The sequence below is a fragment of the Panthera leo genome, chromosome D3 (assembly GCF_018350215.1).
Source record: "Panthera leo isolate Ple1 chromosome D3, P.leo_Ple1_pat1.1, whole genome shotgun sequence".
NCBI classification, from domain to species: domain Eukaryota; kingdom Metazoa; phylum Chordata; class Mammalia; order Carnivora; family Felidae; genus Panthera; species Panthera leo.
Window position 1 is genome coordinate 23919405 of NC_056690.1, and position 142977 is coordinate 24062381.

At 41.8% G+C, this 142977-nt stretch overlaps 5 protein-coding genes, 1 non-coding gene and 1 pseudogene across 16 annotated transcripts in view; 4 read left to right on the forward strand and 3 right to left on the reverse strand.

Annotated features, from left to right (window-relative positions):
- Positions 1-2250: 2250 nt before the first annotated feature.
- Positions 2251-7132, forward strand: XBP1 (X-box binding protein 1). The gene is given in 6 exon segments (XM_042910942.1): positions 2251-2545; positions 3511-3607; positions 4390-4524; positions 5531-5566; positions 5569-5676; positions 5991-7132. Coding segments are annotated over 6 exon segments (1176 nt in total). The 5' UTR covers positions 2251-2303; the 3' UTR covers positions 6549-7132.
- Positions 7133-10041: 2909 nt separating this feature from the next.
- Positions 10042-22555, reverse strand: CCDC117 (coiled-coil domain containing 117). 2 transcript variants are annotated; one of them, XM_042910606.1, is made up of 5 exons: positions 22266-22555; positions 21522-21572; positions 16588-16812; positions 16008-16145; positions 10042-12730 (listed from the first exon to the last, which is right to left on the reverse strand). In XM_042910606.1, exons 1-5 carry the CDS (start codon positions 22445-22447, stop codon positions 12493-12495), a joined length of 834 nt encoding a protein of 277 aa, XP_042766540.1. In that variant the 5' UTR covers positions 22448-22555; the 3' UTR covers positions 10042-12492. The 2 variants fall into 2 exon arrangements, with proteins under 2 accessions (XP_042766540.1, XP_042766542.1); XM_042910608.1 differs by lacking the exons at positions 21522-21572; positions 22266-22555 and adding an exon at positions 21102-21505.
- Positions 17997-18100, reverse strand: LOC122204288. The gene has a single exon (XR_006195589.1). It is a non-coding gene; the product is annotated as a U6 spliceosomal RNA (small nuclear RNA).
- A 14743-nt stretch (positions 22556-37298) lies between the features above and the next one.
- On the reverse strand, positions 37299-53465 carry HSCB (HscB mitochondrial iron-sulfur cluster cochaperone). Of its 4 annotated transcripts, none has more exons than XM_042910664.1 (6): positions 53156-53465; positions 51346-51442; positions 50906-50995; positions 50138-50282; positions 46196-46243; positions 37299-37409 (listed from the first exon to the last, which is right to left on the reverse strand). In XM_042910664.1, the coding sequence occupies exons 1-6, from the start codon at positions 53389-53391 to the stop codon at positions 37318-37320; spliced, it is 708 nt and encodes a 235-aa protein (XP_042766598.1). In that variant the 5' UTR covers positions 53392-53465; the 3' UTR covers positions 37299-37317. The 4 variants fall into 4 exon arrangements, with proteins under 4 accessions (XP_042766598.1, XP_042766600.1, XP_042766599.1 ...); XM_042910666.1 differs by lacking the exon at positions 53156-53465 and adding an exon at positions 53047-53146; XM_042910665.1 differs by lacking the exon at positions 50906-50995.
- Positions 53466-53547: 82 nt separating this feature from the next.
- Positions 53548-100127, forward strand: CHEK2 (checkpoint kinase 2). Of its 6 annotated transcripts, XM_042910657.1 has the most exons (16): positions 53548-53723; positions 53882-53947; positions 55865-56174; positions 72725-72849; positions 72969-73116; positions 75994-76084; positions 80625-80733; positions 83646-83699; positions 88516-88577; positions 90820-90919; positions 92232-92318; positions 92808-92971; positions 93172-93287; positions 94299-94384; positions 98862-98942; positions 99768-100127. In XM_042910657.1, exons 2-16 carry the CDS (start codon positions 53882-53884, stop codon positions 99855-99857), a joined length of 1689 nt encoding a protein of 562 aa, XP_042766591.1. In that variant the 5' UTR covers positions 53548-53723; the 3' UTR covers positions 99858-100127. The 6 variants fall into 6 exon arrangements, with proteins under 6 accessions (XP_042766591.1, XP_042766592.1, XP_042766594.1 ...); XM_042910658.1 differs by lacking the exon at positions 53882-53947; XM_042910660.1 differs by lacking the exons at positions 53548-53723; positions 53882-53947 and adding an exon at positions 54129-54147.
- A 5614-nt stretch (positions 100128-105741) lies between these two features.
- The window catches only part of TTC28 (tetratricopeptide repeat domain 28), a 628165-nt gene continuing 590929 nt past the window's right edge, over positions 105742-142977 (forward strand). For both annotated transcript variants that reach the window (XM_042910405.1, XM_042910407.1), the window contains exon 1: positions 105742-105858. In XM_042910405.1, the coding sequence (XP_042766339.1) occupies positions 105757-105858 (102 nt within the window). In that variant the 5' untranslated portion in view covers positions 105742-105756. The remainder of the gene's footprint in view (positions 105859-142977) is intronic.
- LOC122203504 lies at positions 116666-117294 on the forward strand (annotated as a pseudogene).

A 142977-nucleotide genomic window follows, 5' to 3' on the forward strand; every position in this document is an offset into this window, starting at 1 on the left:
TTGATGTTCCAGTAGCCAATTTAAAAAAAGAAACAGGTGAAACCAATTTCTAAAAAGCAGTTTAACTCAAAATATCAAACATACTATCACTTCAACATATAATCAACATAAAAATTGATCAACCAGATATTTTACATTCTTTTTTTTTCATACTAAGTTTTCAAACTGAGGATGTATTTCACATTTGCAGCAAATTTTAATTCAGAGTAGCAACATTTCAAGTGCTTAATAGCCACATGTGGTTAGTGGCTACCACATTAGAGCAGTTTTTGAATTTTAGTTTCAAATTGCAACTGGGTTTTGTTTTGTTTTGTTTTGTTTTACACTGACATCTATTTAGACTTAATGACCTATGGCTTCTCATTACTATTTCCTGCATTTCACAAAGACTAAGAACTTTGTGTTTTATATATCTCTTATCACAAGTGCCTAGTAAATGTTTTAAAATATTAATGGCACCTGATGCAAGAAACATCAGATTACTCTTACAAAGAGGATATGAAACTGTTCAAAGGTTTGGACTTCAGTGTTTGAGACTTCATGGATAGTAACCTGCATTGGGTCAAATTACTGTTTTTGAGCATGATTTTAAATGTTTATCAAAAAGATAAAAGCCTTTGGGGCGCCTGGGTGGCTCAGTCAGTTAAGCGTCCGACTTCAGCTCAGGTCACGATCTCGCGGTCAGTGAGTTCGAACCCCCTTCGGGCTCTGGGCTGATGGCTCAGAGCCTGGAGCCTGCTTCCGATTCTGTGTCTCCCTCTCTCTCTGCCCCTCCCCCATTCATGCTCTGTCTCTCTCTGTCTCAAAAATAAATAAACGTTAAAAAAAATTTTTTTTAAAAGATAAAAGCCTTGAAAAAGCCTTGAAAACAAAACTGGAGGAGTCAATTTCAACATTCCATTTCTACCCCATTAACCAAGACCAAAACGCACTCCATCCACCTCTTCTTCTCTGCCCTTCTCCACATGGTTACTCAAGTACACCCTGCTGGACTAACAGGGGCTTCTCTGATCACCTCCCAACCCTCTTTTCCAGTTCTCTGAAGCAGTGTATGTTCAGGTCGCCCTGAGGTGCACAAGCTCAGGGTACTGTGGGAGACTCATGGCCCAGTTCTGGGAATAACAGAAATTGTGCCTCTTGAGAACGGATCTGTATATCAAAAAACTGATTTGATTTAGTTCCCTCTTCCTATCCTGTTTCCTCCCCACCAAAATATAATTGAAGAGCTGATCCGACTTAATGACACTGAAAAATCACCTAGACCCATTCTATCTTTTCACTTTTTGAGTAGTGCCAGCCACCAGCTAGTTTCACTAATGTTTGCATCCCTGGAACCCATTACGGTGCTAAGCACAGGGGAAGCGGTAAGTACTTGCTAAAGTTAAGTATCACTTTGTAATTCCAGGGAACTTAACATTTTGTAATTTGCTTCAAAAGAAGTGAACATGCCTGTGGGGAGTGATTCCACGGATTTCTCGAGTCTAATAAATTTATGTGCCTAAATTGCTCCTGAGCTGTCAGGGCAGGAGCCTCGATCCTCTCCGCGTGCCAGGGGGGATGAAGGTAGACCCCGGGACCCTCGTTTTAACACCTGAAATGAAAAAAGTATGCTCATAATAGAAAATTTAGAAATGCAAATTAAAATTGCATGTATTCCTTCCACTCGGAGATCACAAGCCTCAGTTTATGAAACCTCACCTAAGAGCCAAGCCTAGTTATAAAACGCGCTATCTCATTCCCTAAACACTCTTTATTTCGCGGAATTCCTTGCAGGCTTTTCTCTAACCCAAGGCCCCGCTGGCGCGCTCTCCCGACTTTCCGCTCCACTTGGAGCCCGACGTGGCGCACGACATAAAATATGTTCGGGCAGAGGTGACAGCCTGCTGGTGACAAGCGGTCTTGGTATAAAATCATCAGTCTGGAAATCTCTTCGTTTGGAATTAAACACAGTTGTTCTAGGTGGAATTGCGTCAGCCTAGGGGGTAAAAACCCGTCCGACGAAGAAATTCCGCGGGGCTCCGGGCCCTTGCAGAAGAGACCTGGAATCTCCAGGCCCTCCAGGCCGCATCCCGGGGTCCTCCCGGTCCGCCCCCGCCCCCTCCTGCTTGGGCCTCGCAGCCGCCACGCTGGACGCTCAGGCCCCGCCTCCTAGGGGCCGGCCGGACCAATGGGTGCCGAGAGCGGCCACGCGTCATGCGGCGCTGACCAATCGCGGAGGGCCACGACCGTAGAAAGTCTGGGTGCGGCGGGGCCGCCCCGAGGACGGCGGCGGCGGCGCGCACTGGCGTACACACTCTCGGGCCATGGTGGTGGTGGCATCCGCGCAGAGCCCGGCCGCCGGGGTCCCCAAAGTGCTGCTTCTGTCCGGCAAGCCCGCCGCCGCCGCTGCCGCCGCCGCCGCCGGAGCCCCGGCCGGCCGGGCTCTGCCACTTATGGTGCCGGACCAACGAGGGGCCAGCCCGGAGGCGGCGAGCGGAGGGCCACCCCAGGCGCGCAAGCGACAGCGCCTCACGCACCTGAGCCCCGAGGAGAAGGCGCTGCGGAGGTGGGCGAGGGTCGGAACGCGGACGCTGAGGGCTAGGGGCCGGGGACTGGCCGCCTGCCGCGCTTGGGCGCCCTTGGCCTGACCGGTGCAGTGCCAGCGTGGCGTGGGGCGGGGCAGGAAGTCGGGAGTGAGGGGCCGCCTAGGCCTTTTTTTTTTTTTTTTTTTTTTTTTTTTTTTTTTTAAATCCCCCACTAGCCCAATTTTGTCTCTAATGTCAGAGATACATAGAGCTGGGTGTTCGGGCACATGGGTTCCGAGTCCTCATGCTCTGTGACCGCAGACCTGTCATTCAGTGTTTCTGAATTTGGGCAGTAGCAGGGAGTCGAGGAACCTTTTCCTGGTTTACCTACTATTTTGGGAAGGCGCGGAGCCGAAATGACAATTGTTGGAAGGTCTGTGAGGCTCACTAGTCAAACTTAGTCTCCGCGTTCTTAAGATGGTATCTATTTCATGAGGTCTTTGGAAAGATCGGCCGAGAAATGCCACGTATTCACCTCTCCTCAAATGTTAGTTCTTCTGTGATCAGTGTGCCTTTTGTGACCTAAGTGCCTCCTTGAGCAGACACGGGCCCAGGCGTCCCGGGACTGCCCAGAATATCGGCAAGGGCGAGAGGCATCCGCCTCTCCCTTATTTGAGTTCTACGAGGGAGTGAAAAAAGGGGAGGAGGAAATCTCTTATGATGCAAGATGAGTAGTATTTGTGTCCAGCGTCCTTGCTGTGGCCGGGATGCGACGGGGGTGTGGATGACGCAATATGGGGGAGAATGAAGCAGTTTTTCAAGCTAGATCCATGAAAAATGCTGTATTTTTTGTTTCGTTTCATTGAGGGGAGGAGCCTGGAGTGTATTTTACCTTAGTCTACCGTATACTGTAAGCGAAAATGAAAGCAGCAGCTGGCCAAGTTTTCAAATAAAGATATAAATAAGGTTTGGGAATGACTCTGTGGTATGTCTCTTCTGTTCTCAGGAAACTGAAAAACAGAGTGGCAGCTCAGACTGCCAGAGACCGAAAGAAAGCTCGAATGAGTGAGCTGGAGCAGCAAGTGGTAGATTTGGAGGAAGAGGTAAAAATACTTAAGGTCGAACTCTTACCTTTTATTGCTCGTACATCCTTCCTTGGTGAATATTCTGATGTTTGCTGCCTATCCCAAGTTGTTTCCGTCTCTTTAGAATACAATTGGACAGTTAATTGGAAGTTAAACTAGTCTAAATTAGGGGAGCTAGGTAATTAAGTGGTTAAGTGGTGAAGCTTGAGGAGAGCAGACGTGATCACCCGCTTCGACCTGCTGGCATCCATCCATGTGAGATCTGTCTCAAAGTTGACCAGTTACAACATTACAACAACATTACGTTTATCAAGTTAGTACTAAGAAATTCCTAAAAGCAGATAGGAAATTGTCGCTTAAACCTGAGACCCTTCCTGGCTTGGCCAAAAGTCTGCTAACGTTTCCCTTCCCCTTCCATGGTCCACTGATTACCTAATCTTAAATTGTTGCCGGCAAACATATTTTGATTTTATGGTTCGCTGTTGTCACTTCTATTACTTGCTAGTTCAAGATAGGGGGTTTTTTTGCCATTATATTTAAAGTCACAAGTCACCCTTTACTGGGTCTATATTAGTAGTTAGAGGCATTGTGGTATTTGTGACCCCACAAAATGGCACTTCTTAGATTATTTTTCATAACTATGACCTTTCCTTAGAGTACCTACTGTGAACAACTATCTGTTTTCCAAAAGGTGAAGGAGAAGGAAAGGAAAGGAAACGAGCTGTAGTGAAACTTCACCAGGTGGACCCTTAAGTGAAAGAACTGGATGTTTTAAAAGCTTCTTACAAACTTTTTCACAGAACCAGAAACTCTTGCTAGAAAATCAGCTTTTACGAGAGAAGACGCATGGCCTTGTAGTGGAGAACCAAGAGTTAAGACAGCGGTTGGGGATGGATGCCCTGGTTACTGAAGAGGAGGCAGAGACCCAGACCAAGGTGAGTTGTCTCCTATATCTGATGTCCTGTGTGAGAACTGGTTCTAAGTGACATGACCCCTTAATGACACTTAAACTCATTTTTCAACTGGGTAGTGAATAGTACTAGAGCCTAATAATTAAAATAAGTTACACAGCTCTCTAAAAGCAAGTACTAACAAATACTGATAGCCAACAGAATGTACCATGTCAGCATTAAGGAGAACTAGAGAAACAGAGCCAGTCAAATCTGACTGAACGCTACTAAAACTAGAGTGGTTTTTTGATGAATATGAATAAGTAGGGAAAGGATTCATTTTGATGGTGACACCCCTCTGATAGAAGGTGATGCATGGGTTTTAATGTATGGACCTGGCCCATTTATTGAGATCACTTAAGTGGTCTAAGATTGACAGTAGGGCCGTTCTAGTCTGTGAGAAATTGCTGTCCAGAAAGATTTGGGGCCTAAATGCACTGCAGTACTTTATTAAGGACATTATTATGGATGGGGGCCCTGGGTGGCTCAGTCGGTCAGAGTGAGTCAGAATCTTCAGCTCAGGTCAGAATCTCACAGTCTGTGGGTTCAAGCCCTGTGTGAGGCTCTGTGCTGACAGCTCAGAGCCTGGAGCCTGCTTGGGATTCTGTATCTCCCTCTGTCTGCCCCTCCCCCTGCTTGTGCTCTGTCTCGCTCTCAAAATAAAGACATAAAAAAAATAAAAAAAAAACATTATTATGGAGAACATCTCTGAAGATATTATTTAAGAATTTCAGTCCTTTGTGAATCTTTTCTTGGGGAGTGAAAATGTTTCATTGCATAGAAAATGACAATGAAGTTAGTCTTAACCTTTCCTCCTCTTCTTGTGGAGGACTCCATAAAATGGAAAGGTAACAAAGGTAAGGGAAAGGTTTCAGCTCTAAAGAATAGTTTTCTAGCTTTCTTGAAAGTAGAGAACCACAGTTGCCTGGTGAGTGTTTCCTTGAGGACTCAGCAGTTTGAGCTGTTCATCCACGGTGGTCTTTCCTTCTAGGGGAATGGAGCGAGGCCGGTGGCCGGGTCTGCTGAGTCCGCAGCACTCAGACTACGTGCACCTCTGCAGCAGGTGCAGGCCCAGTTGTCACCCCTCCAGAACATCTCCCCATGGATTCTGACGGTGTTGACTCTTCAGACTCTGAGGTAGGGGTTATTGGGATTTAGTGAAGAGGTCTATAACTTGTTAATTCCATCTGTTTGATGGCTGATATCCCTAACCAGGCAGAGGAGGGCAGGAGAAGTTGGTTTTGGTTGGGTTAGAAGTGAATATTGACGGTCTTCCCTATCTGCGGATGGTTTAGAGCACAGAGTGAAGCGTAGGTAAATGGGTCTGTGGGTCTCGGAGGTCGTCCTATTGCATGATAATTAACTTACATTGTGGGACCTAGTAGTGTTCTAAGGTAGATTCTTGGGTGCATTCTAATGATTGGATTCCATTGAATTTTTGCCTCTTGCAGTCTGATATCCTGTTGGGCATTCTGTTCAACTTGGATCCAGTCATGTTCTTCAGATGTCCTTCCCCAGAGTCTACCAGCCTGGAGGAACAACCAGAGGTCTACCCAGAAGGACCCAGTTCCTTACCGGCCTCCTCTTCTCCGTCACTGGGGACGTCATCAGCCAAGCTGGAAGCCATTAATGAACTGATTCGTTTTGACCACGTGTATACCAAGCCCCTCGTCTTAGAGATACCCTCTGAGACAGAGAGCCAAGCAAATGTGGTAGTGAAAATTGAGGAAGCACCTTTCAGCCCCTCAGAGAAAGATCACCCTGAATTCACTGTCTCAGTGAAGGAAGAACTTGTAGAAGATGACTTCATTCCAGAACTGGGCACCTCAGATCTACTTTCACCCAGCCACTGCCCGAAGCCATCTTCCTGTCTACTGGATGCTTATAGTGACTGTGGATATGAGGGCTCCCCTTCCCCCTTCAGCGACATGTCCTCTCTGCTTGGTGTAGACCATTCTTGGGAGGACACTTTTGCCAATGAACTCTTTCCCCAGCTGATTAGTGTCTAAGGAATGATCCAATGCTGTTGTCCTTTTCCTTGACTATTACACTGCCTGGAAGATAGCAGAGAAGCCTATGCTTCATTCAAAAAGCCAAAGTAGAGGGTGTACAGTCCTAGGGAATTCCTCTAAAGTATTTGTTCAAACTTTATAGGTCACCCCAAGTATTGTCTTTTGTCATCCAGCAGTCCAAGGTACTCAGATTTATTACTATAATCTAGAATCACAGCTTTTGAGGTTGTACCTTTATCTTAAGGGCAGAAGTTTGCCCTAAAATTCTCCTGTAAGGGTCACTGGACAAGTGTCTTAGACATGGAATTTATGAATGGCCCTTTATAATTTTTCTCCCTTCTTGGCATCCCAGGCTTGTCTCCGATTTTAGGTCCTTTAGTTTGCTTCTGCAAGCAGAACACCTACCTGAGGGGACTCCTTTCCCTCATGTACAGTTCAAGTAAAGATCAAGAATCTTTTGTAAAACTATGGAAATTTACTATGTAAATGCTTGATGAAATCTTTCCCTGCTAGTGTAACTTTTGGAAGGTGCTTTCTCCATTTATTTAAAACTACCTGTGCAATTAAAAAGTGCAATGCAATGTCTTTGTTCTTTGATTTCTTCTTGGGCTTTTTAAGTCTTACTGTTGTGTTTCACTGATTGCCACGATAGTAATTTATCCAACTTCAGGGAGCATAGCATGCCACTTTTTAAAGCGATGGAAAGTTTTACCCCCTTAATTACTGCCTGCTTTGATTCTTGGCTGCCATAAGTGATAGGAACCTATTCTTTGAGTAGTTACTGTATTTCTGAGCTTCTTTAGCTTTACTGGCCAATATTACAGACGTTAAGTGACCAAGCTAGAACACTTAACCATTATTTTGCTATATACCATCTTAAGAGAAAAACATGCCATTACATATCAAGATTCTCTTGGCATTTTTACAGGGATAAACATTTTCTAGACTCAAGTTTAAGTCTGCCACTGGTTTGCCAGGTAATCCTGGACATGTAATATCACTTTCTCACCTGTAAAGGGGCATAATAGTCACTATCTAAAGGTTGCTAGAGGTGATACATTATAAGCTCTTGGTATATGTACACTTAGGCACCATCCCAAGCGCTCAAAAGTTAGCTATTTTCCCCTAATCCACTTAGGGATTTTAATCTTACAGTATTTTATATACCCTGGAATTTGTTTCACAGAATGAACCTGTTCAAGGAAAAATCCGACACATCAACATTACCCCAAAGCTATAGAGATGATAACCTCATCCTTCATGTGCGTTTTTCCTTGGGAATCCTCTTAAAAGGTACTGAAGGGCTTCCCTCAGAAATCATTTCACCTATGCCAGCATCCTGTGCCAATATTAAGCCTACCACTGGAGAGGTCAAAGTAAAGGAGTGTAGACAAAAGGATTCAAAGAATCCCAAGCAGCAAGACAAAGCAGGCTATACTTTCAGCCAAGTATAAGGGAATATGTTTGGTGTGATTGGAGGCAAGTCCACACGACAGCCTAAAATCCCTGGTCACTAAGGCCAGAGCTCAATCCTATTATTAGCAATGCAAGCTTGCTTAGGCTCAGTTTCTGTATTATAAATGTACAACAGCCTCCAGCTGTCCCCATGATTAAAAATCTGATCACCTGATTTTCTATAACTGAAAACCTAAGTGCTGGGTGTCTATTTAGGGATTGTCTAGGCAAATGCAATTACAGATGCATTTTAGCCACTCTCCATCATAATTGCAGAAGCATCTGGAGATTGAGGCTCAAATAATTTACATTGAATGACATCACATGAAAGAGTCAGCTGTACGAACAGGGATAACACAGGACATACATAACCTGCGTTGATCTTCAGGGTTTTCATTTCCTGCACAGATGGGTGAAAATGACCCAACACTGCTCAGCCTTGACAAAACACCTGTTATTTAAGGATATCTTACTGAAACAAATTGGTCAGAAATAAAAATCAAGATCTCCTTCTGCAAAACCAAAGCAAGATTTCTATTAGATGCAGAGGGCTGTCCATAACTGAAAGTGAATCAGGCGACAAATGTCTGCACACCATTTTCCTGGGTCTTGTAACACCAATGTATATGTGCCCCCTTGCTTTTCTACTAGGTATGCTACTGGAGCAGACATAAGGTAGGAACAGAACTGTAGGCAAAAGGTAACCCTGCCTACTCCAGAAAGATTTTATCAGTTAAGTTCTAATATGCTAAGAATGAAATCTTTACCTGGGGACTTCTCAAGTTCATTAAAGGACAGGAAGACGGGCCTGTTTACCCACTAATCAGTTGTTGAAAGACAACATCCTTGTCTTGCTGGAGCTGTATGCATGCAACTGAGCTCTAAAATGCCACTGGCAGAGTATTTGGACCAGATATACACAAAACTGTATTTTCTCAAGGAGTTTAGTATCACACTGACTGAACCACACTCTATCGTAGATTATTTCAATGAAATTTAAATGACATTTTAAGGTATTCTATGAGAAGACTGTAAAACCAATGGTCAAGTAGGAAGAACACTGAACCTGCTGAGTTTGATTCTAATACTAAAAGGTCATTCACTAATTAAGCTTTAGTTTCCAAATCTGTAAAATAACGAGGGTAGGTAACTTTTAGCTGTGATTTCCAAATTTTAGTGAAAAACAATATCCTGAATTTTCCACAATTGCACCCCAAACTTAACTCCGCCTGCCCACGATTCAGGGATTCAAGGTTATCAAGATTGTAAATATGCAGGCAACACTGCCACCCAGTGACCTGTCAACTCATAGGGAATGACCACTAACCAAATACCATGCAATTTTCTTATTCCCTATTTTTAAAGGTCCCCAACTTGTAAAAACAAAAATGCTGTGAAGTCCATATACTGTTTCCAACTCTATATTTAAACAGTTTTGAAGACTGTCACTACTGCCATCTGAATACTGGCAATCAGTCACGACTGCCAATCAATGCTAGTGACTGACAGCAGCAAATTGCTAAGTAGAGTGGAAAGCATTCTGTGGGTTTTAGAACGGCAAAACCTAGTTTATTTTGGAAATAGCTAATTCATTTATGAAGCTTACTTATAACCCAACACAGTCATCTCTTCAAAATAAACTTAAGCCCCTCACTAATATGAATGCTGCTTTAAATACAATTTAAAAGAAAGAGGTCGCTAATTTTGTTTACTTATGTGCAGGAATACAAATACCTCAAAATCAAAACACTTAAGAAGTTTTATTGAAAACAATAAAATACAGAAACACCAGATTCTCATTTTAAAGTTGACAGCATCTTCCAGAACCTTCCTAGTACTACACCATTCTTGTCACTATTAAATAATGAAACCAAATTTCAAATCCAAAATAATTAACGAACCTGCTTATAAATAAGCATTTCTTCTCATGGTTCTAGCCCCACACCCTAGTTTGTTTTTTTCTAAATTTTACATTTGCACCTTTTTTGAAAATGAGTTTGGTTTTTTTTTTTAACGACTGATTAATATTTTTGAGAACTGGACTTAACTTTATATTAAAAAAAAAAAAACCCACACACACCTACTCAAACTCAGAGAAAATATACATTTGTTCATTAAAGCTCACCTGCTTTAGATAGTTTTTCTCTTCACACATTAGCATAATAAGCCAATGTTTGATCCATGCTTCAAAGCTGTACGAAATGAAAAGACCTGTTGATTCCCTAGGGAAACCTTAAGGCAAAAGCAAAAGCCTTACACTATAAAAGAAAAACAAAGAAAAACAAAGCAGAGGCATGGAGACTGTGGAAACGGCTCAGATGAATAAGCACCACAAGGATGAAGAAAATTTCTGTACAAACATATGCAAAAGGATAAAGTTTAAAAAGGAGCATTAAACATCCATTTTCCTGCAGAAATAATTAATCACGTCAGATAATCTGACTCCTGAAACAAGTTGTTTGGATTTTAATGAACAGATTCTTAATTCTCTCCTATAGTTACCAGTGGTATCAGAGCCCTGTTTTGGAGCTGTTCCTCCTTTTCCTCATACAGACCTTCGAGCAGAGGCTTGCCCCACAATTCCTATCGAAGACACTCTTAGTGTGTTTTGGGTCCTTCTCTGGAAAGTCGTCACCCCTTCCACCCTAACACTGGGACGAACTCCAAATTCTGGATGGTCACTTCACGTTTTTAAGTTACACCAGAACAAAATTTTTTAGCACGGCGATTTCTTTAAGGCTACAAACTTTGTAAGTTGGTCCCATTAAACAGTGACCTAAAGGCAGGAGTTTTTCAAACAGCATGAATCAAACACTTGCACATTTCAACAGAATACAGTTTACATTCATCTCTAAATCTGAGATTAAGAAACTATTAGCTGGTTTCCAACTGGTTTTAATACTGGTTTGAAGTTCGAATAATTTTACTGTGTAGACATTAAATATTGTTTAAATATTAAACATTAAATCTTTTCCTGACTGTCCAGACAGAAATAGAGAAAGCAGGAACAACAGGCAAAGGAAGAAACAGTCCAATGAACAGACTTGTTACTTCTACGCCATCTGTTACAAGGGGAGGGATTTCAGCATGGGTTTCAAAAATGCCTGGGAGCTGGTTTCTCAAAAGTCACCTCTACTTGGCATAAACCATTTTTTTTTTTCTACATAAGATATCTGATTCCTACAAAGGAGGAAGAAACCCGGAAAACAAAACAGAACAAAAAGAACTGGGGTGGTCTCCCATTGTGTTTTAAGGGCCAGTATTACACTATTACACTCATTTAATAAGTTATAGTGGAGATTCTGTAGCACTAAAGGAAGTGTTGTTTTAATCGGCACTACTGAGTCCTTGCCACACAGAAGAGCCCTTCCTGAGAAATAAAAAAACTTCAATCCTGGTTATCCCCAAAGGACACCTTGAGCCTGGTTTAGTTCCTCAAGATGAAGATGTCCTATTAGCAGGAAGCTGTTCTCTATTAACTCTGAGGTTTACTGCACCAACAGCTGAAGCACCGGGCAAAATGGCTAGTTCAGTACATCTCAATGTCACTCACCCATATGTTCTCAGTTCATTATTCTGTCACTGTTTTCTACGTTAACACTAAAATACTCGACTTGCTAACATAGGCATAACCTTTTAAAAATATCTATCAATGCTGAGCTTAGCTGACACGGCAGTTCCTTGGGATTACTTAAGGGAACTTTCTTCCGTAGCCAATTTACACATGGGTTACCTCACAATCACTTTTTAACTATCGTTCAAAGTTAATTACGTTGTAAACACTCCTGAAGTGTTGTGCAAGGGAAACCAAGGAGCAACAGTAGCACAAGGCAAAAAAGCCTTGAAGGAAAAACCTTTTCTATTTTCACTGCATTTGCAGAGGCTAAGAGGTGAGCCACAGTGCTACCAGCTATTAAATCAATATAGATACACAGAACGGACAACATCCAAGTTTCAGAGCCTCTGTTAAATCTCTTAGCAATAGGCTTAAGCTACTGCTTTTCTCCCTCCTCTTCCCAATCATACACAGTCACCATTGTAAACAGAGCTCCTATATCCATAGATGGAAGTTGTGACTCAACTGTCAGGGCACAGTCATAGTAGGAGCATCCTTCTTTCTTAATGCATCTTTTTCAGATTCAAGCATCTGCATTTTCTCTGATTATCTGAATGGTTTAGATAATGTAACAGATGACTGAAGTCACCCTTGGATACACAGCTTTTATACTTGCCTCTGCAGGCCGCAATTTCACATTCCCTTAATAAGCCCCCTGGAAAACTGCTTTTCCCTTGAGACAAGCTTCCTTGGCAAAAAGTTGGATTCAAGAAATGGCTACCCAAAATGAGAGTCCCACCCCAAATCACAGGTGGAGATATTATTACACCCGTTTTATAAAACTTTCAAGTCCCTATACTATACAAGTAGGCTCACGACTAAATACATGAGCCTTCTAAAATTTGACAACTTTAGCATAGAAACTGGTTTCTAGAGTTCCATCTCTTCTTCTGTGCAAGCGGCTGTCTCCAAACCACTGTAAACAGGCATCCCTGTTTGCCGAGGTTCCAAGAACAGTTCAGTTCTCCCAGGGAAGGCAGTGCCGGCAGCTGCATGCTTGGTTTGGCTCTCTCCTGTGTAGTTCTTAGCATTAGATGACGGCTTTGGCTTATCAGAAAGGAGTTCAGGGAGAGGTTTCCAGAGCACAAGCTCCATGGAAGGACGGCTCCTAAGACATAAAACACAGACTTTATCAAAACTTTTAGGATACGGAAATAAAGGATACATGTTGAAAAGCTAACGTTTGCTACCAAATATCTAGAGTTAAGAACTGATGGCATCAAACTAGGAGACTTATGGGGTAGGGTACCTGGATGGCTCAGTCAGTTGAGCATCCAACTTCAGCTCAGGTCATGATCTCATGGTTCTTGAGTTCGAGCCCTGCATCCGGCTCTCTGCTATCAGCACAAAGCCCACTTCAGATCCTCTCTCCCTCTCTTTGTCCCTCCCCTGCTCGTTCTCTCTTTCCCTCTCAAAAATAAGTAAGCAAACTTTATTTTTTTTCTTTTAAAATCTTATTTATTTTGAGAGAGAGTGTGAGTGAGAGGGGAAAGGGTGGGGGTGGCAGAGAGAGAGAGAGAATCCCAAGCAGGCTCTGCACTGTCAGCGCTAAGACCCATGCAGGGCTCAAACTCACAAATCGTGAGATCATGATCTGAACAGAAGTCAAGAGTCAGAGGCTTATCTGACTGAGCCACCCACGTGCCCCAAGTACATAAACTAAAAACAGAAAGAAAAAAAAAAAAAATAGACTTGTGATGATCCAAACAGATCTTTAGAAAGACACTCAAATACATATAATTTTACAGTTCTGCATGCATTTTTAACCAAACCAACCAGCTGTACTGATGCTGTGATTAAAACTAACACAGGGGTAACTGACTGGCTCAGTCAGGAGAGCATGTGACTCTTGATCTCAGGGTTAAGTTCAAGCCCCACACTGGGCATAGAGATTACTTAAAAAAAATTTTTTTTTTAATGTTTGTTTATATTTGAGAGACAGAAAGAGACAGAGGGCAAGTGGGGGAAGGACAGAAAGAGAGGGAGACAATCTGAGGCAGGCTCCAGGCTCTGAGCCGTCAGCACAGAGCCCCACGTGGGGATCGAACTCACAAACCATGAGATCATGACCTGAGCCGAAGTCGGGCACTTAACCGACTGAGCCACCCAGGTGCCCCGAGATTACTTAAAATATTTAAAAATAAAAGCAATATAAACATGCAATGTGAAAAAGAGGCCCCTTATTATGCTAAGTGAAATTAGAGAAAGACAAATATATGACTTCACTCATGTGAGGAATTTAAGATACGAAACAGATGAACATAAGGGAAGGGAAGCAAAAGCAATATAAAAACAGGGAGGGAGACAAAACATAAGAGACTCTTAAATATAGAGAATAAACAGAGGGTTGCTGGAGGGGTTGTGGGGGATGGGCTAAATGGGTAAGGGGCTTAAGGATTCTATTCCTGAAATGATTGTTGCACCATATGCTAACTTGGATGTAAACTATAAAAAATAAATTAGATTAAAAAAAGAAAAACAGAGGCCCTTGATTCAATGCCGTTATAAGTTTCTCAAATTGTGGTTAATATTAGTAGATATGAGCTACCATCTTCTACTAAACTATTATAAATTTGTTTATGTTTATTTATTTTTGAGAGAGAGAGAGAGAGAGCGAGCACAAGAGGGGGAGGGGCAGGAGAGAGGGAGACACAGAATCCGAAGCAGGCTCCAGGTTCTGAGCAGTCAGCACAGAGCCCGATGTGGGGCTCGAATCCACGATCCATGAGATCATAACCGGAGCCGAAGTCAGATAGATGCTCAACCGACTGAGCCACCCAGGTGCCCCTAAACTATAAATGAAACACTGACCAAACACATTAAAAGCATCTCTGTATACCTTTTGCTTAGTATAACTATGAAGTATAATGCTTTTTGCAATAAGTCTAAACGATTATGTTGCCAGGGCCTGCCTGCCCCTCAGTCCTCCTCCATCCAGTGATGGTTTGATGGTTTCTGGAACCTAAAGGCAAATAAAACTAAATAAACCACAATGAAGAATACTCCCAAAGGTTAGCTTCTGGAAAACTACTGAGAGCAGAAAGTGCTATTTTTTTTAGGTTGTAGGGCAAAATGACCTGTTTACTCTTGGCTATTTACCCACTCTCAGGGCTGGTTAGTTAATTATAAGCTCAAGCTAGGGGGCTAATGCAAAACCTCTGTGATCTAACATCAAGCAGCAGCTGAACCCACTGTGGCCAAAGGCAATAATGCCTCATCTGCTTGGCATCACTGGGGCTGGTGTCCTAAGAGGTTTTTTCAGATATCTGACACTTACCCTCACAAAGTATCAAATCTGTCTACGGTATTTTCCAGGCAACACCTAAATGGCACTTTGTGACTTGACTATTACTTTACACGTGGATAATGATGGCTTCAGATCTTGTAAGCTCAAGGACTATAGGAATTACAGACTAGCATTAGTTTTTACGTTAATGGCCCCAGGCTGCTTTGCTATTTAGGTTATGTGTGCTTTCTAGTTTCCGCTCTAGTCCTCACACTGTATTGTCACTACTCACTACTATGAGTTTGTACTGCTCTCACTTGCTGTTTCTTCGTTTCTACTCTGATGCTCTAAGAATCCAGGTACCTGAGGTCAGTAAACTGGGTCTAACTTAAGAGCAAACTGGCTTAGAGCTAAAGCCCTGAGAGACTATCCACTGTGAGACAAGAACACGAGCTTTGGATTGTGGCCTTTGTGGTAACTGTTTTGGCTGATGGCAGATTTCTTCTGGTTTATTTTTAAGGTCTTTTTATTTTTATTAAAAAAATTTTTTCTTTAATGCTATTTATTTTTGAGAGAGAGAGAGAGACAGAGTGGGAAAGGGGCAGAGAGAGAGGGAGACACAGAATCCAAAACAGACTCCAGGCTCTGAGCTGTCAGCACAGAGCCTGATGCAGGGCTCATGAGTGGTGAAATCATGACCTAAGCCGAAGTCGGACACTTAACTGAGCCACCCAGGCACCTGTTTTCTAGGTCTTAATGGTGTTCCTGAACAACTGAGAGAGGCTGGTAAACAAGAGCTTTTGAAATGTGGTTCCATATCCTACGACAATACTTTAAGAGAATAGGCTATTGTCAATCCTCCCATCCCGAAGTATTAGATGGTCACCCACTTCAGAACTTCAAAAGAATCTGAGGTTAAGAAGGTATGTATACTTCAAACTTGTCCATGCACAGTATCTTGTTCACCCACAGTTAACTAAGAAAAAAGTCTGTATCCAGACTAAGCTAAATAGAAAACCTATTGTACTTTCATTGGGCTGGTGAGCAGGAGACATGGCGAGCAGGAGACAAGACTAGGATAGCACGGGCCTTGTCAGGAGACACCACCAGGTCTCCCTTCAAGATCACAATTAAAAGGAAACCAGGAACCAACACTTACATGGACTCAATCATTTTCTTTGTAAAGACTTCATCAAATTCCCTCTTCAAACCTGTTTTCATGGTGTCAGAAAGAACAAGACTGGGGAGATGGTTAATATTTCTGTCAGCTTCAACTTCTTCATCTTCATCAATTATCCTAAATAAAGGCAGCAGAAGCAGAGAAAGAAAAATTAGTCAAGCTGTTATGTACTGTAACAATTGAACAAAATTTTAAAAATAATAATAAAAGCAACAGATGCTATAGGAAAAGATCAAGTAAAACATGAGGCTGAGTGAAGAAAGTACAGGCAGAAGAGTTACTCAGTATTTAACACAAGTTTTACATCAGATGCAATCAAATTTGAAGAACATGTCCCTGAAAACGCCCATAAACCAAAAATTAATATTCAGAAACACTAACATCCAGCAAAGTTCTATGAGAAGAACTTACTTTAACATTGAATGTGTAAACTTTGAGTTCATAGTCTGAGAGATTGAGAATCACCATTATGACCAAACTGACTAATTAGACTAGCTTAAGAGAGCAGAGATGGCACATGAGACCAACAAGAAGCCAGCAACATACACTACCCATTTACCTGTCCTCAATTTCCTGAAGCCTCCTTCGGGCGACTTCACACTGTGGTTCTCCCGTTGTCTGATCCATTTCTTCACAAATTACATCTAACATGCCAGGTGCAGAGAGGCCACTAGTACACGGATTTACTCCATGACTCTCTATATCCTGATGTGCACAAAGAATCCAGTCATTAGGACCAGCACACAGCCCTGCTTCAGTTAGCCTTTTCTTTCTTACTGGACAACTGAAAAAAAAAAAAAAAAATCAATGAAAATTCAGAATCATATAAATAAAACATTTATCATCCCTATGTCTAATCCCTATGCCTAAACTCTTATACAAAAAACTCTAATTTTTGATAGTGTGTGATTGCAAGATGGAGAATTTTGCATTTTGCCATTTTGACAGCCTCCTTGAGATGTTTTCTTCTACTGCTCTCTACTGTATCAGACTGTACCTGCAAGATTTTGCTTTCTCAGATTAGAAGTAGTCAATGTGGGAACTTAAAATCATTCCTATTTGGCTCTGGGTAGGTCACGTGGAAAGTACAGAAACCAAAACCACAAGGCAGCAATTCAGCACCAGCCATATTTTGTCACAATTCTGCTTGCTCCACATGGGGAGATAGTCTACAGGTGTTCTATACTCCTGCAGGACGAAAATACATGCTTGATCAGGTATGTTCCAATAGGCTGTAGATGATTCTCTTGATCCTCTCCAGAATGTCAGAGACTATGATTTGGCTCTGAGTCTCTTTGTCATATAAGGTAGAGTTACACGTTGGGCACCAGACACCAAAGCTCCCAAGTCCTAGCTCTTATGCCATTCTCACTGGAACTTGCGGCCTCCTTACAGGAAGTTCAACAGTTCAAGCTTATGCCATGAACTAGTATTTGCATGTACTACAACATGCCCAATTTAGTTGAAAACACTCTGAAGCAGATAAAATAGACAACTGGTCCTATTCTATTTAAGTATTTAGACCAGAAGTACTTTATTGCTTGGGCATCAGCAAGTGCAGTGTCAGAAACAGAACACAGCTCTGCAACTAAAAAAAAAAAAAAAAAAAAAAAAATTTGTTAATGGTTACCACAGCTTCTGACTCTCTAAACTGAAGGTCAAAGGAAGTGGTATGTATTTTACAAGAAATTTCTGTTCACGGTACAACTACAAAAATCAACTTTAAAAAAAAGGATACAAAAAACAACATTAAAGTCTCTGGCAATATAAAATCTGACAATGCTCTCTTGAACCTAGACTTTTATTGGAATCAACTATTAAATGTTTTTAAAAAATGGTTTAGTTTTTTGAGGTCTTTTTTTCTTTTTAGCATAGTTGACATACAGTGTTACATTAGTTTACGGTGTACAACATAGTGATTCAACAACTCTAAATCTTATGCTATGCTCACAACTGTAGCTATAATCTGAATATATGTAACTCCACGAATCTGTGTATCATCCTTGCACAGGAGCCACGCTAATCTCTGTTATCATTCCAATTTTTAGTACACATGCTGCTGAAGTGAGCACAATAATATGTTTAGTTTATAGTTGGTTTTAACTGATAAGAAAGTATTAAAAATGTCTAGCTATACATCAAATATTTCTGTAATAGTGGATAGTTTTATGGTGTGGTGTTTTGGAAAGCAGGAGAAACTATACACACAAGACCAGCTAAGAAAAAGAATACATCTATCTGGAGAGAACAGATAATTTCCTAGCACATCCAATAATTCAACTACGAAATGCAACTGAGTGTAAGAGTTGCGTTCTGATCTCTAACCTCCAACACGATTTGGACTAAATTATCTCATGCCTTGTAGGTCCATTTGCAAGTAATTAGAGATCAATGATAATTAAGCTCCAAAAAAAATGTGATATAAAAGACTTCAAAGTACAGATAAGAGCTATGGAAGTGGCAGGTGGGCAGTATGCATTAGATATCCAAATGTCAAGTTCCTCATTCTCAGGGCCTCAATCTCTTCATCTGTAAATTAAAGATGGTTTTGTTTATTTTTTAAAGTAAGCTTTACACCCAATGTGGAGCTTGGACTGTCAACCCCATTGCATGCTCTACCAACTGAGCCAGACAGGCACCCCAAAGGTGGTTAACTTTTTAAGCCAACAGATTTTACGCTTCAAACTTTTAACACTGGGACTCTTTATTCAAGTATGTCTTATAGAGTACTCCAAAAGACAAGGGCAAAGAGGTCCCTATGTATGCGCAGCAATCCCAAGGCAATTAAGAACCTAAATCCTGTCTGGCCTGATGGTTTTTAAACTGACACAACTTTCAAATCTATTTAGCCTGTGCTTCAAAAAGTTAGAAAATCCAAAGTTTCTGCTGGCCAAAAAACAAACAAAACCTACACAAAGTTAAAAGGCAAATGACAAATTTTGGGGAAGCATAACACACATAAACAAACTACTGATTTCTTTCGTAAAGATTTCTTATGGATGAACAAGAAAAAGATCAATACGGCAATAGGAAATCTGCACAAACATGAACTGACACAATGAAACACGAATGCATTAAATGAAAAGATGTTCGACGTAACTTTAATTTACAAGATATAAGTTAAAACAGTGATCATATTTTAACTATGAAATCCTACACTTACACAATTCAATGAATAATTAGAAAATATGCATCCATAAAGATAACATTTGTAGGAGCGCCTGGGTGGTTCAGTCGGTTAAGCATCTGACTCTTGGTTTTGGCGCAGGTCATGATCTCAGTTTGTGAATTTGAGCCCCACATCAGGCTCTGTGCTGACAGTGCAGAGCCTGCTTGGGATTCTCCCTCCTCACTCTCTGCCCCTCCTCTGCTCTCTCTCAAAATAATAAGCATTAAAAAAATAATAACATTCAAGATACAGACCTCTGCCAACATCCCAAAATGGTACTCTATATTCTCCATCCTACAGGTAAACACTGTATTACAGTATTTACTTCTTTTAAAAAATACATTATCAAGCACGTAAATATGCATCCCTAAACAATGTTTAGGGCAAAACTATGCCTGGCTTTCAACCTTATACTTAGGAAATTGTACTGTATACATTCTTGGGATTTTTTTTTTTTTTTGCTCATATTATGCTTATAAGACATATCCATGTTGATAAATGCAATACATTCTCTTTTGCCCCTTTGTACTGAATAGAATTCCTTTGTATGAATTTAATTTACCCATTTTACTGTTGAGGGACCTATGGGTCTTTTCCAGTTTAGAGCTATTATGAACAAGGATGCTATGAACCTTCTTGTACGTGCCTCCTGCTGCGAGTGTGTACCTACTCAAGAGTGGAACGTTTGGGTAACAGAGTAGGTATGCCTTCAACTTACTAGATAATGCCAAACTATTTCCCAAAGTGCTTGTACCAATTTACATTCTCATCTATAGTATTGCAGAGTTACCGGGTGCTCCAATATCTGGTGGTAAAGTAGATCACACTGCGGCTTTTACTAGGCATTTTCCTAAAGACTGATAAAGTTAAATGAACACCTTTCTTTTGGTTGGTCATTTCGATATCTTCTTTGAGAGATTCTTTCACTCATTTTTCTATTATACTGCCTGTCTAGGAGATGTAATTATTTACCCGGAAGTGAGGGTAAAAAAAAAAAAAAAGTTTGAAAACAAACAAACAAACAAACAGTTTGAAAATACAGTTCTGGTGACAAGATGGAGAAGCAACCATTTCCACTGTTAAAAGGAATATAAGTTGGCAACAACTCTTGTTCAAATTTAAAATGCATGCCATACCCCATCTAGAAATCCATTAACCTACTTGTACATATATACGAGGAACTTTTTTTTTTAATGTTTATTTTTTTTTTTAAATCTTGTTTTTATTTCTTTTTTTTTAATTTTTTTTTAACGTTTATTTATTTTTGAGACAGGGAGAGACAGAGCATGAAAGGGGGAGGGGCAGAGAGAGAGGGAGACACAGAATCTGAAACAGGCTCCAGGCTCTGAGCTGTCAGCACAGAGGCCGACGTGGGGCTCGAACTCACGGACCGCGAGATCATGACCTGAGCTGAAGTCGGCCGCTTAACCGACTGAGCCACCTGGGTGCCCCTTTAATGTTTATTTTTGAGACAGAGAGAGAGAGAGACAGACAGACAGAGCGAGCGCAAGCAGGGGAGGAGCAGAGAGAGAGGGAGACACAGAATCCGGCAGGCTCCAGGCTCTGAGCTGTCAGCACAGAGCCCGACGTGGGGCTTGAACTCAGCAACCGAGAGATCATGACCTGAGCCGAAGTCGGACGTTCAACCGACTGAGGCACCCAGGCGCCCCTACAAGGAACTTTAAAAAAGAAGGGCATCGTAGATTTAACCTACAGTAAAAGCAAAAGACTAGAAAGAATTTAGAAAGCCATGGACAGGAGACTGGTTAATGATCTATACCTACTTACAACAGAATTCTATTCAATGTTGCAGAAGAAATTAGGTAGAAGTCTACCTGCCCATATGCAACAAGCCACAGGATAGCAAAATGGAAAGATCCAAGTGTTACACAATGTGAAGTTACCTTCTTAGAAATGTAGAAAACCTGAGGTATATACAGTTATAAACTCGTTAAGTTTTTAGATTATCTTCCAAAGGAGAAATTGGAAACAGGTAACAGGGGTCCGCATCTGTGGAGAAAAGGGGAGCATGCACTCTAACACTTCACAATTTTTACCCTTTTGCACACTTGAAATTCTTTTACTTTCTGCACGTAATAATATTTACATGGATGAAAACTCAAACATTGCTAAGGATTACGGAGAGAAGTCTCCCTCCGGCAGGCCAGCTACCCAGTTACTTTCCCTAAAAGGCGACCGACGTTAGCAGTTCCCTGTGCCTCCTTGCACAGCTACCTAATGTTTCACCTTTTCACTTTTAGGTAACTGGGAATATAAAATAGATGAAATGACCATAAAGTGAATAAACGGCACCTGAAACTTACTCATCATCCTCCTCCTCTCGCTTGTGTTTCTTTTTACAGCGAACTGAAACACTGTTGAAACAAACAAAATCAGTCAATTGAGAAATTTACTGAGCCCGGGCTTTCGGCATCCACTCTTCCTGGCATCCACTCTTCCTTTCCCCAGTAACCTTGCCGATGCCACAAGTACTGGCTTGTCCCCTTCCTTCCCGACTGGGATTGGATATCCAGATCACAAGGTCGGTCTGGTTGGGTGGTCCCGACCGAGTCAGAAGTTGAAATCTCAACTTCCCACTTTGTCGAGAGAGTGGGAAATGAATCCGGAGGGACCGACGTGGGGAAAACGTTTCTAGGGGCAGGCACTGTGCTAAGCACTTTGCTTCCACGGTCTCACTAGCAGGACCCATTTCTGTCCCTCTTTGCAGATGAGAGACCGAGTGTGTGTCTGAGAAGCCCTGAAAGTTAGCACCGGCGGCCGCGCCGAGGGGACGGCCGGGCTCCGGGCGGCCCGGGTTCCACCCCCGGCCCGAAGTGGACAAGCTCGGCAAAGTCGGCTCACTTTTCGGAAGCGCAGGCCTGCCGCGGTCCTCCCCGGACTCCCGGGCTGTGTGGCCCCAAGCGACTTACAGTTAACGTCCCTGAGGATCAGTTTCTCATCTGCTATGTGGGGGCTCAGGAGCCCCCCCCCCCCCCCCCCGCCCCGCGGAGGGTCGTGAGGATTAATGAGCCGGAGCTCCGCGCCCGCCCGCCCCGCCGGCTCCTCACCGTCCGCGCGCCGCGCTCCCGCCGGGGCTGCTCGGGGAGGCGCGGGGTCCCGGCCGCGGGGCCAGCTCGGCGCCGTCCACTCCCGGCGTGAAGGCCCGGCCGGGGAAGGCCGGCGGCGGCTGCAGGAAGTCCGGGCCGCCGCTCAGAGGGAGGCCGCTGAAGGGCCGGCCGAGCGCGGCCATGGCCGGGGAGACGAGGAGGCTGCGTCCGCGGCCCCGGCCGCCCGCGTCCCCAGGCCCGGCAGCTGCGGCCACAGCGACTGCCGAGAGGCGCCCGCCTCTGAGCCCGCTCTCGACCCCACGTCACGCCTTCTAGAACCCTCCACCCCGGGCCGCCGAGGGGCACGCCGGGATTTGTTGTGTGTGGAGAGCTGCCGTCGCGAAGGGTGCTGGGAGTTGCAGTCGAAGAGGACTACAAACAAGATGGCTGCCTCGGCTTAGCTGGCAGGGCCTGGAGGGTGGCTCTGAAGGGCCTTGAGTGGGAAACGGGTTCCAATTCTCACACCTTTGTACCTCAGTTTTCTCAATAGTAAAACCTGGTAATAATAGTACCTATCTTCTTAGGGTTGATGAGAGAATTAAATGAATAAAAACATGTAGCCCTTGGGGTGGCTGACTGGCTCAGCGAGCTTGCGACGCTTGATCTCCAGGTCATGAGTTCGAGCCACACACTAGGCGTAAATCCTACTTTAAAAAACAAGCAAAGAATAGATCCCTTAGAACAATGCTTGGCACCAGAACAATTCTTGGCACATAGCACGTATTCGTTAAACATCAGCTATTATTTCTTTCCACGTTTTAATGTAAATGAAGTTAGTGTTTCCTTAGTGAGACCTGCTTGGCGGATCAGGAAAAACCTCAGGAGGCTTGTGAGAGGTACTGGCAAGTCCTCCAGCCTGTGACTGGATCCACAGACACTCTGGCCAGAGGGCCCAGCAGAGTTAGTCCACCGCAACCACTGATCATACCATTTTTCCCATCTCAGAATGACAGTATCATCCAGTCTAGTTGCTTAAATGCCCTTTAGCCAAAGACCACCAAGAACATACCTGTAATTGAACAAAGATAGATTTACTGATTGCTTACAGTGAGGGAGTGTCTCGGTAAGGTGTTAGAAAAAGCTTCTTCTGGGGCCCTTGGGTGGCTCAGTGGGTTAAGCGGCCGACTTCGGCTCAGGTCATGATCTCACGGTCTGTGGGTTCGAGCCCCGCGTCGGGCTCTGTGCTGACAGCTCAGAGCCTGGAGCCCATTTCAGATTCTGTGTCTCCCTCTCTCTCTGCCCCTCCCCTGTTCATGCTCTGTCTCTCTCTGTCTCAAAAATAAATAAACGTTAAAAAAAAATTAAAGAAAAGAAAAAGCTTCTTCTAGGGCCACCTGGGTGGCTTGGTTGGTTTAGCGTCGACTTCCGCTCAGGTCAAAGTCTCACGGTCTGCGGATTCCAGCCCTGCACTGGGCGCTTTGCTGACAGCGCAGAGCCCACATCGGAGTCTCTGTCCTCCCCTCTCTCTGTACTTCCCCTGCTTACTCTCTCTCTTTCTCTTTCTCTGAAAAAATAAACATAAAAAAAAAAAAAAGGAGAAGAAAAAGGAAAAGCTTCTTTTAGGATTTGGGACTGTCTTAGGTGATTTGGGGGGAAGGATCAAGGAAGCAGGGCTTTGTTCTAGAAATTATATTGTCAGAAAACAAGGATAATTCTATGATTGGGTAACTTAGTCTTTTCAAGAAGGTGGGAAGAATGAAGGCAAGCTAAACCTGGTGAGGAAGCAACAGTCCTTCATATTAGCTAGGGGGATGTTTGGCCAATTTTGTGGTTTGCATGATGTTCACATTTTTGTCTGTGTTCAGACACGATTACGAAGTGGTCTTGTTTCTATCTTGATCCGTCAAAGTCACGTCTCAGTCCTTGTTTGATGGTGATGTCCTGTGAAGTTGTTTAAAAGGAAGATACTGGGGCCCCTGGGTGGCTCAGTCAGTTGAGCGTCGGACTTTGGCTCAGATCATGATCTCGGGGTTCGTGAGTTCTAACCCGGCATTGGGCTCTGTGCTGACAGCTCAGAGCCTGGAGGCTGCTTCAGATTCTGTGTCTCCCCCTCTCTGCTCCTCCCCCATTCATGCTCTGTCTCTCTCTCTCAAAAATAAACACTAAAAAAAAATTTTAAAGGAAGACACCAAAGCCTATGTGATAGATAGTACCAAGCCAGTTACAGCTGTCAGAAGATGCTTTTCTGTTTCTAACCCAAAACCTAAGCGTCATCATTGATGCCTCCTTCTTGTTCACCCCCATACTTAATCACTTAGAAATTCCTATGGGCTTTATTTGTGAAATGCTTCCAAATTCTCTTCATCTTTCTCCATTTCCCTTGCCCTCATTATAGTCTAAGGAAAAAAAAAAAGAAAAGAATGAACCTCTTTTGCCTAATGTAATATCCTAGATTAGGTTTAAGTTTTCTTAGTGGCATTTAGAATCCAGTTTTGCCTCCATAAGGTAACACCCTACTTACCTCAATTGGATATAAAAGATAGTCTCCTGGGTCATTTCTGCAAATGGCCACCTCATTCTTCCCCTGAAAAAATACCCTTTCAGATGATATTATATACACATGTAAATATAAATATATATTTATGAAAAGGGAGTGTTGGGGAGGAAGAATTTTCTCCTGCCCTTCAAGTCCCTCTAGCTGGACTGAATCAAATTGACATGGGACAGATTAACAAGAGAATATCAAACTTAATTTTGTGCATAGGGGGAATCTGCATAGATAAGAAATTCCAAACATAGGCAACAAAAGGGGCTTATATGAGGTAAAGAGAGGGGTGGGGGTCAAGGACACAAAGGGGGGGTCTCCTCAGTGGATCAGACAGTTAAGTGGCTGACTTCAGCTCATGTCATAAGCTTCCGGTGCCTGAGTTCGAGCCCCACATCAGGCTCTCTGCTGTCAGCACACAGCCTGCTTCAGATCGTCTAGCCGCCCCCCCTCTGCCCCTCCAACACTCCCCCCCCTCAAAAATAAAAAAATAGGGGCACCTGGGTGGCTCAGTCAGTTAAGCATCTGACTTTGTCTCAGGTCATGAATTTGTGATTCCTAGGTTTGAGCCTGAGTGTCTGAGCTGACAGCTCAGAGCCTGGAGTCTGCTTCAGATTCTGTGTGCGTCTCTCTCTCTCTGTACCTCCCCCACTCATGCGCAATCTGTCTCTCTCAAAAATAAATAAACATTTTTAAAAATTTAATAAAATAAAATAAAAATAAACAAACAAAACGAAACAAAAAGGATACAAAGTGAGAGGGAGACCATTAGCAAAAAGGTGTAGGGAGATGTTTCTGGAAAACAAAGGTTCCCTTATTATGTATGTAAGTTTCTTGGTAAAGAAGAATCTCTGTTAATGGCTCTCTTCCTGGTAAAGCAAGCAGTTTAGGGGGTGGTAAAGAGCTTTTCTTAAATCTGTTGGGTTTCACTCTCTTTTTTTAATTTTTTTTATTTTTTTTAATGTTTATTTTTCACAGAGAGAGACAGAGCATGAGCGGGGAGGGCCAGAGAGAGAGGGAGACACAGAATCAGAAGTGGGCTCCAGGCTCTGAGCTCTGAGCTGTCAGCACAGAGCCCGACGTGGGGCTGGAACTCACAGACCGGGAGATCATGACCCGAGCCCATGTCGGACACTTAACCGACTGAGCCACCCAGACACTCTATTTTAACTTAAAATAACATTCACGCAAAAGTGGCTTGTTTTGTGGCATTGACCTCTACAATTGTCATACTCTAAATATCATTGTAAAACCACTGTCCACCTAATTGTATTTTTTTTTTTTAACGTTTTATTTATTTTTGAGACAGAGACAGAGCATGAACGGGGGAGGGGCAGAGAGAGAGAGGGAGACACAGAATCGGAAGCAGGCTCCAGGCTCTGAGCCATCAGCCCAGAGCCCGACGCGGGGCTCGAATTCACGGACCGCGAGATCGTGACCTGAGCTGAAGTCGGCCGCTTAAGCGACTGAGCCACCCAGGCGCCCCCACCTAATTGTATTTATTGAAAGCCCATCCAAATTCATTCTTTAGTTCACACTTCTATACTAAGTTGTATATCCCTTATCAAGCAATGTACTAGAATTAATAATTTATTAGGTTCTTCCAATTTGCAGGTCGAATATTAGGTCAAGTATTCTTCACAATAACGCCATGAGTTAGATGCTTTTATTACTCCCCATTTTACAGATAAGAACGTTGAGGCAAGTTATGGTTCCCAGTTTCCTTATGTATAAGTGAAGGAGTTCAACCCCACGTCAACCTTAGACACTGACGTAACATGCTAGGCTTTGCTCCATCTGTTTGAATTCCCTGGCAGAAAGCCCTGTGTCTCTGTGAGACACAGACTCCTTGGGACTTCAGACCCTAGAAGCAAAAGACTGAGGATTATTGTGCATCGTCTCCTACAGTAGACTGGGAAGAGCGGGTACAGAATTTGATGGTGGCTGCTGAGAGCATCTCTTCTTTTCAGTGACAATCCAGGCCTGCCTCTTTGAAGTGACTTCCAGTCAATCTCTCATGCAGTTGCTGGGTCAGACATACAGACATTTAGACAATACCCTCCTGACTCTTCTCCTGGTGACTCATCTTATCTGTCGTCTTTAAGAACAAAACCAGTATTTTCTGGTTATAAAACTAACACAGACTCTAGTAGAAAATGAGTGGAGGTGGTGATAAAAATATAGAGAGCCAAAAAATAAAAATAAAAAGCCTTAGTACCATCCCACAGGGAGCTCCATTATATGAATATCCTCCGAGTCTTTTTTCTTTTTTAATTTTGTTGTTTTTAAATTTTATTTTAGAGAGAGAGAGATCGTGCAAGTAGGGAGAGGGGCAGAGGGAGAGAGAGAAAGAGAGAGAGAGAGAGAGAGGAGAGAGAATCCCAAGCAGACTTCACACTCAGTGCAGAGCCCAGCGTGGGGCTTGATCCCAAGACTCTGGGATCATGACCTGAGCCAAAATCAAGAGTCTGACTCTCGACTGATTCACCCAGGCCCACCTCTAGTCTTTTTTCTTATTTGCGTGCATGTGTACACAGAAGCTGTCTTGCTCATTTATAGACTCCAAACAGTTATTTCTTATTGCCCTTTCTTGAGGCATTCACAATTACCAGAACATTCCATTTACGAGACCAGTAAAACCCTGATAGCAGTGGAATGCCTAGAAGACCTCCACACCCCACACATCCCTTTCCCTGCCCTTGGTAGGCTGAACACTCCAAATCCCACCCACGATCACGTGCTCTCTGCTTGTTTTCTTACAGGTACCCCCTGAACCTCTTTCTATAAAATTCTAGGTATCCATCTTGCAATTGGAAAGGTCAGGTGTTAAGGCTTGAGTCTTCTACCTCTGCCAAAATGAATTTCTCTCTCTTTTCCAGATTCTTGACTTTTGAGTGATCAGCTTTCCTTGCAATGAGTTTATCAGAGTTTGTTTAGCAACAGTGTTGGCAAACCCAAGCAGCAGCTATGCTTTTGATTTGTCCAGCCCCCTTGGGATTTCCCGGGACAGAGCAGTTGTCTGAGCAGCTCGCCAGAGCTCACCTGTTCATTTCCTGAGTCAGTGGCTATGACAGATCATTCAGTAACATGTGCACACACATATCTGTGTGCTAGTGAATAACACACACACAAAAACTCCACATTTTCTCATTTTACTCTCATAACAGGGCCACAGGTACACGTATGATTCTATATAAAGGTGATAAAACTAAAGCTTAGAGAGGATAAGTAATTTGTCTACATAATTAATCACAGTAGTTAATAGAACTTAGCAAGAAACAACCTTCACAGGATATTAATACAAAAGTATTAAGCTTCATCCCTTCTGGAAGAAAAGATACCAAACCAAACTTGATGGCAATGACCCATGAGGGGTGGGGTTATCAGAACTTGCACTTTGTGGGTGTAAATTTTAAGCTTTTATTTTTTCCAAGGAATATGTGTTACTTTGTAGTCAGACAAAGGATACATGGTTTTGGTTTTTACTTAAGATTTTTTAAATGTTATTTAATTTTAAAAATTTTTTAATGTTTATTTATTTTTGAGACAGAGACAGAACAGGAGCAGGGGAGGGGCAGAGAGAGAGGGAGGCACAGAATCCAAAGCAGGCTCCAGGCTCTGAGCTGTCCACACAGAGCCTGATGTAGGGCTCAAACTCATGAACTGTGAGATCATGGCTTGAGCCAAAGCCAGACACTTAACCAACTAGCCACCAAGTTGCCCCAAGGTTTTTTTTTCATTTTTTAGTCTCTACCCAGTGTGGGGCTCAGACTCACAACCTTGAGATTAAGAGTTGCATGATTCACCCACCAAGCCAGCCAGGTACCCCAGATAAATGTTTTCGAAATAAATATGTTCAATATGACAAGTGCAATGGACTGAATGTTTGTGTTATTCCCTCCACCCCTACCCCCCCACCACCAAATTCATATGTTGAAATATGAACCCCTAATGTAGTGGCATTAGAAGTTGGGGCTTCTGGGAGGTGATTAGGTCATAAGGGTGGAGACTTCATGAATGGGATTAATACTCTTATGAAAAAAACTCCCTTGCCCCTCACATTAGGTGAGGACACAGCAAAAAGATGGCCATCTATGAACTAGGAAATGGGTCGTGTGAAAAATCAGTAATGGGAAACCACACCAAAAAATGAAGTCGGGGGGGTTTTGGCAGGGGAGCTCTCATGCCCTACTACTTGTAGTCAATTGCAAACCCAACAGGAAAAGCCAGACTTGATCTTGCAGGTGGATACTACTCTACTATTCCAGCCCAGGAAGAGATGCTTTCCTCATCAGGCAACAGCTCAGCCAATGAAAAGCCACCATACTTCGAACTCCCAGTTTACTCCAATGGACTTCTAGTTTGTAACAGCCTCCACGACATATCCCTTTTCTCCTTAAAAAGGGACTTTTTGTTCCCTGGACTTGCCTATGGTTTTGCTGCAGCTTTTTTCACCCAAATTGCAATTTTCTTTTATTCCTGAATAAATGCATCTTTTGGAGGTAAAATAACTGGAACTTTTTACTTTATCTTATTTTTAAAGTTTATTTATTTATTTTGAGAGAGAGAGTGTGTGTGTGAGCAGGGGAGGGGCAGAGAGAGAAGAAGAGAGACAATCCTAAGCAGGCTCTGTGCTGTCAGCATAGAGCCTGACGTGGGGCTTGAACTCACAAACCATAAGATCATGACCTGAGCTGAAACAAAGAGACACTTAACCAACTGAGCCACCCAGCCACCAAAGGGCGCCTTCTCAAAAGCAGCATTTGTTCATAAATGTTCAGATCATAAAAGTATTGATATATTTTGACTACAGGTATGAAAAAAATGTGTACAGGAGTGCTTGGGTGGCTCAGTCAGTTAAGCGTCTGACTCTTGATTTCAGCTTGGGTCATGGTCCCAGGGTCAGGGATTGAGCCCTGTGTCAGGCTCTCCTGCTTGGGATTGTCTCTCTCCCCCTCTGCCACTCTTCCCGACTTGTGTACGCTCTCTCTCTAAAGTTAAAAAATAAAAAAGTTCATATGAGGATAATAAGGGGGTATGATATGTAAATAGGAAATACTGTATTAGGTCATGGGAGTTTTTCATGATTATTTTAAATCAAATCCCAGAGTCATATTTTATCTGTGAATGTTTTAGTGTTTGTCTCTAACAAATGCTTAAAAAAGAAAGAAAAGTAACCAAATGCTATTATCACACGTAACAAAAGTAATAATTCTTTAAAAACACCCATGGCACATGGGTGGCTCAGTTGGTTAAGTGTCCAACTCTTGATTTTGGTTCAGGTCATGATCTTGGAGTTGGTGAGTTCAAGCCCCACATTGGACTCTGTGATGACAGTGTGGAGCCTGCTTGAGATTCTCTCTTTCTCCCTCTCTCTCTGCCCCTCCCCTGCTCTCACTCTTTCTTTCAAAATAAATACATGAATTTTTAAAATATATATAAAAAATAAAATCACCTAATCTGTAATCACATTTTCCCAAGTGTCTCTAAATGTCTTTTTATAGATGGCATCATGATTCAACACTGCATTAGGTTTCCTTGTCTCTCGAGTCTCCTTTAGTCTAGGTCTCCTGTCCACTTTTTTCCTTGTTTATTATTAGTTGACTAACTGGGTCATCTTGACATTGGCATGGTCATGGTGAGCACTGATCGTGGTGATGAGGCATCTACACGTGGCTTCTCAGGTCAACATCAACAAGAGAGCCTGGGGCAGAAGAGAAGGGGCAAGACAGATAATATCACTTGCTTGGTAAGCACAGTCCCAGTGGGTGGCAGCTTCCTCCCATAAGCAAGTAGGACTTTGCAGAAAGCGGGATATTGGTACCACTATGACCCTGCAGGCTCCATGAACCTTGCTGGAACCGCCTAGCCAGTCTTCCTGCTCTACTCTAGCTCCTCCAGCCTGTTAGCCATAGCACAGACAGAGATATTTGTCCACTATGCAATCCTGATGTGTTCCTCCCCTGCCTTAAACCCTTCCATGACTCCCTATTACTCTCGGGTGAAGGTCTAGCTTCCTTACCAGACTCCTATTCCTTCAGGATCCCTCCCCTGCCTACCTCCCAGCTTCATCTCTTCCCACTCCTTACCTGATGTCTGCAGCCAGCAGTTTGGATTTTCCTCTGTTTTCCATTGAATTTCTCTGTTCCTCCCTCTCACCTCCAAATTTTTGCATACATTTGTCCTTTTCTCGAATAACAACTGCCATCTTTTGCATGCAAACAGACCTTTCCAGTATAGGAAGTGTTTGTGGTGTTTTTGGAGCCAGAAGGGGAGTTACTGTAGATTGCAGGCAATGACAAGCGCTCCCACTCTAAACTCTTGGAGCACCTCGTAGAATGGATTCTGGCAAGAGTAGGCTTGAAATTAGGGATTCTCACACGGCTCTTTGGAGTTAATGTCAATGAGAATACCCACGAAACTCCTTGGTTTCTTCGGTGTCCATTACCGGGGCAGAATAAATGGGCAATTAGTCTGAGAAATGAAATACCTTCCTTGTTTCCACATTGTTCCAAGAACAATGGAAGGGCTACTGTACAAATTCTTAGCTACTCATTAAACTTGGTTTTCACAGTCCTCGCGTGTGTTTTAAAAAACCCAAAACTTTATTAATGAAGTTTTACCCAGAGATGTTTCACCTGCATAATACGGTGATGTGGTCTATAATTTGTTTTTTTTTAGTTTATTTATTTTGAGAGAGAGACAGAGACAGCATGAGTGGGGAAGGGTCAGAGAAAGAGAGAGGGAGAGAGAAGAGAGAGAATCCCAAGCAGGCTCCATGCTGCCAGCGCAGAGCCCGATGCCGGGCTCCAACCCACGAAGCCGTGAGATCACGACCTGAGCCGAAACTAAGAGTTGGATGCTTAACCAACTGAGCCATCTTGGTGCCCCTACAATTTTTTTTAATGTTTATTTTATTTTTGAGACAGAGACAGAGTATGAGCGGGGGAGGGGCAGAGAGAGAGACACAGAATCTGAAGCAGGCTCCATGCTCCGAGCTGTTAGCACAGAGCCTGACGCGGGGCTTGAACTCATGAACTGTGAGATCATGATCTGAGCCGAAGTTGGACATTAACCAATTGAGCCACCCAGGAGCCCCTGATGATTCATTTCTGATGATTCTTCTGCCTCCTGACTGTGACCCCGAGAAAGGACAAGATGGTGTGTTGTATTTTTTTTTGTTGTTGTTGTTGTATTTTTTTTTATCTGGCCACCTCTGATACATTCTACATGTGACATAACAAGTGACAGAACCAGAAGAATTCTTTGTCAAAGTAAAGCTTTACCTGCAAGTCAGGCACAGGCTCTGTCACCTGCTATTGAACACCCTAGGAGGCCTGACTGCTATCTTGACTCAGAGAAGCATCCTTCTCTTTGCTTGGTGGCAGCCACAGAGATGGGAAAAAGCCCTTCAGCAATGGAGGCGCCTTCCTCTCTGCTTTTGGATTATTTGTTATAGAATTCCCTCTGCTCTGATGCGAATGCCCTTGGCTTTTGCGCAGAAAAAAAGTTAACATAGCAGTCCTGAGATTGTGTATCCTTAGAAAGGCCTGCTGACAAGGTTGGCCCTTGGCTGGGAATTTGGATTTGGGGAGAGTGTAGTTATTCCCAGGATTGATAAGACTGGCCCACTGTACCTAAATTGTAGAAACAATGTAGTTTATGCTGACTACCTGTTTTTCCTTCTGGGAGTCTAGAATTCTGGCACATGCTAGGCAATCAGTGCTCATATGACCAGTGCTCAAGAAACAGTCCGGGTCCTGAGTTTCTAATGAGCTTCCCTTGCAGATAACATTTTCACAGAGGTTGTCATAGCTTGTTGCTGGCGGAATGAGCGTGCCCTGTGGGACTTCCTGGGAGAGGACCCCTAAAAGCCTGTGCCTGGTTGCCATTGGACTTCATCCCATGTGCCTTTTCCCTTTGTTGAGTTGGCTTTTGATCCTTTCATTGTAATACATCGTAGCCATGAGTAAGGACGATATACCAAGTCCTGTGAGATTTCCTAGAGAGTCATTCAACCAGGGGATGGGGCTTGGGGACACATGATACAGCTTCTCTCTGCCTGTCTGGACTCCACTCCCCCTTGTCCCTGAAACCTTCTTACCTGAGAGCGATCCCTCCCTATGCCCAGTGAAGCTGTATATGCAGGCCTTGGAAATAGGGACTTGGGTCAAGTCCTGCTTCTGTTTGGCATGATGTGGGCCCTGGTAAATGGCCCCTGGTGTACAAATTGTTTTATCTTCTTGGCTGGTACTTAATCTGGTGGGTTCAGCCTCCCTAAGAGCACAGGCTGAGGTAGACTTGGGTTTGAATCATGGCTCTTGACTCTTATATTCTGGGAGCTTGTTTCTTCATCTGTGAAATGAGCTGAATTGGGTGTAATTTGATGGATTCATGCAAAATATTACACATAGTAACTATGGAGCAAATAGGAACTTTTTTTTTTTTTTTTTACTGATTTTTTAAAACTAATCTCTGAACCTAATATGGGGCTCAAACTCATGACCCCAAGATCAAGAGTCACATGCTCTACTGACTGAGCCAACCAGTCTCCCCAGCAAATGGGAACTTTTATTATTGTTTTGATTATTGGTATAATCCCCAAATAGACAAGAAGCATCTGTTTATGTATTTCTTCCAGGGCTGAACATTCTCTTGCACAAAATAGGTGCTTGAAACTCTGCTGAAGGGGTATTGTTTACTCTGATGCGAAAAGATATGACTTTGTTGCCAAATAATAAAAGTAGTCATTATAATTTTATTTTAATTAATTAATTAATTAATTGGGCGCCTGGGTGGCTCAGTCAGTTAAGCGGCCGACTTCAGCTCAGGTCACGATCTCGCGGTCCATGAGTTGGAGCCCCCGCGTCGGGCTCTGGGCTGATGGCTCAGAGCCTGGAGCCTGCTTCCGATTCTGTGTCTCCCTCTCTCTCTGCCCCTCCCCCGTTCATGCTCTGTTTCTCTCTGTCTCAAAAATAAATAAAATGTTAAAGAACTTTTTTTTTAAATTAATTAATTAATTAATTTTTGTTTAATTTTGAGAGAAAGAGAGACAGAGTGAAAGCTGGGGAGGGCCAGAGAGAGAGGGAGACACAGAATCTGAAGCAAGCTCCAGGCTCTGAGCTGTTAGCACAGAGCCCAACATGGGGCTTGAACTCATGGACTGTGAGATCATGACCCTGAGCCAAAGTCAGTCACCTAACTGAGCCACTTAGGTGCCCCAGTAGTTATTATAATTTTAAAAGTCACATTTCAGTGCTTCCCATATGCGATGCACTGGGCTAAACAATTTGTTTAGATAATTTATTTCATTTGATCCTTACAACAATCCTGTGAAATAGGTATTATTATCACCATTTTAAAGATAGGAAATGAAGCTTAGCGTAATTGTGGACTCAAGCAAATGGGTGGCAGAGTTAGGATTCAAATCCAGGTGTATCAGACAGGTCAGATCCCATAACAAAATACCTCAGACTGGGTGACTTAAACAATAGAAGTTAATTTTCTCACGGTCTGGAGGCTGGAAATCCAAGATCAAGGTGCCAGCATGGTTAGTTTCTATTTCCGGTGAGGAGTCTGTTCCTGGCTGCCTTCTCTCTGGCTTTCTCCCAAGATTTTTCCCTAGTGCATGAGTGCAGGGAGAAAGTATCTTTTCTCATAAGGACATGAATCCTGTCTGATGAGAGCCTTACCCTTATGACCTCATTTAACCTTAATGCCTTGGAGGTACCATCTCTGAGTATAGCCACACTGGGGGTTAGGGCTTCACCATGTAAATTTTTGGGGGGACCCATCCAATCCACAAGACTGGGCCTGTCTGAACAGCAGAGTTGGAGAAGAAATAATCACAAATTAATCAAAACCTCTTATTGTTCTGATAATTTTTTTCTGTATTGGGAATAATGTGGGGAGGGAGGTGAGTGCTTAATTTGTTTCACTTGGTACCTGGCTGGCTCAGTCTGAAGAGTATGTGACTCCTGATCTTGGGGTTGTGAGTTCCAGCTCCACATTGGGTGTAGAGATTACTTAACTTAAAAAAAAAAAGAGGGGTGCCTGGGTGGCTCAGTCAGTTAAGCGTCTGACTTTGGCTCAGGTCATTATCTCGTGGTCCGTGAGTTGGAGCCCCACTTCAGGCTCTGTGCTGACAGCTCAGAGCCTGGATGGAGCCTGCTTCAGGTTCTGTCTCCTTCTCTCAGCCCCTCCCCTGCTTGCACTCTGTCTCTCTCTTTCTCAAATATAAATAAACATTAAAAAAATAAAAAAATAAAAAAAACCTTTAATCCAAATAGGGCTACTAACCTTGCAGATGCCAGGAAGTATACTTCCCCATAAGGGCTTTGTCAGGGAATACGTGCAAAGGTTCCTGGATTTAGAAGTCCCACTAAACTTAGACTTTACACTAACAGGGAAAGAATTTGAAAGAGTGAAGGAAAAACAAAAAAAAGTAATCCCAGACTCAGAAATAATTTTTTTTTTTTTTTTTTTTTATCCCTTAAATCAGAAGTAGTTTGCCGGGAGGCATAGTGAGCTTCCTAGCTCATGGCAACAGGTAGGGGAAAAGTTTCTTTGAAATTCCTCCAAAGATGTTTATCTGATCTCCTTTTGTGGTCAGATTGTGCTGGTTCTGGTCATTGTTCTGAAGGAGGAATGAAGATTGTCTGCAGAAGTACTTAAAGCACTGCTGTCATCTCCTATTCCTTTGCAGAAGCACCCAATTTAATCAGGACATTTGCTTGCATTGTAATTGTTTACTTAAAGACTCCCTGTGTGTTTTTAGACAAATCACTCATTCTCCTCCTAAAATGTGAGAGAGTTGGTGATCGTGCTGATATTCCTAAATACCATTAAGCCAGACAGCTGCTGTGGTTAATTTGCCTTCAGAAGATCCATAAATCCTAAAATGTTAACAAACTCAGTATAACAGGATTAGGATTCATGAGATGTAAATTTCTTAGACAAGGATGAGGGAGGATGCAAAGGAGTCACAGTTTTTAAAAAAATTTTTAAAATTCTTTTAACGTTTATTTATCTTTGAGAGACAGAGCATGAGTGGGGGAGGAGCAGAGAGAGAGGGGGACACAGAATCGGAAGCAGGCTCCAGGCTCTGAGCTGTCGGCACAGAGCCTGATGCAGGGCTCGAACTCATGAATCCAAAGATCATGACCTGAGCTGAAGTCAGACATTCAACTGACTGAGCCACCCAGGTGCCCCGAAGAGCTGCAGCTTTAAGCTCTAGGAGTTAAACCTTGGTTCTCACTTTTCAATTATAAACAAGTAATTCTCTCCAAGAGTTGTCATTTCTTCAGATTCCTTCCTTCCTTCCTTCCTCCCCTCCCTTCCCCTCCTCTCCTTTCCTTTCTTTCAAGTTTATTGATTTTTTAGTAATCTCTACACCCAATGTGGGCCTCAAACTCACAACTCTTGAGATTGAGTCACATGTCCCTCCGACTGAGCCAGCCAGGCACCCATCTTGGAATTTGTTTCTATTTATTATTATTTTTATTTGAGAGAGAGAGAGAGAGAGCGCGCGAGCACACCAGTGGGGGACAAGGGCAGAGGGAAAGAGAGAAAATCTTAAGCAGGCTCCAGACTCAGAGCAGAGCCCGATGTGGGGCTTGATCCCATGACCCTGGGATCATGACCTGAGCCAAAATCAAAGTTGGATGCTTAAATGACTGACCCACCCATTCAGTTCTTGGAATTTTTTAAGCAGAATTTTCTATTTTAATCTTCCTTAATCCAGAGATTTAAAAAAAGGGGGGACATTTTTTTCCTTCTAGAAATGAATCAAGAACTTAATCTGAATTTCCAAGGATCCAAAAGAGTAAGCAGGAGTTGTTCTTTGGGTGGATTAGAGGAGTGGGGGAATAGAGAAGAGAGTGTCAACTGTCCAGAAAGAAATTAAAACTGCTCCAACCCCACCAAGGTGGAGCTGGAAATGGGGTTGGTGTTAAATACCAGACTAACTGGTAATAAATATTGTCTACATTCTGAAATGTAGGCCTGAGAGATTCTTAGGCAGCTCTGCATGGTTACCAAACTGAATGCAGTTTGTGGTAACAAGGGCACTACTAATTAGAAAGAAGATGTGGTTCTAGGGTGGACGTTGGGAAAGCCTGGACCAAATCTAGTCCCCTGCCTGTTTTGTAGGCCAAAAGCTGCAATGACAGAGTTGAGTAGTTACAACAGAGGCAGTATGGGCCACAGGGCCTGAAGTATTTGCTATCTGGCCCTTTGTAGTAAAAACTTGCCAACCCCTTCTCCAGGGCCTCGAGCTGGCCACATCCCCACTTCCTCACTTACTGGCCTAGAGGGGGAGCATGCTGTATTAAATAGCACACAAAGAATGGACCACCCAAGCTCTCGCCACAGTTTCCTCTCATGACAAACTTTGACATCCCGTGATGTTTGAGCCACGGGTTTAACTAAGATGCTATAAGCGGTCAAAGCATCTCTAGTCTCAATTAGCAGAAGCCAGAGAAGAAATATATAAGAACTTTATTTTTAAAACTTTTAAACTAGTAATCATTAGAGAGGTATCTTCTTTAACTTGATCTTTTCTTCTACATTTGAAAAGTATCTCATCTTTGTTAAAATTTCCTTGGCTTTTTCAAAATCATCTGAAATAAACAGAGACATTAATGTGAGGCTTCATTTCAAACAAGAATAAACCAACTCTGTTGACCAAGGTAGCCAGTCTGACTTACAGATAAAATTTAAAAATGAAAACTGAACTATCTGTATTTGTGTCTATGTATGTGTATATATATACATATATATATATATACGCATATACATATGCGTATATATATATATATATACACGTATACATATATGCGTATATATATATACACGTATATATATATGCGTATATATATATATATACGTGTATATATATATATATATATATATATATATATATATGAATGATATTTCTCTATCTCCAGATGGGATTACCAAATTAATTTATAAAATCCCTTAAAGGAGTTGTATCTTAATTGGCTTAGAAAGAAGTTCTTATGTAAACGAAGTCTTCTAAAACTTCCAGAATTATAGGAGCCAACTCAAATATTTTTCATTGCCACGTAATTTGTATAAATCTTTGGTAAATAAGACTAACTTGATATTGTTGGGTTTAATAAAATAGGCATGTTTATAGAGTTGCTAACATTAAATATAATGCAAACATACATTTTCATTCTATTTGGACTTACTGGTCAAATAACCTAATATTATACTTAACTAGATGTTTAAGATTCTAGAGATGGTAAATCTGATATTACTCAAATTAAAATCATTCTGACAAACTTTATTTATCCCAACAAAAAATATGTTTTATAATATGCTGCCTAAAAATCATGTCCAAAATCTTCCTGGCAACTTGAAATCTTAGTCTTGCTAAGTAAACTAAGTTAAATAATGGATATTCATGAAATATCTAAATAATTTCTAAATAAGATAAAGTGCTAAAACATTTACTATTTTTTAAACGTTTATTTATTGTTTAGAGAGAGAGAGAGAGAGCGGAGGAAGGGCAGAGAGAGGGGGACAGAAGATCCCAAGTGGACTCTGCGCTGACAGCAGAGAGCCTGATGTGTGGGGCTTGAACTCACCCTGCCTGATGGCATGGGGCTGAGATCGTGACCTGAGCTGAAGAATGATGCTTAACTGTATGAGCCACACAGGCACTACTAAAACATTTACTATTAAGCAAAAGTTTAAGTTTATATACTTTTTTTTTTTAAGTTAATTTATTTTAGAGAGAAAGAGGGGAGGGGCAGAATCTAAAGCAGGCTCCCTGCTGTCAGCACAGAGCCCATGCCAGGCTCGAACTCATGAAACCGAAACCGTGAGATCATGACCTGAGCTGAAATCAAGAGTTGGATGCTTTTTTTTTTTTTTATTTTTTTTTAAATTTTTTTTTTTTTCAACGTTTTTTATTTTATTTTTGGGACAGAGAGAGACAGAGCATGAACGGGGGAGGGGCAGAGAGAGCGAGGGAGACACAGAATCGGAAACAGGCTCCAGGCTCCGAGCCATCAGCCCAGAGCCCGACGCGGGGCTCGAACTCACGGACCGCGAGATCGTGACCTGGCTGAAGTCGGACGCTTAACTGACTGCGCCACCCAGGCGCCCCAAGAGTTGGATGCTTAACTGACTGAGCCACCCAGATACCCCGAAATTTATATATTTTTGTCTATTTATTTATTTACATATATATTTAAATGTTTATTTACTTTGAGAGAGAGTGAGAGAGAGAGAGAGAGAGAGAGAGAGTGTGTGTGAGCTGGGGTGGGGCAGAAAGAGAGAGCGGGAGAGAGAGAATTCCACGCAGGCTCCATGCTGCCAGTGCAGGGCCCAACTTGGGGCTCAATCCCACGACCTGAGTGGAAATCAAGAGTCGGATGCTTAACTGACTGAGCCACCTAGGTGTCCATTGGCTATTTATTTTTATATGGTCCAGAGAGGCCAAGGATTTTGAGTCTCTTAATAAACATGTTCTTGCCATATTAAAAAAAAAAATGTATTACAGGAAGCATATACACCTCTACAGTTTATGAGATGGTATAGTCATAAATTTGCTTACTACTACAGAATACTGGCATATTATAGTTCTCAATTGTCTACTTCCTAGTAAAATAAAGCTTACTACTGGTTAAAACTTATAATCAATATATAAAAAAATATGACTACAACTTCAGGGTACAAAGATTGGAAGATACGTAGGATGTGTTTTTATATGAAAAGTACACGAAGAATGAAGAATATGTTTCTGCTAAGATAAAGGAGTAATTGTGTCCTAAAGTAGAATGTGAAGGAAGGAAGGAATACAACAAAATATGAATGGATATTGAAAGTTGTAGAGCATTTGTGGAAAAGGAATTTTATGTTGTGAGGTCAAAGCTGGTTAAGATTAAGTGGATTTATACATATTTTTGAAATGAATTTCAGTTTTTTAGTTTTATTTTTTTTTAAGATTTTATTTTTCTCAAGTAATCTCTACACCCAATGTGGGCTCAAACTCATACCCCTAAGATCAAGAGTCGCACACTCCACTGACTGAGCCAGCCAGGTGCCCCTTGAAATGAACTTCAATGTCAATAGTGCACTGATAGAAAACCAGAGTTTGGTTTTCGTTCTGTTAAAATGACAAATTTCCTTGGGTCATTGGTCTGCTCTTAATAAAAGACTGCAAAATATTTTTCTTAACCTTTTGAGTAATCTGCCTAGGAAACAAACATTGTGTGTCTTATCAAAGTAACTTCCTGTGCTTCATGTTGTCTTTATCATGTCCTTCATTGCTTCGGAGAAGAGTCTTCTCTCTATTTGGAGCTAAGGATCTTTATTTTTCATGTTACCGCTTGTATTTGCCTTTGAAATATTTTATCATCACATTGTTAAGTGGATAACTAAGTATTGTTTCACGATGACCTATGATCCTAAAATATTTAAAGCATTCGACACTTCAGACAACTTCCCAAAATCAAATTCTAAATAAAGTCTTCCTGACCTAAAACTAAGTTTGAATTTTCTGAGGGTCCCTGGAGAACCTCAAAGGATTTGTTCTCTCACCTTCTAAAAGGAGAGATGTTAAACTAATTAGGTTTATTCGATGAAATTATATTACATGGGAAGCATTGTCAAAGAAGAGATACTTAACTTTCTGGAGGTTATATTTGTATGGGTAGAATGCTATTATTTCAGAAATCTTATAAAGTTCCCAGAAATTTGTCAATGCTCTATCTATAATAGGTTCTTGCATATTGTGATCAGCCTAGTTATTATTTCACAATGTGCTGACTTACAGAAACAACCACATTTCCCTGTCAACCGTAGTATTTTTACAATGATCTTTCATCAGGTCTTTAACTGTGGTCACTTTAAGTCTTCTGCTATCCACAGAGAGTTGTTGCTTTACGCTGATGCTTTCCTACAAGCTCTTGCAACCAGCTACATGGCATGGCAGACTACTGTAGTTAACAAAAAGGGCCTGTCTCAGAGACCCTCGAAAAAAGATTGTACCAGGTACTCCTGAGGTATAGCCTTCTGATGGCATTGCTTAAATAACCCTGAGACTAAAATGATAAACGAAGTTAGGATTTTCAAAACTCTAAAGAAAAAGCCATTGGGGTGGGGGTGGGGGCATTCCCGGGTGGCTCAGTTGGTTGAGTGTCTGACTCTTGATTTTGGCTCAGGTCGTGATCCCAGAGTCACGGGATCGAGCTCTGTGTTGGGCTCCATACTGATGGTGCAGCCTGCTTAAGATTCTCTCTCTCTGTCTCTCTCCCCACTTGTGCTCTCTCTCTTTAAAATAAAAATACATACATACATACATACATACATACATACATACATACTAAAAAAAAAACACCAAAAAAAGCCTATGGGTTTATGACTTAATGATCCAGGAAGTTTTAGTCTTGTTTTTAAAAAAATATTTAGGGGCTCAGTTGATTGAGCACAGATTCTTGATATTGGCTCAGGTCATGATCTCATGGTTCATGGGTTAGAACCCTGCAGTGAGCTCTGTGCTGGCAGCAAGCCTGCTTGGGATTCTCTGTGTCCCTTTCTGTCTGCTCCTTCCCTGCTTGTGTGTGTGCTCTCTCTCAAAAATAAATAAATAAATAAATAAACAAACATTTAAAAAATATTTATGTATTTATTTAAGTTTTTACTTAAATTCCAGTTAGCTAACATAACGTGTCATATTAGTCTCAGGTATACAATTTAGTGATTCAGCACTTAAATACAACACCCAATGCTCATCTCCTTAATCCTCGTCACCTACTTAACCCATCCCCTCACCCACCTTCCCTCTGGTAACCATCAGTTTGTTCTCTATAGTTAGAAGTGTGTTTCTTGGTTTGTCTTCCTCTTTTTTTCCCATATAATCATTTGTTTCATTTATTAAAAAAAAATCTTAACGTTTATTTATTTCTAAGAGAGTGCACATAACTGCCCCCTCTCCCACCACACACACACATGTGGGAGCAGTGGAGGGGCAGAGGAAGATTGGGACAGAGGATCCCAAGTGGGCTCTGCTCTTACAGCAGAGGGTCCAATGCAGGGTTCAGACTCATGAACCATGAGATCATGACCTGAGCTGAAGTCAGATGCTTAACTGACTGAGCCACCCAGGCACTTCTCATTTGTTTTGTTTCTTAAATGCAAACTGGTACAGCCACTCTGGAAAACAGGATGGAGATTCCTCAAAAAGTTAAAAATAGAACCACCTTATGACCCAGCAATTGCACACTACAAGGTATTAACCCAAAGAATACAAAAATACTAATTCGAAGGGAGACATGCGCCCTGATGTTTATAGCAGCATTGTCTACAATAGCCAAATTATGGAAACAGCCCGAGTGTCCACGACTGATGAATGGGTAAATAAGTGGTATATACATATACACAATGGGATATTTCTCAGCCATAAAAAAAGAATGAAATCTTCCCATATGCAACAACATGGATGGAACTAGAGAATATAATGCATAGCAAAATAAGTCCATCAGAGAAAGACACTATTATTTTCATGGCACTATATCTATTTGCTAGGCTCAGGAAAATAGTCAATAGAATAGAACATAATTTAAAACATTGGTTTTATGACCAAAGCTTTGATAGGAATGTCACATTTGAAAATGATGCATAAAATCAGACAGAATGGACAATTTTAAGGAGGTAAGGTTGACTTTATGGAGCCAAGCTTACAAAGCCCTCTAGGAAAAAACTGGGCTGGCACCTGGCTTATAGGGTTCCCAGCCTTACAGGTGAGTAAAGTAGGTCATTTCCCAATAGGCCCAGGAAATTTAGGATGTTTTGGGAAACCTCGAGAAAAGAGGAATTCACCCAAGTCCATAGGTAGTGCAGGTGATGTCTGACAGTGAATTCTTCACTTGAATTCCTAGCATTAAGAGGCTTTTTAAAGTCCAATCTGAGATTCCTTATAAAAGGTTCCATAAAGGAAACTTAATCTGTATGGGTGATTACCATTCTCATTTCACTCATGTTAATAATTAGGCCAACTTTAATGAAACTAAAATTATTTTGCAAACAAAACTATTCTTACTCTGATAACCTTTTTTTTTAAGTTTTTAAATTTATTTGGGGGGAGGGAGGGGCAGAGAAAGAGGGAGAGAGAGAATCCCAAGCAGTCTCCGAGCTGCCAGCACAGAGCCCAATGCGGGGGTTGAACTCACAAACCATGAGATCATGACCTGAGCTGAAATCAAGAGTCGGAGCCTTAACTGACTGAGCCACCCAGGCACCCCACTGATAACATTTGATTAAAAAGGGGGGTGACTGTAGAGAGAAATTTCATGACAGTGGAAAAGTATGTCACACCCGGAATCTATTTCTGCTCATTGTCTCTGAGGTTATTATCTTCCTGAAAACCGAACTGGATCCTTCCTGCCATCTTACACATTTTGTCAGCCCTTAGCAAATTCTTTTTTTTTTTTTTTTTTTTTTAGCCCTTAGCAAATTCTTAATCCTCCTAGTTTCCTTCAATATTTGCCTACAACTCTCCAAATTTCTGTTTCCCATTTTTCTCCTTCTCTCCTGACTTGGCATCACTGAGAACTAAAACCTGACTGCCCAGGTCCTTATTGGGACTCAGCTTGTCTTGTGGTTGCCCTTTCCTCCAGGATCTGAAAAAGCCCTGTAAGCTGATGCCAGACAACTTGATATAAACATCAAAGAACCTGTCACTACAAATCACGTGTGGGCAACCATTGCTGCCACTTGGGCTACCCAGAAAATCCACCAGAACTCCTGTGTCTTCCATGCTCTGCTCTGGGAAGTAGCCATGACTGTGACATTGATGTCTAGGCCATCACTACTGGCATTCAAACTATAAACTAAGATATCTATCAGATTGTCATTGCCATCCTCATACCACCATGTAAAGATGCTTAAGAATTCAGAGTCTTAAGTGACTGCCCACCCTCTGGACTCAGAAACTGGCTTTATAGTCTGCTCCCACCATTAATCTTTGTTTTTCTTTTTGTTTCCATAGAGATGCTCCTCATTAAATGCCTGACTGCTCATGTCATCCAGTAAATATCTTCTCCTACCAAGTAGCAACAGATGGTTCAGCTAGACCTTAATAAACAAAGGGAGATCGAATGAGAAATGGACTTCCATTGTTCCGAGAAAGAAGAATGTCTCTTGCTGTCTCTTTCATACTGTTTGTTGCAGCCAACACTAGAAAATAGGGCCTGTCTCTTAGTGTCTGAGCCCCACTCTAATTAAGCCCCAGTTAGCAACCCAGGTCGGTTTCACATGGACCAACCCCCACTACCTTCCCATTTTTGTAATTTTCATTTCCCAGACTCTACTGAGACAACACTCACCCCCCTCCCTACTCCCTCCTTCTCCCTTTAATTTAAAATGCTCAGTCATCTCTGTACAAATTGGAGTTCGGTTCACACCGCACTCTTTTCCCTATGGCGATAGTTATTACTGATTAAAACCTATCCTTACAACTTTAACTAGTATATGGCTTTATCTTTGACAGTATGCAAGTATCTCTTTGAGTCAATTCTTCAGGGGTAAACTCAGAAGTTGGAATTGCTGGGGGTGCCTGGGTGGCTCAGTCAGTTAAGCCTCTGACTCTTGATTTCGGCTCAGGTCGTGATCTCACAGTTGGTGAGTCTGACCCCCACATCGGGCTCTGCGCAGAGCCTTCTTTGGATTTCTCTCTCTCCCTCTCTCTCCTCCCACTCCAACAAATAAATAAACTTAAAAAAAGAAAAAAAAAGAAGTGGAATTACTGGATTGTATGGTAATTCTATTTTTAACTTTTTGAGGAAATACCGTACTGTTTTCCACGGTGGCTGCACTGTATTACATCCCCTTCACTAGTGCACAAGGGTTTCAATGTCTCTAGACCCTCACCAATACTTGTCATTTTCTGGGTTTTCTAATAGCCATCCTAATGAGTATGAGGTAGTATCTCACTGTGGTTTTGATTTCCATTTGCCTAATCATTAGTGATGCTGCACATCTTCCCATGTGCTTATTGGCCATTTGTATATCTTCTGTGCATGTTCTATTTCTTAAGCTGAGCGGTAGGGACATGGGTGTTTTTGTTTTTATTCCTTAAATTGTACTTATGTATTGTGTAGTCTTCTTAAAAATTATATTTCATAATCAAAAACATAAAAATCTGCCAACATGTGCTAGGAGATGGTGGAATACGTGAACATCTTAGCCAGTGGGCTGGGTTCATGGATTTCAGGCAGATGTATCAGGCTAGGTTCCAGACTCTTCTGCTGTTAATCTAGCTTTCTCTCACATCTTTTTAGAGACCTTCCCTCTGCCTATGGCTCAGAATGGGCTCCTACAGTCCCTGCAAACTGGGCGGCACACTGTATAAGCCTATGCCCTCAGCACTAGCTGGACTGCAATGGGCATCTGGCTCCATCAAATCCCCTCTCTCAGGAATCCGGAGATGGGTCTAGGGGACTCTAATCAGATGGTCAAAGTCTTTGTTCTTATAAGGTAATAGACCAAGGAGGACTAAAGTGTCATCCCATGGGGGGAGGGCATTTTGGAGCACTGCACGCTAATGAGGAAGGTGATGGAGCTGGTTTACAGTGAGGAGAGGATGGAAAGGAATTGCCAGAGGCACCGAGTCCGTGACCACAGCTTTGGTTCCAGACTGTTTTCTGGTCCCCAGGCTTTGCCCCAGAAGAGCTCTTATCACACTATGTACTATAATCATCACAGGGACTTTCTCTTTGGATTCTGGGAGATAGTCCCAATTCATTATAATAATCTCCTTTTGATCTGGGCTAGCTTGAGTGGCCTTTTGCTTCCCACAATCAAATGATCTCTCAGGTAAAGGGTAAAAGGCCATTATTTTGTTATTTAAGGGGTGGCATAAGTCTGGGATGGAGAAAAAGACTGTTCTTGCTTCAAAATAGCTAGAAAAAGACCCAATCTCTTCAACCTGGGAACCAGGAGCAATGGGGACCAGGATGAATAGCCCATATTTGTAATTTGGGCACAGCTCTGCCACGGGCTTCTCCTCCTGGGCTTTGCAGAAGAAAGGGGTGTGCAGGCTTTGCCAAATGTTGATTGTGTAGCCTTGCCCTCAGGATCTGTCTCTGTTGGCTTCAGCCTACAACCCTCACCTTCACTTCTCCTACTTGCTAAAGGGGAATAGAAGCACTTTCATCTAATCTTTCTCTGGCATATCACTGTTTTTTGGCATACCACTTGGTTCTCTAGCAAGGCTGTGAATCCTTGAAGGGAGAAATGTAGGCTTGCCTATATTTTATAGCTCCTCATGTACCTATCCTAGGATGGATATATAATAGCTACTTATTGAATGGTTATACCTCAGTGCTTACAATCTATTTTCATATTTAAGAAAGTCAAGAAATGAAGAAAGTACCTTGTTCAAAAGCTTTGCTCACATTGTCACTCAATTCCTTCTGTTTAGCTGAAAGAGAAAATCAGTATCTTAATTTTTCTATTCAAATAGACTAATGATGTCAGGGTAACACTTTGTAGCTGGTTACAGCACAACACAACACAACACAACACAACAGGGAGCTTAGATTCCAGGGTAAGGCCTCATAAACTCTGTCTCCACATGTCCCATGAAGACAGCTCCTGTTTGGTGCAGCTGACCCTAGTTACATTATGTTTTTCTACTTACAAAAGGTCTGAGGGGTGGGGCGTCCGGGTGGCTCAGTTGGTTAAACAGCAGATTCTAGCTCAGGTCATGATCTCACGGTTTGTGAGTTCGAGCCCCACATCAGGGTCCTTGCTGTCAGCATGGAGCCCTCTTGGGATCCTCTGTCTCTCTTTCTCTGTCCCTCTCTCTCTCTCTCTCAAAAATAAATAAACATAAAAAAAAAAAAAAAAAAGGTCTGAAGGGCAATCACTAAGTCATGTAAAATGGCTATAGAGTCATAAAAATAAATAAATAAAATAAACAGGACAAGGAAATGCTTTGATTATCTCCATCAAGTAGTATGAATCTTCCAGATTTCAAGCAGGAGAAAATTAGCAAGCTAGGATTGCCTAGGGCAGGGCATTACAGTGTTTCAAGCAATCTCTTGCGACTTCTACAGCCGCCCAGGAAAATGAAACATTTAGATTATGTTGTACCATAAGAGAGAAGATGCCAAAGGAGGTAGAGAAGCGGCCACCTGATGTTTCTGCTGGGTCTTCATTAGAAAATGAAGAATTTTATGTGTGTTTTCCAGATATAAATAGTATCAATCATTTATATGGTGCCTGCTTTCAAAGCATTTTCAAACATGTTATATCCGCATTGCAGGCAGTTACAGGTATTGGGAGATGGCCCTATGGTCACATGGTCGGTTGAGTGGAGGAGCTGGGAACAGACCCCAAGTATCCAGATTCTCATACAGTGGCGGGAAACTGGCAATGTGGTGTTGGCAAAAGAACACTGGCTTAGGAGTCTAGAGGCTCTGAAGTTCTGTCCCAGATCTAACTAGCCCTATGCCCTCGAATACGCACTCACTAACCTTGGGTCTTAGCAGGTGCCTATAGGGAAAGAAACTTAGGAGTTAATCTAAACGAAGGTCAGTGACCTGCTCAAAACCAGACATTTACTCTAGGGCTAGAATAACCTCCACCAATGACTGAGCACCTGCTACAGGCCAGACACTGTGTTAAGCGTTTTACATGTTTTATTTCATTTACTTTAATCCTTGTAACAACCAGTACTGATGTTATCTCCATTTTACAGATAAGGAAACTGAGGCTCAGAGGGTGAAGTCACTTGCTCAAGGTCACACATAAATTCAGTGGCAGTGTTGACAGTGCACCCAAGACTCCCTTACAGTACAGCATCATAGTCCTCTGCCTTCCAAAGCTGTGCAGATGGGGCTTCTAATTGCAAGCACTGAATTCTTCTCCCAACACCACCCAGGTGTAAGGCTGTTGATACACTCCTGGCTGATAGACCTCCCCTCACCAATTGTCATTTTACTGCTTTTAAACAAGTAATTCTTTGATCATGATTCACTCAATATTTACTGAGCCCCTGTTATATGCCAATATACCCTGTGGAATAATATTCCATGGGCTGAGGATATGAGGGGACCAAAAAGCAGATACAATTTCTGCCTCTGCAGAACTTCCAGTCCAAGGAGGGAGGGAGGTTGAAATTGGTCAAATAATCTCATGTACAACAGTAAGGTTACAACTGTGATTGGTCCTACAAGGGGGGAGTGTCCACTGTCAAAAGGTATAGATAAAGAGGTTCGCTGAGGATTCTCTGAGGAAGGGATGATTGCCCCCAGATCTGGAGCAAGAAGAGTTAACGAGAAGTAGAAGAGGGTTTCAAGCAAAAGAACAGCCTGTGCAAAGGCCCTAGGGTAGAAAGGTGCTTGATACAGATGGAGAACTAGAAATAGCCTGTGTGCCTAAGGTGGAGAGGCAATTGGGAGGAAGAAGCCCCTGGAAGCCCATAAGACTTTGATCTTTAACTGGGAAGCCAGTTAAATTTTAAAGTAAGACCAAGGGTAATGTGATTAGACTTGGGTTTCAAAAGATCACACAAATCACAATGTAGGAATATATTTGATTGAGGGTACAGCTAGACCAGTCTAGAGCTACTGCAGTTGTCCCAGTGAGAATGAATGGTAGCTTGGAACAGGGTGCTGGCAGTGAAAACACAGATTTGGGTCACATTTAGAAGGTTGGCATTTCGAGATTTGGTGATGACTGTCTACGGGGGTAAGGGAGGATAAGTTGTTAAGAATGCCTCCTCAGTGTTTTGGACTTTGCAACTGGATGGTGTCATTTACTTAGGGAACATCAGCAGAGGAGTAGTTTTTTTTCAGGAGGGAGGGGAGAGGCTCATGAACTCCATTTTGGACACAATGAGTTGAAATATATAAACTCCATGAAGACACGGGCCGGCGGTGTGTTTCTTATTCACTGTGTCGTGCACAATGCTTGATACATAGTAGGCATGCCACAAACGTTTGTGAAAGTACATACGTGCATACAATCGGGAGAATTTGGAAACTTTTGTGCATGGCATGGTTAATTTTATGTGTCAACTTGGTTGGGCTATGGTCCAGTTGTCTTGTCAAATGCTAGTCTGGATGTTGCCGTGAAGGTATTTTGTAGATGTGATTAACATTTACAGCCAGTTGACTTTAAGTAAAGATTAGCTTTGATAATGTGGGCATAGAAGTCCTGCCTGAGTTTCCCAGCCTGCTGGTCTGCCCTCCATATTTTAGACTTGCTAGCTCTCACAATTATGTAAGCCAATTCCTTAAAATAGGTTTCTCTCTTTCTCTCCCTCTCTCTCTCTCTCTCCATGTATACATATATACTATTGGTTCTGTTTCTCTGGAGACCCCTGACTGATACACTATGCAATAAGATGGAAAGCGAAGCAATGAGATCAGAAGTCAGTTTTTCAGTCTTTGCTCTGCAAGGTGACCTTGGGCATTTCCATGAACTTTTAAGGCCTATTTATTCTTTTTTTTTTTTTTTTTAATGTTTATTTCCTTATTTTTGAGACAACGAGAGAGAGAGCAAGTGAGCACAAGGGGGGAAGGGGCAGAGAGAGAGGGAGACACAGAATCTGAAGCAGGCTCCAGGCTTTGAGGTGTCAGTGTAGAGCCTGATGCAGGGCTCGAACCCATGAACCATGAGATTATGACCTGAGACCAAGTTGGATGTTCAACCAACTGAGCCACCCAGGCTTTTTTTTTTTTTTTTTTTTTTTTAAGTTTTTATTCATTTATTTTACCAGGGGAAGGAGTAGAGAGAGAGGGAGAGAGAGAGAATCCCAAGCAGGTTCCACACTGTCAGTGCACAGAAAGCCCTATTTATCTTTGTCAGAGACAATAATAACATCTAAATGATGTCATGCGGGGGCGCCAGGGTGGCTCAGTCGGCTGGGCAACCAACTTCACTCAGGTCATGATCTCACAGATTGTGAGTTTGAGCCCGGCATCGGGATCTGTGCTGTCAGCTCAGAGCCTGGAGTCTGCTTGGGATTCTGTGTCTCCCTCTCTCTCTGCCCCACCCCCACTCATGTTCTATCTCTCTCCTTCAAGAGTAAATAAAAACATTTTTTTTAAATGATGTCATGGGTAGGAAGGAGGATTGCAATCTGCAAAATACTATTACATTCTTGGTTTAGGGCTGCCTTCCGGCAAGCTACGGATGTTGCAAGTCTAAACTTCAGACAAAATTGCTTTCAGTATAATCAAGAAAAAACATACTCCCTGAATCATTATGATGACCAATATGTAGTTTTCATATTCGTTCTCCACTTAACCTTGGGCATGTACTCACAACAGCAATAAAATGCATTCAGTGGTATTTTATCTTTTACCTCTGACAATAGATTCAATCTCTTTCATAGCAGCTTCACTTTGAGCTTCTGCAAGTTTTTCATTGATTTCCATTATTTCCATGAGGAATTGTTGGTCCACTGCATAATCTGTCCCTTCGGCAATCTCTACTCCATGGAGCTTTAGCTATTGGGACATGAAGCAGAGAAAGTAAGGTTAGTTGAAGAAACTGTGGCCAGAGTCATAAATCCTACTCACCCTTCAGAACAGAATACCATGCATAAAAACAAAACAAAACAAAACACGGAACTGTCTTAATAGTGAGAGTGTGAAGGTAGGGTATGAGAAAGTCACACTGACATAAGAGAGCTGGGACAGGATTCCTCTCTGCTCCCTGGGACTGTGTAACCCTGGAGGAGTCATTCCTCCACTCGGGAGACTGAACTAGATATTTGTAAAGATTCTACTAAATCCTAAAATTCTAAGGTGCTAAACTCTTCCCTCTGCTCCTCCCCACCAAAAAACCAAACAAACAAAAACCCAAATTACTCTTCCCTAAATGCCATCACCATCCAACCCTTGAAATTTAGAGAAAATGGTAAAAAAAAAAAAAAATGCAATCAGGCAAGCAGATTTACAAGTATTCAGAGAAAACTATCTCCATTCAGTATCTTTGAGGCTAATTATTTTTGGATCCCTAGACTAACTCAGGTCTCAAGCACCCTTCTGCTGAATACAGGGGAGCAGCTGTCCCACAGCACAATGGATACCATGTAGGCAGGCATAGAAGGGTTGGGAAATCACCTTACAAGGTATAGTCCCCTGCTCAGCGGGGCCAGGAGGGTCTTATAGGCATCATTCACCAGGGTCGCATGCTTCTCTGAGAAGTCTTTTTCAGTCTGTTAGTGGAGATGAAGATAATCTTATTACCATCGGTATAGCCACATTACATTCACAAACTGTTTCATAAAATGCTGATGGGCCGGCACCTAAGGAAGTCATCAAAGTAGAACTGGTGTGGGATGAGCTGTCTTTATTTTCAACAGATGGGTTCTAACTCTTCTGGGAAGTCAGGTAAAAGCTGTGAGTGCAGGGTAGATCCAGGGCCTGGCAGTCTGGGGTCAAGCTGTCCCTGGGTGGAGCTGGCTGTTTAGCTCTGTCTCTGATAATCACATCACTGCAAAGCCACGGCTACCCACCCCACCACGCACTAGTGTTTGGGTATGATTAGGGGTGGCTAACAGGCTACCTGAGACCTCTGGCTGAAGAAATCAGGGTGGACAAGACGCTGTAGCTGCTGGTACCTATTCTGGAGCTTCGCTGTGTCCACTGCGAAGGCACGGTTGCTGTAAGGAAATTGGGAGATAAAATTCATGCCTCAAACATTTTTGTATTTTTATACTGTGGGCCTGGTTCCTGTTCTCATGGGGGAAGATGCAATAAACATGTAGAGAGAGAGAGATAACCTTAAAAAGTGGTAGGTGCTGTGAAAGAGAAAAGGGTCGAAAAAATTAAAAAAAAAAAAAAAAAAAGGAAAGAAAAGGGGTGCCTGGGTGGCTCGGTTGGTTAAGCGGCCGACTTCGGCTCAGGTCATGATCTTGCCGTCCGTGAGTTCGAGCCCCACGTCGGGCTCTGTGCTGACAGCTCAGAGCCTGGAGCCTGCTTCCGATTCTGTGTCTCCCTCTCTCTCTGACCCTCCCCCGTTCATGCTCTGCCTCTCTCTGTCTCAAAAATAAATAAACGTTAAAAAAATTAAAAAAAAAAAAAAAAGAGAAAAAGGTCAGAGAAAGGGGTAGATGTGGTGGACAAAGAGATGACATTTGAGCTGAGACCTGAATAATGATGAAAAATAATCAGGGGTGCCTGGTTGGCACAGTTAGGCGACACACTCTTGGTCATTATCTCAGGCTTCATGAGTTTGAGCCCTGTGTTCTGGAAGCTGCCTGGGATCCTCTCTCTCTGCCCAGCCCAACCCCACCACATAAATAAATACACTTAAAAAAAAATAATCAAAGATGAGAGGAAAAAGTCATGCAGAGGCAGAGGGAACATGCAAAGGCCCTGAGGTGAGAACGAGATGGGCGTGTTCCAAGAACTTAAAGGATAGTGTTACTGCAGCCCATCATAAGTATGCAGTGACTGGCAGGGGCAGATCCCAGAGTTAAGGGGACCATTTCGAATCCCACCCGATCTTTTGAGAGGCCAGGTCCCTTCATCTTGGTCTCCCACTTTATTTTAACCCAGTCCCTTTCACTTTCTATTCGTGGAGTCTGCCCTGTCATAATAGTTTGGCTCGGTCCAAACTTCACCTCTCTCCAAGCTCCTCGACCATTGGAGGAAAACAGGAAAAAGTCATTTCTCAGTCTCTCTCCTTCCAAATCTCCCTTCTCTCTCAGACTCAGACCACAACGTTCAGTTTTTCGGTGCTTTTACACCCTATTTTGTTTGTTTTTCTTACTAGATTACCCATTTATTATAAAGGGATGTAACTCGGGAGCAGTCAGATGGAAGAGATGCGTAGGTGGAAAGTTCCGGGGAGCTCCCAAGCCCTCTAGGCGCACTATTCTCCCAACATCTCCATGTGTTCACAAACCTGGAAGCTCATTTACTCCCTTATTTTGCATAACACCTCAGTACCCCTTTCTGAAAATCCTCACTCCAACTTTAACCATTTTGACCCTGTCCTTCCAGTCTGCTTTCCCTGGCACTCCAGTTCATTTCCCTCAGGCCCCGCCCCTCAGCTTCTCTTCTCAGGTCCCAACCCTCCCTCCACTGAAGCCTCCTTCAGTTCCCCCAGAACTCCATCCCCGCCCTTTCAGTCCTCCCTCCATTCTGGTCTCTATCGATCAAAAGCCTATCCTTAGGCCCACCCCTCAATTTCCTCTCTCACCGGCCGCAATCCCACCCTCCCAGTCCCCGCCCCCAGTTTTCCAGGGCTCCGCCCATCGACCTAACAGGTCCCGCCTTCTCCTTCCCAAGCATGATCGGCCCTCCACGCTAGTTCGCCAGTCCCGGATGTGTCTCTCGCCCGGCGCATTTCCTGAAACCGCCTTTCGTACCAGTCCATGAGGCTGAAGTAATCTCGAGTGAGGTCAGGTGGCTGCAGCGCGCGGCACTGTGGGCAGAAGAACCCGTCTCCCCGCTTGGGGACCCCTGGGCCGCCGCAGTTCCAACACTGGGGGGAATTGTTTCCGGCCAGAGACGCAGCATTGCAGCCTAGAGGTCTCCGCCCGCGGACCCCTGCGGGCCACAGCCCCCACGCCCGCAGCAAGGCGCCGGTCCTTCCGCCCCACATCTGGCCGCGGCCTGTCTCGCCACGGTCACCTGTGGAGGGAAACCGTGAGCGAGGGCCCAACCAGACTACTGCTGCTGATTGGCTGGGCAGCTAAGGGGGCGGGATAACCCGGGGGAACCTGGATTCTGGGAATCCCGCTCCTCATATTAAACTACAACTCCCAGAAAGCATTGAGGCTACGCGTAGACGACCACATCGGCTGCTCTTCATTGGTCTGGCGGCGGCGGAGGGCTGTTTTGATTGGCTGAGGGTGGAGTTCGTATGTGCTTGTTTAGCGCCACAGTGCTGGCTGCGGCTGCTGTGAGTCGTGTGGCTGCAGGTGGGCTCACGCGGTGAGTCGTAGCGGGGAACTTTCTCTTGGGTGTTTGGGGGGGTTCGATTCCCGTTCTTGGGGTCTTGATGCGAGCTGAATCTCCCGAATTTTCACTTTGGTTTTTGAGCTTGGTTTGGGGGAGGAGAGGAACGCGTGGGCGACTGTCTTCCTTCGTAGATGAACTTCGAGGTGAAGTTCACTTCCCCTGTTGCTTACAAGCTGAAACTGGCCCAGACGTGCATGGTAAGAAAGAACAAAGTTGTGTTCTTCAAAATCAGAGGGAAGTTGCTTTGTAAAGATTATATAAATGTTAGTAATTATTACCATATTTTAGATTCAATTTCGAAAAAAAACCTATTGAGAACTCACTCTTAGCTGCTAGGCGCTGCAGGAACTGGAAACACACTGACCTGTGTAAGAGGATGCCCTGCGAGTGTCCATAAGTAAGTGTGTGGGATGGCTTGGCGAGGAGAGGGTAGGAGGGCACCAGTCCACCATGGGATTCAGTTTCTCTATTTGGAAAAAAAAAAATGTGTTACACTTGTAAACCCTTTTCCGGTTGTCTGATTCTTTGGGACTGGAATTCTGTTCTCCCAATTATCAAGCATTGCTGGGGGAGGAACGTTCATGTGTCATCTCATTTAATCCTCAAGATCTATCTACTCCAGATTTGTTTGCCTCTAACCTTTCCATATACTTCCTCCTCATGGCTGAGAGTAATGTGTTTTCCGTTCGGTGGACCCTTACCAATAAGCAAGGATAGCAGCCACTACTTGACTCAGTCTTTTCCCAGTTTTCAGGGTGGAGAAGTCTCGCTCAAAAAGCTGAAAGAGGTTGCAACCTTGACCGAGGTAGTATTAGAGCTGGCGTACTCAGCTCTGGCATCACCTTACGGGTGTGGCTTAAGAAGAAGTCATCAGGATCTTTGTATTTGGAAAGCTATATAAATGTCAGTGTGAGTAATGTTTACTATGTTCTCCTGGAGGAATACCTGAGTATGGATATCTGGGGAGAAGAGAGAATGCCCCTCTCCCCTCTTTATAAAAATCACATTAGGGATTTAAAGTGAAGGATTGACTTTGTTATAATTTCTGTTATTAAGCTGTCCATCAAGTTAATTCTAAACAAGGGTGGGAACCTCTTATGGTTTCTGCAGAATTTTGTTGGGCTGGAAGGCCATTTAGGATGCTGAAAAGATGAGCATAGTAACTTAGCATCACAAAGTGCTAGGTGGAGTTGTTTAGAGCAGTCTTCTTTGTGTTCTGTCTCATTAAGTAGCCTGGCCCTTAGTTAGGAGTCAAGGAATCTAGATGAACAAACAGGATGTGGTCTGCACAGTCTTGGGGCAGGTTTGGGGGAGGAGGGGCATTAGTGACATTTTACATAAATGGTCACCTCTTGAGTGGTGCAGTGAGTTAGTATATAGTTTCTCTTTAATCATCTTCTACTCCAATCCTCACCAACATTCCCTTTCTTTCTTGTTCCAAAACATGAAATTTAAGTGTAGTGTTGATTGTATTAGTGAATACCTTTTAGGTTTCATTCCTAATTAAAAAAAAAAAAAAATTAAAAAATTAGATGAATGTAAGCTGTTATCAGTCTTCCCTCCCACCCCCAACTTAGTTAATTGCTTTTAGCTTATTTATAACCTTCAAATATTTTTTTTCTTTCTTTTCCCTGTGGTTTGTGGCTGCCCTACAAAACACTCATCTGGTGAAAGTGATCTGATGGCAACCTCAGCCCACAAGAACTATAGATCTATTTAGATCTATATTTTTGAAATATTTAATGTTTTTTTAAAGTTGATTGATTTTGAGAGAGAGAAAGAGAGTGTGCACTCATGTGTGGAGGGGGAGGGGTGGAGAGAGAGAGAGAGAGGGGGAGAGACAGCCGAGCAGACTCTTCCATGTCAGCACAGAGCCCAATGTGGGGCTCCATCTCACAAACCGTGAGATCATGACCTAACCCGAAATCAGGGGTCGGATGCTCAACTGACTAAGCCACTCAGGCTTCCCATGGACTGTTAGAATTTTAACTCTTGCAGAACATGCATGCTCTGGATTTTTTTTTTTTTCTGATGTAAATATGTCCGTCCTTCACTCTTGACCTTCAAGTCTTGTTCCTTGAAACTTATCTTATTATTGGCCACTTATTTTTGAGGTCGTAATGTCTCGGGAGACGGATGTGGAGGGTCAGCCGCCCCATGGCAGTGGTGCCTGTTCACAGTCCCAAGGCAGCTTCTCGCAGACACATGGCTCCTCCTCACATTCTCAGGGCACGTCCAGCTCTTCCACCAACACAGCACCCACATCCAGCCAGTCCTCTCATTCCAGCTCGGGGACTCTGAGCTCCTTAGACACGGTGTCCACCCAGGAGCTCTGTTCGATTCCCGAGGACCAAGAACCGGAGGAGCCTGTCCCTGCCCCTTGGGCTCGACTGTGGGCTCTTCAGGATGGATTCACCAATCTTGGTAAGACCCTTGGTTATATTGTGTAATATTTTAATTGTAGAGAGTTGTAACAGAAAGCTTAAGACCATCTGGAATGATCCCGGAGTTGGAAGGTGGTGAAAGTTGGAGCCAAGGAAGCAGTTTTGGGGGAGTTTACTGACTCTCACTTGCTGTGGATCCCCCTTCATTTATTCTTTCAACAGGTATTATTGGGCGTCTGTAATGTTCTGTCTGTCTGAGGAGAGCAGTGGACCCTTTCCCAAGAAAAATGCTGATTCATTCAAACTTGCAGACAGTTTTGAACTCATCACAGAAACTTCACCACTTAACCCCTCCTGTGGCAGCTTTAGAACATCCCACTTACAGTTTCAGAATATGTAAGGCTGTTTGTTGACTGTTACTTGATTTTATCTCAAAATAGTCAACCCTGCAGTTTAAATACATTCATCCTCTCTGACACTTCCTGATTCCAGTAGGAAGGCCTTGCTATGTGTGTGTTTGAAATAGCATTTTAATATTAAAAGTGAATGATTAATGTATTATTTGTACCTTATCACTCTTTATTTCATGTCCAACTTTGATGACCTGAAAAAGAAACAGTAGAAAATGGAGAAATAATATAGGAATGTTTATAGGTACAACTTTAAATTGAGAAGTAAGTATCTGAAGCTATTTTGTACTCATTTAAGCCATAGTTTTAAGATAGGGGTGGGGCTGATGTATGGTGGGTGGGAAACAGATAAGGGGAGAAAGGGTGAGTGGGCTGCATCACTTTTATTGATTTACTTATTATTTATTTATTTTTAATTAATTACTTAAATTTTTTTTTTGAATTTACACCCAAGTTAGTTAGCATATAGTGCAACAATGATTTCAGGAGTAGATTCCTTAATGCCCCTTATGCATTTAGCCCATTCCCCCCCTCCCCTACAACCCCTCCTGAAACCCTTTGTTTACTCTCTATATTTAAGAGTCCCTTATGTTTTGTCCCCCTCCCTGTTTTTATATTCTTTTTGCTTCCCTTCTGCATGTTCATCTGTTTTGTATCTTTAATTCCTCATATGAGTGAAGGCATATGATATTTGTCTTTTTTTGGCTAATTTCATTTAGCACAATACCCTCTAGTTCCATCCATGTAGTTTTAAAAGTGAGATTACATATATCTGAGGATCCTGATAGGGTGAACAGCATAAAGTATATGATGCTCCATTAGGAGCTATCATAATTAATTATTGATTCACACCTGTTTTCTTCTAGATGTTTTATATGTTTAGACCTTACCCTGATCCATTTTGAGTTGCTTTTTGTTTATGGTATGAGGCAGAGGTCCACATTTATTCTTTTGCATGTGAGTATCCTAGTTGTTTGAGCACATCCTTTTTTCAAATTTTATTTTGTTTATTTATTTTGAGAGAGAGAGAGAGGGTGGGGTAGGGGTAGAGAGAACAGGGGAGAGAATTCCAAGCAGGTTCCACACTGTCAGCACAGAGCCTGATATGGGGCTCAAATTCATGAACCGTGAGATAATGACCTGAGCCAAGATCAAGAATCAGTTGCCCAACCGACTGAGCCACTTTGAGCACTTTCTTGAAGAGACTATTCTTTTTCTGTTGAATGGTCTTGGCACCCTTGTCAAAAATTATTTGGCCATAAATCCGAGGGTCTATTTCTGGACTTTTCAATAATATTTTATTGATCTATGTCTATTCTTTTTTTTTTTTTTTTTTTAATTTTTTTAATGTTTGCTTATTTTTGAGACAGACAGAGCATGAGCGGGGGGGGGGGTGGGGGGGTGGGGGGGGGTGCAGAGAGAGAGAGACACAGAATCTGAAGCATGCTCCAGGCTCTGAGCTGTCAGCACAGAGCCTGACGTGGGGCTTGAACTCATGAACCATGAGATCATGACCTGAGCTGAAGTTAGATGCTTAACCGACTGAGCCACTCAGATGCCCCTGGTCTATGTCTATCCTTTTATGCAAGTACCACAAAAATCTTGATTACTGTTGCTTTGTAGTAAGTTGTGAAATCCAGAGTGTGAGCCCTGATTTGTTCCTCTTTTTCAAGATTGTTTTGACTATTCTGGGTCCCTTACATTTCCATATGAATTTTAGAACAAAGTTGACACTTCCTGCAAAGAAGGCAGCTTAGATTTTGATAGGGATTACACTGAATCTATAGATTAATTTGGGGATTATTGACATCTAATATTAAGTCTTCCAATCCATGAACATGGGATGTTTTTCCATTTATTTAGGTATTCTTTAATTTCTTTCTGTGATGTTTTATAGTTTTCAGTATACAAATCTTGTACTAAAAAAAGAAATTATTCCTAAGTATTTTTAATGTTGCTTATTATATTATTATTATTATTATTATTATTATTACTAAAGTGAGCTCTGTGCCCAAAGTGGGGCTTGAACTCATGGCCCTGAGATCGAGAGTTGCATGCTCTACTGATTGAGCCAGTAGGCACCAGTGTTTACTTATTTTTATTGTGGGAAAATAGATACAACAAAAAGTTTTGTCACTGTAACCATTAAGTATACAGTTTAATGGCATTAAGTACATTCACAAAATGTGCAACTATCACCATTATCTATTTATAAAATTGTTCCTCTAGGGGCGCCTGGGTGGCTCAGTCGGTTAAGCGTCTGACTTCAGCTCAGGTCATGATCTCAACATCTGTGATTTCAAGCCCTGTGCTGGGCTCTGTGCTGACAGCTCGGAGCCTGGAGCCTGCTTCAGATTCTGTGTTTCCCTCTCTCTGCCCCTCCCCCGCTCATGCTTTGTCTGTCTCACTCTCAAAAATGAATAAATGTTAAAAAAAATTTTTTTTAATTGTTCCTCTCGTAATTGTCCTCTTCCCCTCCCCTACCCAAACTTTACATATAATTGACATGTAACATTGTGTAAATTAAGGTGTACAATGTGTCAATTTGATGTAGTTACAAATTGGAAAATGATTACCACCATAGTGTTTACTAACATTTCCATCACATTCCATAATTACCATTTCTTTTTTGTGGTGAGAACATTTAAGATCTATGCTCTTAGCAGCTTTCAAGTATATAATGTAATATTATTAACTGTAATCACCATGCTGTACATTAGATCCCCAGAAGTTACTCATCTTATATTTGGAAGTGTGTACTCTGTAATGAATATCTCCCCATTTCCCCTACTCTCCAGTCCCTGGTGACCACCACTCTTGTTTATATGAGTTTAGGTTTTTTATTTTTATTTATTTACTTAAAAATTTTTTTAGTGTTTATTTTTGAGAGGGAGAGACACATAGAGGGTGAGCAGGAGATAGGCAGAGAGAGAGGGAGACACAGAATCGGAAGCAGGTTCCAGGCTCTGAGCTGTCAGCACAGAACCCGATGTAGGGCTTGAACTCACGAGCCTTCAAGCTGTGAGATCATGACCTGAGCTGAAGTCAGCCACTCAACCAACTGAGCCACCCAGGTGCCCCGAGATTAGGTGTTTTAGATTCTACATATAAGACACTTAAGTGAGATTATACAGTGTTTGTCTTTCTTTAACTTATTTCACTTACAATGCCTTCAAAGTCCATCCATGTTGTTGCAAATGGCAAGATTTCATACTTTTTTAATGGCTAAATAATGTTCCATTGTGTGTATTTGTGTGTGGGTATATACACTTAACCGACTGAGTCACCTGGGCGCCCCCCCCTTTGACTGATTTTTATAGATATACAGTAAAACCTTGGTATGCGAGCCTAATTCATTCTGGAAACATGCTTGTAATCCAAAGCACTCGTATATCAAAGCAAATTTCAAGAGCCATTGGCTCAGTTGTTATCATGTGACATTTGGCGTTACATACTACTCATACACATACTACTCTTGCAAGACATCACTTGTTTATCAAGTTAAAATTTATTAGAAATGTTTGCTTGTCTTGTGGAACACTCACAGAACAAGTTACATGCAATCCAAGGTTTTGCCGTACTTAATTTTACTGCTTTTGTGCTTTTTACTTTTCTTACTTTGTCTATGGTCTGCTTATGACCTTTCCTTTCTACTCAAAGTCCCTTTTAACATTTCTTGGGGGTGGTTTAATGGTCATGTATTCCTTTAACTTTTGTTTGAGAAACAATCTGTTCTATTCTGAATCCTAGACTTGTTAGAGAGAGTATTCTTTGCTGCAGGTTTTCTTGTTTCAGCACTTTGAATATGTCATATCATTCCCCTCTGGCCTGTTAGGTTTCTGGTGAAAAATCAGCTGTTAGCCATATGGGTTTCCCTTGTATGTAACTGTTTTCTTCTCTCTTACTGCTTTTAAAATTTTCTGGTTATCACTACTTCTTGTTCTTTTTTTTTTTTTTAACGTTTATTTACTCATTTTGAGAGAGAAAGAGCTTGTGTGTGCAAGTGGGTGATGGGCAGAGAAAGAGGGAGAGAGAGAGAATCTCAAGTGGGTTTTGTAGTGTCAACTCACAGCTGACACGGGGCTCAATCTCATGAACCATGAGATCATGACCTGAGCTGAAATTAAGAGTCAAATTCTTAACCTACTGAGCCATCCATGTGCCCACTACTTTTTGTCCTTATAATTGCTGTGTCTTGGTGAGGAAGTCCTTGGGTTGATTTTGTTGGGGGCTCTTTGTGCCTTCTTCATCTGGGTGTCTGTTTCCTTCCCCAGATTAGGGAAGTTTTCAGCTATTAATTTTTCAAATAAATTTTCTCTCTCTTTTTCTCCCTTTTCTCTCTCTTGTCCTTCTGGGATCCATATAATGTGAATGTTATTATACTTGACGGTCTTGCTGAGTTCCCTAAGTCTTCTTTCATTTATAATTATTATTTTTCTCTCTCCTGTGCAGCTTGATTGCTTTCCATTACACTGTCCTCCAAGTCGTTGATCCATTTTTTTTGCTTCCTCTAGTCTGCTCTTTATTCCCTCTAGTGTATTTTTAATTTCAGTTATTGAGTTCTTCATCTCTGATTGGATCTTTTCTATATTTTCCATATCTTTGTTAAGGTTCTCATGAGGTCCTCTACTCTTTGATCATTATTTTTATTATTATTTTAAGTTTATTTATTTTGAGAGAGTGTGCAAGCGGGGGAAGGACAGAGAGAGAGAGGAAGAGAGAGAATCCTAAGCAGGCTCCATGCTGTCAGCACAGAGCCCCGTGTGGGGCGCAAACTCATGAACTGTGAGATCTTGACCTGAGCTGAAATCAAGAGTCAGAGGCTTAACTGACTGAGCCACCCGAGTGCCCCAATCATTATTTTAAGTTCTCTATCAAGTATATTACTTATGTTTGTTGCAATTAGCTCTTCTGCTGTGATTTTGTCCTGTTCTTTCATTTGGAAAGTATTCATCTGTCTCCTCATTTTGTTCAACTCACTGTGTATGTTTCTATGTATTAGGAAAGTCAGCTACATCTTCTGCTCTTGAAAGTAATGGCTTTAGGAAGAAGAGGTCATGTAGTGCTCTGCAATGCAGTGTTCCTTGTTCACAGAACCTGAAGCTTCAGGGTGTCTCATATGTGTGTTTCCTGTACCCTACTGTTGTGGTTGAGCTAATTTTTCCTTCATTCCAGTCATCTGTGATGGCTGTCTTTGCCTGTTGTGGGCAGGGACCGGTCCCTGTGTTGTTAGTGGGCCAATTTGAGGCCGCCTAGGGATTCAGTTGAGTCAGACCAGGCGTTCGCCAGAAATGAGGTAGCATCAGGCTGCAGGTCACTTTCCATGTGTTGTCCCCTGAGAATCTTTCATTGGTGGGTGGGGCCTGTAGTCAGATCAGATGTTTGCTCCCAGCCCACTGCTGAGGCCCTAGTTGGACTGGTGTGTGTGGTTATTGTCTTTCCCTCCCCCTAGTGCAGGAGTCACTTTGGAGTGGCGCTGGCCCTTGTCAGGACTACTTGCACACTGCCAGGCTTGTGGCACCACTTTGAACGGGTTCCGGCCTAGGGCCTATTAGAGGGTGGCAGGTCTGCAGGGCGACATGGGTGCATGGTGTAAGCAAAGTGTGTGTAGGTCTGCTGTGGGAGGGGACCTAGAGCCTGGGCCTGGCTGGAGCAGGCGTGTCCACAGAAGAACTTGGGGCAATGTGGTGCTATTAATAACCTAGGTACCAAGTGTTGGTGCTACACAGGTTCCTGTAGCTGTAGGTGTTTTTGTGTGTAGGCCAAGGAGTGGGGGAGGGAAATGGTGCCTATCCCCTCCTCTGTTCCTGGAGAGAAGTCTCCCAAATATTCCTGCTTCTCCAGTATTTGTTCTGAGATTAGTAAAAGTCCTTCCTGTATAACCCACGTACTTTTCACATTGCTGCTTCTATGCTGTATCTCTGCCGTGGTCTTTGTTGTGCTGTTTCCTTAAGGGCAAGGACTCAGTTTCCTCTCACCCTCCCAGGGAGACTGCTGAATTTTTGAAGTTCCAGGTGCTAATCGCTGCTGATTGTAAGAACTCAAAGCAGTATGTTATAGGGATTCTTCTTCCTCATGCATGCTCCCCAGTGTGAGGGTCTGTTTCTTTCCTTTCTTTGTGTCCCTACCTCATGGACAGTCCTACAAGTTTGTTTGGCTCCCTTCTGCATCTCTGCCCTTCCTACTCTCATCGGTATGACTTCTTTTCTACATTTAGTTGCGGAGGGTCTGTTCTGCCAATCGTTGGGCTGCTTTCTGAGTTATTTACACTAATGTGGGTTATCTAGTTGTGTCTGACATGAGGTGAGCTTAGGGGACTCCCACTTCAACAGCTTCCCATGGAAGACTCTATGATTAATATTTTAAGGAACCACTAAACTGTTTTCCACAGCAGCTGCACCATTCTATATTCCTACCAGCGGTGTATGAAGGTTCCAACTTCTCTACATTTTGCCCCAACTTACTATGTGTCTTTTTAATTATAGTCATTCTAGTGTGAAATGATCTCATTGGGCTTTTTAAATTTTATTTTTGTGGGGCGCCTGGGTGGCTCAGTCAGTTAAGCGTCCGACTTCGGCTCAGGTCATGATCTCGCGGTCCGTGAGTTCGAGCCCCGCGTCGGGCTCTGTGCTGACTGCTCAGAGCCTGGAGCCTGTTTCAGATTCTGTGTCTCCCTCTCTCTCTGACCCTCCCCCGTTCATGTTCTGTCTCTCTCTGTCTCAAAAATAAATAAACGTTAAATTTTATTTTTGTTTCTAAATGTTTGTTTATCTATTTATTTTAGTTTAGCTTCTTTTTTTTTTTTAAACTTTTTTTTTTTTTTAATTTACATCCAAATTAGTTAGCATATAGTGCAACAATGATTTCAGGAGTAGATTCCTTAGTGCCCCTTACCCATTTAGCCCATCCCCCCTCCCACAACCCCTCCTATAACCCTTAGTTTGTTCTCCATATTTATGAGGCTCTTCTGTTTCGTCCCCCTCCCTGTTTTTATATTATTTTTGTTTCCCTCCCTTATGTTCATGTTTTGTTTCTGAAAGTCCTCATATGAGTGAAGTCATATGATTTTTGTCTTTCTGTGACTAATTTCACTTAGCATAATACCCTCCAGTTCCATCCACATAGTTGCAAATGGCAAGATTTCATTCTTTTTGATTGCCGAGTAATACTCCATTGTATATATATACCACACTTTCTTTATCCATTCATCTATCTTTTGGGCTCTTTCCATACTTTGGCTATTGTTGCTAGTGCTGCTATAAACATGGGGGTGCACGTGTCCCTTCGAAACAGCACACCTGTATCCCTTGGATAAATGCCTAGTAGTGCAATTGCTGGGTCATAGGGTAGTTCTGTTTTTAGTTTTTTGAGGAGCCTCCATACTGTTTTCCAGAGTGACTGCACCAGCTTGCATTCCCAATGTTTGGTTATTTTTGAGAGAGAGAGAGAGGGAGAGAGAGTGTGTGTGTGCGCATGAGCGGGTGAGGGGCAGAGAGAGAGGGAGACAGAGGGTCTGAAGTGGGCTCTGCACTGCCATCACAGAGCCTAGTGCGGGGCTTGAACTCACGAACTGTGATCATGACCTGAGCTGAAGTCAGGTACTTAACCGACTGAGCTACCCAGGCACCCCTCATTGTGGTTTTGATTTGCATTTTCCTGATGACTAATGATAATTGAACATCTTTCTAGGTATTTATTGGTTATTTTATATCGTCTTTGGAGAAATTTCTATTCAGAGCCTTTGTTAATTTTTAATTGGATTTCTAATCTTTTTATAGCTGATTAAAAAAAAATTTTTTTTTAACGTTTATTTTTTTTTAATTTTTTTTTTTAACGTTTATTTATTTTTGAGACAGAGAGAGAGAGAGCATGAACAGGGGAGGGTCAGAGAAAGAGGGAGACACAGAATCCGAAACAGGCTCCAGGCTCTGAGCTGTCAGCACAGAGCCCGACGCGGGGCTTGAAGTCACAGACCGTGAGATCATGACCTGAGCTGAAGTCGGACGCCCAACCGACTGAGCCACCCAGGCGCCCTGACGTTTATTTATTATTGAGAGACAGACACAGAGCATGAGCATGGGAAGGGTAGAGAGAGGAGGAGACATAGAATCCAAAACAGGCTCCAGTCTCTGAGCTGTCAGCTCAGAGCCCGACGCAGGGCTTGAACTCACAAACTGAGATCATGACCTGAGCCAAAGTTGGTCACCCAACCAACTGAGCCACCCAGGCGCCCCTTTTTATAGCTGATTTGTAGGTGTTCTTTATATGTTCCAGATATAAATCCCTTATCAGATATATGTTTTGCAAATATTACTTCCATTCTTTGGGTTTCTTTTTTGTTATCTTTTTTTTTTAAAGTTTATTTATTTATTTTGAGAGAGAGGGAGAGAGAAAACTTCAAGCAGACTCTGCACTGTCAATGCGGAGCCTTACATGGGGCTTGAACACACGAACTGAAATCATGACCTTAAACCAAGACCCGGGTGCTCAACTGACTGAGCCTCCCAGGTGCCCTTCTTTTTTGCTTTCTTGATGATGTTCTTTGATACACTAATTTCAAACTTGAATTGTGGCCAATTTCTCTCTTTTGTCACTTGTGCTTTTAGTGTCATATCTAAGAAGGCATTGCTTAACCCAAGATTACAAGGCTTCATTACTATTCTTTCTTCTTTGAGTTTTATAATTATGGTTCCTACTACAGTTAGCCTTTGATTTTGTGTAAGTTGATTTTTGTATATGGTGTGAGGTAAGGGTTCTAACTATTGTTTTGAATGTGGATATCTACTTGTCCTAGTACCATTTCTTGAACAGACTATTCTTTTCCCAGTGAACTGTTTTGGCACTCTTTTTCAAAGTTAGTTGACTATAAATGTGGTTTATTTTTGGTCCTTCATTTCTTCCCTATTCATCTGTATGTCTGTCCTTATGCTAGTACCATAACATCTTAATGATGGTAGCTTTGGAGTAAGTTTTGAAATTGCAAAACATTGGTAACTCTTTCAACTTTGTACTTCATTTTCAAGATTATTTTGGATAGTCTGTGTCTTCATATTAACATAAGAATTTTAGTTTCAGATTGCTAATTTCTGCAAAGAAGGCAGCTGGGATTTTGGCAGGGATTGTGTATGTCAGTAGTATGGGCATTTTGCTATCTTTGCAATAGTATGACTGATTTATTTATTTATTTATTTATTTACGTATTTAATTAAAACTTTTTTTTTTTTAATGTTTATTTTTGAGAGAGAGACAGAGTGCAAGCGAGAGAGGCAGAGAGAGAGGGAGACACAGAATCTGAAGCAGGATCCAGGCTCTGAGCTGTCAGCACAGAGTCCAACGTGGGGCTCAAGCTCATGAATCTCGAGATCATGACCTGAGGCAAAGTCAGTGCTTAACCGACTGAGCCACCTGGGTACCCCATCCATGAACATTTATAAAAGTCTTTCAAATTCTTTCTCAGCAATATTTTATAGTTTTTATAGTATTAGATTTGTACTTTTGTTAAATTCATTCCTAAGTATTTTATTCTTTTTATGCTATCATAAATGTACTTATTAGTATTTTTAAATATACATATGTTTTTTTAACTCTACATCCAACATGGAGTTTGAACTCATGATCCCAAATCTAAAGAGTCACATGCTGTACCAACTAAGCCAGTTAGGCACCCCAAAAGGAATTATTTTTAAATTTCATTTTAGGTTAGTTAGTTCATTGCTCGTGAACAAGTGGGGTTTTTGGGTTTTTTTTTTTTTTGTATATTAATCTTGTATTCTGTAATGTTGCTGAATTTGTTAATTAGATCCAATAGTTTTTAGTGGGTTCTTTAGTATTTTCTGCATAAGATTATGTTATCTGTGAATAGAGATAGATTTGCTCCTTCCCTCCTTCCTTCCTTCCTTCTTTCCTTCCTTCTTTCCTTCCTTCTTTCCTTCCTTCTTTCCTTCCTTCTTTCCTTCCTTCCTTCCTTCCTTCCTTCCTTCCTTCCTTCCTTCCTTCCCTCCAGTGCCCTGGTTTGAATCTCTAGTACGATGAATAAAAAGTAGGGGCACCCGGATTGCTCAGTTGGCTAAGTGTCTGACCCTTGATTTTAGCTCATGTCATGATCTCACAGTTCATGGGATTGAGCCCTGTGTTGGGCTCTGTGCTGACCGCGTAGATCCTGCTTGGGATTCTCTCCCTCTCTCTCTGTCTCTCCCCCAAGCTGTGTTTCAAAAATAAATAAATAGACATTTAAAAAAAACATTGTAAGAGCAGATATTCTTGTCTTATTTTGATGTTAAGGGGGAAGCTTTCACTATGCAGTTAGCCATAGGCGGTTCAATAAGTGCTTTTTCTCAGGGTGAAGAAGTTCCCTGCTATTCCTCATTTATTTTTATTGTTGTCACTATTGTTTTGAATCATGAAGGATATTGGATTTTGTCAAAGCCTTTTCTGTCTACTGAGATGGTCTTGTGGTTTTGTTCTGTATTGTATTGTGATTGCATGTTACATTAATTATTTTTCAGATGCTAACCCTAACCCAACCATGTTTTCCTGGGTTAATTCTCACTTGGTCATATCTAATCCCTTTTACATGTTGCTGGATTTGGTTTGCTGAGGCCTGTTGGTCTGTTGCTGTCTTCTGATGTCTTTGCTTTTGGCATAAGTGTATTAGTAGCCTCAGAATGAGTTGAGAAATTTCCTTCCTCCTGTGTTTCTTGGAAGAGTTTGGGCATTGGTATTAGTTCTTTAAATGTTTGGTAGAATTTAAAATGAAGCTATCTTTTAGACTGCTTGGTTCAGTCGGTGGAGCATGTTACACTTGATCTTAGGATTGTGGGTTCGAGGCCCACATTGGGTATAGAGATTGCTTAAAAATAAAATATTAAAAATAAAACCCAGCTTTTGGCTTCATTATTATTTTTTAAAATTTATTTATTTATTTTGACAGAGACAGAGATAGCATGAGTGGGGGAGGGGCAGAGAGAGAAGGAGAGAGAATCCCAGGCAGGCTCCACACTGTCCACACAGAGCCCAACGCTGGGCTTGGGCTTGAACCATGAACTGTGAGATCAGGACCTGAGCCGAAATCAAGAGTCAGACGCTCAACCAACTGAGCCACTTAGGCTCGCCTCCCCTGCCCCCCCCCCCCAACTTCTTTTCTTTTTTTTTTTTTAATTAAAGTTTATTTATTTATTTTGAGAGAATGTGAGTGGGGAGAGGGGCAGAGAGAGAGGGAGAGAATCCAAGCAGGCTCTGCTCGGCGTGGAGCCCAACACAGGGCTCAGTCTTCTGACTGTGAGATCATGACCTGAGCTGAAACCAAGAATTGGATGCTCAACTGACTGAGCCACCCAGGATCCGCAGTTTCATTGATTTTCTTAATTATCTTTGTATTTTCTATTTTTTTCTGCTCTGAATTTTTTTTTTTTTTTTTTGAGAGAGGAAGAGCATGCAAATGGGGAAAGGACAAATGGGGAAGGGGCAGAGGGAAAGAATCTTAAGCAGGTTCCAAGCTCAGCATAGAGCCTCTTGCAGGGCTCAGTCTCATGACTGTGAGATCATGACCTGAGCTGAAATGAGTTAGATGCTTAACCTACTGAGCCACCCAGGCGCCCCTCTGCTCTGATTTTTATTATTTTTTTCCCTCTGCTTGTTTTAGATTTTGCTTGCTTCTCTTTTTCAACATCTTAAGGAAGGTTAGGTTATTGACATAAAATCTTTATTTTGTAACTTAGACATTAACAACTGTAAATTTCCCTAAGAAATGTTTAAGCTGCATCCCATAAATTTTGGTATGTTGTTTTCTCATTTCATTAATTTCAAAGTATTTCTTAATTTTCCTTAATGATTGTTTTTCTTTGTCCCTTTGGTTTTTTTAGTTAATTCTGCTTAAATGGGAATTCACTAAATTTCTTTGTGTTTTTGAGCTCCAATTTCATTACATTGTTATTAGAGAACATACTTTGTGTGATTTCTGTTCTTTTATGTTCATGGAGTAGGTTTCTCGCTCTAGCTTATGTTCTATCTTGGAGAATATTTTTCATAAGCATTTGAGAAGAATGTACGTTTTCTTTTTGTTGGGTGAAGTGTTGGGACTATTTTATTTAAATTTCAAAATAATCTAATGAGAGACTATTTTTATTCTTACCTCCATTTTACAGAAGAGCAAACTGAGGCTCTAAGCCTCAGTTGATTAACTTGTCTACAGTCATATAGCCCAGAGTTGGTAGAGGCAGGATTTGATCCTACAACTTTTCAACTTTAAACCTATGTCCTTAACCTGCCATTGAGAAAGAAGTGAGTATGCTGTAAGAAATGTGATGAAAGTTAGCAACCAAAGGGGAGTGTGGAGCCCAAGGGAGGCTTGTTCCTGTTTGAAATGAGCGTGAGAGAAACTGGTAGAGGAAGAGATTAAAAATGCTTGAGTAGGAAGAAAATAAGGGTGAGAGTGTAGCTTAAGGGCTGAAGCTGGGAAAGAGTGAAGGTGCTGTAGTCAGAAAGACATGGGTTCAAGTCCTAGCTCTGTCATCATCTAGCTGTGTGACCTCAGGCAAGTGATGCTACCCCTCTGAGCCTCACCATCCTCATCTGTAAAATGGGGCGGCGGGGGAGGGGATGTTAAAGCAAAGGTGAAGATGATAGGCCAAAGGTCAGAGCTGAATGGGGATCAAAGGGAGAGATGGGTTAACTTTTCCCAGATGGTTTTAATTTTTTTGTCTGTGATATAGGATCCTTTGAGAGGGAGGACAGTGAATTCGAACTTCAGAGAGGAGAGGTCTAGAATCCCTAAAAGAAAATAGCTTACCTAAATTTTCTTTTTCTTTCTTTCATTCTTTTTTTTTTTTAACTTACCTAATTTTCAGTTCACTTGCCAAAACCAGTGTATCTGTTGCTCTTCCTACACACCTTCTCACCTGCACCCCTTCCCTACTGGGAAGATGGACCCATCCTTCCCTGGATTGATACCCCTCATTGCCTTTCTGAGAACTTCTGGTCCCCTTGCCTCCTCCCTTGTTCTCCCTGCCCTCCTCCACACTTCTGCCTGGGGGCTCTCCTGATCAGCAAAGGTCAGAACAGACCCTTTTGTAGGGGCCCACTTCTTACAGTCTCTGTCCACCATCCTTGTCCTGATGAATTCTCCATGCCCTTCCTTGTCCCAGCTGGTGCAGTAGTTCTGCATTTCTAGTAGAAATACCATGGTTCATTTATTCCTTCCCCTATTAACAGATACTTAGGTTGTTTCCAGTTTTCGTTCCTGTAAGCAAGACTCCTTGAACATCCTTGTGGTTGTCTCCTTGGTCAATTGGCAGATGTGTCTGTGGGGTAGAGACTGAGTTGAATTGCTGGGTCTTTGAGTCGGCATGGCTTTACTTTGTAATGGATGATGCCATATTGCTAAGTGCCTGTATATTCTTATTTTCCTTTTATTTTTAGATTAATTATAATTCACAACACATTGCTTGCAACTGGCATTTAATACTCAGCATTGTATCTTAGATATCCTTATCTCAGAATGTAAAGATTCTCATTCCTTTTTATAGATGTAAGTTTTTTTGAAGTTGTCCCTTACTAATGGAGATTTAAGATGTTTGTAATCTTTTGCTGTAAGAATAATGCTATAGTGAATAACTTTTTAGTTTTGTCCTTATATCCTTTCATAATACATATGCCTCTATCCGTAGGATAAATTCCTAGAAGTAGAATTTCTGGGCCAGTTATGTGTGTCTATGTAATTTTTAAAAATTGACGTGTGGGGTGCCTGGGTGGCTCGGTAGGGTAAGAGTCCGAGTCTTGATTTCAGCTCAGGTTATGATCTCACAGTTCGTAAGTATGTGTGCTCTCTCTCTCTCTCTCTCTCTCTCTCTCAAAATAAATAAACCTAAAACATAAAAACCTCACAGTGAAATGCACATGACATAAAATTAACCACTTTATTGTTCTTTAATTTTTTTTGAGTCTCTTTATTTAATTAATCTTTACACCCAGTGTGGGGCTCAAACTTGTGGTCCTACAATCAAGAATTGCATGCTCTTCTGACTGAGCCAGCCAGGGGCCCCAGATTAACTATTTTAAAGTGAACAGTTCAGTGCCATCACAACCTTTGTCTAGTTCTGAAACACTTGTGTTACTCCAAAATAAAACCCTGCACCTGTTAAGCAGTCACTTCCCTTTCTTCTCTCCTCCTGCCCCTGGCAACCAGTAATCTGTATTTCATTTCTATGGATTTAAGTATTCTGGATATTTCATATAAATGTAATCATACAACTCATGGTTTTTTTGTGTCTGGCTTCTTCTAACTTTTTCAAGGTTTATACATGTCGTGGCATGTATGGGCTGTAGCATTTATTTTTTATGGCTGAATAATATTCCATGATAGGGGCACCTGGTTAACTCAGTTAGTAGAGCATGAGACTCTTGATCTCAGGGTCATGAGTTCAAGCTCCACATCAGGTGTGGAGCCTACTTAAAAAAAATGCATATATATATCTACATATATATATTCCATTATATGTAAGTACCACAATTGTTTAAAAACATTTTTTTTAATGTTTAATTTCTTTTGAGAGACAGAGACAGAGAGACAGAGGAGTGAGTGGGGGAGGGGCAGAGACACACACACACACACACACACACACACACACACACACAGAATCCCAAGCAGGCTCCAAGCTGTTAGTGCAGAGCCTGACTCGGCCCAAACTCATGACCCGTGAGATCATGACCTGAGCCAAAATCAAGAGTCGGACACTTAACCAGTTGAGCTACCTAGGCACCCTGAAATATGAAATTGTAATGTATTATTGGTTTTTAAAATTTCTTTTTTTAAAATGTGTACATGTTTATGCATTTTTTAATTTCATTTTTAAAAAATATTTTATTTTTAAGTAATCTCTACACCTAACGTGGTGCTCGAACTCACAATCCCAAGATCAAAAGTTGCATGCTCTATGGGGTGCCTGGGTGGTTTAGTCAGTTAAGCATCCAACTTCAGCTCAGGTCATGATCTCACGGTTCATGAGTTTGAGCCCCTTGTCGGGCTCTGTGCTGACGGCTTGGAGCTTGGAGCCTGCTTCGGATCCTGTGTCTCCCTCTCTCTCTGCCCCTACTCTGCTTGCGCTCCGTCTCTTGCTCTCTCAAAAAGTAAGCATTAAAAAAGGAAAAAAAAGAGTTGCGTGCTCTACCAGGTTCCCCTGGTTTTTAAATTAAAAAAATTTTTTTTTTACCTTGGCCATTTTTTCGTATGTTTGAGCCATTTGTATTTCTGTCTCTTGTAAATTGTCTCTTCATATCTTTTACCCATTTTTTACTGGATTGTTTGTCTGTTTTTATTTGTAGGAACTTGACATACATTAGGGAAATTAGTACTTTGTGATATGAGGTGCTAACATTTTGCCTGGTCTGTCTTTATCAACATTTACTTGCCTACTACATTCATTGTCCTTGGTGCTGGAACTAAAACACAGGAGACCCAAGGCTGCCCTCCTGGAGTTTGTTCTAAAAGGGGTGTGTGGGGAGACAATATATAAATAATCAAGATAACTTCCAATTATGGTCCATACTTAGAGGGAGACAAAACGGGATGTCATTATGATAATGGATGACGAGGTAGGAGTCTGCTAATACAGAAAGCTGAGTGGAAGATGACAGTTTGAGTCCAGACACAAAGCAAGATGACTATGCAAGTAGCTGTGTTTGAACAGAGAATGCAAAGGCCACAAGGTGGGGGTTGAACCCGACATGGGGCAATGGAAGCCACCAGAGGGACTAAGTAGAGTGATCAAGGGGAGCGGTGCAAGGTGAGGCTGGGAGGGAAGCAGGGGCTGGATCCTGAGCATCTAGCCTGCTATGGGGAGGAGTGCACATTTTATAGTAAGTACGATGGGAAGCCTCAGGAGGGTCATGAGCAGGAAGTTATTTGATTTTAAGTGTTTTTTGAAATCATTAATAATTGCTTGAGAACTTTTAATGACGGCTTGTTATTTCATAGGTATGTATAAGTCACGATTTATTGAACTCATTGGAAAATTGTTCTTTTCCTCCTCCCTCATTTTTATTCCTATATCATTTTGATAAAGGTATCTGTAAGCTTGATTGCTTTCTTAGGTTATTTTCCTCTAATTACATTTTACAAGCAGTTTTTAAAAGTGTTTGATGCATGAAATTCGACAGCACTCCGGTGTATACTTTTGTGTTACAGACTGTGTTAATGACAGCTACTGGTTTGGGAGAGATAGGAGCTGCGAATACTGCTTTGATGAGCCACTGCTGAAAAGAACGGATAAATACCGGACTTACAGCAAGAAACACTTTCGGATTTTCAGAGTAGGTGACAGAAATCCATATGTTTGGGAAAATTGGTAATCTAGTCCTTCACCGTGAGATATCTTAGCACTGTCACTCCCCACTGTTAAAACTTTGAAATAAAATGTTCTCTATTTTAGGAAATGGGTCCCAAAAACTCTTACATCGCATACATAGAAGATCACAGTGGGAATGGAACCTTTGTAAATAGAGAGCTTGTAGGGAAAGGAAGACGCCTTCCTTTGAGTAACAATTCTGAAATTGCACTTTCAGTGTGGAGTAATAAAGGTAACATTACTATCTTCTGGTTACTGAATCTTTTTTTCCTCTCCTGTAAAGGGAAGATCGACATTATGCCCTTTGCCGAGTATGGTTTAGTTACGTAAAGTAAGACGGTTAGTATTCAGGATTCAACTCAGTCCTGGGTGCATCCTTAAATTAGGAAAGATTTCTATCAAGATTGAATTTCTAAAGTTTAACTGCTGTGATAAGTTTTATTTAAGGCTGTATGCTGTCAATGGGATGATATTGCTTAAGATGTTTCATTGTTCATTGATTGATCCAGTTTGTACCGCATCAGTCTTAGATGTCAGTGAGTTGTTTTAGACCATTAATTCTTCTCCCTCCCTCCCTCTTTCCTTCTTCCCTTCCTTTCTCATTCTTCCCTTTCATTCCTTCCATTCATTAATTGTACATGTATTTATTGAAGTTTGTTTATATGCCAGGCATTAGGTTTTTTCTGTAAGAATCTCAGTTTAAACCTTCTTCCTTCTTGGGGCACCTGGGTGGCTCAGTCAGTTGAGTGTCAGCTTTTCATTTTGTCTCAGATCATTGTCTCACAGTTCATGAGATTGAGCCCCATGAGATTCTCTCTCTCCCTTTCTCTCTGCCCCTCCCCTTTGTGCACACATGTGCTCTCTCTCTTTCTCTCAAAATAAATAAATAAACATTAAAAAAAACCCCAAACTGTCTATTTTCTTAGTTACCATTTGGTGATTGTCTGAAAGTTTTGATGTTTATTGTCATCATCAGGCAGCATTTTATAAGCAGCCGTTCCTAAAACTACTAATATCACATCTAAAATGAACAGCTGTCATTCAGCACAGAAGGAATTAAAGCAACCTAAAGAGTTACATGTAATCTCACAGTGATTTTAAATCCTTGGACAAAAGGAATACTTTTGTTTCTTTGATTAAAAACAAACCCACAGAATTTCACAAAACTATCTGAGGGTTGAATGAATGGGAAGGGAGTGTGTGTGGGTAATAACTTAAAAATAATAGATCTCCACGGGGTGCCTGGGTGGCTCAGTGGTTAAATGTCCTACTTTGACTCGGGTCATGATCTCCTGGTTTGTGCGTTCAAGCCCCACTCTGGGATCTGTGCTGACAGTGTGGAGAGCCTGCTTGGGATTCTCTCCCTCTCTCTCTGCCTCTCCCCCACTCGTGTGTGTGTGTTCTCTCCCTCTCTCAAAATAAATAAACTTAAAAAAAAAAAATAGATGCTCACAAACGCTGTCCCACAGATCCTGGTCTAGTAGGTCCAGGGATTTAAAAAATCTTGCTTAGGTGATTCTTAGGCAGTCAGTCTTCAGCCTGGCATCTGGGAACGATGGCCACGCTGGGCATCCTAAAATGCATTTTATGACAGTTTTCCCCATTTCTGACTATTTTGTTTTCAATCTGATAATTATAGTCAGGGCAGCTGCATAGGGTTTTGCTGTTTGAGAGCACCTGGTGCAGGCGACATCTGAATGCTGAAATTTGGCCTGTCTCACTTGACCAGCTGTGTGCCACCTTTTCGTAGTTGGTCCATCTACGGGGCAACTGTTCTGTTCTGAACAGATGTGTTATATGGGCTAAAGGTGGCCTTAATTGAAATAGATCAGACTGGCACTCTGCAGATGGCATTCAGTTTATTGACATTTTATTAGGCATTTGTTATTTGTACTTTAACGTCAAAATCTAGATTGCTTTGAAAAAGGTGCACTGCCTGGCCATACTGAGCCTATAATTCCATAACTGGAGGATTTGCCAGTGCTCAGTAGAGCCTTCCTGGTTTAGATGGACGGCATGTTTTCCCCATTCAAGTCCTCATTGCTCCACGTTGTCCCCAGCCTTCCCTGTGTACATGACCTTGGCTTGTATGGACAACTGAATTTGTAGCCCTTGAAGTAGACCTTGACATCTGTGAGATGTAGCCCTCCAGAGCCCCTCAAATTCCCAGATTCTCAGATGCCACTGGAACATCTAGGTTCATAAATATCCATGAACACAGAGAAACTGTTGGTTTGCTGGAAGGTTTCCTTCACTATGCAAGTGTCTGTCTTGTGGAGACCAGCCTGGAATGAAGCACACTCAGGTGGCTCAGATTTGTGCCAGAGACTAGAGCTCTTGGTTACTCCAGGGAGGTCAAAACCTGTTGCCTGAAATCTGAGAAACTCAAGGGTCTTAACACATTTTACTGTTTCAAGATATTGCAGGCAGTTGCAAATTTACTATTGATTTTGTAGAATTGAAATGTCGATAATTGATTGCAGCCTTGGTTCACGTGGATGGTTAAATTTTTAAATGAGTGGGGTTATATTTTTTCTTTTTCTGGAATACGACCCAAATAATGGAGAAAAAGGGGATTTGGGGGGAAACGCTACTTATTTAACTTTACAATCAGGTTCAAGATGGTTTGCACTATAAAATGCCAGACATGTAAAGGTCTATGAATGGCAAAGAGAAATAATACTAGTGTGATGACCTATAGTCTAATTTTTTGGGGATGTTTATATGTCTAGAACATTTTTTTCTATGCTTGAACTGATTGCTTTTTGGTTCTGGGTTTCTGCTAATCTGCATGGGTGTTTTATATCAGTTGCAGTTGACTAATATTTTGAGACTGAGGAATAAGGTTAGCATATATGTATGGATTTCCTGCACTAACGTGAGATGATGTTGTGTATTTCTATTGAAGAATGAGATTTGACTGTCATTGTCCATGGGTTTCTCTGGGTTTCATAACAGGGGTTAAACTGGCTAACCAATTCCTTTAGGGTTAGGTGTTAAATGTAATTGAAAACAGTTGTCTTATATTCCATATGTTTACTAAATTTTAGGACCATTTTATCTTTATCGAATGAATTAATGAGACCTATTTCTGCCCTTTCCCCCTTAGTTTTTGTATTTTTTGACCTGACTGTAGATGATCAGTCAGTTTATCCTAAGGAATTAAGAGACGAATACATCATGTCAAAAACTCTCGGAAGGTAAATTGTTTTTTTTGTTGTTACAGAAATTGCAGTTCATTTTTTTCCTAAACATTTGTCATTGATTAGGTTCTTGTTCCTGGTTTATAACATTTATATTTGTAGGACACCTATTTGTGATAGGCATGTTATTCATTTACTTGACTATCATCAGTTGAAATGAAGAGTTTTCCTTATACATTTTACCTTTGATAGCTCAATAAAGTGGCTTTAAAAAAGTTGGTATTCACAGGGGCACCTGGCTTTTACTCAGAAGAGCAACTCTTAATCTCAGTTGGAAGAGCATGCGACTCTTGATCTCAGGGTTGTGAGTTCGAGCCCCATGTTGGGTGTAGAGGTTACTTAAAAATGAATAAATAATAACATTTAAAAAAAAGTTGTTACTCACATACCATACAATTCACACATGGAAAGTGTACAATTTAGTGATTTTTAATTTTTTTAATGCTTATTATTTTTTATTAAAAATTTTCTTTTTAATGTTTATTTTTGAGAGAGAGAGACAGAACATGAGTGGGTGAGGGGCAGAGAGAGAGGGAGACACAGAATCCGAAGCAGGTTCCAGGCTCTGAGCTGTCAGCACAGAGCCTGACGTGGGGCTTGAACCCACGAACAGTGAGATCATGATCTGAGCCGAAGTTGGACACTTAACTAACTGAGCAACCCAGGCACTCCTACAATTTAGTGATTTTTAACATTCACTGAGTTGTGAAACATTTTCATTACCTTCTAAAAAGAAACATTTACTGCATTTCTGCCTTCTTCAGAATTTGTGACATCTTGGGAACTGAAATGAAACTGACCACTGAATATGGCAAAGTTCTCAAAATTTTTGGTTTCAGGACCCCTTACATTCTTAAAAATTACTGAGGGCACCCAAGAGCTTTTGTGGCTGATATCTGTTGATATTTGCTATATTAGAAATTCAAATGGAGACATTTATAATATTTGTTAATGCATTAAAGAACCCAATTTAGGTTAAGATAACTGTGTTTTAAAATTTTTAAATGTTTATTTTTTTGAGAGAGAGGGAGAGAGCCAGAGACAGAGCACGAGTGGGGGAGGGGCAGAGAGCGGGAGACACAGAATCAGAAGCAGGCTGGCTGCAGGCTCTGGGCTGTCAGCACAGAGCCCGACGTGGGACTCGGATTCATGAACTGCGATATCACGACCTGAGCCAAAGTTGGAGGCTTCACTGACTAAGCCACCCAGGTGCCCCCAAATAATGTTTTTAATGCAGAATAATTGTTTAAATAAAGATCAGTGAGAAGAGAGGCGCTGTTTCACATTTTTGCCTATCTCTTTGCTATCTGGCTTACTAGAAAATGGCTAGATCCTGATATTTGCGTCCTTGTTCAGTCTGTTGTCACATGCCACGTAGCCTCTGGAAAACGCTGTATCCTCATGAGAGAATGAGGATGAAAAAGGCATATGATGTCTTAGTATTACTCTGCAAATAGTTTGACTTTGTGGACACCCTGAAAGCATCTTGGGGTTCCTTAGTGGTTGCCTAATCCTACTTTGAGAGCCACATCCTTAGGGACGCTTTTACCACATTGTACCATGTTCTTCACTCTCCCACCCTTCCCCCTCTCCCAAAGGCCTTTCTCTTTATTGACATTTTTGGAAACTTGGAAGTAGAAGTTAATAGAAGGAAATAATCACCCATATTCCTGCCACATAGAATCAAACAGTGTGTACTCTTTGCAGCCATCTGTGGGAGATATTTTAGTTTATGGATATTAAATTCAGTAACTCACTGTATTTTCACAATTGCATTGGTGCTTGGAAGTTTATAGCCAAATTTTCTGCGCACCCCTAAGAAATGCATGGGACTCTTATTTTTTCTAAGGGAGGATTCAACACAAATCTTCTATAAGGTGATGGAAACTTAACTCACCTGAGTCAGGTAAAAAAAGAAATTTATTGGCTCTTGTAAGCAGGAGATACATGGGCACAGCTGTTTTCAGGTATGACTGGACCAGGTGGCCTTTAGGGCTTTATGTCACTCTTTGAATTCTGATGCTCTATGTGGCTGTATGTGTGGCTGGATTTAAGGGCTCCTCCAGTGTTGCCAGGGCACTGGCTCCATGTATTGATTTAGCTACTACTGGTTGTCTTCCTATAGATTTGTTTTCTCTGTGTGGCAGGAAGAATGGCTTCCAGAAGCCCCACATTCATATCTTCTACCACTTCTGCAGTGGTAGAAACCACTGCAGAGAGAACTTTTCCCCAACATCAACATTTGATTCCAGGGGAAACGTTGATTGGCTTGATTTTGGTTACACGTCATCCCATAGTACTCTTACAGACTCTCCATTAGAGCTATATTGACTCAGGGAAGATTTCTCAGGCAAAAGGTGACTGTGATCAGAAGGGGAATTGGAAAGTGTTTTGAGCAGATTTTAAACAATAATAGTTAAACGGACCATTTTCTCACACCATATACAAAAATTAACTCAAAAGGAAAAAAACTAAATAAATGTAAGAGATACAGCTATAAAACTGTAAAAAGAAAACAGAGGTAACTCTTCAGGACCTTAGGTTTGGCATTGGTTTCTTTTCTTTTCTTTCTTCTTTTTTTAATGTTTATTCATTTTTAAGAAAGAGAGAGAGAGAAAGGGAGATACAGACACCGAAGCAGGCTCCAGGTTCTGGGCTGTCCGCACAGAGCCCGATGCGGGGCCCGAACTCACCAATCGTGAGGTCATGACCTGAGTCGAAGTCGGACGCTTAACTGACTGAGCCACCCAGGTGCCCTGGCAGTAGTTTCTTAATTATGGCACCAGAAGCACGAGCAACAAAAGAAAGAAAAATAGATAATTTAGACTTCATCAAATTTAAAAACTTTAGTGCATCCAAACACTATCAAGGGAGTGAAACACAACCCATGGAATGAGAGAAAATATTTGCAGATCATTTATCTGATAAGGATCTAGTATTCAGCAAAAAGAACTCTTATAAGTCAACAACAAAAACAACCCACTTTACAAATGGGCAAAGGATTTAAATAGCCTTCTCCAAAGATCTACAAATGACCAAAAACCACATAAGATGATGCTGGGCATCATTTATCATGAGGGAAATGCAAATCAAAACCACAAGGGTTACTGCTTCACAGCCGCTAGTATTACCATCATAAAGAAACAGAAAGTAGCAAGTGTTTGTGAGGATGTAGAGAAATGAAATCCCCTGTATACTAGCTGGTGGGAATGTAAAATGTTGTAGCCACTGTGGAAAATAGTTCCTTGGTTTCTCAACAAGTTAAGCATAGAATTACCCTATGACCCGTGATTCCCCTTGTAGGTATATAATTCCCGTCTCCCAGTTGACAATAGGTGTTTAAGTAAAAATTTATGCATGAATGTTCACAGCATGTATCCAAAAAGTGGAAACAACCCGAATCTCCATCCACAAATAAACAGGTAAACAAAATGTGATATATCCATACAATGGAATATTATTTAGCCACAAAAAGGAATGAAATATTGACCCATGCTACAGCATGGGCTAACCTTGAAAACATGAGTGAGAGAAGCCAGACACAAAGGGCCACATATTGTGTAATTTCATTGATACGAGATATTCAGAATAGGCAAATCTATTGAGAAAGCAGATTAGTGGTTCCCAGCAGCTGGGAGAAGGATAGAATGGGGGTGGAGTTTCCATTTGATCTCATGAAAAATTTTGGAGCTAGATGGGGGTGATGGTTACACAACATTGTGGATGTGCTTACTGCCACTGAATTGTAGATTTTAAAATGATAACAGTGGTAATTTTTATGTATACATATAATACACAATAAAAAGGGTGTCTTGACAAACCTACCTTCCCACCCCAAACTCACAATAGTTATAGTCTGCTTGGGGCATGTAATGAGTGATTGATATGTGAGTAGCCACTACCTTGGGCTGACCCAGGCTTTGGAGAACAGAGTCCATTGGGTTACCTGTATCCTGGGTATTATTCCTCTTCCATTATAGTATCCCAATTAATTGCAAATCTTTAAGAGTTTGCTGCAATTAAGTTAATCGCATAATACTTTTGGTTGTTATTGTGATTTTATTTAGGGTGCAGTTTATGGCATCAACTATGGCACTTTGAATAAGAAAGAGCATATCAATGAAAATAATTCATTTACAGTTATCTGCTGTAACTTGGGTCAGGCACTCATTTTTGTTTAGGACTTTGTTCTCAGTGATGTTTCTCTGCCTCTAGGATAAGTAATTTCTGTCTTATTTGTTCTTAGTGTCTTTCTGAGGATTTCACATTCTGGGGTGCCATTAATACTTAAGTCTGTATCACTCAGCTCAAAAAGTAGAATTTGGAGCTGACTCAGCACTATTGGATGGTCCACATTCACTTATGCCCTTGACATTTTACATTGGTTATGTTTCATTGTGTTGTTTGAAAACAGGGACAATGGAAGTGTTGTATGTGGACAGCGGTTAACTTCTAAACTGATCTCGGCTAAAGTTAAGCCCAGATCAGGAATGATGAACCATTCTGACAATTGATCATTTTATGTTTCTCTCCGTAGTGGTGCCTGTGGTGAGGTGAAGCTAGCTTTTGAGAGGAAAACATGTAAGAAAGTAGCCATAAAAATCATCAGCAAAAGGAAGTTTGCTGTTGGCTCTGAGAGAGAGGCAGTAAGTACCTGTGTTTGTGCATGCTCAGCTATTTATTTTTATTTTTTTAATGTTTATTTTTGAGATAGAAACAGAGCATGAGTTGGGATAGGGGCAGAGCAAGAGGGAGACACAGAATCCGAAGCAGCTCCAGGCTCCGAGCTGTCAGCACAGAGCCCGACGTGGGGCTCGAACCCACCAACTATGAGATCATGATCTGAGCCGAAGTTGGACGCTTAACCGACTGAGCCACCCAGGCTCCCTGCTCAGTTGTTTTTAACACTTCTTAACTTCCCCCAAATAATTTTAGAGTGGTGAGTTTTTTCTTTTTTTTAAGTTTTTATTTATTTATTTTGAGAAAGAGGGAGAGTGAGCAGGGGAGGGGCAGAGAGAGAGGGAAAGAGAGAGAATCCCAAGCAGGCTTTGCACGGTCTGTGCAGAGCCCAATGCCAGGCTCAAATGCACAAAACCGTGAGATCATGACATGAGCCAAAGTCAAATGCTTAACCGACTGAGCCACCTAGGTGCCCCTAGAGTGGTGATTTTCAGTGTTAGGAAGAATTCATTGTTCACATACGTGAATTTGTATTAAACAGCATTGAAATATTTTGAGTATATTCAACTAACCTAGAAAGTTACTTATCCATAATTTGGTTCCAGAAATATTTTGTTGTACATAATTTACCAGCAAGAAGTGCTTCCCCCCCCCCCCCCCCCCCCCAGTTGTTACAAGTTTTACAGTACATGAAAGGAAATTGGGGGGTGCCTGGGTGGCTTAGTTGTTTGAGTGTTCCTCTTGAATTCAGCTCATGATCTTACAGTTCGTGAGTTCGAGCCCCACGTGGGGCTCTGCACTGAGCACAGAACCTGCTTGGGATTCTCTCTTTCCTCTCTCTGCCCCTCCCCTGCTCATTCTCTTTCTCTCTTTCTTTCTCCCTCAGGCGCTCTCTCTCTCTCTCTCTCTCTCTCAAAAAAAAATCAATAAACATTAAAAAAAAAAAAAAAGGAAATTGAGGGGAAAAAACAACCTGGCTATATATCCCACCATTGTAACTCCACAGCTGTTTGCAGTTTTCTTTTTCCTTCTAGTCCTTGTTCATACAAATTTGCATTTTTAGATGGTTGAAGTCATACTGTATATACAATTTTGTGTTCTACTTTTCCACATAAGCATTAATGCATAAACTTTCCCCTAATTGATGCTTTTTGATGATGGAGCCTCTATTTCATGAACTTTATTGTAATTTATTCCCCCATTTCTCTGTTTGATCATTTAGGGTAATTTCCAATCCTTTGCTCTTCCCAATAATGGAGTTAATACCTTAGCATCTATAGATTTTTAAAAATCCTAATTATTTAACAGTCTCTATATAGTAGCCATTCATTTTATTGCATTCTGTAATATACATTTACTGTGTTGGTGAAATGGTCAAATGTATTGGTCTTTCAACACACGACCCAACAGAATAATGTAAAATGAGGTCTCTAGTCACATTTTCCTTTGTGGCCAGCTGTTTCTGGCCATTATACTTTAATGTTCTTTAAAGATCAATTCCTCCCCCCCCCCCCCCCACCTCTGCCCCCAAGACAATGCCATTTTCACATGGCAAGAGGAATTTCCTTTCTGTGTTCACTTTGTTACAGATCTTTTTCCCCTGTGATTCTGGATTTGTTTCCTGTTGGGGGTGTGTGGTGGGGAAGAAAATACCTACCATTCTTGAAGACTTGGAGCAAAATTTTACCTCTTAATTTCATCTTTCAAATCAGATTGGACTCTTTTAGACCTCTCTATCATCAGAGTATGTCCTGCCATGGTAATGAGTTTAACAGCTTACAGGAAGAGGCAGACTTTTAAAATTAAACATCTGGGTTTCTTAGCCGAAGTCCATTTTACATAAATATGTAATTCTATATCCTCTTTGCTTTGGAGGGTGTAGCCCTTGAGGCTGAGTAACTCGATTCATCCTTTTGGAATTGGAACAGAGAGCAACTTCGGTCCCCTGATGCTTCCTCTCATTGGTGTCTCACTAAATATGTTAGCCTGCAGTAAATTGGAAACTGTGTCTGCTCTATTATTAGAAATGTGGCTTGACATTTTCCTTATGTAATTTAATTAAATACCTCTTGTCTGTGGTGTTTATTTGTTGTATCACTTTTATGAGTATAAACAATTGTACAGCCAGAGAGAGCTTACAACTAATATTACATTGTATGTTAGCTAACTGGAATTTCAATAAAAACTTAAAAAAAAGAGAGACAGAGACAGAGCTTACCAGGTAAGCATGAGAACAGTGGAAACACACTTGTTTCTGGCTGTGAGAACTGGAACAAGTGGCTTCCTTTCTCTGAGCCTCAGTTACTCCATCTGTGAACTGGGGATAATTCTAGAACCCAGTTCACTTTGGGATTTTGAGACTTATTAAGTAAAATGATTCTTTTTCTTTTTTTAAATATTTTTTTAAGTTCACTTTTTTGTTTGTTTTTTTTTGGGAGAGAGAGCATGAGAAGGGGAGGGGAGAGAGAAGGGGAGAGAGAAAGAGAGAGAGAGAGAGAGAAAATCCCAAGCAGGCTCTGCAGGGTCAGTGCAGAGCCCAATGTGAGGCTTAAACTCACAAACCATGAGATCATGACCTGAGCCAAAATCAAGAGTCTGATGCTTAACTGACTGAGCCACCCAGGCGACCCCCAAGATGACTCTTAAATAAAGAGGTTGGCATAGGGCCCGGTCGTTTACTGAATGCTTACTATTTGCCAAGCACTTTGCAGAGTGATTTTTAGGGGAGTTATTTAATTGATCGACCTCTAATCCTTGATGAGTAGGCGCTAAGTGTGGAACTCAGACAGCTTTTACTCAACTAAGCTTTAACTAAGCATTTTCCAAGTGTTGACTATTATTATTATTAATAAACTTGAATGTTATTTTTTTATCAAAGGATCCGGCTCTCAATGTTGAAACAGAAATAGAAATTTTGAAAAAACTAAATCATGTAAGTATTGCTGTAAAATCTGACCCAGACTTACTTACATTCTTTCCTCTCAAAATATGGGAGTTGTATAAAGTATTTCAGTGTAATCAAGCTAGTATTAACTTGCATTCCTTAAATGTGTGTGTGTGTGTGCGTGTGTGTACGTGTATACATGTGTGGGTACACATGTATGGGTGTATGTGTTTAGCTATAATGTAGATGGGAAAAGCTTTGCCCTGAAATTTTGAGAGGACAATACTGTATAAAGATTTCATGATTAAATAACTGTGATATTTCCACTGAGTGAGTTTTTGACCAAAATGCATGGTAAATTTCCCTAATATTTTATCTCATATTGTTTATGGGAAGACAGTGCCAATTTGGTAAATTTGGCTTAATTATACCTGTTTTCAATACCTCTAAATACCTTTTGGTGGTACTGATTTCCATTTACCTCGGTGGGTGTGAATAGTTGCTATCGTTTTTGTGCCTTGTCTCACTGGAAAGTGAGTCTGTCTTTTTTTTTTTTTTTGAATGTTTATTTATTTTTGAGAGAGAGAGAGAGACAGAGCATGAGCATGAGCATAGTAGGGGCAGAGAGAGGGAGACACAGAATCCAAAGCAGGCTCCAGGCTCTGAGCTGTCAGCACAGAGCCGGATGCGGGGCTTGAAACCACGAACCATGAGATCATGACCTGAGCCAAAGTCAGACATTTAACCGACTGAGCCACCCAGGTGCGCACCATTAAGTCTGTCTTTTAAGAAGTGAGAAAAGAAGCAGGCTCTGTGCTGACAGCAGAGAGCCCAATGTGGGACTGAACCCATGAACCATGAGATCATGACCTAAGCTGAAGTTGGACACTCATTGACTGAGATACCCAGGTGCCCCATGAATTAGCCTCCCCCCCACCCCAAGGGATCTGGAATCTCTTGTTAAAGAGAGGAGCCCTCTAATTTTCTGGGGTGGGGTTGCTTCAGACATACCCCTAAGATAAACAGAATCCTCAGAGTTTTTTCTGATGTCAGAGGATCCCCAAACATAACATTTATACAAATCCAATGTCCACTGCAGTCGAGAAGAATTGAGAACCCTCAAAAAAGATCTCTGGAGAGAATTTCTTGGCAATTTACAAGGGCATGTGGAAAGCTCTTGGAAATGAAACACAGGCTCATGAGTGCATTTGGGGGATAATGAGTAGAGCCTGGCGTTTGGAGCCAGGCATTGATTCAGTCTGTTGTTAAACACTTACTGTGCCAGCCTGCCTTCTAGGCCCGGGGGTGGTGAGCACAGATGGACTTGGCCATCCTCCCCTCCTCTGGTTTCAGCCTAGTGGGGAGACAGACCAGGGTTCCCACTCCCATCTCTCTTACCTCCTGGCTCTGAGAAGGTCATTTCATTTTTCAACGCCCCTGTTTCCTTATCTCTGCAGTGGAGACAATATGGATACATACCTTAAAGGTCAGTGTAGGAATTCGATGAGATGTGCTTGCCAAGCTTTCCACATGGAGAACACGCTTGGGGGAATGTTTTGCGGTGTGGAGAAATCACTGCCATTCCCTAAACTTTTCCCTGTGTGATCTAACTGGAAGGTTTAGGGTAGTAGCCTCCGGTTCATGAGAGACACCTTCAGCTGCGACACTCCAGCCAATGAATGACCCTAGAGACGGTGGTACCTTAGAGGATGCAGTCCTGCAGGCTCTGACTGTTGGGCACCTCCTCGTGCTCTGCCAGCTCCCAGACCAGTCCATTCCCAGGTGGGCGCTGGCCTGATGATGCCAGGCAGAACCAAGCAGCTCTCCTCTGTTCCTCTCAATTTCTGTTCCTTTTCCATGTGTGTCTTTTCTTCTACTTCTGCTTTATTATATCGGGATATCACATGCATGTGATCTAGAGAGTCAAATATTGCTCAAAGGTTCACACATAGACTGTAGGTCTGTAGCCCCCACGGCCCCCCCCCCCACAAACATTTTAAAACTCTTGGATCTCTTTTTTGTTTGAATGAATTTATCTCCGTATTTCTACATAATATACATAAACTGTTATCTCTTGGTTTATCAATCTTATTTTTTTATGATCAAATTCTTCTTTTTAAGTTCATTAACTTATTTTGAGAGAGAGAGCGAGAGCGCATGCGTGTACAGGTAGCGGAGGGGTGGAGACGGAGGGAAAGAGAATCCCAAGCTGGCTTTGCACTGTCAGCGTGGAGCCTGACGCAGGGCTCAAACTCACGAACTGTGAGATCACGACCTGAGCTGATGTCGGACTCTTAACCGACTGAGCCACCCAGGTATCCCTATCGATTTTAGATAGCCTGTTGCCTTCCTGTGACAGCATATGAGAATCTTAGTTCCCCTTTCCATTCCTCTTAGTATAACCTTACAGTGCATATCCAGTGTCTTCATTTTTGTGGCAATACAGCTGGTCACGCAGAGCCAAATGTGCTGGGATCATAGGTAAGGAGTGGCAGAGCTGGTTTGCTCTCAGCCTCACATGGTGTGTGTGCCATGACCAACATGTGGTGGTAGAGTCTGCCTTCAGTGGTGTTTCTGTTACTGCCATTGTTCTCGTTAATCTGCGCAGCACATGAATGTCTCCTGTGTGCCAGCTGCTCTGCTGAGTGTTGGTTCTAGAAAGAGAAATAAGACTTGACTCAGCCTGTCAAGCGCCTGATGAAAGGAGACCCGTGGTGGGTGTTAGTTTCCCTTTTCTGCCCTCCTGGAGGTCGCAGTCTGATGGGGAGACAAATGTTGAAGATGCAGCATGAGGCCACATGGATGAGAACCAACGCAGGGGACTGCGGATGCATCCTGAAGGTGACATTCGAGCTGGGGCCTGATGCTTGAGACCAGGTGTGCCCAGAGGGCTGGATCACCAGGCAGGAGGGCAGCAAGCAGAGGTGTGACATTGGGAAAGAACACAGCAAGTCTGGGGCAGGCAGGGTGTTTTGTGGTCTGGAGAGGAGGATGCATGGGACCAGGAGCAGGAGATTTGGCCATGGTCGGGGGGTAGGGGCAGGACAAGGCTGGGTCTCCAGGGTTTGCTAATTCCTGCTGAAAAGTTAGGTTTCCGAAGGTTTGCTTTCCTCGTCTTACTTTCTGTCTTTCTTCTATTTCCTTCCATCTCTCCCTCCTGATTGGTCTCCTTTCCTTCCTTTAAATATGTTTAAATTATATAACATTTGGCACATGTAAAACAATAAATTATGAAGCAAAGCAATGAAATGAACACCTAAGAACTAACCAACTTAAGAATGAAAACTTGAGGGGGTGCCTGGGTGGCTCAGTTGGTTAAGTGTCCAACTGTTCATTTTGGCTCAGGTCATGATCTCATTGTCATGGCTTCGAGCCCCACACTGGGCTCTTAGCTGGCAGTGCAGAGCCTGCTTGGGATTCTCTCCCTCTCTTTCTGCCCCCCCCCCCCCCGCCCCGCTTGCACTTCCTCTCTCTTTCAAAAATAATAATAATAATAAAAAAGGAATGAAAACCTGACCATGCAATTGAAGCTACTCCATACACTCTGAAGTCTTTTGTGACTTGCCTCTTCCACTCGGCATTATGTTTCCAGGATCCATTGTGCTGGGGAAGCAGTGGGGCATCCCTTCACTGCTGTTCAACAGTTCATTATGGGAAGCTACGACTTGAAGGATTTTAAAGTTTATTTATTTATTTTAAGAGAGAGTGAGCAAGCAGGGGAGGGGCAGAGAGAGAGGGAGAGAGAGAGAATCTTAAGCAGACTGCACACTGTCAGCACAGAGCCAGATGCAGGGCTCAATCTCGTGAACCATGAGCCGAAATCAACAGTTGGATGCTTAATAGACTTAGCCACTCAGGTGCCCTGTACCACTAGGAGGACTTTAATCAGAGCATTGGGTGTGATGAAATTTGCTTTGTAGGACAGTCACTCTGGTGAGTTTTGCTACTCTTCTTACTCTAAAATCTAAAAATGTAACTCTCTTCCCTTTAATTTATTTTTTATTTTTATTTTTATTTTTTTTTAAATTTTTTTTTTCAACGTTTTTTATTTAGTTTTGGGACAGAGAGAGACAGAGCATGAACGGGGGAGGGGCAGAGAGAGAGGGAGACACAGAATCAGAAACAGGCTCCAGGCTCCGAGCCATCAGCCCAGAGCCTGACGCGGGGCTCGAACTCACGGACCGCGAGATCGTGACCTGGCTGAAGTCGGACGCTCAACCGACTGCGCCACCCAGGCGCCCCAATTTATTTTTTATTTTTTTTTAACGTTTGTTCATTTTTGATAGAACGTGAGCAGGGGAGGGGCGGAGAGAGGGGGAGACACAGAATCCAAAGCAGGCTCCAGGCTCTGAGCTGTGAGCACAGAGCCTGACGCAGGGCTCGAACTCACAAGCCTCGAGATCATGACCTGAGCTGAAGTCGGACCCTTAACCCACTGAGCCACTCAGGCGTCCCTTCCCTTTAATTTTGATAATAACTACAAGCCTCCTCTCTGCTTGGGGTGGGGTATGTCCCTGAGAGATACTTACCACATCTTTTACTTACCCAGACCACTCAACTCTACTGTCTATCTTCACATTGTAAAAACAATAGGTGTGCTTTCTAAGTATAAAATCATAATATTAGGGGTGCCTTGGTGGCTCATTTGATTAAGCGTCTGACTCTTGATTTCGGCTCAGGTCATAATCTCATGGATTTGTGAGTTTGAACCCTGCATCTGGCTCTGTGCTGACAGGCTGTTTTGCCTTTTCTGCTATATGAACTTTAGAGTGCCTTGAGGTAGGGGGGCAAATGCCTCCATTCTGCTTCTGTGGTTTTCCTCTTGGGAGTTTCTCACTACATTTCCTCTTTTTTCCCCTCTTAGCCTTGTATCATCAAGATTAAAGACTTTTTTGAGGCTGAAGATTATTATATTGTTTTGGAATTGTAAGTAATAAAGTTTTCTATTTGTTTCCATTCAAGTGCTTATAAACCACCAAAAAATCCAATGCTGGCTTGCATTTCTCATCCTGGGGACTCTCATCATATGTATGTGGTGGTGGGGCCCACAAAGTGTGCATGTGGGGTTAGTACTAAACCTAAAGTCCTCCCAATGTTTCCAAAGGCATGTGGCTTAGAGGTTCCAGGCCCTGGGTCTGAGGTCTGGGTTTGAATCCCGCTGTGCAGGTGACTGCTTGTGAGTTAGTTTACTTCATGTCCTTGACTCTTACTTATTTTCCTAGTGTTGGTGGGGGTGGGGTGCTAATAGTGATACTCCCCATATGTAGAGTCATAAGGATCAGATACTATGAAGGATGGAAAGTGCCCAGCAGAGTACCTGGCACACACAGTTGTTCAACCACAGGTGGATATTACTACTCTGAAATATCTGCCTGGGTGGATGTTTCTGCTTGGGATCACAGTGCTTAGGGGCATGGTGATACCTCGTTATCTTTTCAGTACTGGTTTACTTGCTGGGTTATTTCAGTAACCACAAAGTCCTGTCTTCTGTGGTGTGACCAGAATAATTCCCTGGCTCATTCATGGAAGGGGCCTGTCTTGATGTTCATTTCTATGTAAATATGTAGTGTTTCTGGGAGTGGCTGTTGGAGCAGACAGGCAAGGCTTTGCTCCTGAGTGGTATCCAGTGGCTAAGGAGGTTGGTTAGTAAAAGATTTTATAGTAAACATGGGAATGCAAGCTGGTGCAGCCCCTCTGGAAAACAGTATGGAGGCTCCTCAAAAAACTAAAAACAGAACTACCCTACGACCCAGCAGTTGCACTACTAGGCATTTATCCAAGGGATACAGGGGTGCTGTTTCGAAGGGACACATGCACCCCCATGTTTATAGCAGGACTATCAACAATAGCCAAAGTATGGAAAGAGCCCATATGTCCCTCGATGGATGAACGGATAAAGAAGATGTGGTATATATATACAATGGAGTATTACTTGGAATCAAAAAGAATGAAATCTTGCCATTTGCAACTACGTGGATGGAAACTGGAGGTATTATGCTAAGTGAAATTAGTCAGAGAAAGACAAAAATCATGACTTCACTCATATGAGGACTTTAAGAGACAAAAACAGAGGAACATAAGAGAAGGGAAACAAAAATAATATAAAAACAGGGAGGGGGACAAAACAGAAGAGACTCATCGATATGGAGAACAAACTGAGGGTTATGGGAGGGGTTGTGGGGAAGGTGAATGGGCTAAATGGGTAAGGGGCACTAAGGAATCTACTCCTGAAATCATTGTTGCACTATATGCTAACTAATTTGGATGAAAATTAAAAAAAAAAAAAAAGCATTCAGGGAAGGAGAAACCATAAACTTAAAAAAAAAAAAAGAAAAGATTTTATAGTAAACAGCCTCAATCATAGCACTGGGAGAGACTGGATGGCCCCTGTGGTGCTTGAAGGAATATCTGTTGCTGTCTGACTGGACCTAGTTAAAACAGAAGTAATACAGTAACAGTCACTGATGCTAATTACTTATTATGAGCCAATTACTGCTCCAAGCACTTTACATGGATTGACTCATGTACCCTTCATTAACAGTCATCCATGTTACTTACAGGTTACTGATGGGTTACGATCTTTAGTCCCACTTTACAGAAAAGGAAACTGAAGCTCAGAGGAATTGAATAACCCTGCCAAACAGCCACTTGTGCCAGGCGCCTTACCTCCATGAATTATCTCTTAATTTTTACCACAGCCATCAAGGTAGGGGGAGGATTGTCCCTATTTTTTTAAGAGGCAGAAACAAGCTCAGAGAGGGTGTGTAACTTGTCCAAAGCTCCAGAGCTAGGAATGGTGGGGCTAGGGTTCAGACACCCGTCTGATTGTGGGCTCCAGTTTGCCGCTCTGGCTCAGTCTCTGAATCAGCTGGGGTGCATGATGAAAACGCGGACTCTTGGGCTCCGCCTCCCGTCTGCTGAGTCAGATTCTTAAAAGCTCCTGAGTGTCTAGTGCCCACTGCCCACCCCTTCCATCTTTCCCCATTCCTTAGTTTCCAACAAGGACATCTTCATTGTGGAGAGGAGACTTCCTACCTCACTGTTTGTACACACGGGAGTCCTCGTGAGAATAAAAAGGGCAGCTCTTTGCCTGTCTGCATGAGTTTGTTTTGTTTGTGTTATTATCTTCCGCCCAAGAACCACCCCCTGCTTTGCCTGTTTGTTTCAGGATGGAAGGAGGAGAGCTGTTTGACAGGGTGGTGGGGAATAAACGCCTGAAAGAAGCTACGTGCAAGCTCTATTTTTACCAGATGCTCCTGGCTGTACAGGTAAGAGAAGCCCTCAGTTCTTGTTTTTTTTTTTTTTTTTTTTAAGTTTATTTATTTATTTTGAGAGAGAGAGGGAGCGTGAGCCAGCATACATGTGGGGGAGGGGCAGAGAGAGAGAGAAGGAGAGAGAATCCCAAGCAGGCCCCACTCTGTCAGCACAGAGCCTGACACAGGGCTGGCTGTCTCACAAAACGTGAGATCTGGGCACCTCCGTGGCTCAGTCAGTTGAGCTTTTTCCACTTCCGCTCAGGTCATGATTTCACAGCTCATGAGTTCAAGCCCCCCGTTTTGGGCTCTGTGCTGACAGCTCAGAACCTGGAGCCTGCTTTGGATTCTGGGTCTCCCTCTTTCTCTGCCCCTCCTGCACTCATGCTCTGTCTCTCTCCCTCTCTTAGAAATAAATTAGCATTAAAAATATTTTTAAAAAAATTCTCAGGAAGTGAATGACCAAGTACATAATTTTGGTGGAATTTTTATGCTTTAATAAATTCTCAAAATACTTTAATCACTCATTTACATTTTTATAAATGAAATTGACACCTTAGATTTCTGCCTATATGAAGGGATATTTACTATTTTGAAGAGTGAAATGAACGGTCTATTGTCATAAGTTGCATTTTTCATCTTTCCTACTTTTTAAATCTTTTTAAATTTACATCCAAATTAGCATATAGTGCAACAATGATTTCAGGAGTAGATTCCTTAGTGCCCCTTACCCATTTAACCCATCCCCCCCTCCCATACTCCCTCCTGTAACCCTCTGTTCTCCATATTTATGAGTCTCTTACGTTTTGGCCCTCTCCCTGTTTTTATATTATTTTTGTTTCCCTTTCCTTATGTTCATCTGTTTTGTCCCTTAAAGTCCTCATATGAGTGAAGTCATATGATATTTGTCTTTCTCTAATTTCGCTTAGCATAATACCCTCTGGTTCCATCCACATAGTTGCAAATATCATTTTTCCTACGTTTTAAAGATTTTCTTTCTTTTCTTTTTCTTTTTTTAAGATTTTCTTTTTAAGTAATCTCCACCCCTAATGTGGGGCTCAAACTGACAACCCTGAGATCAAGAGTTGCAAGATCTACTGCCTGAGCCAGCCAGGTGCCCCTAAAGATTTTCTTGAAAACAAATTTATAAACACTAAGCCCTTTACCCAGTAGTTTTCTATGATTTGGGGTAATGTGGTTGTGAGTAACCTGGCTTATGGTTTCATCCCAGCTGTAAGGGGGGGGTGTGTGTGTGTGTCTTGTCTGTCTGTCTTTACTCACATACCTACTCCATAAACCTGAGGGTCATGCCTCCTTTTCTGTGTAGTACCTTCATGAAAACGGCATTATACATCGGGACTTAAAGCCAGAGAATGTTTTACTCTCATCCCAAAAAGAGGACTGTCTTATAAAGGTAAGAAAACTCTTTCTGTGGCCACCCCAAATTTCTATTCGTAAACTTTAAAGATTCATCAAGTAAAAAGTGGGAGCATAAAAAGGTAGAGAACTTGACCCTTCCACTATTAGCAATTATTTAAAAAAATTTTTTTTTTAACGTTTTATTTATTTTTGAGACAGAGAGAGACAGAGCATGAACGGGGGAGGGGCAGAGAGAGAGGGAGACACAGAATCGGAAACAGGCTCCAGGCTCCGAGCCATCAGCCCAGAGCCTGACGCGGGGCTCGAACTCACGGACCGCGAGATCGTGACCTGGCTGAAGTCGGCCGCTTAACCGACTGCGCCACCCAGGCGCCCCAACAAAATTCCAGATTTTAACAGCAGGCATGGACTGTATAGGATAGGAACTGATCTAGCCTGCATAGCTTTTGGGACTGGCAGACTATGCTGATCGTTTAATTTTATTTTGCCATTAAAAATGATTCCCTTTTGTCCTTAATTTTAGATTACTGATTTTGGGCAGTCTAAGATTTTGGGGGAGACCTCTCTCATGAGAACCTTATGTGGTACCCCTACCTACCTGGCTCCTGAGGTTCTTAATTCCTTTGGGACTGCTGGATATAACCGAGCTGTGGATTGCTGGAGTTTAGGAGTTATTCTTTTTATTTGGTAAGAAAAGTTTTATTGCTTCAGAGTCTGGTTGGAAGTAGTTAGGTGAAAACAGAAACGTGCCCAGGTAGAGAGCTTGTGTTTAATTTGGGTGACTTATCTTGACCGTTGATTTAAAGAAAAATCTAATCTATAAATGTCCAAATGCCACTGAGAATGCTACTTGATTTCTTTTCCTTTCTTTCTCTACCGATGTTAAGCCTTAGTGGGTATCCACCTTTCTCTGAGCATAAGACTCAAGTGTCCTTGAAGGATCAGATCACCAGTGGAAAATTCAACTTCATTCCCGAAGTCTGGGCAGAGGTCTCAGAGAAGGGTATGGATATGAAAAGGTTAAGAATTTGTCGTTCGGTAAAATGTGTGTGCCGTGGTGGGAATTTCTTTTCAAGTTGTTATGTTTCTCCTGTTACTTCTTATTTTCTTTTGTTTGTTTTGCACCTTTTGAGGGGCAGAGCAAGTTATTAAGAACATGGGCTCCTCAACCAGGCTAAGTGAGACTCATGTTTTGGGTTGGCTACTTCCTAGCTATGTGACCTTAGGCAAGATACGTAACCTCTCTGAGTCACTCTTTCCTTTATATGTAAAGCAGGTACAATAAACTTTACCTTAAGGGGTTTTTGTGAGGCTAAGTGGAACAGAAGCATGTGCCCTGTACCTATTTAAGGGTACAAAATAATAAGTAACTTTTCAGTTACAAAGTCTCCTGTGAATGAGCATGTAAGAGCTAAAGTAATTACTTTGTGTTTTAGGATGTAAAAGTGTAACTTTGTAATTCTCAAAAGGGCAAGTAGAAAACTAAAACTAAATGTGAAGTAACATAGGTGATTCTGTTAAATCTTAGAATGTGAAAGGAATAATACTGTTGCAGTAGAAAGGCAGTCTCAGCATGGTGATTGCTGTTAAGCTTTGTTTCTGCCAAGCCTCCAGTTCCAGGGAGCCTGTTGCTGGCCGAGAAACTCTCTCTGTCATTCCATGGGTCTCGGGAGAGTTGGCCGAGCATCCTGAGCGTCTTAGAACGAGGCAGAAGTTCAGATTTAATTAGTTTGAAGTTGAATCCAGCAACGAGCGAGGGAACAGGGGGCGAAGAGGTTGTGATGTGCAAGCAGGGAGAGATGGGGGGCATCGAGGTCATTCCTGGTTTTCTCAGAGAGCTCTAAATACAAAGAGGAGGACAGGGGACCCTGTCCACCACACCTGTTGGCTGGCAATGACCTTAGCCCCCCTCTCTTTCTGGATGTTGGCCTGTGATTCTGGCATACTTTAATTTTGCGGATTTAATGTATCTACCATTTTTACTATGATGTGATAAATTATCCTATTGCTTTAGCTCTGGACCTTGTCAAGAAGTTGCTAATAGTGGATCCAAAGGTGCGTTTTACGACAGAGGAGGCTTTAAGACACCCATGGCTTCAGGTGGGTATGGGGCAGTGCTCGCTAGCATGAACTATATGGGCAGCCCTCAGCTGTGCCTGAGGGATGAGGAAGAAGTTGCAAACACGTTTGCTTTGTTGAGTCTGTTTAGTGCACTTGCTTGAGATTGAGCTTTAAGTGTGTCGGGTATGTTTATGTGTGTATATGGGTCGTGAGTATAAGTGTATCTTTGGGTATAACCGTCCCAACTTAACTTGTGGCTCCTGGGGTAGACAAGCTCACTTTATGGCCTGTCCTAGGCCCACTCGGGTTCCCTGAGTGTGCAGTTTGGCTGTGGTACTTTGAGAGGTTGTTCCAGCTGTAAACCTCCACCCCCAGCTGTGTCATCCTCTTTCCTCAAACCTCTCACCCTGAACAGGTGGGGTTGGCTGCATTCCAGCTGCCTTCAACCTTAAGTCACGGGAGGAGGAGGGCAGATTCTCTGGGGGAGAATCTGGCCATTTGTTTAAGCCTAAGTAATTGGGCATACAGGGTCTCGCTTCTTTTTTTTGGGGGGGGGGGGGGGGTGGAGGCCAGGACCAGAAGGAGCATCTTAAGCAGGCTCACGGGCACATGAGCCTGATGTGGGGCTCGATCTCATGACTGTGAGATCATGACCTGAGCTGAAATCAAGAGTCAGACGCTCAATAGACTGAGCCACCCAGGTGCCACTAAGGGTCCCACTTCTTATTCATGGCGAATAAACATGCCATTATTGCAAAGTTACCTGCACCTTTGAAGTCTGTATTACCTATGTGTCCCTCTAGGGGTTTGTGGCTGCTGTTAGATTATACCCTGACCTCATTCTAGCTGCCAGACTTGGAAGTCCTTTGTGGCTTTGCTGGACTAAACTTTGGTTTTAGAATTAGCTCCAGCATGGTTGGGCAGGTTTTCTGATGGATGTCAGACCTTCTGTTAAGTACGGTTCCATTCAAGCACAGACATACCCATTCTTGTTAACTTCTAGTTGGTCTGTTTCCTATGGGGATGGGGAACTTAACCAGCTAGCTTGAGCTAGAGGCTCAAGTACTGTGGGGATCACCTGGTCCAGGAACTCCTTGGGGCCATCCATTCTCAGAACTCTGCTTCTGGAACTCTGGGAAGACTGCCTCTATTCTTTTTCTGTTCCAGCCCTCCACACTTAACGTGTTGCTCCCGCTAGCTCAGGTGGAGAAAAACAAATCCTTAAAAGAAAAAAAAAAAAAAAAGTAGATACATTTGTTTGGGCTATTGCCCTGGAAACAGCAGTCTCCCTCCGCCCCCAAGAAATCTGTCAGATGATTTAGCACTTAATAGACCACACAGATTTGAAACAGCAGGACCCTAGAGAAAAGGAATTTGGAAACAAAGGGTGCCTTTGCATGTGGGGATTTAATTTTGGTGAAAAAGAAAAACATGCCTCTTGGCTCTTTTTATGTGCCCTAATAGGGAAACTCTTGGGGCCAGATGTGGAGGTGGAGGAGCTGTGTTAATCTTGAAAAAAACAGAGCTTGCCAGTTAGGTCAGGGAACAGGGTCTGTAGCTGCCTGAAATTTACGAAGGAGCATAGCCTGTTTTTCTTGTTATGTTTGTCTCCAAAGAAAACTGTTACTAACAACTGAGGAAAAGGTGAAGTTCAGCCCTGCCATGGGGGTCTCACCTGAATATTCTTTTGTCCGCATTGTGTTTTTGCCGCAGCATTGTGTTTTTGCTGCAAACGGTGGAACTGGACACAGAGTGAGGACCAGAGTGCAGACGCTGCCCACATAAATCATCTGCTAGTGATAGTTTAGGTTTTATTTTGGGAAAATCCAGTATTTTTGAAGAAGCCAAATGGTTTTGTGGGTCTGGCCCTGGATGGAGTGTTTGGAATGTGAGTTCCAGTCTCTCCTGTTATTAACAGTTCAGTTTGGGGAACATCCTTTATGTCGACTTTTTGGCCTCATATTTACCTCTTGAAATAGAGAATTCCTTCCTCCTTGTCTTTGAGGCATATTACAGTTTAATATTTTTTAATAGGTTGTAAAGCTCTGAAAGGAAGGCTATTTTCAGATACCCATTGCTACCTGCCGTATTTAATGAGCTCCTTTTCCATGTTATTGCTAACTGATGACTTGTTTAAACACAGGCCAAAATAGGCGTGTGGTCAGTTCTGTTTGGCTGTACTGAAGAGTTGCCATTTGGGGCATGGGGTGTGGTTTCATTTCCTCATGCATTCATTCTTTCAGAGGACAGTTAATGAGTTCATGTGTCAACACTTACTGGGGATACAGAGAAGAGTAAGTTAAGTCCTGGACTTGCGGGGCTGATGGTCTGGGTGGGGGCCAACCCCGACCACAGTCACAGGCCAGCAGTGGGATACACGTGGTAACAAGGGTAGGTGCAGAGTATGGGGGATGCTCAGAATGAGACAGGGGCTTCAGGTGCTCACGGGTTCACACAATATGAAGAGCATCTAAAGGTTCAGTGGCCTGGGGATGACATGCGTGTATCAGTTTGCTGAGGCTGCTATAACAAAATAGCACAGGCTGGGTGGCTTACATGGCAGGAATTCATATCCTCACCGTTCAAGGGGCTAGAAGTCCCAGTTTCAAGATGTTGGCAGATTCGGATTCGGTTTCTCCTGAAGCCTCTCTCCTTGCCGTGCAGATGGCTGTCTTCTCTCTGTCCTCACGTGGTCTTTTCTCTGTGCTCACATCCCTGGTGTCTCTTTCTCTTCTAATGAGGACATCCTTTGTATTGGATTGCGGCCCCACCCTAACAGCCTTATTTTAACTTAATTACCTCTTTAAAGGCCCTGTCTCGGGGCGCCTGGGTGGCTCAGTCGGTTAAGCATCCAACTTCGGCTCAGGTCATGATCTCGCGGTCTGTGAGTTCAAGCCCCACATCAGGCTCTGTGCTGACCATTCAGAGCCTGGAGCCTGTTTCAGATTCTGTGTCTCCCTCTCTTTCTGACCCTCCCCCGTTCATGCTCTCTCTCTGTATCAAAAATAAATAAACGTTAAAAAAAATTAAAAAAAAAAATAAATAAAGGCCCTGTCTCCAAATAGTCACTGGGGGGTTAGGGCTTTCACATATGAACTAAGGGGGTGGAGGTGGACATATCTTAGTCCATAACAATGGGGAGCAGCATTTTCAGTGTTGGTTTTGTCCCTCTGACATGGAGGCACCTGTGACTTTTATGGTACCTGGCTCCTAAGGTTGCTCACAAAGTATTTGTTCACTGAGTAAATGAGAAGGTGGTTGAGGTGGATGGGCAGGAAGGCAAGGAGGGCATTGCCGGTGGAGGCTGTGAGCAGGTATAGGAGGAAATAAGGGAAGGAATTTTGAGAGTGGCATTACATAGGAGGTGAGATTCTAAGGGAGATTGTAGAGCAGAATCCGGATGAACCTGGTGCTCTCAAAATGGGCAGTGGGCGCTACATGGAGTGATGCAGAAAACAGTGTGATCGAAGCGGGTGATCCAGCTCCTCGATACACAACAGGTGTCTTAATCCCCGAGCACTGCAGTTATATACACCTCGAACGGCTGAATGTTGAAGGCCTTCACCCCTATGTCCTCTGCTCCCCGCTACCTCCACCCTGTGTTGCTCTTGGCTCAGTGTGGGGAGTGGGAATCATGGGACTTCGGAATCAGGCAGCTGTGGGTCCATATTGTGTGCACACTCCTCGTTAGTGGCTGAGCCGGGCTTCTAGCTGGCCCCATCCTAGTCCTGGATGTTCACCTTTCTGAAGGTGGGGAGAGCTGTGCCTGGTTACCTTTCAGGGTTCCCAGATGCAAATCCTTGAGCCTTGTGGAAGTGAACATTCCTGGAGGTGGGAATTACCCTCACAGACATGTGGGCAGGATTTCTGTGTGTGCACATGCACCCCTCTCCCTGCTTCTCTGTCTAGCAGCACAAAACCCCTGTAATGCTATGTATGACCTGTTCATCTGTCTTCCTTTCTCATTAGCTCTGGGATATTGTGGGCTTGAAGTCCTTCTGGTGACTTGTGTAGCCCTTGCTGGGAGAATTTTTCTGGGGTGCTGTGTTGCTTGGTTAGGGTGGCCCTAGTAAATGATCTTATTGTTGGCACTGGGAGTGGGCACCTCCTGGAAAGATTTGGGGAGCTGCAGGGAGTCAGCCCTCAGGGAGCTGAGCTAGTCCCAGCCTCTGGCTTCTCGATTGCCATCTCTCAGGATCTGGGATGCTAGTCCTGAAAGTCTCTTGACTGCTAATGTCTGTGGTTGTCTCTGCACTCCTGACAGCTCTGAGGCCTGTGGGTTTGATTCAGCCAGTGTTGACTAAACATTGACTGCTGATTAGATTCCTCTGGGAAGGCAGAGGAGAGGAGCGCGTGGTCCTTTCCCTGCTGGAGCCTTAGCAAGAGCATGCCTTTTGGTGGACTGACTGGGTGTCCTTACCCACTTTCCTCTTTCCAGGGGCATCCTAGACCTGTCTTCCTAGGAACTTTCGTTCTTTCAGACACAGCCCACTTAGGTTTTTTCATTTCTTCACAGGATGAGGACATGAAGAGAAAATTTCAGAATTTGCTTTTTGAAGAAAATAAGTCGACGACTGTACCCCAAGTCCCAGCCCAGGTATTTCGGATGATGGTCATTAAATGTAGTAGCCTCAGTTTTAAAGAACTAACGAGCAAGGGTGAGGAGCTTGAAAGGTCTCCTTAGTAGCAATTGCTTAATATTTTTTGGAATAACGTCGTAGATATTTTGTTTCCACTTGATTGGCCCTAGCACCCTTAGAAGATTTAATAATGAAGAGTGTTTAACGCATTAAACAAGCACAGCTAGGGATTGTCATTCAAGAGGTCTCCTGCAAGGCAGAATTGGAAGACTCTAGTAGGAGTTCAAATTTAAACTTGTTGAAAATTTAAAATCTGGGTGAGTGGTTGATTATTTATTGGTTACAATTTTATTTCCCCCAAAGTTGTTAGTATACTTCAATATCTATTCATTACTATCCTGCCTTCTTTTGGTGAATAACATTCCCCTTCCTAATGTCCCCTGGGTATTTTATCAATGGGAAAATAAAGACACACACAAAAAAGATGGTCTTCCCAAAAAAGAGCAAGATTTGGGGCTCCCAGCAAGAGGTTTTGTAGTCCCTTTAAACTTCATAATTTAGGAGAAGATGACAGAGAGGAGGGAGGGCGGTTATGCTGCTTAATGTCAGTATTATATCAAGTGCTCACAAGCCACAAGGGAGAGAGAAATGTCCATTTGATAAGCATGTCTGAGTCCAGGGAGGCATGGTGGGGACTCAGGTGTCCAGGGGGACGACTCCTAATTCTTGGTACTAGAAGTTGCACATGAAATGCTCCAAACTTACCAGAAGCATGAGTGGGACACTTTGATAATCTTAAAGCCGACAGTTCTCTTTGAACATTCTTCCCTTTTTATTTCCAGCCTTCCACGAGTCGAAAGCGACTTCTTGAAGGGGAAGCAGAGGACGCTGACACCACAAAGCGTCTGGCTGTGTGTGCTGCTGTGTCATGAACACTGGCTGAATGAAAGCAACCTGCCTTCTTGGACCCTGCTGCCACTTTTTTTGAAGTCTGTGTTTTATAGTTTGTATCGTAATTATGGGGATGGTTCCTTTTCCACGATCATCAATACACAATTCTAAACCTAGCGGAACCTGGGCTTTGTGCTTCTGCTTGATGTTGAGCTCTTTACTTTCATTGCCTTTTTTGTGTATTTGAAGTTGCGTGCTTTTTTTCTGAAATGCTTATTTATTTTTGAGAGAGCATGAGCGAGTGCATGAGCGGGGGAGGGGCAGAGAGAGAGGAAAAGAGAGAATCCCAGGCAGGCTCCAGGCATGCTGTCAGCACAGAGCCTGACGCGGGGCCTGAACTCTCAAACCTGGGATTGTGAGCTGAGCTGAAATCAAGAGTTAGACGTTTACGGGGCGCCTGGGTAGCTCAGTCGGTTGAGCGTCTGACTTCGGCTCAGGTCATGATCTCACGGTCCGTGAGTTTGAGCCCCGCGTCGGGCTCTGTGCTGACAGCTCAGAGCCTGGAGCCTGCTTCAGATTCTGTGTCTCCCTCTCTCTCTGCCCCTCCCCTGCTCATGCTCTGTCTCTCTCTGTCTCAAAAATAAATGAAAACATTAAAAAAAAAAAATTAAAAAAAAAAAAAGAGTCAGACGTTTAACCGACTGAGCCACTCAGGCGCCCCTGAAATTGTGTGCTTTTTGTCTGGTGCTCTATGTTGGCTGGAACCTGTTGGGTTTCTCAGAACGTATCCCTGGTCTCAGCCTGGGTGAGCCGCATACAAATTTGAAAAGCCCCTCAGAAAGTTGCAGGGAAAGCGGCACAGCAAGGCTGGGGTAGAGTTAGTAGAGACTGGCTGGCTGCCAGAGTCCTCATAAGATGGGAGGAACCTTGATACCATATACCGCGGGCCAGTTTTAGATTCTCATCTTGACCTTCGTGAAGATACAGGTCCATGGTCCCTGAAACTGTAGGACCAGAAAAGTTGTAAAATTTGAAATTTTTCTCATTTTAGGAAGAATACACTGACCATTATGTGTAACACTCAGCAGAGTCCTGTAACCAAACATTTAAATATTTTGCAGTTGGGGCGCCTGGGTGGCTCAGTCGGTTAAGCGGCCGACTTCGGCTCAGGTCATGATCTCATGGTCTGTGAGTTCGAGCCCCGCGTCGGGCTCTGTGCTGACAGCTCAGAGCCTGGAGCCTGTTTCAGATTCTGTGTCTCCCTCTCTCTGACCCTCCCCCGTTCATGCTCTGTCTCTCTCTGTCTCAAAAATAAATAAACGTTAAAAAATAAATAAATAAATAAATACATATTTTGCAGCAAATATGCAAAATAAAAGGGTTAGAGAAGACTTAAGTAGCTTCATGTCAGTTCAGGTCAGTTTTTCCAGTGAAATGAGTTACGGATAACTCTCAGGTTTTAGAGCTGTTTGGGTTTTTTTGTTTTTGTTTTTTGTTTTTAAGTTTATTTTGAAAGAGAGCTTGTGCCAGCTGAGGAGGGGCAGAGAGAGAGGGAGACAGAGAATCCCAGGTAGGCTCCACACTGTCAGCATGGGGCCTGATGCAGGGCTTAAACCCATGAATAGCGAGATCGTGACGTGAGCGGAAACCAACAGTCATACGCTTAAGTGACTGAGCCACCCAGGTGTCTCTGAGCTGTTTGGATGTTGGAAATGTAAATAAGGCATGTGAGCATGTCTAAAGCCCCTCCCTTGGTTGGTCTATTCCAGTTCTCACAGTGATTTCTTTGTGCTAAGTCCTCTGACTGCCCTCATGTTGTAGGTGAAGAACCCAGGCTGAAGGAGGAAAGTGAATTGTCCACTGTCATACAGCAAATGGCAGAGGTGGGACTCAACCCAGATCTTTCTGATTCTAAAACTAGTATTCCTCATCTCCTCAGGCCCATATATAGTCAGACTCAGGGATATTGACTCACACTGACAAAACTCACAAGAGACTGATCTCTAAATCCTGAATGCCAGTGTATCCAATTATTATGAATGGGTACAGCCCCATGATCTGTGGAAGTTGGGACACCTTGGTGGCAAGGAACAGAAATCCATTCAAGTCACTTCATGAAAAAGGAGATTTATTTCAAAGTATAGGTGGCTGGGCCTGGGATCCATCAGGAGCCCAGGCAGTTGTAATGCCTGGCTCGTCTTGTCTCTTTCTGACTCACTGATTTTTGCTTCTGTTTTAACTTTGGCTGGTTGGTCACATTGTAGCTCACCTGCCATGCCAGGAGTTGCTTGTCTTATAACTTTGGCTAGTAGCTACATTGTAGCTCACTGGCCATGGCAAGAGTTGAATGCCTTGGTTCAGATGCCACTGATAAACCAGCCAGGGCATCAGGGGCACATAGCTGTTGCCCTGGGCAGTTGGGTAGTGGTTGGTGATTTCCATTAGAAGGGTGTGCAAGCATTCTGAGGCTTGGCTGGCCTGGTGTGTGTGTGGGGGGTGGGGGTGGGGTGGGGGTAGATGGGGATTTGAATGGTTTGCATATTTAAAGGAATGAGGCTGAGATTGCCAAGTTAGATGGGTTTTTAGCTCATTTGAATATTTAATGTGAAGGCTGTGGTTTCTTAGGGCATTTTTTCCCTCTTGGTGCAGAGTCAGCCAGCCCTTCTCCATTTCCAGAGCACTTTACATTAGCTCCCTCTGATTATACCTACCGTAGTAGCAGAATAATGTCTCCCAAAGATGACCTCATCCTAATCCCCAGAATGTACGAATCTGTTCCTTTATGTGGCAAAAGAGATTTTACAGATGTCAGTTGAGTTAAGGATCCTGAGATGGGAAGATTATCCTGTCTTTTCTGGAGGGGTCCAGTGTCATCACAATGTTCTTTTACGAGGGACACAGGAGTCAGAAGAGATGAATGAGCCACTTAAAGAAGGAGGAAGGGGCCACAAGCCAAGGAATACAGGCAGCCACTAGAAGCTGGAAAAAGGCGATGAAATGGATCCTCCCTTCAGCCTCTCCTGAAGGAAACAGTCCTTTACACTTTGACTTTCACCAGTGGAAATGGTATCAGACTTCTGAACTACAGAACTAGAAGAGAATAAGTTTGTGTATGTGTGTGTGTTTAAATGTTTATTTTTGAGAGAGAGAGGGATCGAGAGACAGACACACACAGCGTGTGAGTGGAGGGGCAGAGAGAGAGGGAGACACAGAATCTACAGCAGGCTCCAGACTCTGAGCTGTCAGCAGAGAGACCGACGCGGGGCTCGAACTCACCCACTGCAAGATCATGACCTGAGCCGAAGTTGGACGCTTAACTGACCGGGCCATCCGGTGCCCCAATTTGTGTTGTTTTAAGCTACCCAGTTTGTGGTAATTTGTTATAGAGACCACCGGAAGCTAACATTCATCAATAAGGAGATTTCTGCTGCTTTTTTGGGGCCACCACCTGGCATCCACTTCCTCTTTCTGACCTCACTCTAGTTTTCTGTGGAGGGAATTCTTTTTCCTTTTCCCATGAAGTATGGGGAGAAAGGGGGAGATGGTAAAGCTAAGGGTCTGCCTCTCTCCGTAATATGGAAGCTGATGGGGTGCCAAGGGTTTCCTTCCCTGGTGGAGCTCCTCCCACTGGCCTCCCACCTGGAGATGGGCCCAGGGCTTTGAAAGGAGCAAGTGGAGCTGGGGTGGCAACATAAATGGTAGCAGTATTGTGCGAATCTGAGCTCTCTGCGCTTCCTGACTTTGGCTTTGGAGTTGATGAGCTTTTCTTTCCTTATCTGTACAGTGAGTGCAAGAAAAGTACCAACCTCAAATGGTGTTTGTGAGGATTCGGGGGTGGGGGGTGGTCCATTTGAAGTGCCTGGCATGTGATTAGCAATCTATCCGTGTTGGCCTCCATCATTAAAGATGGGAGGGCCGCATAAGTGGCTGTGAGGGAGCCACAGAAAGTCCTTGAGCAGGGAAGTAACATAATCTGTTGGGCTTGTGGGGAGTGGGGGAGGGGGAGGGCACACAAGATGGGCAGATAATTGAGATGCCTTTGACCAAACATTTGGGAAATGTGAGGACTGGGTGGATGGTGGGAGCAGAGGTGCAGGGGCATTTCCCAGTGCCTGAAGTAACTGCCACTCCCTTGTAATGTTGCCCCACGGTGGCCCTGATGCATGCCTGGATAATGGTGCAGTAGACCGCTCTTTTTTGTGCCTGTCCTCACCTCATGTCTCTTGTGGTAACTGGCTTGCTATTTTTCTGGGAGAGGCATCCCTCCTCCCACTCGTCCTCACCCCATGTCCTTCTGGAAGGGCTGACCCCATCCTCTTCCTAGAGGGGCTCAATCTAGCCAGGTTTGGCCAATCTTGCTGTGATTGGCTCAGGTAAGGACTTGTAATCCAAATGAGTACAACGGAAGTCAGCCCTGAGACTGGCTGGGATTGTTGGCAAACAGCTCCTGCTTTCCTGGTCATGTGTGACCTTGGTGCTGCCCCGGACACTGGAGAGAGCTGTAAGAGAAAGAAATCAAGGAGGGAAGCAGAGCTGAAAGAGATTCAAGATTTAGGTCACTGCTTGATCACCTGGATCCAGCTATGCCTGAAGTGTGGTACGACCCCAGGGCTTTTAAATAGGTTTCCCTTTTTGTTCTAGTCCAGGTTGAATTATTGTTGTCACTTGTATCTGTAAAAGGTCAGACTAATAAATTCAACCATTTACAAACTCCCAAGAAACCCTTGGAGACTTTTTCTAGTAGGGAAGACATTCACTGCTGTTGTTTTTCTGCCAACTTCAGGGTTTTCAGAGAGGTTTGGGGCAGAGGATGGAAAGCGAAGATGTGGGAAGTAACAGTCCCTCCAGCCCCAAGGTTGAGTGAACCCCTCCCAGCTAATTATACCACAGAGTTTGGGAGCAGAGCCCCTTTCGTTAAACTTTTAGGAGTCTTGGAAGGATAGGGCCAGAATTGTACCAGAGAAGCCTGGAAAGCTTGGCATCATCTGAAAGGTCACGTCGACCCTGTGAGGCATTACTGCCCTTCTCCCCATTTGCTGATTTAGAAACCAAGGCCCTGTGGCTCAATCAAGTCACCTGGTAAAGGTTTCTTTTCGCGAGAGGTGGAGGCCAGACCTGAACTGAGACTTCCCTTCTCCAGAGCCCCTGGCTTTAACCAGTACACAAAAGTACTTAGGTCTTGTCACCCGACTACCAATTGGTAAGTACTAGGCTCGGTGCCGGCACCACCCGGATTGTCCCAAACATGCCTTCGTCGTTGGCCTTCCTGATTAAGGAGAAACAGGCCCCCAGAGACATTACCCGAATCACGCAAAGGATGGTGGAGACGTGGGACTCGAGCTCAGCTTCTGCCTTGAGTCTGGCTGTCCCGGGGACACGGGCATTCACTGTACCACCTAACTCTCGCGCACGTGCTTGCACACTTCCATGACCGGGATCTCATCACCTTAGCGGCGTTCTCCACCCACCTCCTCCCCCGACATATATTAGGGCTAATTCCCTCCTGGCCCAGACCCTCGCCGCCAGCCCGGCGTGACGGGAGAGGCAGAAAGGGCAGTGCAGGGGCTGGGGGCCGGGCCGGGGGTCGTCCGCAGTGCGGCAGGCGGCGGCGCTCAGTACGGAACGGCGAGCGCTCCAGCCCGGCCGGACGGGTGCGGCGGGGGTGGGCTCGACGCCGGGAACAGCGGCCGGCTCCGGAGGGCGCAAGGCGGGGCGCGCGGGGAAGGGGCGCGGCGAGTGCGCGCTTGCGCGGTTGGGGGGACCCTCGGAGGCGCGCGGGGAGCTGGTGCGGCGCGTGCGCGCGTGCGCGGTTGTGGGGGGGGTGGTGTGGGTTGCCGCGGCGGCGCGCGGTACGGCGGGAACATGGCGCGCGGGGCCGGCGCGCGCGCCTAGCTGGCGGGACCGTTAGCTCGAGGCGGACGCGGCCCGGGCCCCGCGGGGATGGAGCAGTCGCCGCCGCCGGCTCCCGAGCCAACACCGGGGCCGACCCCGGCACGGAGCCGTAGGCGGCGGGAGCCGGAGTCGCCGCCGGCGCCGGCGCCGGTGAGTGCGTGAGGGGCGCGGGCCGGGAGACTTTCTTTGTGAAACTCCGTCGGTGCGAGCCGGGCCGGGCCTCGGCGACTGACGAGCGCCCGCGAGGCGGAACCCGTCCCGCCGTGCGGCTTCGAGTTGTCCCGCCTCGCGCCGTTCTGCGGCGGGATTCGGTCCGCCGCCTGCCCAGCTCGGTTTCGAAAGAGTGTGTATGTGCGCGCGCGCGCGGTGGGGGGGTGGGGGGGTGGGGGGTGTATACAGTAGGCGCCTACTGCGCACCGCGTCTCCCCTGTTGCCTTCGCTCTCGCAGGGCGGCGGCTGCCCCCCGCCCAGGGCCCACGGGAGAGGGAGATGGCAGCCGCTCGGAGACAGGTGTCGGTGCAGCCCTGGGAGACTCAGGTGCCGACAGCCCCAGGTGGAATCACAGGGAGTAAGCGGTCCGTCCCTGGAAGCAACCAAGTCTGTCGGTGGCTCGGCGCAGCGTGATTTTCGAATGCTTGACATCCTTCCTGGCTTCATGGTGCCTTTGGGGGTATCGGTCGGGGTGAAGGATGCTGAGCAAAATGGGCTTTGGAGGTGTGGCTCTCAGAGGGCGGGACGGGATGGCCCTGAGGATTTGGCTTCCCAAACCGCCCAGGCGGAGGAAACAATCCGTAGCTTGGTAAAAATACTGGCGTCACAACTCTTCCCAGGGCCGTGGACTCAGACACTCCAAGGCAGAGGAGCAGAGTTTGAATTTTTAACACACTCCCAAGTTGTTAGGATCAGGCAGGTTCGACAGGCACTGTTTCAGAGTAAGCTTCCAGCAGCCAGGGACCTGTTGTTTGGAGCTCACCATGGCATCCTGGTACCGGCGCAGTGCTTGGCACACGGTAGATGGTCATTCATTATTTGTAGGAAGACTGAATAACTCAGAGAGTTTCCAAAATAGGAGTTCTTGAGACATTTTCAGGAGCTTTTGAGATTAATATCTCTGTCAGATTTACTGTAAAATGTGATTTTTCTCAGGTCCCAACTTCTGTGACTGTTTATGTTGTAGGCAAAATCAGAGTATACATTGCTTAGTGTAAACTATCAACTTTGTATACCCTAGCTGTGTTAAAATTAATTCTAAAACAACGCCTGAATAAAAAAAATGCGTGCTTCTTTCTCTTCATCATTTGGGAACACTAGGCTTAAAGGATTTTGTTCCTTTGAGGCAGGTAAATATTTACATTTCATCAAAGCAAATCTGAATTACTGTTTATTCAGAAAAGTTGGCTATTTGCTTAGACCTTCTGAGCATTTGTGGTTTTTATGCAACATTTTGAAAGTGAGATTAATGTTTAGTTCAGAGTTAATGCTAAAGTAGAATTGTTTGAAAGTGATTTGATATTTCAGGGCTAGTTTTTTTTTTTTTTTTGAATTTCAGTAGTTGATTTCATTTCACTCTCTTTTTTTGACTGGAAAAATATGAATATATAGGAAGACAGGACTTTAGGAGTTGAGATTGCATCTGAGGAAGAAAAATTAGGTTCTTTATTCTTTGAGTCATTTTTGCAGTTTATGTGGATTTAAAAAAATTTTTTTAATTGAGATACAATTGACATATAACATTAGTTTCAGGTGTATAACATAATGATTTAATTTTTGTATATATTGCAAAATGATCACAATAAGTCTAGTTAACATTCATCACCATACATAGTTACAATTTTTTTTCTTGTGATGAGAACTTTCAAGATCTGTCTTAGCACCTTTCAAATATATAATTCAGTATTATTAACCATAGTCACCACGCTGTACATCACATCCCCATCACTGCAATTTTTTAAGTGTGTTAAAAAGAAAAAACAAACTCAACTTTGTTGAGGTATAATTCACCTACCCTAAAATTAACCTTTTCAGTGTAGATTCACTCTATGCCCAACATCACCATTATCTGCTTTTAGAGCATTTTCATCGTACTTCAAAGAAGTTTCGTGCACGTTACCATTCCTTATTCCCCTTTGACCAGCTGCTGGCATTGAGCTATTCTGGACATTTCACATGATGTGATCTTATAGTAGTCTGGCTTCTTTCACTCCGCATGGTCCTTTTGAGGTTCATCCATGTTGTAGCATGTATAAATATTTCATTCCATTTTATTACTGGATAATATTCCATTGGTGGATATACCACATTTTGTTTATCCATTTATCCATCAATAGACGTGTGGGTATTTTCCTTTTTTTTTTTTTTTTTTTTTTTTTTTGGTTATTATGAATATTGCTGCTGTGAACATTTATGTATAAGTTTTAGTGTGGACATATGTTTTATTTTCTCTTGGGCATATTCTAATTGCTGGATCATATGGTAACTCTATTTTAACCTTTTGAGGAGCTGGCAGACTGTTCCTATGGCACTACTACATTGTTTTACATTCCCACCAGCAGAGTATGAGGGTTCATTTCTCTACATCCTTGCCAATACTTGTTACTGTCTCTCTCTGTATTTGTTTCTCTTTAGCCATCCTAGTAGATCTAAAATCGTAACTCCTTGGGGCGCCTGGGTGGCTTGGTCGGTTAAGCGTCCGACTTCGGCTCAGGTCATGATCTCACGGTCCGTGAGTTCGAGCCCCGTGTCGGGCTCTGTGCTGACAGCTCAGAGCCTGAAGCCTGTTTCAGATTCTGTGTCTCCCTCTCTCTCTGCCCCTCCCCTGTTCATGCTCTGTCTCTCTCTGTCTCAAAAAATAGATAAACGTTAAAAAAAAATTTTTTATAAAATCGTAACTCCTTGCCATTTTGATTTACGTTTCCTTGCTGACTACTGATATTGGGGAGTTTGTGTGTGTGCTTACTGGCCATTTGTATATCTTCTTTGGAGAAATGACTATTCAGATCCTTGGTCCATTTTTTAATTGAGTTATTTGTATTGAGTTGTAGGAGTTATTTAAATATTCTGGATACTAAACCATAATCAGATATATGATTTACAAATACTTTTTCCCATTCTGTAGGTTGTCTTTTCACTTTTTTGATACTGTCTTTTGTTGAAAAACAAAGTTTTTAAGTGATGAAGTCCATTTTTTCTTTTGCTGCTCATACTTCTGGTGTCATATCTAAGGATCCATTGCCAAATCCAAGGTCATGAAGATTTACCCCTGTGCTTTCTTCTAAGAGTTTATGTTTTTTTGAACCCTTATATTGAGGTTGTTGATCTATTTTGAGTTAATTTTTGTGTGTGGTGTAAGGTAATGGTCCACATTCGTTCTTTTGCATATAGTGATCCAGTTGTCCCAGGACTATATATTGAAAGGATTGCTTTTAAGCCCATTGAATGGTCTTTGTACCCTATTGAAACCCAGCTGATTATGTGTTAGGTTTTATTTTTATTATTTATTTGTTTTAAGTTTATTAATTTATTTGAGAGAGAGGGAGAGCACGAGAGAGTGGGGGAGGGGGAGAGAGAGAGAGAGAGAGAGAGAGAGAGAGAGAATGAATGAATATCCCAAATAGACTCCTTGTTGTCAGCAAGGAGCATGCTGCGGGACTCCATCTCGCAAACCATGAGATCGTGACCTGAGCTGAAATCCAGAGTTGATGCTTACCCGACTGAGCCACCCAGGTGTCCCTGCTAGGTTTTATTTTTGGACTCTGAATTCTATTCTATTGTCTACCCTCTACCAGTACTATACTATTTGATTATAGTAGCTCTGTAATAGGTTTTGAAATTAAATGTAAATCCTGTAACTTTGTTCTTTTTCAAGACTGTTTTGGTTTTTCTGGGTCCCTTACTTAATGGATTTTAGGATCAGTTTTTTAATTTTTGCCAAAAAATTAGCTTGGATTTTTATAGAGATTGTGTTTAATCTGTCCTTTCATTGGTGTTTTGTAGCTTTCAGGTCCAAGACTTGACCTTTTTTCAAAAATTTATTCCTTAGTATTTTATTTGATGCTACTATACATGGAACTGTTTTTAAAATTTCATATTGTTATTGTTTATCACTAGTTCATTGCTGGTATGTAGAAGAAATATAGTTGAATTTTGGATAAATCTTTTAATCTCATCATTTAGTAGTAGACTGCTCACATTTTCTAGATTTTGGCTCTGCTACTTACCAGTTGTATGTGTTTTGACAATTCTTACCTGTTACACATTTCAGTGTTCTCATTTGTATAATGGAACAGTAATATCCATCCCAAAGAAGTGTTAAATAAGAGAAAATGTTGGTAGGTATTAAGAACAATGCCTCACATGTGGTGGGAATTTGATGTTTGTTATCTTATTCTGTTAAAATAACTCAATTTAAAATTAAGCCAAAAAACAAAAAGCAAGCAAAACACCAAACCCAAACAAACAAAACCAAAAAAGCTCCCCAAACAAACCCAAAACCGTAGACAAAAAAAAAAAAAAAAAAAAAATCCCCTATAGACCCCAAAGCCACAAAGAAAAGCCACAGGCAAAAACCTCAAACCTCTTCCTGTCCCCATTACTTTTCTGTGATCTAAGACATCCCTGTGAGTACTTGAGGAGTAGTGAAAGATAGTCTCTAACACCTCACAATTGTATTGTAAAAGCAATTACCTAAATCTAGGCTACTATATAGGGTATTTGATAATGCGTTATTTTGGTAAGTGTTATTAAAAATAATAAAAGTATAACTCAAAAATACTTCTTTTTACACTATAGTTCTTATTAATGTGCTGTTCTTTTATTACCTATTTCTCCTAAAAGCAGAAGTAATATATTTTTCATTGAATTTGATGGTTACAATTCTTGTTTATTTTGAGTGATTGCTGTTTTTAAAAAAAACCCTGTTAGAGCTGTGGCACCTAGGTGGTTCAGTAGGTTGAGTCCTGACTTGTGATCTTGGCTCAGGTTGTGATCTCACAGTTTCATGAGTTTGAGCCCACATCTGGCTCTGGCTCACTGACAGCGTGGAACCTGCTTGGGATTCTCTCTCTCTCTCTCTCTCTGCCCCTCCCCCACTGGGGCCGTGTGTGTGTGTGTGTGTGTGTGTGTGTGTGTGTGTGTGTGTCTCAAAAATAAATAAATACTTGAAAACAAAACAAAACTCTGTTAGAGCCAAACCTGATGCTTAAATTTAATATTACTCTTATTTTTGTGTTTTTTTCAGTAGCCAGAGTAGGTTGCTATTTGGGAAGAAAACAGAGACACAGTGTAATCCAAATATGATGCTGGAACATATCATATTCATTGAATGTGTATTCACTATGATCCAAAGAAAATAATTATTTACCTTGTAAATATTATTTTGACAATAAAAACTTACCTCCAAATTCACAACTGTAATTAAATTTATAACCCACAAACCCACAGATTGATAACTCATAGACATGTCTATAAGAAAATTTTAAGGGTGCCTGGGTGGCTCAGTCGGTTAAGCGGCCGACTTCGGCTCAGGTCATGATCTCGCGGTCCGTGAGTTCAAGCCCCGCGTTGGGCTCTGTGCTGACAGCTCAGAGCCTGGAGCCTGTTTCAGATTCTGTGTCTCCCTCTCTCTTACCCTCCCCCGTTCATGCTCTGTCTCTCTCTGTCTCAAAAATAGATAAACGTTAAAAAAAAAAATTAAAAAAAAAAAAAAAGAAAATTTTAAATCAAAATTGATCTTTGTTTAAAAAAACCCTTTTATTATTATGACAGTTGTACATATACATTGCATAAAATTTAAAAAACAATTTAAAATAATTTAAAAGACAAGACAAAGAAAAAAAAATAAAGTTATAGTACTACCAATATGGGGATTACTACTATTAATACCTAAATAGGTATCTTTCTTGGGGTGCCTGGGTAGCTCTGTCAGTTAAGCCTTAGACTTTGGCTCAGGTCATGATCTGAGTTTGTGAGTTTGAGCCCCACATTGGGCTCCGTGCTGACAGCTCAGAGCCTGGAGCCTGCTTCGGATTCTGTGTCTCCCTCTCTCTCTGCCCCACCTCTGCTTGCACTCTGTCTCTCAAAAATGAGTAAATGTTAAAAAAATTTTTTAAATACATATCTTTCTCAACTTTTTTGTGCATCTTTTTATCCAACAACATTTGCATACATATACACAAATGTTTATAGGTATTTCAACTAAGACAAGATAAAAATACACAAAATAATCTTTAAAAATCAGCTTTATGGGGCCTCTGGGTGGCTCAGTCAGTTAAGCATCCGACTCTTGATTTCATGCTTAGTTCATGATCTCATGGTTCATGGGATTGAGTCCTGCCATGGGCTCCACGTTGACTGCATGGAGCCTGCTGAGATTGTCTCCCTCTTTCTCTGCCCTTCCCCTACTCACATACACACTCTCTCAAAATAAATAAGTAAACTTAAAATTTTTAATTAAATTTAAGTTAGATTAAAAATTTTAAATAAACTTTAAAAATTGGCTTTATGTAGGTATAATTTGCATACAATAAAATTTACTAATTTTAAGTGTATACTTATGTGAGTTCTTTTTTTTCCCCCCAAGAATCATTCTTCATTTTTAATTCAAAATAGTAACAATGAGAATAATATAGGAGTTACACCTACACTGAGTGGACATTGAGGGACATTCATGATCAATTTGCAAATGACTTGAGTTTGTATATCCCAGATATGTTGAACTTTAATACCACCAAAGTCAGCAAACCCTTTCATTTTGCTAAGATCTAGTCCTCAGAGGTCCAAGGCAATATAGAAATTGTGACCACATATATATATATCAACATTTGGCCTTAGACCTTGCCCATACTTTTCTGTTGTAGTTGTGTGAATTCTGACAAATATATATAGTTTTGAAGTCACCACCACAGTCAGTAGAAGTAATAGACTGTTCCTTGTTATTACTGAGTACTACTCCATTTTATGTGTCCTGCAATTTGTTATCCATTCACCAGTTAATGGACATGTTTTTCCAGTTTTTGGTGATTGTGAAGAGAGCTATGAACATTCACATACAAGTCTTTGTGTGTTATATATATATATATAAGAGTAAGTATTTAAGAATGGGATTGCTGGTTTGTGTGATAAACATATGTAGGTACTGTTTTGAAATGTTTTTTCTTCAGTTGATCCACCCCCCACTTTCCATTTAAGTAGTTCCTCTTACTAAGTGTTTTCGCATTATTCAATTATTGTTTTCCCAATCTGTCCCAAAATATTCTTGAAAGATTTTGTGTCAAAATCAGTATCTAATCTAGGATCTAATCCAGAATCAGTATCTACTCATACCTTAGTTATTGTCACTTAAGTCTCTCTTAATCTCACATGGTCCCTTTTTTCATAACACTGACTCATCAAACAGACCAAAACAGTTGTCCTAAAGAATGTCCTATTTTCTGGCTTTTTCTGGTGGTTTACATGTGGTGTCATTTATCTTGTTCCTCTGTTTACTATGAACTAGGCACTATATAAAAAGACTTCATGGATACAAGTTAAATTTTTTGACTAGATCATACAATTTACCGTTGTAACATAAGGCTCGTTTTATCATTAGTATTTTCTTGCTGTTGAGAGTGGGAAAGCAGTGGTGATATGGTAAAACCTTGGATTGTGAGTAATTTGTTCTGCGAGTGTTCCGCAAGATGAGCAAACATTTCTAATCAGTTTTAACTTCATAAAGAAGGGATGTCTTGCAATATGAGTAGTACGTGATGCCGAACGTCATATGACCACAACTGAGCCCAGTGGTTCTTCTCTCTTTCTGTCTCTCCCTGAGGGACTGTGGATCATCATCTTCCATGCTCAGATGCTCGGTCTCAGGCCATGGTGTTTAGCAGAAATCAGTAATTTTTCAGAACGTCGGAAGGGGCCCACAACTGGCACTAGTGTGTTTTTTGTCCCTTCGAAGCACCTATGGACAGTCCTTTGCTTTTCCTACAAGAGCAAGCTTAGGAATGCTTTGCTTTATTCTAGGTCAGGCTGCCTGCAGGTACAGACCCTTTCCTCTGCTGCCTTATTGCCGGGTACATTAAATGCAGTAGATGACAAGAGTTTATTAATACTGTACTGTAGTCAGCGTCAGTTAGTGATAGTGAAAGTTTTCCTGCACAATAATAACCCTCCTCTCTCTTGTCTCCCTCACACCAGCCACAAAGGTTTTCAAAGGTAAGTGCAGGTTAATTTATTTTTGTTCATATTTTCTTTATATTTTATATTATATTACAGTAGTGTAATCATTTTTATATGAATATTTTTGGGTTGTGGAACAAATCATCTGAGTTTCCATTATTTCTTATGGGGAGATTCGCTTTGATATACAAGTACTTTGGATTACAAGCATGTTTCTGGAACGGATTATGCTCGCAAACCAAGTTTTGCTGTAGTGTCTTTTTATTTTTTAACTAGTCCCTTTTACTAGAGATCAGAAGTGGTATTAGGAGGTTGATAAGGCAGTAACAGTAACTAGAGAGTAGGACAGAAAATGGGGGAGGGAAATAGATGTGACAGTGTGTCTCTAATTGCCTTATTTTTCATCTTGAGGCTATATTACCTCTAAGGGAGGATATTCCAGTCTGAAGAACGTGCATTATTTTAGTGGGTATTTATTTTTTAATTTTTTTTTTTTTAGGATTTACTTATTTTTGAGAGACAGACCACGTGTGGGGGAGGGACAGAGAGAGAGGGAGACGCAGAATCCAAAGCAGGCTCCAGGCTCTGAGCTGTCAGCACAGAGCCTGGAGCAGGGCTTGAACCCACGGACCATGAGATCATGACCTGAGCCAAAGTCAGACGTTTAACTGACTGAGCCACCAAGGAGCCCGGGTATTTTCTTTTTTAATTAAGTAAGCTCTATGCCCAATGTGGGGCTTAAACTCATGATGCTGATATCAAGAGTCACATGCTCTACTGAGCTAGCCAGGTGCCCCTAACATGCATTATTTTAAATGATGAATAGAGAAAAGATAACTTCCAGCAATCTGGAATACGATTTGTTGAGATTCTGGTTGACAAATGATAATTTATAATGAGGATGTGGTACTATTTTGTGGATAAAGCGCAGAATAGCTAAGAAATAGCAGGTGTTTGGGGCGCCTGTGTGGCTCAGTGGATTAAGCGTCCGACTTCAGCTCAGGTCATGATCTCACAGCTTGTGTGTTTGAGCTCCACATTGGGCTCTGTGCTGACAGCTCAGAGCCTGTAGCCTGCTTTGGATTCTGTATCTTCCTCTTTGTACCTCCCCTGCTTACACACACTCTCTCTCTCTCAAAAAATAATAAACATTAAAAAAAAAAAATAGGTGGTCTAAATAACAGCAAACCTGGCTTTGTGTTGTAATTTTGCAAGGGTAAAAAATAGGTTAGCGTTTTTTATTTATTTATTTATTTATTTATTTATTTATTTATTTTTTTTAGGTTAGCGTTTTTTAATAGTGAGTGTTAAGTAAGGGAAGGCATATAATTGTATGTGGCTTCTCCTTCCATGATTATACATTTGGCATTTCTGTGCTATCATTGGGTAAGTTTACTATCGTGGAAGTTTAAAAATTGCCATGGTAATTAATGTTTTAACTTACTATAACTTAGTTCAGCAAAGGGTAGGAAAAGTTTGTCAATATTCATTGCATTTGTAGAATTGCATGAAGAATAGCACTTTGATGGTGAAAATTACTCAGATTATTGTCCTCTAATGTTAGTCATCGTAGGAATCATACGCTCCAGATGTATTCTTATTTTAAAACTACATTCCTTGGGGTGTCTTTCTCTCTGCCCCTCCCTGGCTTGCGCTCTCTCTTTCTCTCTCAAAAGTAAATAAACGTTAAAAAAAAGATAAAATAAGAATATGTCTAATCTTGACATTCCATGTTCATGGACCAGAGACTTAACATTGTTAACTTAACATGGCAGTGTTTCCCCAAGTGATGTACAGAGTCAGTGCATTCCCTATCAAAATCCCATCTGCCTTTTTTTTGCAGAAATCTATAAGCTTATCCTAAAATCCAGATGGAAGTGTGGGCTACCCAGAATAGCCAAGACAATCTTGAAAAAGAACAAACTTAGAGAACTCACACTTCCCTGTTTTAAAATCTATAAAACTATAGTAATTAAGTCAGTGTGGTACTGGCATTAGAATAACATAGATCAATGTAATTGAGAGTCCATTGTGTAAATTGTGTAAATTTCCCACATTTATGGTTAGTTGATTCTCAACAATGGTGTAAAGACCATTCAGTGGGGGAAAGAAGGGTCTTTTCAACAAATGGTGTTGGACAACTAGATGTCCACATGCATGAATTTGAATCCTTGCCTCACACTATACACAAAAATAAACTCAAAATGCATCAAAGACCCACACATAAGGGCAAAAATAATGAAACTCTTACTAGAAACAAAGCAGTAGGGACTCCTGGGTGGCTCAGTTGTTTAAGCATTTGGCTTCTGCTGGGGTCATGATCTCACAGTTCCTGAGTTTGAGCCCTGCAATGGGCTCTCTGCTGTCAGCACAGAGCCTGCTTTGGATCCTCTCTCCCCGGCTTTCTCTGCCCCTCCCCCACTTGTGCTCGTGTTCTCTCTCTCGAAAATAAATAAACATTAAAAAAATTAAAAAAAGAAAACACAGGAGTAAATTTTTGTGACCTTGGGTTAGGCAGTGATTTTTACTTTATTTTTCTTGAGTAATTTCTATGCACAACATGGGGCTTGAACTCACAACCCAGAATAAACAATAGTTGCATGTTCTGCTGACTAAGCCAGCCAGGTGCCCCGTAGGCAGTGATTTCTTAAATACCAAAAAGACAAGTAACAAAAGAAAAAGTAGATAAATCGGACTTAATTAAAAATTGACACTTGTGTGTGTCAAAGGACAGCATCTAGAAAGTGAAAAGAGGCCTTCCATAGGAGGCCTACATGCTGCTGTTAGAGCCTCCATCATGTCTCTAGTGATCCCTGAGAGTTCCAGCACGTTTTGCAAGTAGTCGGTATTGATGAGCAGTGGAAAATAGACTTTGCCATCACTGCAGTTAAGGATGTGGGGTAAAGATATGTGCATGTGGTGTTGAGGAAAGCAGAGACATCCACCTTACCAAGAGGGCAAAAGACTCTTTGAGGATGAGGTGGAATGTGTGATCAGTATTATGCAGAATTCACACCAGTATAAGATCTCAGACTGGTTCTGGAACAGACAAAAGGATGTGAAGGATGGAAAATACAGCTAGGTCCTGACCAATGGTCTGGACAGAAAACTTCATGAAGACTTAGAATGAAGAAGATTTGAGCCCACAGAGGGCTGCATCATTTCTAGAGACTTCGTGTCCCAGGCCAGCATGCTAAGACCACTTAGCTAAGCATGCTAAGGCTGCTTGTGGCTGCACTGTGGGTGTGTCCAAGAAGAAGTATATCTACAGGCCTTGTCTGTTAATCTGTTAATAGTTTATGCACCGATGGCTTCCTTATTAAAAAAAAAAAAAAAGGAAAGTGAAGAAATCCCACATAATGGAAGAAAATACTTACAAATCTGTTTGTGGTAACGGACTTGTGTCAAGAATACATAAAGAACTCTGGGGCTCCTGGGTGGCTCAGTTCATTAAGCATCCACCCCTTGATTTTGGCTCAGGTCATGATCTCACGGTTCATGGGATTGAGCCCTGTGTCCAGCTGGTGCTGACTGCACAGGGTCTGCTTGGGATTCTCTCTGTCTCTGTCCCTGTCCTGCTTGTGCGTGCCTGTGCATGCGTGTACTCTCTCAAATAACATTAAAATTAAAAAAATATATATAAAGAACTCTTACAACTCATGATAAGACAATCCAATTTGGGGCGCCTGGGTGGCTCAGCTGGTTAAGCGTCCTACTTCGGCTCAGGTCATGATCTCACAGTTCATGAGTTCGAGTCTCATATCGGGCTCTGTGCTGACAGCTCAGAGCCTGGAGCCTGCTCTGGATTCTGTGTCTCCCTCTCTCTCTGCTCTTCCCCTGCTTATGCTCAGTTTCTCTCTTCTTCAAAACAAACAAACAAACAAAAACATTAAAAGACAATCCAATGAAAAAATGAACAAAGTCTTTGAATATATGTTTCTCAAAGAATATGTACAAGTGACCATAAACACACGAAAAGGTATTAGTCATCAGGGCAATAAGGTCAAAACCACAGTGAGATACCACTTCACACCTACTAGGATGCCTTAAAAGTAAAAATGATAATAAGAAGTGTTGGTGAGGATGTGGAGAAATTGGAGTCCCCTCATACATTGCTGGTGAGAATGTGAAGTGGCTCAGCCATTGAGGAAAACAGTTTGGCATTTCTTTAGAATGCTAAACATGGAGCTTGCATATGATACAGTAATTCTACTCCGATTATATATGTAGAGAGAAATGAAAAACTTTGTCTACACAAACACATGAATGTTCATGGCAGCATGGACATTTAGTTGATACAACCTGTAAGTATATCAATTAACGCTTGAGTGAATAAACAAAATGTGGTATGTTCATACAGTGGAATATTACTCAGCCATTCAAAAGGAAGAAGTATTAACACATGATATGATATAAACCTTGAAAATATTCTGAATGAAAGAAGCTAGTCACAAGAGATCACATATTGTTTGATTCCGTTTATGTGAAATATTCAGGATAGGCAAATCCACAGATGCAGAAAGTGGATTAGTATTAGCCAGGGACTTGGGGAGAATGAGTGGGGAATGACTGTTAATGGGTATGGGGCTTCTTTTGTGGGTGATTGAAATATTAAAATTGTGGTAATGGTTACAAAACTCTGTGAATAAATAAAAAAACCACTGAGCTTCACAGTTTAGTAGGATAAATTTGGAGAGCCTGGGTGGCTTAGTTGGTTAAGTGTCTGACTCTTGGTTTTGGCTCAGGTCATGATCTCATGGTTTAGTGAGGTCGGGCTCTCTGCTGGCAGCGCAGAGCCTGCTTGGGATTCTCTCCCTCCCTCTCTCTCTCTCTCTCTCTCTGCCCCTCCCCTACTTGCGCTGTCTCTTTCTCTCTGAAAATAAATAAACTTTAATAGGATGAATTTTATGATATGTGAAATAGATCTTACTAGAGGTATAAAGAAAATCAACTAGAAAATGAAAAGAATGTCTGATCTTTTAAAATGCCATTAAAGATATTCTCCTAAAAAAAAAAAAAATCTTCTCCTACAGTCTTTATTTGCCCCTGTCTCATTTTTGTTTTCCCTAGTACATGATAAATGAGCAGGATTATACCTGTCATCTAAGATGATCCTGTCATCTAAGATGATCCTGTCATCTAAAGCTGTCTTATGGAGTGACAAATGAAACCCAAAAGTAATAGTTTAAAAATAGAGTATATATGTATCAATAATTTCAAGCATATGGAAAAGTAGATTGACTCTAATAATAATGTCTATTTATTTTTGAGAGAGAGAGAGAGAGAGAGAGAGAGAGGGAGCGCACATGAGCAGGGGAGGGACAGAGAGAGAGGGAGTCACAGAATTCGAAGGAGGCTCCAGGCTCTGAGGTGTCAGCACAGAGCCCGACTTGGGGCTTGAACTCATGAGCTGTGAGATCATGACCTGAGACAAAATCGGACGCTTAACTGACTGAGCCACCCAGGTGCCCCAGATTGACTCTAATAATAAACCCTTACATTCTCTCATTAGTTTGATTTAGATTATTAATACTTTGTAATAGCTAGATATATTTTGGGAAATAGTTGAGATTTGTAGAATCTGTCTTTACATTATCTAAAATAAAATGTTCACTAAGCATTTATGTAGAGTACATCTGAAATAAATAGGAATGAGAGTTTCTGTGAATTAAATGTTGCATGGACATGTTACGGTGTGTGTCTGAACTTTGAAATAGACAGGTCTGTAAGTGACAACATTTTTAATGGTAGTATATTGACCCTCATGTGCTTATAAGATTACTGTGCCAAGTTGTAGAACAGAGGACACTGTCAACTTCATAAGACTTTCCCTGTGACCTGTCCTCTGAGACTAGCAGCTTAGTTTCCTGATATTTTGTTAGTGCAATTTGATATTAAGGAGTACATATATTAAAAAAAGCTAAGCACTTGGGTTGGCATAGTACCTTTTATTTTGGAGTTAACTGGTTACACATCTGGGTATGTTCTCTCAGGAATTTGCATGTTTGTAACATGATTTTGGAATTCAGGCACCTTCGTAGGGCATTTGGCCTTGTGTATAGTTTCTTATCATTAGGAAAATTGTATTATAGCAGATTGCACAATTTCCTGAGAAAGTACTAAAAACACTGCCACAATTCCTTTTGTTCTGTATGTAATGTTTTTGTACTGAGTGCTGTCTTGGATCCTCATGGTTTTAGCTTATGTAGATACAGGAGTTTTGAAAGTTGTTCCACTGTCAAATAATGCTTTTGTTAAATTCAAGAGCTTCCCAATCTCCACAAAGATTTATGAAAACCATTTATAAAAATTGTTCAGGAAATTGGCCATAAATTCCAAATATATTAAAAAAATAAAATTTCCATCAGGTATATTTGGGAGAACCACGTAAATTGTAGAGTAGTTGTATGGAGGCAGTGTTCCTTTCATAAGTATAGAGTCTGTCCCTTTGTCCCTGGGAAATGGGATGCCACTGGTAAGGGGGCCGCCTCCTCGACACCCATCAAGCAATGCTTGCTCCTTGGGAACCTGGTGCTAACTCATTCAAAGATGACCTGCTTCTAGGTTGGGTTTTCGTTGGTAGCAGAGCAGCTCCCTTGCTGCAATCTGTTGAAAGTCAGCCCTCCACACAGGGTTTGTTTAAAAAAAGAAAAAAAAAAGTAAAAAAAAAGTATAGAGTCTGTTGGGTTCAGATTATTGTAGCTAACATATTGTGCTCACTATGTGTCTGACACTGTTCTTAGTCCTTTTTGCATATTAACTCATTTAGTCCTCCTAACTACCTTATGAGGTAGGTACTGTTGTTATTACCATTTTACATATGAGGAAACTGAGGTACAGTGAGGTTATCAAGTAACTTGCTCAAGATCACATATTATCCTGGACTGTGATTTAGCACTGTAGCTCTAGAGTCTATATTCTTCTTTATTTTTATTTTTTACATTTATTTATTATTGAGAGAGAGAGAGAGCATGAGCACGGGAGGGGCAGGGAGGGGCAGAGAGAGAGGGAGACACAGAATCCGAAGCAGGTTCCATGCTCCGAGCTGTCAGCACAGAGCCTGACATGGGGCTCAGACTCACAAACTGTGAGATCATGACCTGAACCGAAGTCAGACGCCCAACCGACTGAGCCGCCCAGGCGCCTCTAGAGTCTATATTCTTAAACATTGTACTAGTTGGTCTTTGATTTGAATGGTCATTAAGCAAATAGGATCAATTATAACTATCTTTTGCTATTAAATGTTAGAGTTATTGCAAGACAGTAATATAGGCAATTCCTTGAATGTCTTGTTTAAAACTAGTTTTTTACTGTGAGGTTTAAGGTTATGTTGGCACAGTATTCTGGAATTCAAGTTTCTATAATGATAGAGCAAAGGGATGACTGTTTGATACTAAGTTTATTCTTGAATTTTATCATCTAGTAACTTTTTATCAGTCAAAAGTTAAAATTAACTACAATGTAAGTGGTTTAATTCTTTAAGTATTTGAGGTTACAAAACGGTTATTAAACTAATAATGTAGTACCTAAAATAAATGTTTCTTGAATGAAGCATGGGGATTAACCCAGACAAGGAAGAAAAGTATTAAATGAAATGAGGCTATAAATAAAAACGATTTTTAAGATAGTAAAGGAATGATTCTAATTTCATATATATCTCTGAAATAAAAAGAATTAGAAAATAAGACCACTGCTTTTTTTTTGTTTTTTTTGAGGTTGTCTTCATTTATTATTGGTGAGGAAAATCCTCATGAGTTAATACGCGTCCACTTTCCCCAGAGGTGTGTGCTGAGGGAGGGGGCCCTACAGCACTCCAGAGATAGCTTTTAGCAATAGTGCTTTGGCCAGGAGCTGCTGGACACATTCCCTGGGGAATAGGCAGTTGTCTCCATTGGCTTCTCCTCTCCCATTGCCAACTCAGTGGGGTGAGTGGTCATCAGTCTTTGAGGGGGGCAAGTTGGGAGAGAACAGACAGTAGTCGAGTGTGAGAGGACATGAGGGCAAGACTGGTGATGGCCACGTACAGGGATGGGCCCACCATCCCCACCCCTGGGGTCCAAGTGAGGGGTCAGACTGTACAGTGTGTTAAGGAACCAGGGGAAAATGACTGCTTCTATCTTCCCTTCTTTTTTTTTTTTAATTTTTTTTTTTTTTTTTTTTCAACGTTTTTTATTTTTATTTTTGGGACAGAGAGAGACAGCATGAACGGGGGAGGAGCAGAGAGAGAGGGAGACACAGAATCGGAAACAGGCTCCAGGCTCCGAGCCATCAGCCCAGAGCCTGACGCGGGGCTCGAACTCACGGACCGCGAGATCGTGGCCTGGCTGAAGTCGGACGCTTAACCGACTGCGCCACCCAGGCGCCCCTATCTTCCCTTCTTAATGTTGATGAGGAATCAGTGTTTATAGTGCAAATTAAAAATTGTTAACTAAAGACACAGCATATTAATACTGTAAATCATTTACTGATTCAGGATTTTAGCCCAAGGCTAGGTTTGCGAAATGGATGTATACAATTCTAATTTCCTGAAATAAGTTTTTATGTTATTAAAAAATAGATTCTAGAAATTCTTCACTGGAGTATTCTTCATTTGAATTTCCGGTGGCACGAAAATGTAGGTATTTACTTAATAAATATTAATCTTTGAGCTTATTATTCTTAAGATAAAGAGAGTTGAAATAGTTGAATGTCTGGAGGCAGTTTACGCTGCTACATTTTTTTATTAATTTTTTTTTAATGTTTATTTTTGAGAGAGAGAAAAGAGTGCGAGTGGGGGAGGGATAGAGAGGGGGACAGAGAATACCAGCCAGCTCTGCGTTGTCAGCGCAAAGCCAGATGTGAGGCTTGAACTCTCAAACTGTGAGACCATGACCTGAGCTGAAGTCACACACTCAACCAACTGAGCCACCCAGTTGACTCCTCCCCCCTCGCCTTTTTTTTAAGTTTATTTTATTTTGAGAGAGAGGGAGAGAGAGAGCGAGAGCGAATCTCAAGCAGGCTCCGTGCATCAGCAGTGCAGAGCCCAATGCAGGGCCCTTTATAAACAGGGCAGCAGATGTATAGACATATGATTACTCTTATACTTTGGAGTACATATTTATTTCTTATTGAGGTTGGAAGAGCTGGAATTAATTCATGTGTTTACATAGTTAAAATTTTTTAAAGTGTGCTTGTTTTCCTACCTTGTAGTAGTTTGATTGATTTTACAGAGGGAGTTGTGAAATTTGTATTGATTTGCCTGAAAAAAATTTTCTTTAAGTTTATTTATTTTGAGAGAAGAGAGAGAGAGAATGTATGCAAGTGCAAGTAGGGAAGGGGCAAAGAGAGAGAGAGGGAGAGAGAGAATCCCAAGCAGGCTCCACACTGTCAGCATGGAGCCCGATGCAGGGCTTGGTCTCACAAACTGTGAGATCATGACCTGAGCTGAAATGAAGAGTCGGTCGCAGGTGCCTCTAATTTTTTTTTTAAAATTTTGTTTCTTGTGTAGCGTTTTATTACTTTTTGTAAATAGTGGCTTAAGATGAAGCAGTATTTTAACATTGGCTTTTGTAATCCTGAATCCTCAGTCATGACACTAAAAACATATATAATTATGGTTAGCAGTACTGCAAGAAAGTAAAAAATATTTTATTAAACTTACACTTATGCAAAGTTTGTATGTAAGACATGTATTTAGTATTAAAGATCAGAGATTCTTTGTTTTATGTTCTCACCCCAGGATATTTGTGAGCTTCAGTCTATTTAAGTAACAATTTATAAAATAAATTGTATGCATCTACCATGAATTAACTTACTTCTGATTTCTGAGTGTGACAGTAGTGAAGGTGGTAGTTTTATTTCGCAGTGTGGAAGATCATTTCATTGCTTAATTTTCTGTCCATTTTATCCTTTATTGCTCAGGGTACCAGGAGTTTGTTGCCAGGTTGGATGTTCTCAGCAGAGAGTCTTAAAAAATACTCCACATGTGAGAATATATCTATAGATAGATTTTCTGTCTAGCTACAAATCCAGATATGAACTTTAAAAAGCATGTAAGCAAGTTGTGTTCAACCAGTGTAACACTTCGAAGGCTGACTTCAATTTAGAGGAAGTTGTGTATCGTGGCCTTGTAGCATATATAGTGATCACAAGCATAGGATCTGAACCTTATTGTCCTGTGTATAAAGTGAGACTACTACCATTTCCTACTTCACAGTAAGGCTGTTGTAAGGATTAAATGAATTAATACATATATGCTATTTAAAACCGTTCCAGGAATGTAGTAAACGCTAAATAAATGTTTGGTGTGTTTTTTGCTGTTGCCGTTATTACTACCATCTTTCTTACTCCTCAGGGTAGTGGGAGGTCATTAAGTGTTGGATACAGATTGATATCATTGATTTTGATGCCCTGCACAAAGTTGTAGATTAAACAGTTTATGTGACCTTAGAGCAGAAAGTATTCTGCCAATTAAGTTATCTCTTAGCTCCAACTCTATCTTGTTTTTTCTGCTTTGTGAACCTGGGGCCTGGGACTCGCAAGCCACATTTCTGCATGGCCTGCCGCTCCCTGTGGCTGGCAGATTGGGGGCAGTAAAGGGCTGGAAGGGCAGGCAGGCAGGGACTGGTCTTTCTTCTTTGCTTCCTGTGGCCTTCCTCTCTGCTGTTTTTGTGAGTGACACCCTAACAACACTTCTTCATCCTGGCAGCAGCAGGACCTGCCTGTAGCTGTGACTGGATGCTGTTTGTAGTTTTTCCAACACTTGAGGACTGGTTTCATCAAGCTTTCTTCAGAGACCGCTTGCACCAGCAGCTAATGCTCCTCTTTAGAGGTCTGGGTGCCAGGCCCATGGTTTCTCTCCTTGGAATTCAGAGACACCTGCCCCAGCCGAGCAGCGCCTTCTCCTCAGAAGTCTGACTTTAAGTGCCCTGGACCCCTCCTCTAAGCTTTTGTTAGCAGAGCCCTGGGCGTGATACCTGCTTTCTGCAGTTGCTACTTCTGTGATTCCTTAGAGTTCTCTTTTTGCCCCTTCAGCCATTTACCTAGAAACTTCCTACTCATTAACAAATCTTATATTAAGTTCTGTCTTAAAAAAAAATTTTTTTTTTAACGTTTATTTATTTTTGAGACAGAGAGAGACAGAGCATGAATGGGGGAGGGGCAGAGAGAGAGGGAGACACAGAATCTGAAGCAGGCTCCAGGCTCTGAGCCATCAGCCCAGAGCCCGACGCGGGGCTCAAACTCACAGACCGCGAGATCGTGACCTGAGCTGAAGTCGGACGCTTAACCGACTGAGCCACCCAGGCACCCCAAGTTCTGTCTTTTTAAATAACAGGTATGATTCCTGTCTTCTGACTGATCCTGGCTGATACAGATAGAGGTGATAAGGACTAGTAGCCAACATGGGTTTGCTTAAGAACTTGTCATTACCTTTTTTTTTTTTAAGTGTTCTAAGATGACATAGTATATCTTGATTTTCCTAAATAATTTTATAAAGTATCCCATGATAATCTTATGAACATGACTCTTGTAGATTTAAAGATAATAAACTTGTTGAATTAAGGAATCATAGAGGTGATAAAAACCTGCAGGAAGTCTGTACCAAAACACAGGACTCTATTTTTTAAATCTAGTCTCATACAATAATACTGTTTCTTAGATGAAGGCATGAGAGTTTCACAAATTTTAGATAGGTGTATACTACACTGAAAGAATTCAAAGGGGTAGTGATATACTAGAACAGTAAAATGAAACCATGAAGGTATATATTCTGTAATCTTGAGGGCAGGGACCATGTCTGCTTTTCTTTTTTTATGTCTAGTACTTAGTAAATGCCTGGCAAGAGTATGTGCTCCATAAGTGAATATGTTGATAAACCAAGGTAAAACTAATCAATTATAAGTGAGTTTTTCCATTTAGGTTCAAAAACACATGAGATGTGCCTGGGTGTTTCAGTTGGTTAAAATATCTGACTCTTTAAACAATTAAAAAACAATTTTATTTTTTAGAGAAAGAGCAGAGCATGCACACATGAGCAGGGGTGGGGCACAGGGGAGGACAGAAGATCCAAAGTGGGCTCCGTGCTGACAGCAGAGAGCCCGATGTGGGGCTCAAACTCACGAACCATGAGATCATGACCTGAGCTGAAGTTGGACACGCAACCGACTGAGCCACCCAGGCGTCCCACATCTGACTCTTGATTTCAGTTCATGAGATCAAGCCCTGAATTGGGCTCAGAGCTGACAGCGTGGAGCCTGCTTGGGATTCTCTCTCTCCCTCTCTCTCTCTGCTCTTTCCTTGCTCACACTCTGTCTCAAATAAACATTGAAAACAATAAAAAAACAAACCTATGATAAAAACCTTACTTATCAGCATATATGGGAAGAAGTTTTGGGTTGTCTATAAGCTCCACATGAACTATCTTCAATCGCTAAGTTAATGAATGCAGTCTTAGTATTCATTAATGACAATATTGTTACAGTCTTAGTATCATCATTTCCTGTTCTTCACCTAAAGATTTACTGGTCCACTGGGGATGATTGAAGTGACAAATTTGTGATAACTTGTTTTCTTGAGAAAACACTCCACAGTGAGGGAAGGGAAAGGAAATACTAGGGAGACTTTTTTTTTTTTTTTTTTTTTAAAGCCACTGGGCAGTCATTCCTGTATAGTTCCGGACCATGCCTTTAGCAGCCTCTCAGTTCTGGGAAGGCGTAAGCTGGCTTAGGTGTACATAGTCCTTAATTAAGGATTTACTAGATTGCTACTTTTCAGCCCTTACAAATTACTGAGGGCACTTGGGCTTTTTTTTTTTTTTTTTTTTTTTTTAATTTATATCCAAATTAGCATATAGTGCAACAGTGATTTCAGGAGTAGATTCCTTAGTGCCCCTTACGCATTTAGCCCACCCCCCCACACCCCCTCCAGTAACCCTCTGTTCTCCATATTTATGAGTCTCTTCTGTTTTGTCCCCCTCCCTGTTTTTATATTATTTTTGTTTCCCTTCCCTTATGTTCATCTGTTTTGTCTCTTAAAGCCCTCATATGAGTGAAGTCATATGATATTTGTCTTTCTCTGACTAATTTCGCTTAGCATAACACCCTCCAGTTCCATCCATGTAGTTGCAAAGAGGGCACTTGGGCTTTTAAATGGGGAAGTGGTGGGAGAGCTATACCTTATCAAATAGAATTGAACAGGCCCAACCAGCCCTTTTATAATGTACTCGTTCCTTTTCTTCTCCTCTCCCTTGCTCTTTCTCCCAAGTGAAAAGGAAATGTTGCAGGGACAGAAGTTCAGCACACAACTGTCTTAAACCACACATGCTATAAGAAGCATACAAAAGATGTGAGAGCTGGGTATACTGTCTGAAGGCAGAACACTTAATATGTTGTTGAGGGCAGAAAACTCAGACCAGTGTGTGGAAATTAATCAGGAGGCAGATTTAGGCTAATGAAAGTGTAACTGAACCAACATGGGTATCCTCCTTGGTGGGTCATAGAAACTATACCAGGTGAGTTGTTGCACAAAGTTTATTTGCAGCAAATAAGGAGATTACGGGAAATAGCTTCCAGAGCTGTGACTCCCAGAATGAGAGAGAAAGAGAGAGAAGGGGCTGGCAGGGGGGAGAGAGAATGGGTACCTTTTGTTTAGGATTAGGATGAATATTTAGAAGGGAAGCCTTGTCATCCTATGTAGAGGTGGGAATAAGGTCCCACATGCGCCTTAAGGAAACATGCCTATACTTACATTGTATGTTATGTAAATGAGGCTTGTACTCCTCTTTGGATGGGGATTTTAGTATAATGAGCTAAGGGTAATTGCCATTCATTCCAGGGGTCACTCGATGGCCCATCTCTGCAGGCGAACGTCAGGGGTTTAGTTCAAGCTGTCGAGGTCTGGAGGTCTAGGTGGTCTGAGCCGGTGGGAGGTCTTGTCAGGACAGTTGCTGTCACCTGAGGGGTGGTTTTGGGTTTCCTTCCCCTGAGTTAAGAGGTAAGCTGGAAAGAAGGAAAGAAGAGCTCAAGAAAAAACCGTAAGACAAAGGTTAGTGAGTACAAGCAGGTGGGCAGTAAAGATCAGGTCTTGGGATCTGGCTGGTGACAAAAGAAAAAAACCTTTCTAGACAGCAAAGAATAGGAGGTTGTATTTTCTGATGAGGGCTTGGGACAGGGTGTACCCTGAGGGCATATTCATACAATAGGGATCAAATGGGCAAATGGTAAAGATGCTGTCAATTTCCTTTTTGCAGTATTGTGATGTTTAACCTGGTGTCTCATCTGATTGAAGGACCATCCTATTGGCTGACAGCATTTTCTGAGGAAATATTTGTCTATTTCAGTTCTGGAACAAATGATAATCTCAAAGTTGTGCAATTAAATCATGGCTTAGAAGATTTTGATATGAAAAATTTCTAAGCAGACATCCACATAAACCATAGAACAAAATCTCAAGTGTTTCTATAAACTTTCAGTTCTGTGTAACATAACTCCCCTTTGAATTCTCCAGGTCAGATTACTACGAAATATTCCCTTAAGTAACTAACTAAATAAACCAAGATTACTGAGGTTTTTTTACATTTTAAATGACGTCTGGTAAAAACAATTGAATAGTTGATATCAATGGTGAGATTTTGCAGTGGTGGGGGTTCGAAGCTGACGGCCAATAAAGAATTCTTGAAGACGTCTTTGGTTGAAAAAGGTGATTTTATTAAAGCACAGGGACAGGACCTGTGGGCAGAAGAGCTGCACTAGGGGTGTGAAGAGTGATTATATATGATGGATTTGGGGAAGTAGAGGCAAAAGGGAGGCCTCCAGGAGGACTTCCGTATGCTAAAGAGGACTCCTGAGTTACTGAGGGCTTGCTATTGTCAAGCTATTTTTTCTCTAATGAGGGATTAACATTAGGACAGTAGGGGGTTCCTGGAGAAATGTTATACTCTGTATTTATCTCAAGTATTTGTCGACGGGCTGCAGGTTATAAAAAATTTAATTTTACCTGCCATTTCCTCCTTGCCTTTGTTCCCCACATCACTATGGAGGGAGGGTGATATTAAGGGCTTCTAAGAAACTGAGTCTATAGGTTTCTGGAAATGAAGCTATTGATAAGATTGCCTTTTTCTTGCAATTTACTAAGGTATTGGTAAACTGATGGAGACTCATGTTCTGTATAACTGTGATCTCTATCAGTTAACCATTTGTTTCCTTTCCTTTGTTCTTGGGCTGCTGGGAGTGCCTGAGGAATATCACACATATCCCACCTGGGGGTGGGGGGTGGGGGTTGTTAGCTTGTGCTTTGCCCTCAGCTTGCCTTATGTTCCTCCTCATCAAGCTATTTCTGGTGACAATTAGCAGAATTGATTAGGCATCATAACCTTTTATTCTCCGTAGCCAGGAAACTCCCAGCAGTTCACTGTTTTGTGGACTCCAAGTGAAAGACGACTTAACTTCCGTTTTGACCTCAAACTTTCTAATTGATTAAGTTATTTGCAGCTGCATCTCTTAACTCAGGCAAAAGACCCTGAGCAAAGTATCCACTGGGGGAGGGGGGATGAAAATGATATGCCCCGATTCGAGAGACACCCCCCCCCCCCCGAAAACAAACCACCAGAGTCCAGAGCCAAAGCCAAGCGGCAAGGGTCGTTTATTGCAGGTTCGAACCCGGTCCTCCGCGCACTCGTTGCCGGTGAGGCAAGAGGCCCCGAGCAAGGATCTTACAGCTTCTTTTATAGACAGGCACAAACAAGTTAGGGATTTTTTTGAGGTTACAGAGTTGTTATAGGTTGACATTTAAATTTGAACGCTCAGCAGAACTTGATTGGTTCCCGCCTTTATTTCAAACCATTCAGCAGAACTTGATTGGTTCCCGCCTTTATGCGCCCTGGCAGGTTTCGGGAACGGCGGGGGAAGGGAAAGATCTTTTCTTTGCAGTTGTGAGTACACCTGGTAATTTTTCTCTTAGCCTCTCAAAAACTACCCCCTCAAGCAATAAGGACTGCTCTCAACCAGCAAGACCCCTCCTGATGGACATCCTTATAGTGGCCTGACCTTTACTGCCCACCTGCACACATCACCGACTTTTGTCCCACATTTTCCTTATATAAACCTGCAAGTATTTTTGGCACTTTGGAGACAGCCTTTGAGACTCTAGTCCCCCGTCTTCCCGGTGTTGGCCTCACTGGAATAAATTCCTCATTTGATTCACCACTGTTGTCTCTCCGGCTTTGGATTTTGGCAGCTGCGAGAGGCGAAACCTGGTCTGCGTGGGACACCTGGAGTCAGGTGTACTTTCATCCCAGCACCCCGGCTACACAAGGGAGGTCCATGGTTCAGTTCACAGGTACACCAAGAATTACCTGTAGACTGAGTAAACAAAATAACTTGTTTACGTGCATGCTTCTTTCCCCCCAAATTTGTATAGATACTGTTTGATTCATAAAATATACATTTATTTAAAGACAGTACTGAATTCAGAGTAGCCTTTGCTGTTTGTGTTTCTCAATTAGCTGTCTTAAAATGTACAGCTAAGAAATCAGAAAAAGGTTTTGATGTCTGAAAGGAGTCAAGAGAGGAGAAAGTATTGGCAATGATTGATCCAGATCAGATGGTGGCAAACTTTTAAAAAGGGCCTGACAGTAGATACTTAAGGTTTTATGGGCTGCAGTCTTTGTTGTGATAGTAAAGTCTGCCATTGTAACACAAAAGTAGACTTAAACAATGTATAAATAAATGGAGGTGGCTACGTTCCAAAAAAAATTTATTTCCAAGAACAGGCAGTTGAAGTTTTCTGAGCCCTGATCTAGATTTTGTGAAAGTGACTTCAAATTCTCAAAATTAACTTTAAAACAATGGAAGTGGGGGCCGCCTGGGTAGCTCAGTTGGTTAAGTGGCCGACTTCAGCTCAGGTCATGATCTTGCGGTTCGTGAGCTCAAGCCCCTCGTGGGGCTCTGTGCTGACAGCTTGGAGCCTGGATCCTGCTTCGGATTCTGTGTCTCCCTCTCTCTCTGCCTGCCGCACACCCTCTCACACTCTGTCGATCTCTCAAAATAAATAAATGTTAAAAAAAAAAAAAGATGGAAGTGGACGAGGGGTTAGACTCTAATCATTTTTTATACCTTACACAACACTTGTTGATGAGGTGGACAAAGTCAAAAGAAATAGAAAAATTCAATTTCCTTATAATTTGCAGCCCATTGACAAATATCTGAAATGGGCAGAGTAGGACATTCCTCAAGGAATTCACAACTGCCTTAATGTTAATGCTTTGCTAGAGGCAAAAAACAACATTAGCTTGACAATAGCCAGACCTCCAGGATCCTACAAGTATTCTTTAACAGATGAAAATTCCTTTAGAAACTTCCTTTATGTCCTACCCCTCCCCCCATTAGAAGTATGTAATCCATCTCTCCTCACAGAGGAGCTTCTCCTGCCCATGGGTCCTGTCCCCATGCTTTAATAAAAATACCTTTTTGCACCAAATATGTCTCAAGAATTCTTTCTTGGCTGTTTACCCCTGGCTTACATCACATCAGGGTGATCAGGGACCTTTCCTGCCAACCATGACCCTTACGTTGGATTAAAATATCCACTTTGTAAGTCTACTGGTAAGTGTCAAGTTTAGAATCCTGTATTTCTATCCTTTGACCTTCGTTTTATTCTCCTCTCGTTGATGTTGAATACACAGAGATTTATATTTTCATCAATTATGCATTCCTAGGTTCTGGATTGAGTCTGTTCATTTGCAGCATTCTTTCCTTCTAATTATCTCATGGTGGGCTTTTTTTGGTCATATTTATTTCAATAAAAGGTAGTTCCTTTTCCTTGATTCTAGTGCACTTCACTTTGGGACTTTCTGGTAAAATAGTGAAAGACTTGAAATGGATTTGGAAAAAGATTACTAGGTGCCTTCGGTTGAGTAGGTTGCCTGGAATGTGTGTACCTTTCTGGATTATCTGATTCTATGAAGTTTTCACCTTTCATGGTCTTTGAACTGCTTTATACTTCTGTTCATTGTCCAAACTGATAGCAATGCAAATTATTCTTGTCCATAGATATGCAAATGATTATTTCCAGGTGGAGGGGCAATTGATTTCACTTTCTTCCTCTGGAAAGGCCAGTTTGCATCTATTTGCAGAGAAATTTATTTCAGCATTTTTGATTGCCTATACATGGGGGGTACTTTGAACATTTTACTGGGTTACTCATTAATTAATGAGTTAAGTAAAGTCTTTGAAGTGTGTTCATTTCGTATTTGTATGAGAGTCGTTTTATAAGAATGGATATTATAACAGGAACAAAGGCTACTTAGTGGTTTTTATTCACTAGTTCACCTGTCATAAAATGCATTTCAAAAAAGAACATGAAAGTACTAGTAAGCTCAGAGATAAATAACACCCTCAGGAATTTTATTATTTGTCGTAATTGCTGAAAAATGGTGTGAAAATTGCTGAAAATTTAAGGGCATGATATAACGTAAATTATGCTTATATGTTAGTTTAAGTTGCATGTATTTGTAACTTGGTTGAATTTGACATTTTAATAACTTTGACATGTGTGTTTTGAGTATCTGTTATTAGGATGGGCTGGAGCGGGCAAATGCTGACCCCCCAGGCATGGGATGGCTTTGCTATTTTCCACATTAGTCTTAAAAGAAGGGGCTTGGCTGTTTACCTAATAAAATGATATCAACTTATTTATAATCGTCTGAAGTTAATAGAACAGTGTAGAAACACAAAGTTATGAATATCAGATTTATGTTTGTTAAAAAACAAAATTCATCTGAGTAGATGTGAAGATCTAATGGCTTTATTCAGTGATTCTTGAATCAGGCAGATTCTGACTAGCAAGTAGAAAGGAGCTCTGGGGAGACACCGAATGGAGGGCTTTTATAGGCAGAAGGGGTCAGAAAAAGGAAGTTTCTAACAAAGAGTGGATTGTTTCAGGCAAGGTCACCTTCCTTTGGGGGAAGGGTGGGGGTGGAGGGCTGTCATGCAAATTATCTCACTAGTGCTGATCAGGTAATTCCAGACTGAGTTGTTACAGGTTACATCCCTGAGAGAGGTTGAAACTACAATTAGGTTAGATATTAGGTCTTGATTTGCTGTCATGGGGCAAGTGAACTCCATTTTGGGCCTGTTGTTCCTTTTTTGAGGGGGGAGGATGCAGGCAGGGAAGGGACAGAGAGGGAGGGAATCCCAAGCAGCCTCCTTGCTGCCAGTGCCAGCTTAGAGCCCGATGCCGAGCTGGAACTCATGAACTGCAAAATGATGACCTTGAGCTGAAATCAAGAGTCGACACTTAACCAGCTGAGCCACCCAGGCACGCCTAATCATCCCTTTTGATCAGACTCTCACATTAACTGAGAGACACGATAAAAATTTAAATCATTAATGTCACTCCCATCTATTGCTCTGAAGTTCTTGAAGTTTTTGTGGATCCTTTGTGTGGTGTTCATGACATTTGTTGCTTAATCTCATATTCACAGGGCACAACTTCAGGTTCACATTTTTTTAAAGTGGGTCATTCTCTTTGTTCCTTTTCTGATGTTCCAGTCTTAGGAAGATCATTTGCTTGGTGGTAAGTGTGAGCAAAGGCGTTTAAAGCCTTTGAGAGAATACAGCATGTTAGGGAGACTGCTATGACTATGATAAGCAGGATAATTCCCAACATCTGGAGTTCACTTACCGTGGTCCCTAAGACCCAAACAAATCAAAATCAGGTAGGTCATAGAAAGACCTCATTGGAGGGGTCACTTGAAATTTTTTTTTTTTTTAGTATTTATTTTTGATAGAGAATGAGAGAGTGTGATCAGGAAAGGGGCAGAGAGAGAGACAGAGGGAGACACAGAATCCAAAGCAGGCTACAGGTTCCCAGCTGTTAGCACAGAGCCTGATGAGGGGCTCGAACTCACGTACCTCAAGATCATGACCTGAGCCAAAGTTGGATCTTAACCAACTGAGCCACCCAGGCGCCCTGAAGGAGTCACCTTTTTAAGCCAAGTGGCTTGCTCAGTAATCTTATGTACCTGAGTTTCAGCTTCCCCATGGGTGTTAATCCAGGTGCAGCAGGTGGTGTTGGCCAGGGAAGTAGGGCCCTGCCAAAGGAAGCAAATCTAGAATCATGAGTGCCTCCTGGTAATTCCCATTTCAGTCCGTGGTTCAGTACTGGAAAGGTGACAGCCGTGGAAGCCAGTGAAATTTTAAGGGTTTGTAGACCACACATGCCTTTTTATTCTGGTTATCCTTGCCTATGTTCCTTTCTTTGTATAGAGCTTGTACATAAAGTTCCCCAAGTTTGGGGTTGTTAACCAGAGACAGGAAAAAGACCAGAGTGGGGTGGGGGGGAGTGTCTCTAGCATCATGGATAGATCAGAGATCTTGATGAAAAATCCAGCAGTTGAAAGTTTGTTACTCTTAACAATGGTCTGGGATACATGAATGATGGCATTGTGTTTCCAGGCCAGTGCTGAGTAAAGGAAAGAAAGAAGAGGATTTCATGTTTAGTTAAAGTATGTAGTCTTTTTTTTTTTTTTTTTAATTTTTTAAAAATGTTTTTATTTATTTTTGAAGGAGAGAGAGACAGAGCATGAGGGGGGAGGAGCAGAGTGAGAGGGAGACAGAATTTGAAGCAGGCTCCAGGCTCTAAGCTGTCAGCACAGAGCCTGATGCGGGGCTTGAACTCACAAACTGTGAGATCATGACCTGAGCTGAAGTCGGACACTTAACTGACTGAGCCACCCCGGCGCCCGAGAGAGTATGTAGTCTTGATGTGTGGCATTGGGAGCAGTTTATCTTGAGGTCAGCTCCTGCTCTTTTTAGTTAATTTGATTTTGAGGTGTCCAGCTGGTGTATAGGACCAGATGTCAGGTGGAAACTTACTCAGCTGTGAGGTATATACCCAAGATTCAAGGATATATCCCAGAGACCCGAGTCTCTGAGGTTTGGCTGCCGACTGGGTAGTGAGGAAACCCTGGTATAGTCCTTTCCAGGGAGATTTGTGGGAAGTCTTTGTTCTTAAGGAGACTAAATTAGAAGGTGGGAGAAAACTGGAAATGTTAATTTGGAGAGTTGTAGACAGATATTTGAGGAAACTTAGAATTCAGGATCTAATCCAGTCACATGTATATAACGAAACCTCAAAGGCAATTGACAGGATTAGAGGCTAATATAGGCAAAGGTACACAAACATAATTTTTCTCTCTACAGTTACCCCCATTTTTTTCTTCTACAAAAGATGATTATAGTAAAACTAATTTGTTTGCATCTAACTTGGCTTGATTACTTACATAAATGTAGCAAGAATAGTGATGGACCATATAAGCTCTTTTTAAGGCTGTTTGGCTGAAACTTTTTATCTCGGGTGGGATTCTTAAAAGCCTCTGAGGCTAGGAAGCCAAGCCAAGCCAAGGACTGACCATCAGATTTTGCTTGCAGTACTTTTCCAGTCAAAGCCTTGGCAACGTTTCCAATTGTGTCCTGTTATATGGAGAACATATTCTTAATGAACTTATGTAAATAACTGGGGGCACCTGGGTGGCTTAGTCGGTTGAGCGCCTGACTTCAGCTCAGGTCATGATCTCACAGTTTGTGAGTTCTAGTCCCTTATCAAGCTCTGTGTTGGCAGCTCAGAGCCTGGAGCCTGCTTTTGATTCTGTGTCTCCCTCTCTGTCTCCTTCAAAAATAAATAAACATTAAAAGAAAAAAAAAAAAACAGCTAAAGTGCTATGAAGATAATACCTCAGGAGTTTCTGAATTCTGGATGGATCAAATGGGGAGAAAAAGTAAGTCTTTTATCTTTGTTTACAATGGGGTACATTACCAAATTGTAAGTCATAGGTAGCTTAAGAGAAAAAGTATATTTAAAGCTGGGAAAAACCCAAAACATTAAAAAGCCAGCAATGTTTCAGACAAAAAGTCATACAAATTTATAATATTCCTCCTTAGTTAATTCAGTCCCATATAATTAGTACTTTTTTTGCTTGAATCCAGTTTAGTTTATGATTTTAAAGCTTTCAGAACTCTGTACTTGTCAAAATCCTATCCATGAATCTTCTCCTTTTTTTTTTAAGTTTATTTGAGACAGAGAGGAAGAGAGAGAGAGAGAGAGAGAGAGAGAGAGAATGCATGTGAGCAGGGGAGGGGCAGAGAGAGAAGGAGAGAGAAAGAATCACAAGCAGGCCCCATACTGTCAGTGCGGAGCCCCGATGCCTGGCTTGAACTTACAAACCATGAGGTCATAACCTGAACTGAAATCAAGAGTTGGACACCCAACGGACTGAGCCACCCAGGCACCCCTCCATTAATCTTCTTGACAATGAAACACTTTTGCAAAACATTTGAGTACAACAATAACTCTGTAAATGATAAAAGATTTTAAATCCCCATTGTTAAAGATCTGATGAGAGAGTTCATTACAGTGGAAACAACAAGGAAATTTGGTTATTTCTGTGATACACAACATTTAAAAATAACTGGAATTATGACTGATAACATTATATACCAGGGCATATCAGATTTCTAAGAACTTCATACAATTTCGAGCATACTTATAAGGTATACATATACAAAGATAACAGAAAGAAAGCTTAGTATTATTTTTTGATAATGCTTCCAATATAATGTAACATCAAATAGCCCTAATTATTTTAACATTTCCTTTTTTATTTTATTTATTTATTTTTTTTTAAAATTTTTTTTTTTTTCAACGTTTTTTATTTATTTTTGGGACAGAGAGAGACAGAGCATGAACGGGGGAGGGGCAGAGAGAGAGGGAGACACAGAATCGGAAACAGGCTCCAGGCTCCGAGCCATCAGCCCAGAGCCTGACGCGGGGCTCGAACTCACGGACCGCGAGATCGTGACCTGGCTGAAGTCGGACGCTTAACCGACTGCGCCATCCAGGCGCCCCAACATTTCCTTTTTTAGAAGGAGAGAGAGAATAAATCTTTTGAGATATTCCAGAGACCCTCTGAAAAATCCCAAAGTTAAAAGAACTCCATTTAGGATTTGGTTTGGGGAAGTTTGTCAAAAATATCAAAGGTTTTAAAATACTTGGTCAGGTAGGTTGTTGTGAAACAACAGTTACCCATCTAAGCATAGTGACATAAAAGACTTGCAGGCAAATACAGAAAGTTACCTCATTGTAAAGAAACCCAACTAACAAAACCCAAAAAACCATAGCTCTTTTAACAGAGAGGATTTAGGGGCACCTGAGTGGCTCAGTTGATTAAGTGTCTGGCTTTGGCTCAGGTCATGATCCCATGGTTTGTGGGTTCGAGCCCCGCATCGTGCTCTGTGCTGACAGCACAGAGCCTGGAGCCTGATTCAGATTGTGTGTCTCCCTCTCTCTCTATTGCTCCCCCACTCGTGCTCTTTGCCTCTCTCTCAAAAATAAACATTTTTAAAAAATTAAAAAAAAATAGAGAAGATTCAGCTTTCTTGAGTAATTAAACACCTGATAAAGTCAACACAGGAAATTATTTTGCCAGGACACACAATCTTTGTTTTCTCTGAAGATTACGTTAAGAGGTGAAGAAAAATCTTTCATACTCTCTTAGCAAGAACAGACCAAGAGTCCAAGAAAACTTTGTCCTTTTAACAGAGAGACAGCCAAATTCTAATTTTGCACCAACTTACTTTTTATATTAAAGCTTATTTGCTTGGGGTGCCTGAGTGGCTCAGTCAGTTGGACATCCAATCTTGATTTCTCCTCAGGTCATGGTCCCAGGGTTGTGGGATTGAGTGCTGTGTTGGGCTCCACGCTGAGCGAGCATCTTGCTTAAGATTGTTACTCTCTCTCCCTCTGCCTCTCTCCCCCTCTTGTGCTCTGTCTCTGTCTCTGTCTCTGTCTCTCAAAGAAAAAAAATAAAAAATATATTAAAAAGTTCATTTGCTTAATTAAATTTATTCTAATCTTAGCCAGTCATAACCAGCTTAAAATTCTTCTCTGAAGATTCCTTTTCTGCAAAACTTAGTGGCTTTAATTGCATATGTTAAAATTTAAAGCCTTCAAAAAGCCTGAATTTTTACTGAAAATAGAGAAGTAAACAGTTATGAACTATTAGCATTTTGTGGGTTGAATGAAGTTCTTAACAGTTGGTTCAATATTCTGTGCGTTGTGTTTCAAATTATACTTTTTATAATTTCTAGAAAACATGCTTTCTCATAATGACTTTCTCGGTCTGACATAAAACATGTTTTGTTATTGATCTCCATTTATTAATTACCTCCTGTATTTTGTGTTATCTATCCATCTATCTTAAACTTCACAAGTAATTATAGTTAGAATAATAGTATTTATTTATATTTATTTATAACTATTATTATTTTTATTCCTTTCTTACTACATTTCTGTTTTCCTTCAATATTTCTTTTAGTGAAGGCCTATTGTTGATGCATTCCTTTGGTTTTGGTTTGTTTGTACAAATATTTATTTTACCTTTTGAAAAATTGTGATACATTAGCATACCATAAAATTCACCATTTAAAAGCATACAATTCAGTGTTTTTTTAGTATATTCACAACCATCACCACTAATTCCAGAACATTTCCATCACCTTCAAAAAAAGCCCTCATTGGGTCACCCATTTTCCCCTACCTCTAGCCCCCTGGCAACAAGTAATTTGCTTTCTGTCTCAATGGGCATGCCTTTCATGGACATTTGATATAAATGGAATCATACAAAGCGTGGCCTTGTGTCTGGCTTCTTTCCCTTAACATAGTGTTTTAAAGATTCATCCATGTGCTCATGTGTGTCAGTAGTTTATTGCTTTTCATTGTTCCATTGTATGGCTATGCCACATTTTGTTTATTCATTCATCAGTTGATGGACATTTGAGTTGTTGGCTTTTATAAATAATGCTTCTGTAAATATTTGTGTACAAGTCGTATGGAACACAACAATTCATTTGGGTAAATCCTTTGGAGTGGAATTGCTGGGTCATATGATAACTCCATGTTTAACTTTTTGAGGATGTGACAAACCGTTTTCCAGAGTAACTTTACCATTTAAAATTCTACCAGCATTGTATGATGGCTCCTGTTTCAACTTCATTTTTGAACAATATTTTCTCTGGGTATAGACTTTTAGATTAGCTATTTCATCTTCCCTCATTTCTGTTAAGCTTTGAAGATAATGTGTCTTTTCCTGTCCTCTATCTGTTTTAATATTTTCTCTTTGTTTTTGGTTTTTAGGAGTTTGACCATGATGTGTGTAGGTCTAGTTTTTTTGTTATTTTGGGGTTGAATGAAGTTCTTAACATTTGGTTCAGTATTCTATGCGTTGTGTTTCATCGGTTTTAGAAAATTCTTGGTCATGAGGTATTCAAATATTGCTTCTACTTCCTTCTCTTTCTTCTGAGATTTCACTGCAGGTGTGTTAGACTTCTTAGGCATGTTTCTTATTATGTCTCTTGTGTACCTATTTTCTCCCCCACCCCTTTCTTTTTGGGTGTATTTCATTTTGGGTATTTTCTATGGACTTTTCTTCCAGTTTATTAATCCTGCCATTTGTTATGTCACATCTTGTAAACCCATCCACAAAGTTGCTAATTTGAGGTATTATATAGTTTAGTTTTGGGATGTACTTTGAATTCTTTATTATAAGGTCACTTCTCCAGTGAGATTTTGTCTTAACCTATTTTGTTTTTGAAATATACAACTAATATGTGTTATCCATATGGGACTTCGGTGTAAATTCAAAAAAGGTCCTACTCTCTAGGCATAAGAATAACTTGGTGAGTGGAGAATAACTTTGTAAGACTTAAAAAGTGGTAGTCCCTTTCCTGTAGGCCATGCAGCTCTGGGCCAGGGGACAAAGGCTGGTTTTGTATCTCCCTTTTGTCTTCTCATCCAGACATACTTAGAAAGTGAACAGATTCTACAACTATATATATATATATATATATGCCCTAATATATAATAGTAAGCTATGCTCTGTTTTCAGAGTTTTTTTTTTCATATTTTGAAAAAAGCTAATATATGCATATAGTAAAATATCAGATGGTATAAAGTGGAAATGTTGGGTACCTTCCTAATCCTTTCCAGTCCTGAAATAATTTTCTATTGAGGCAGTTACTCTACTGGTTTATGTATTGTTTCTGGCATAATTAGTCCATATATATTTAAGCATGTAACTGTGTGTATGTTTATGTATTATTTCCTCCTCCCACCCCTTTTTTCATGGGATATAACATATTCTGTATCGCTGTTCTGCAACTTGATTCTTTTCTGTTTTTCCATATCAGTATGTAAAACCTGCCTCATTCTTTTGGCTGGATTTGTAGTGTCAATTATTGATCTGATTATTTTGATGTAATGAAAACTGTTTTTCTGTTGTCTAACATTTAGGTTATTTCTAACCTCATGCTAATACAAATGATGCTGTTATGAATATCTTGCATATGTGACTTTGCTTACATAGGTAAATGTGTCTTCAGGATAAATGACCAGAAGTGGAAAAAATTTCTAGAATTCAAAGGATACGTACCTTTTGTAACTATTCCTTAGTTCTATAATGAAATCATATCATTTACCACTTCCATCAACAATGTATGAATGTAACTTTTTCTTTATTCCCCTTACTATGAAAATGTACTGATAATTTTTTTCCATTAGTATGAGAGAAGAAAAATAATATCTCAGGGTTTAATTTTCTTTTAAAATAACTGAAGTCATGGGGTGCCTGGCTGGCTCTGTTGGTTGAGCACATGACTCTTGATCTCAGGTTCGAGAGTTTAAGCTCCATGTTGGACCTGGAGCTTACTTTAAAAGAAAAAACAAAAAAACTGAAGTCACACATTAAAAAAAATGTGCTTAAAAGCCATGTGGATCTCCTTTCTTACTGCCTGTGCATATTCTTTGTCCATTGGATTTTTTATTTGTAGATTTTTATATAGTAAGAAAATTAGCTTTTTATTATATGTTGCAAAGAGTTTTAAAATTGATTTGTTACTCATATTTTCACTTTTTTTTAAATTTATTTTTTCTTAGATATTTAAAGCTTTTATGTTGTCAGATTTATGTCTTTTATGTCTTTAGGTTGTGTTATAATTAGAAAGGCCTTCCTTAGCTTAGATGATAAAAAATTCTTCTATATTTCATTTTAATAATTTAATAGTTTATTTTAAACATTTAATTCTTTGATTCATGTATCATTTTTTGATATAAAGGATGAGAAGTATTTTTCTGTATCATTTGAATGCTCAAAATTTATAACTGGTCTGGAACTATTACAGTTTAGTAATTGTACGTGGCTGAGTATTCTGAGCCTATTTCATTTATGTTATTGCCACTATCATTTCAAGATGAGTTTGTCAGAGGATCATTGAAAAATATCGACCATGTTAATATTTGTTGACATCCTTAAACTGTAAATACTGGAAATATATGAGAAAAGAAAGAATATTATAATCAGTTAATCTAACTAAATTAGTGATTCAGAAGTTTATTTTATTTTAGTTTAGTTTATTTTTTTGAGAGAGAAAGAGCACAAGTGAGTGAGGGGCAGAGAGACAGAATCCCAGAAGGGATAGAGAGAGAGAGAGAGAGAGAGAGAGAGAGAGAGAGAGGGAAATAAGTGGGGTTCACCCAAAGTGGGATCATGTTTTTACCTGAAGTGGGGCTTGAGCTCACCTGATGAGAGACTTGAACTCACGAACTGTGAGATCATGACCTGAGCCAAAGTCAGATGCTTAACGACTGAGCCACCTAGGAGCCCTGAAATTTCATTTTATTTTTTAAAATCTCCATGGTACTATCCACTCTGTTTCTGAATTTAATATGGCCAGTTTTTCCAAGTACTGTATATATAATCTGAAATACATGCAGGGGCCTTTTTTCCCCCCTCTCTGTCATGCCAAGGTTATTAATAGCAGAGAAGATAAAGAGGAACTAGGTAGATTATATTCCTTTCTTTAACCATACACAAAATGCTATTTATTAGCCTCCTAAGGATAACACCATAACTAGCTTATTAGAAACAGGCATAGTTTGACAGTTTAGAAGCTTCTGTGGACACTTATTAGAGTGCTTTTTTCTTTTAAATTTATGGACATGTGGTGGTGGTGATTTAGTATTTATTTATAATCTAGTATTTATAATCTGTCTGCACTAGCACTTTTCCATGGTGTTTTACTTTGCTCTCAGAGGCTTTATTTAGTAGTTTATACCAGAGGGTTTTTGTTTGTTTTTTAAGTAGGCTCTACACCCAACATGGGGCTTGAACTCATGACTCTGAGATCAAGGGTCACATACTCTACCAACTGGGCCAGCTAGGCACTCTAGTTTATAACAGAGTTTTAGCAACTTCCTGTCTGGGAACATACTCTACCAAAAAGATCCTTTGATCTCATATGTATGGTATCTCCTGTCTGAGATTCACAGTGTGTAAAATAAAAGCTCTGAGGTCTTCCACTAAAGCAGAAACTCGTTTTCCTTGTTCCTCCAAGTATCCTGAGGACCTAGGGTTCTTAGGGGTGCATAATTTGGGAAATGTTACTTTATATTACTGTATATGGAGGTAGTGGAATGCAGAACTTTTCTTAATTTGATTCTTATTTGTGTTGGCATTGAACCAAATTATTACTCTGAGAAGTAGGGAGGGGATGCTCTAATAGTAGGATCATGTCTTTTTCACTTTTAAGCTACATTTGAAGCTAACCATTTTACTGTTAAAGGCTGTTATTTATATTTTTATGTCATACCCTTGAGTTTTCAAATATAGAATTGGTTTTCATAACTTATGGCTAGTACTGCCCTTATTTTGGACTCCTGATGACTATATTTTCCAAAATGAAATCAGTTTTATACATTGTCAGTATCTCAATACATTGGTTTGATGATGTGGATAAAAAAATTAAGAATCAAGACTCTTTAAAGGAAAATCCTTGTTTGGTAAATGTTACATAGTCCGTTAATTTTCAAACAGTATGTTTCATGATCATAATTTAAAACAGCAACAACAGACTAACCAGAATACAATCTTGGTTTGTCACTTCCAGTATGAGGAAGTTGAGAGATATAACTTGAACACTGATATTGGACATTTCTAGAATATATTTTATTATTCTTATTTTTTTAATTTTATTTTATTTTGAGAGAGAGAATGCACAGAGAGAGAGAGGGAGAGAGAATCAC

Bases quoted from the DNA above. Each gene is read 5' to 3' on its own strand.
- CCDC117 (XM_042910606.1), bottom strand. From the start codon at position 22,447: ATGGCCGCGCTCGGCCGGCCCTTCAGCGGCCTCCCTCTGAGCGGCGGC. The intron at 21,573-22,265 runs GTGAGGAGCCGG...TTGTTTCAACAG, and splicing joins GGGAGCGCGGCGCGCGGACG to TGTTTCAGTTCGCTGTAAAA. The intron at 16,146-16,587 runs GTAAATGGGTAG...GCCTTTATTTAG, and splicing joins CTTCAGGAAATTGAGGACAG to GATAATTGATGAAGATGAAG.
- HSCB (XM_042910664.1), bottom strand. From the start codon at position 53,391: ATGTGGGGCGGAAGGACCGGCGCCTTGCTGCGGGCGTGGGGGCTGTGG. The intron at 51,443-53,155 runs GTACGAAAGGCG...ATTTCCTTACAG, and splicing joins TACTTCAGCCTCATGGACTG to CAACCGTGCCTTCGCAGTGG. The intron at 37,410-46,195 runs GTACTTTCTTCA...TGTTTATTTCAG, and splicing joins GAGCAAAGCTTTTGAACAAG to ATGATTTTGAAAAAGCCAAG.
- CHEK2 (XM_042910657.1), top strand. From the start codon at position 53,882: ATGAACTTCGAGGTGAAGTTCACTTCCCCTGTTGCTTACAAGCTGAAA. The intron at 53,948-55,864 runs GTAAGAAAGAAC...CTTATTTTTGAG, and splicing joins AACTGGCCCAGACGTGCATG to GTCGTAATGTCTCGGGAGAC. The intron at 76,085-80,624 runs GTAAATTGTTTT...TTCTCTCCGTAG, and splicing joins ATGTCAAAAACTCTCGGAAG to TGGTGCCTGTGGTGAGGTGA.